Raw genomic sequence first — 121896 nt, 5'->3', positions numbered from 1 at the left:
TTTTTTTTACAATCAAATGAATCCAACCAACTGGATTTTAATTGAAATAGTTCACAAATAAATACAGTGATAACAAAATGTCTCCAAAATAACAACCATAATTTGCATAACAGACCGAACAGTAAAACAAACACCGTTACGACAATCAACGAACTCAAGCTTAACTTTAGGCAACTTTTTGTGTTCACTCTGTGATACTCACCAAATTTGGCCACCCGACTGGAAAACCGCTTCTCCAAACATTCACATCCGTCGGTGGTAAAGGAGGTCACGTTGCAGTCAGTTGTGAAATTGTGTGTGTTTCGCTGATTTGAAGAAAACAACCGAACGTGAAAGATTCTAGCGAAAAGTCTTCTAGCAACAAATCAATTATTCTGATTACCCTTCCGTCACTTAGACTCCCTCTCTCACTGGCACACAGACACACAACTTTCGAAGAGGTGAAAGAAAGAACTGTGATAGCTGCTGGGGCGCATCCGGTAAGCTTGCCTCTCATCCTCATCCTCAACCGAGGGCAAAACAACACCAATCTGTTGCGAACAAAGAAAAACATCAACCTGACAATGCTGTTTCCGGAATGTTGCCGATTCCACTGCGATTATGATGATTGTTTAATCTTCGTAATAATCATACTCTTAGCATGATTGTCTGCGCACGTTCCAGCAAATCCCAGCAAAAACGGGGGGCGCAAAGAAGTGTCGAATGGTGTTGAACCGCGGTGTGAAGGCAGCAAACAATCAAACAAACAGACGAAAGAGAAAAAAACGTATCAAATCATTACACCTAGCCGCAAGAATCGAGTGCTCGTTGAAAAAGTTAGTGGAAGTGGGAAAAGTAAAGTAAAAAAAACATACACAAAAACACAAACACATCTTTACCATGCAAGACTAAACTAACGGGAAGATGGACCGGCATGTGGTTGTTCTGAATAATTGCATCGGTGGTACGTATTTCGTCGAGAAAAGCGCTTAGAAACTTTATTGCTAGAACTCTGCTAGATACAGAGTCTGTGGTTGGTGGTATTAGAAAATGAAAAAAAAGTATATTTTCTTTTATCAATTATGAAAAAAGTACATTTACAGATTCAATACATTCAACAATATTTAAGAAAAAAGCAGCTTGAAACAACTTCACCGATCGTTACTTTGTAGCACTCCAACACGTCACGATGATGCGCCTGCTGGTCATCAATGTCAAATTGGCGGAGCATTTATCAGCAAAGTTATCACAGCTGTGTATGCTAAACCGGCTCGTTTCATCCGTATGCAGCCTTCTATAAATACCAATAGGTGACAAATCAAGCAAATTTAATAAACGAATGCCCTTGCCTACCGACTGACGATACATTCCAACCGACCATACGCAACCCTCAAACGGAAGCTGTGAAACGAACAGTTGTAAGTGGCGCATCGTTTTGTATCGCTTGTAAAACGCCCGGTAGGCATCGGAACTAGTTACATCACTTGTGCCGCGGCACCCAATGTCATTAGTCAAATGTCGGCTCATTTGTTTTTCAACTTCATGCAAGCCAGCGGTGCAAACTTTACAATCGCAATAACCGCCCTTTTACAGCGCTTGCTATCTCTGTAACTTTGGCAAGGCTCGTAACCGATCGACGAACAATTGTTGGCCCTAGGCGTCATATTTGAAGTGTTTAGCACGTTTTATGCACACTGCATTCCGTTAGCGTACACATTTAGTTTTGTGTGCATTAATGAGTGAAATAAATTTGCCTTTCTTCATTAGCGGCATGGCGTGTAATCGTACCCGGGGAAGATAAACCATCTTGAATGCATTCGCAGCCTGCTGTGTTTGATATTAAAATTTGCCTCCGGAAGGCAACGGAGAGGCAACATTAGCACAACATCGGATACGCTGATGATGAGCTATTCCGTACGGCTGTATTAGTTGTATGAGAATGATAAAAACATTCACTTCACAAATAAAAAAGTTTGCTGCTAATGTACCGTACAGTTAGTTTTACAGTATGCTTCACTATTACTCATCATTTGAAAGCTCTTCTACTGGTCTATTGTATAAAATTGGAATAAAAAGGTGGTTAAAAACCAAAAACAATTCATCATAAATAATTGTACTCAATTGTATGCGACATCCATGCCCGTAGTGGAATAAACTATTTTTTCCAGTTATTTGATTGTTATTTGCATCTGACTTGCTAGTCCTTTTATCCTAAGGAAGATTAACGTTTTGGTCAATGTTATGATGCATTGTGATAGGCTAATGTAGCACGGTCATCTACAACAGGTTTATAATAGTGTAATAAAACCTTATAGTAAACATATTTACAGCAGTGCAATATAGGTTTTTTTTTGTATATAATGTCTTCTTCTTCTATTTGGCGTAACGTTTACGCGGACATGCCGGCCCATACAGGCTTTCGAGACTTAATTCTTCACCGCACAGCCGAATAGTCAATCCTTCCTACGGAGAGACTGTCCATTCTAGGTTTAAACCCAAGACGGACATGTTTTTAAATCATACGAGTTGACGACTGTACCCCGGGATCGCCGATATAATGTCTTCAGATGCTAAAATGTAAGCAATTATACAAAATTTTTAAGAAGCTGTTTCATTGATGGTTTAACGATTATTGTTTTTAGTTGGTTGAAATTACGACAAACCGAATGGTATCGTATTAAATTATGACTAGCTGTAATGTGAAAAAGATCAACATAAAGTAGAGAGCTCTCATAAAGGTATATAAACTACAACCAAAAATACTCCAATATGTAAATACTACGCCAAACACATTATAACACTTTGCCCTTGATTCTTAATCACCTGATGTGCCTACGCAGCTTGGCAGAAGCGTACACCTTTGCAGACTCGACAGCAAATTAAAGACACCCAAGCACGTCAGCCCCTCTTTGAATGGGGCTCTACTGAAACAACAACCACAACAACAACAAAATATACGAATTTGGACAATTCAAATTAATCTACATCTTCACCAGCCATGCTACAGGACGTTGACATCTCAGAAAGCGTCCGATTTCGTAATGTTTCATTCGTGTGTGAATTACTCAATGTCTCAGACGAGAACACTCATCAATAGACAAAATGAAGCACGGCCTACGATTTTATTTCGTGAAAATGTACCTCATCTAACACAGAACAATGTGAGATCACTCGTAGTTTGATCGAGGATGATCTTTAAAAAACGCCTCTGATATTTTTTCTCCCTTTTGCTTCAAATTTATTCTTTTTGCGCAGCCTTACACGCGGACTTTTATGATTGATAGATCCCGCGTTTAGTAATTGGCAAAAGGGTATGGATCGCTCACAGCCAATTATGACCTCATCGAGTGTCTACTAATGATCCAACAGTTGACAGCTTGGTTGAGCTTTTTAATATAGCTACACAACCGAATCATACATTTACCATTGGTTCGCGAGTCTATCCAATCATATTACAACTAAAGCACGACCCGTCAGACTTCTGTGCCTGGTCGCTGCTGATAACTAACAGTACGAATCTTTCAGTCATCGTACGAGTTAGTTGTCCACCTACACGGTCAACGATCCACGAACTGCGGTACGCAACATTGTTTCCACACGCTTCCTATGCTGCAGTATCTGTTTGATTGCCTCAAACCTGTGCTGTGGAAAAGAATGTTTCGCAATGATAGAATGCTACGTTAAAAAGCCTTCCGTGGTCAAACGCTTTGCTTGCTCTGCACAATGCACTCTCAATGTCCATTTCCTTGCCGTCATCCGTCTATGCATCATGAATTTACAAGCGAATGCATTGCAGCTTTGAGTACGAATCGAGCACTGAAGAAGCCTCGCTTCGCGATTTGTGAAATGCGTGGCGCAGTGAGTCAGCAGCACAGACGAATAAAATAAAAACCATTTTGAATTAATTTTATTCTTCACTTTTCTTCGTGCGATGCTTCCTTCCTCTCTCAGCTAGTCAAATTGCAGCGTTCATTATTTGTGTTCTTAACGTTACAAAGCCACACCAATTGAAGGGTGAGTCTGGGGTGATGGGGTAGGATTCATTTGAATGATTTACATAAGGTAGCATACGCACGGCACCCGCTTAATTTATAAGCTGCATGGGAGCTCATGTATGTGGGGATCAGTTCATAAAAAACGTGCATTCAAAGGTGACATCATACTTGTTTTGTGTCTGTATCGAATAAACTTAAGCACAGATACAGCCGTCTCGTTGGTACGGTTTCATCGGTGTCCAGCAATATGTTTTTCTTTTCGTTATTCAATTTAAAAAACATACATTTTATTTTAAATTATATATTATAATAATAATCTCACCATACTTTATTATGGTTTTTGAATGTATGTAATACGATATATCATAGTTTTTATGCTCTCAAATAGTCTTCCACAACGGTACCTGTAACAGTTAGATTTGCTTATAGAAACCCCTCCCAAAACTGTTTATTCTCCTGCTCATATGGATAACGCAACTCGATGATGACTTCATTCATCTTAAGTATATTATTCGTCTACCAAGGCCTTCTTCCATTCATGGCGCTTTCAAGTATGTGCAACCAATCTCATTGGAGTAAATCATGTTACACAACATGAAATAATCGAGACACCAGATTTACGCCAGCGATTACACCTCTGTGAATTGATAAACCTATGAAAGTGTTCGTTGGTTTCATTTTTTGTCTTAAACATTGCATGATATTTTGTGATCTTTTAAGAGAACTTTCATTTGAAAATATTTTGAGTTTAAGCATTATTATTAACGCATTTTTAGCTGAAAACTAAAAAATAAAAAGTCTTCTGTTGTTCAATATTGCTATAATTGAACACTATTACCTTGAGCAGCATTCCCAATATTAATTTCGATATTATTTCTAATTTTAATTACATATATTTTTTTAAGCAATAGTGTAAAGCCATCCTTCCTGAATAAAAAAAAGTATTAATTTTCCATGGGAGGATACCATCGAAAACTGATTTTTAAATTATTTTTTTGATTGGCGTATTTTACTTTGATCATAGTTTCTCTCTGTGGTTTTGGTTTTGACAATAATTTCACACATAATTTTAAATAAACAAGCCTTCAATCAAGCTGATATTTTAACTGTTGAACATCTGAATCGTTAATTCAAAACAAAACCAAAAAATCGAAATAATAATGAATGATGAAGATTGTAACCTTCCAAAACTACCTTGCTAAAATTACGCTTAAAAATCCCTTACCAACCCCCAATCAAATTCAGTGCGGCTGCGCATCGTGGGAGACCGACAGACATTTAGATTATCCCCAGGCTGTTTATTCAATTATGCATCTTCTGCGGCACGCAGATTATCGTGATGGGCCAATACTTTGCCGGTTCGAATGAAGTAATTACATTTCTGGAAGGTTAGTCCGGTTTTCCGATGAACATAAGCTGCCCGGTTTCTGGAAGAATGCTAGCAGTGCAATTACACTTGTACGGATGATAGCATAATTAGTCCATCGGATGCAAACAGAGACCGGCTAGGTAATGGATTCCCTTGAAGGGACGCTCAACAAAATGCTGAAAAGCAGTTCAAAACATTGCAAGGTTTCCGTCTGTTCATCCTTCTTCGACTGTAGGATTTCTGGATTTACGCGCCCACCACCACCACCAATACCACCGGGCACCTCCCATAATAGGTGCTAAAGTTTGTGAACTTACCGAGCCGCACTGTTGCCTAGCCCTCGGGGGTGCGGCCCAGGATAGCCCATTAAACGCCATTATACCCAAAGCGACATACGCCTTCTGGCGCCAATCGGCCCGGTATTGCTTTCAATTAAAACATTCGATAATTGTAAAATGTTGTTCTACTACAATTTAAACCGACGCCGAAGCATTGTGCTGCTGGGAACCGGTGACACGCATGGCCCCTGCGGGGTATTCTTGCCCCACGATCGGGAGCTTTTGATGCATTCGCTCGATGGTGCGGTTGCACTTAGCCAACTGTGCCGACTGCCTCCCGCTTGCGCGTTATTCAGGGCAGACGCTTGCTGCCATAGCCCATGGCCAATAGCATTTGCCAGGAACGGCCTGCATTAGCTCATCGCTGAGCAGACTATTTAAGCCACTCGACAGCGGTTGGGGACATTTGAGTATGTGTGCCGCTGCAGGCAGCTAGAACTACTGTAAATATTGATTATTTTCTTATCCTCCTACGTTGCTAGATTTGTTTGGTTTGCTGTCTGTGTGCCCGAAATGCAATTATGCATCAAGAAGACTATCATTCACTTAGAGCAATATCAACAGCTCCTACCTTCATTAGTATGCATAGAATTGTGTCCCACCTACTACAGATTGTACTGTTTGTTTTTCCAAAATTAAACCCAGTAGTAACAAACATCTTGCTGATATGCCAATAGTCTCACATGGGTTTTTTTTGCACTTTTCCCATATACTCAGATTTAAAATCAGCAAACAACATATATTCTACTCAGCTATGCTATAAAAATTCCCGATTATTGAGGAGAGCACATTGCGTACCCAATGTTAAAGAACGTTCGATTCTATATGTATTTTTTTCTTTATATCCACAATAAACATCTCTACTACTACTATGCCAATAGTCTACAGTGTTTCACAACTTGGTGAAAAAATACTCCTACTTTTACTAGCTGGACATGCCAATGCCACAATGGCTTTCGAAATCGACATACACTGGAACACGCACACACACCGACACACACTCACACCATCGCAATGAACCATTCCGGATCTTCCGTTTTCGAGCGGCCAATCCTCACAGGTTCACCCACGAATGTTCGCCATTTTCGGAAATCTGGCTCCAATGCTATCGAACAACTTCTTCGCAGTTTGGCTCGCCAGCTCGACAACGACCACGGCGACAACTCACCCACCCTTGAGTCATTGCCGAACATCTGGTCGAGTGGTTTCCTCCGACGAGCGTGTACACCCCCAACCGAACCGACTGTCCGTTGACCTTTTCGGCAGTTCTTCTTTTCCCTTACCAAGCCATTACGACGGCCTGGTGCGACACGGAAACCCCACACTTCGGTTTTTGAAAGCTCCAAAAAGCATTCGGCACCCCGTAACGAAGCGAAATGATTCCTTTTTCGAAGGATTGTAATGACATTTTGGCCGGACTTAGTGGACAATGGCACTATTATTGACGTGCTTTGTTTAAGGGTTTACCAGCGCTTTCGATCATGCGTCGGTGGGGCCCGTATTGCATCGGATTGAGTAACAGTTTTGCTCGCAACAGTAGATTGATTTGTTTGTTCCGTTAAAACCTTGTTCAAACGATGGCAAAATTCGCTTTATTGCCACTGTAAATAAGTTTATAAAGAGGTTGGAAGTTTTATTGACTAGGATGAAAACAGTTATAATGCATAATGCTTTGTTTGTTGATCTAAATCAAACCGTACGAATTTACCAACAAAACCGTTATGAAATCCAATTCAAATCCTACCAAAACTAAGGCACAATTGAAACTCACCGAGAAAAATTGTATTTACTCATTTGTTTATTTTCAGTATATTTACTACCAAATTTTGGTTACGACTGATATTATTTAAGGTCTGATTCAAACCCCTTGTGAATGATTATCGATTTTTTTATTGATTACTGGCTGTTGAACTAACTACTAACAGAAAAAAGGTTTCTTCTACCTTAGTCTTTAGATCTTTAGTTTATATCGCCTTGGATATTCAATAGATTTCCCGATGTTTACGATGTGACATGTGTTCTAACGGTTGTATGAACATTTTATTCATTTTAATTAGAATCATATAAAGCTTCACATGTATGCATTGTAAAGGGAGTGTTCATTTCTGTAATGTTGCAGTTTTCAATAATTTACCGTTTAACTTTATTCATTACATTACTCTTTGATTATCTTAATATCATACTGTTTTAGTGTTGATTATTTGCTTAATTTTCTCTTATTTTAATAATCTATCATGTTTCAGCTTGCAAGCACTAAACTGAACCATCTTGGATGACATACATGTTTTTTATAAACTGCGAAATCAATAAAGAACCATCAGTGAGTAGGTAAAGCAGCAACTATAACTGGAATAGTAAATCATTCTTGATTGTTAAGAAAAGATGAATAAGTATATGCCCTAAGATTATTTTCAAACAAGTATATTTTGTTACTTTTTCTGTTAGTTTTAGCTTAACTTACTCATAGGAAATGGTAGAATTCATGCTCAATCACAACCATCGTCAGCTCTTACGCTTATTATATTAAAGTCACTGCAAACTTTCAAAGTATTTTAAACAAAAAGCCACATTAAAAAATCAATTTTCAAAACTATTACACAATTTAAACCAAAAAACAGGAACCAGGCATTAGCTCTCCTCACGATCCTGTGATTGTTATAGGTGCTATGTCAAATATAGCTATTTTACTGCTTCGTGAGCTATTAAACCCATGGGGGAAATGGGAAGTTTCTCTAATATTTGGTCACGCGCGATAGAAACATTTACGTGACGCTGCCGCTTTAAACTCCTGCCCAATAGCATCATATTGACAGTTGCAGTTTTTTGTCGTGGGCTGCACATGGTTTAACGCTTCCCGCCGTCTGCCACATGGCAAAGATGACGGCAAACAGCGGCAGCGGCGGCGGCAGCAAGGGATACAGTCCAACAGTCCGGGACCTTGACATCGTCCAAAGTAGGGCCGAATCAAACCTATGATTAATCATATCCCTCCGCCAAGCCAGTGTGAGTACGAAGGAGCGCGGTGATCTTTCTGCAATTACTTTGCCCACCGGCGCACTACATTGTTCGGGCGACACTCGGCGCGGGGTGATCAGCAAAGCTTTATCCGGTTTCTTCCCCGCGAATGCGTTCTAATCCCAACCGCCGTGCGGGCGTGGGGGGTGGGGGGCAATGCGTGGTGAGTGCTGTTGAACACATATGCCATAAATTGGACAAGTCGCTCCTGCGTAGGACGAACGCCGGCTGCTTGTTTGCTGCTTTGCTGAATGCTTGAAGCAATCGTTCCTGGTACGAATAGCACCAGAAGAACACTAAACTATCTGAACTTTTTTTTGTTTTTTTTTTCATCCTATTGTTGCTGTTGTTACTTCCATTAACTCGAACGGAGGCGCCACAGTCTTTGTTCCAGTGTCCCCAGTGGCAGTGGCAGTGGGTGGATTGCTTTCATTTATTCGCTCACCCTTAGTAGGAACCGGAAACTGGATCCCTGATTTTAATCGACTTGATCTAGAAATTATGGACTGGTTGCAAAAATACACAGACGTAGAAGAAAATACGGGTACTTTTGTGAGGCAATATTACAGAAACGTTTACTGGATTTAAATTTCAGTTCAATTACACATTAGTCCATATCACAACTTCGCTTTCTAGCAACGTAAAATCGTCCATCTTTTGTTACTGGTTTTGATAACAGCCAAGGCCAATGACCGTTATCACCCATAAACTTGACCCCAACAAAAAGGTTCACTACTTCCTGTGGATAAGGGTTAACTGAACCACAACACCACAGGAGTCTCCATCGACGCCAAACATCACCGCGCCCTTGCATGCCCCCAAGCGCAAGGCGTGCAAGTCTTTCCCATTCCACAAACGTTGCGATACAATTGATCGCTAAATAAATCTCCTATTACGTCGTGTAATATTGTTAGCATCCTTTCTGGCGGGTTCATTGCTTTCACTCAACTTTGCGATAAATCATCATGTGCGCCCGCAAACGTTTTACGATTGCTAACATACTTCACACTGTGCAGCAATTGGTCGTGTGTGCTGGCACAAATTCTAATCGTACTTTTTCTAGCGATTTTTATCAACCGTTGAAAAATAGAAGATGCAAGTATTGGGGATCTACCCATCGTTTGATGTCCAAGTGGGTAGTGGGATAAAGTGAGATGGAAACCGAAGCTTGGAAAAGAGAAAACAAATAGTGGTGTCAATGGCAAATTCTTGCCTTTGAATTATTGCATCGGAACCCGGTGGGACATGTGCCCCATGCTGGGTCGGTGTTTCCTTTGAAAGCGCATCCCTTGGAGCTGGGCTTGCATTCGCATTATGTTGAAGCGACATGATTGTTGTTTTGTTGTTGTTGATTCTTTTCAATTGCACTTATATAAGATTCGCATCGCACAGTATAACAGCAGTTTAAAAAAGAAATACGGTGATACGTGGATAAGACAAATTCCTGAAATCAAGAAAACACGATAAGGGAGTTCCCGAAAATTTGTATTAGAGACACCAGTATTAACCGAGCACACCGGTGAGTTGGTTAATGCTACGAGGATTTTTTTTTCGTTATATCGATGTTATAAGTTTAAGTTTAAGGTACGAATTAAAAAGAAAATTGTTGACAATAAGTCCTTTGAATCGTTGTAAACAAACTTTTTGTTGTGGTAATGTTTGTTGTTTCGCCATCCGTTGAATGCAATTGAAAAAAAAACAAAGAAAATCGAAAAATCAAGAAAATTTACGTTTATTGTAAGAAGTGAGAGAGAAGGTGGGGTAGATGGAGAGAATGAGATAATATTATTTGGAATAGTGTTATACTTTTCCCGTTGTTAAAACCATTTATTCGTGCATACAACAACCCCTCGTATGTAAAATGTGTTAAAAAAGATTCAAATAGATGGAAAAATAGCTTCTCACATATAGCGTGCAGGAACCCACGACCGGTACATTTCTAGGTTCTACGAGACTTCACGAAATTAGCGCATCACAGTTATTCCAACTTGCCCCTTACTATTAAATCCGCTAATTAAATCGATTTAGAGAGAATATGAACAGCCAGCGGAACTTTGGTGAGACTTACGTATTGCACACTACTGACGGCATTGTCAAGAACATCCCTTTAACGGCCTCTACATAGGCTTTTCATATGTTCTTCATGTTCCTTGGCTGAATGATCAAGCCTACCCAAACCTTTGACCGAAAGAACTGACTATTTTTGTCATATTTTAGTCACTGCAGAATAATAAGCTTTTAGTACAGCAAAACAGTCCAGTTGGAAAACGAACCTCGTTCGGAATTACGGGAGCATCTTAGGCGGTGCTCTGGCATCAATCGAACAAGACATTCATCTCGAACAAGCGTATAAAGCTGTATGGTGGTGCAATGTCCGACATATCGAGCAGATAAGACAAACACCTGCCAAATTCCATACATTTTCCATGTTCGATGTCGTGTTCGATTGCTTTTTCGTTTTCACATTTTTACTTGTGCTTTTTTGCATTTTTTTTAGTTTTTATGTGATAGCTGGAGATTCGTTCTGGGTAATAGGCAATAAAAATCTCATCTTAGGCCCGTATCATTGCTTTTTCACATGCGATTTTTTCGGAAGGACTGTTAAAATTGTTTATGGGATTTGACAGATAACGTCCGACGACGAATCGCAACTCCTTCCGATAAAATCGCATGCGCAAAAGCAGGCCTTGGACGGAAAAAACTTTCATTTCATGTTGTGATTGAAAATCGAAAATAAACTTGTGAAAACGTGTTGCCTGCCCCTGGATTGCAACATGTTCCCACTGCCAAATCTTGTTTCAAAATAATAAGTAAAAATCCTGTTCTTATTTTTCTCAATTTCTTTTTTCAAACAAAGACATTACAGCAAAACTAGGAAATATTTCTCAAACCATTTTTTTTATAATATTTTATCAAGTTAAAAAATCATTAAATGTCAAATACGATGTCCACCTGGTCGCTCACCACACCATCGCAATCGGTTGTCAAGTAGCAGCAGAAAAAATAACAACAAATGGAGCTGTCCGTACTGTACTCATGCAGGAAAAACTAATCTCCAGTTGGTTCTAGGTTTTGTTCGTCCTCATCGATTAGTTAGTTTATGTTTCGTTGCGCTGGTGAATTGTGTTTTACGTACGCGATTGCGTTTGTATCAGCATGAAAATCCACTTCCGCGAACAGTACTGCTCGAATGGAGAGGAAATTCTCTACGTCACGCCGGATCGTAAGCAAAGATAGTTTGGCCCAGCGCAGCCTCCCATGGCTGGTTTATTATTTATTAACGCGTGCAATTTTTCCTCCTCTCCAGACCAAGACACTGTCGTTCGGGTAACAGTTAAGGGTGAACGGCCATCGATACGGAAGCGCTTCAGCTTAAAGCGGTTTTTCCAGCATCTCTTCCTGCCTGTTGGATATCCGGACAGTGTGAGCAGTGACTACTTATCATACCAAAAGTGGGACACGTTGCAGGCTTTCTGTAGCACCATAAGTGGTAAGTTGTAGCGGCTGTGATGACAAACTCCCTTTACAATTTCATGTGTTTAACTCTGTAAATCGCACTCTTTCGTTTGCTTAGGAACGCTAACAACTCATGCAATCCTCAAGGGAGTTGGTGTCGGAAGCGATGCGGCCAACCCACTTTCAGCAACAATTACATGGGTGCTCAAGGATGGTACCGGACATTTGGGTAGAATACTGTTCGCCTGGTGGAAAGGGTAAGCTTGGCAGGGTTGCACTGCTTTCTGTCTTATTAATTTTTGCGATGCGATGTCAATGTCACTCAAGCATGTTATTTCACACGACCCATTTCTCCCGGCGGAGATTGTGTTTCGTGTTTTTAATTTTTTTAAGCTATTTTTAACCTTCATTTCCACTTCCATAACAGTTCGGAATTAGATATCGATTCGAAAAAGTGGCGCATCCGCGCGGATGTACTGAACGATGTTGCGATGGCTATTGATCTGTTCGTGCTGCCGTACTATCCGAAGGCGTCTACGTACATACTTTGTGCAACAACTACCATGAAAGCGATAGTCGGTGTGGCGGGTGGAGCGACCAGATCCGCGCTTACCCAACACCATGCCATACGCGGTAACTTGGCGGACGTAGCATCGAAAGATAGCGCACAGGAAACTTGTGTCAATTTGATTGCCTCCTTTGTAGGGCTTTTCCTTCTCACGTACCTGCAAAATCAAAAGTAAGTTGCTTGCAGCTGAGTCACCAATCGAAGGTGAACTAATTGTTTTGCTTGTCCTTTCTAGGGTGTTGTATGGTTTATTTGCCTTCGTGACACTGATTCACATCTACGCCAATATCAAGGCGGTTAAGGCAGTCTGCTTGCGAACGTTTAATGAAGCACGCTACTTGATCGCACTGGAAGAGTACTTTAAATCCGGAATGATGCTCTCTCCTCAGCAAGTCAACAAGCTGGAAAGAGTCACCGTCGGCCAAACGGTGACACTGACGGCTCGGGTAAAGATCGGATGCTCTGTCCGGGAGCTCACCGAGTTTTATCGCAATTGCTACGATCTGGAAAACCTGATCGCTTGTTTTGATTCGCGAGACAAGTTTCTAATAGCAGAAACGCGCCACTATGTCGGTGTATACCTGCACTTCACGGTGAAACCGCTGGATATTATAAAATCCTACTTTTACGTTGCTTCCTACTTGCAAGACAAGAGCCAGCTGCGCGATCGCTACTGGGAAATACAAAACAAGTGGAACGAATTCCTTAACATGGCTCAGTGCGAGGGATGGAACGTGCATGCGCATTTGCTCAAAACCGATGAGTATCGGCTCGATTGGAGGATATAGACCGCCGTAAGATATCGCCATTATCTGCCCAACTATCTAGTACCAGCGTTCGGCGCAGATTACTGCTGTTCGTAGAGAGGGGGTAGTCCGTTCCTCTTTCGCGTGCTTTCACAATAATGGCACTCAAAAATCCTATGTCCTCCATCGCACTACCATCAGGATTGTATTGTGCAGGATTATAAGCCGAGTGCCAAAGAGACGGTAACGGATGGAAGAACAGCACAGCAACACAACGGAATGGAATAACACAACGACAAATAACAACGAAACCATTTTGTTCTAGTCAGTACGGAGGACGGATCAGACGGAAAGGAAAACACGTCCCAACGACACGCACGCACCTTTTTAGGACCAAACTATGGGAGCACATCGGCAACCGTAGCTCGCATTTTAGAATTAGACGAATGCACTATTTCCATTGTTCTGCAATGTGTAGTAGCGAGTTGACGCAACGGAACGGTCATAGATCCGTAGGATAAACGCAAATGATAGAATTGTTCGTCGTTAAGATTACTTTTAAAAGAAGGATTGAAGTTAGCTCAACAGTTTAACACCAGGCGTTTCAAGCAACATCGACGCCAACGAAAATTCATTTTTGGACTCCATATTTAACACGATACAACAAGCTGTGTAGGGAATTTTAATCATATCAACTACAAATGAACACGCCGTTTGTCAAGACATTTTTCGATCCCCAAACTCCAGTTTTATTACACGACGTAGAAAAGAAATTTGATCCGCTTCAAAGCATTTGATTAATCGATTAAACTTTGAACAATTGCTTTTATTGCCACTTATTCCGTAAAAAAATGCAATAAGCAAGTTAGTTAAGAATATCAAAATGGTGTACCAGATGAGTTTCTGGGTTTTTTTTAAATGAAACTCCAATACAGCAGCAGACTGTTAATCATTCCTCTATGATAGGTTCCAAACACTTTTATCGAGCCGACAGCTGACATGCGATAGTAAGATAGAGAAAGGCAGCACGGTTTTACGCATTAGGCTTTTAGCACAGTTTTAAACGGCATTTTATCAGTGAAAAAATAGCAGCAGAGAACCGAAAACCAAAACTCAAACCGTCTACAAATGTATGCTTCACTGCTGTGATAAAACAGAAATTTAGCGCAATTCAACCGTTTCCAACTTATATTAGTATTTTGGTATAGCAACTTTACACTCTAGAATCCTACCGCTGTTGCACAAAGTAGGAAAAACAATTTACTGCAGTACTGCTAAACACTTTGTTTCATTCGTTTGCCTTGCTGGCGCTTTTTGGGCCATTCTGCCGTCAGCTTATGTTGCAGTTTCTATATGGCAATTTTAACAATCAGCGCTATCGTAGATTTATCATTGCACGAATACCGCAGCAAGTTCTAGATCATAAACGGACAGAATAAACAATTTTCCAAATTGAAACAAACGACGGGTTTCCTTTCCAATCATTCCAATGTAATATCAACGTGTTTGACGTTCACAGTACTTTATTAAGCTATATTGTTCCATTCCATCGGGGTACACAGTTCATTGCATTGACCGCTATGCATAAATAAGCCAGCCTTTCCGCATTGCCCTATTCTGGTTTTCCTCCCGTCTGCGACAAATGTTTGATGATATCAACCCAATTCCAGCCACGCTGCCGGTTACCCTTGCTATCGACACGGTCCCACTGTTTCCGTTTCTGGGCTTTGGTAAGATGTTCCCGTTTCGCATCTCTCTTACCATCTTTCCCTTCGTTCGCTACGCCCTCTTCATCAGAATCGCTATTCGACTGTTCAGCCTCCACACGTGCGTTGGTGGTACCGATGATCATCTGCTGACCATCGCCCGCATTACAGTTTTCATCCGTCAGCAGCTCATCCAGCTTATCCTTTAGGCACTCAAATAATGTGTATGTCATGCCACAACCAATCCATTGCTGCGCTTCTTCATTTAGGATGGAGGCAATCGAATCTTTCGCAGAACGAGAGCTAAACATTACAGTGACAACATGGAACAGTTGTTAAAACTTTCTACGACCCGTTGAAGAGGCATTGTTTCACTTACAGATTTCTGTTATAGAATGTTTCCAGATTGAAGCTGGGCAGCTCATTGGGATAGTTTTCCGTCCAACAGATCTCTAGCAGAAACGATTTGTTACCTTCTTCACCGTACTGAGAACAGAAATAGAGTCTTAGAAAAGTATATTCTTCCGGAAAGTGGACGAGATGCCGGATACCTACTTTGTACTGGTACGTTTCGGAGTTCACCTGCTTGAAGGCACTGTCACCTTCGTATATCGATATGAGAGCTTCCCTTTCGTCATCCTGCATTTCTTTTGCCTCGGACATTGCTAAAAGCAGCTACTAAAACAGCTAAAATTGAATTAAATTAGGTGTGGAACACGAAAAAACAACAAGTGGCATCGGTGGCCACTGTTTATGTTGTTTTTTTTCTGACCGATTTGCTGTCCAAATCTGATAGCTGTGGGAAGGCAGCAACAGAGTGACCAGAAATACCGATTTATCTGTATTCCTACCGATTTTTCATATGCATACCGATTTACAGATAAGCCTCCTAAAACTACCGATTTTTCTTTTTAACCTACCGAAAATCACAGAATTTTGATTTTTCAGTCGTTTAAGCTTATTATGAGGCGCTTGGGATGCTGTTTCAAGGATTGCTAACCTCATTTGTTACTTATCGCGCTGATGCACGTTTGTTTGCCTGGCACTTTTTATTTTTATCCGTTAAAATGTAATGTTCATAATAAGTAGAAAATGTCAGTTGCGTGGATTCCGAGAATTGCTCGTCAAAGAAAATCATTTAAATTTGAATTTGAATCTCGCTGTCGGTGATTAAAGCTTATCCGACAGACAAAGAGAATGAAATTTTCAGGCGAGGGGAAGACATCCAGAAACAACAGGAGACAACCAGAAACACACGGTGGGGGTCCGGCCCAAGATCGGATCCGAAGTCCGTTGTTTTGGGCTAAAAATTAAAAATGGTGGATGGAGCGCTACCACGGAAAGAATGCGCTCTATTGCATGCCTTTAAAATGCACGAGGCGCTCTCACTGAAAAGAACGCTCGCTCGTGCTGTTTCATTGTATTTTCCTTATACCCCTTCCTTTACACGGACTTGGTGCACCCGAATCAAGAGAAAAACTTTAACACATCAAACTTGGTTTATAAAATGTTGTGAGCTAACCTGGAGCGGATGGATTGCTACTAGTAACTCACCGTTGGCGCGTGAGTGATCATCGGTTGATGTGTGCGTGCAATCCATCCGGGGCATCGTTTGCGCGGTCAACGGGGTCGACCGGCGAACACGCCGGCACTTGGCAACTGGCAATTAAGGATAGCGCACGGAAAGGGAACGGCGGGAAACAGTATTCGTTTTTACGTTAGAATAACGTCTTTTATGTTAATACAGTTATATGTTCGTTTATGTTACAAACGCGTGTACCTCTCTGAGTAATAATAACCGAAGAAGAAAAGGAACATATCATAAAAGACGCACACTTTTTCATTCTTTTTGCTAGTAGGGTAAAAAGAAATTGATCGTTAAAATAATGGATTAAATTTAAATGGTTGCGTTCTCAACAGTGCTCCGGCCGAAATCTGCCAATATAATCTGGCCACACTGGTCCGCAGGTCATGCGAGCTTTTTGGCGGCCACCGTCGCAAAACCGTCGCAAAACGTCAAAACCGGCGTCGCATGTACTGCAAACCGACGTCGCCAGCGAGCGAAACTCGCAACGATTTCGAGGCGCTGGCGACGGTCGTTTTTGACGTTTGGCGACGGTTATTGACCTTTCGAGTGAGCTTTTGCCCTGCGGGCCAGTGTGGCCAGATTATATTGGCAGATTTCGGCAGGAGCACTGTTGAGAACGCAACCATTTAACCGTAGAGTTGGCAACCAGATTTACACACGTAAGTTGGCAACCGGCATACCCGGGTATTCCACACGTTTTGATGCAAAAAATTAACGATTTTTATAGGTAAACAATGCTTTCTATATTCTAATGCTGTAAGCAAGTAATGCCGACCATATATTCTCTTTTATTTCATTTATTCATTAAGTTTTTTTCATTTTATTATAAAAATAACGGTCAAATTGATATTTGGAATCGCTTGAATTTGACTCGAAAATAAGCACAATACGAAAAGAGGAAGAAGAGAACGTCATTCTCCATACAAAATGTATGGAATACCCGGGTATGCTGGTTGCCAACTTACGTGGTAAAGTTTAAAAAAAATCAAAATAAAATATTTACCGACTGTTTAAAATTACAATTTATGCACCAAAAAATCAGAAATTAAAAGTTGGGAGGCTACGGAAAATTTCAGGTCAATAAAAGCAATGAATCAAAAGTTATTTCAGTTTAAAGTTAAAAAAAATACCCGGGTATCCGGTTGCCAACTTAAAGGTTAACCAAAGTGAGTGTATATATCAGGTGGGCTTATGGTGTTCTTTCTCCCCAATACATCGACACACAATTTGACGGTTTGCTCCATAACAAAATCTAGTATGCCTTGAAGTTTAAACAAAATCTCGCAAAAATTGTATGTGGTTTTGCTCAGGCGTAGCACAAAGAAAGAAGCCAAAAAAACCTACGCGACGGCCAGTTCTTGGATTAAAATGATGATCTGAAGATTACTGGATAACAACCCTAGTGCCACAAATCCACTAAACGACCACTAAACGGTTTCTAAACGACTCAAGTTCTCTACCTAAACGGAATATAGTTTAGCAGACTTCGTTTAGCAGACGGCAAACGACTCATGCATTCTAAAAATAGCAAAAAAGCTGGTGGCGCTATCTGTTGGAGGGATACCCCCACCTGTTGAGCTTTATCGCTTGGAGGAGAGCTTTCTCATTTCCTCTGTACTGTTGTATGGTTTCGCATTGAAGTTATGCATCGCTAGAACTAGAATGGCGATACGATTGCTTAAATACTAAACTCCAACGGAAACCACCAGCACTGAAGAAAGTGAAATTTGAGTAATGGTCGTTGGTGTTGATACCCGCGTATCTGACCACACGACCATTCATATAGATTGTTGCTCAGAAAGTAAAAAGGCTATATTGGTCATGATAAGATGAAACTTGTCGAAACACATTGCAAGAAAAGGATAGCAATATTATTATGAGTTGTAATACGCCATCTATTGATCAAACCAATGAAGCTGTGGATCTTTCATTTTTTTCTATGAATATTCAATTTCCAGTCGTTTAAGCTTAATCTGTGGCGCTTGGGAACAACACAGTTCCCTAGCAAAATCTGATATATAGGAAACGATTATTGAATCCGTTCAGTCAACGAGCAAGGAGAAGTGTACCAAGCGAACCAAATATGAATTTATACTGAAAGTGAGGAATTTATCAGAGTGCCAGTGCATATGTCCTTTGCTCCTGTTCAACAGACCATCGAAATATCTCAAATATAGAGTAAAATTGTGAAAATTTTGGATAAAGTTAGTAGTGAGTCCATAGAAAATTCATCAAAGCATCCAGTTTGTTATGGATCTAACTGTCAAACCAGGGTTTCTTCCTATTTTCGTTTTTAGACGTCAAATTGCACTGGATAAGCCCACCTGATATATCAACTAATTTTGCATTTAACCTTTGTTTCTATGACCAAAAATACACCCCCATCTTTATGATCACCTACCCGGGTAGGTCATACATTTTGTATGAGAAATTGCTCTTTTGCGTGGTAAATTGATCATATCTTCTGTTTTACACACTTAAAAATATTTCACGACCTCGGTTAAAAAAACTGCCGAAATTTGTTGGCTCTTTCGATTCTTGCTGATATGTCAGTTGAAAAATCCCAGTAGCCGAAAATCAGTACCATTTAAAACTGAAATATCAGTTAAATAAATATTTCAACCGAAACTCGGCAATCCAACTTGCCGAGAACATACGTTAACACTGCTGTCACCGAGATAATCCGTCAAAATAACCGAGATTTCAGCTTTACTGTTTGGATTAGCCGAGGCTCGGTATTTTATCTGTCATTCGCCATTCTGTTAATCTCGTGCTAATGAAACGAAAACCTTTCGGAGTGATGTTGTGATGTAAAAGTAATAGTGTAAAAATATAAGTGAAAATGAGTGTCTCAGCGTGAAAAAAACCGAGTATCAGTAGCGTGCGATCGAGCACGGGTATGGAACGGGGTTGGGGTTAGGAAACTCCATCAGCGCACGCAATCGGTGCTCTTCAGAGCGTCGCTCGGAGCAGTCCCTATTGAAGGATCATATGTGAAAGCTAATCCGATTGGTTCAACCTTAGCCAGGCCGTTCAGACTTCCAGGATTCATTTCCGGTCACCTACACGAGTAAGTAAGTATCAACACTCGACCACGTAAAATCTAAACAGGGTTCACTCAGACTTGTTTCACTCTGCCCGCTTTACAGAACCGTGCCTGTACCAGTGCCCGCTCCTTGCCCGGCTCATTTTCCTGTACATATACCACATCCAAACGCTGTGCCCCATCCGGCGGATGAACCAATGCCTGTCCCTACGCTTCACACCAGAAATCTCATAAGAATAGGGTGACTTTCTGCCGTCCTGCTACAGTAAGGGGCACGATGGTGACATCATGCTGCAGAAGGTGCTCAGACTGCTATGACTATTTCTCCCAGTAAATAATATTGTTTATTTATGTTACCTAAATAAACCCACTTGATACGCAAATAAAACCACTCAAATAAAGATAAAATGTTTTTATATTTAGCCGAAATCTCGATTTGCTCTAACCGAAAATCTCGGTTAAACGTAAACGTCAAAACAAAATGTCATTAACCGAGTCGGCAACAGAAATTTAACCGAGATCTTTGCCGAGATCTCAGTTGTGCAGATCTCGGCAAAAATTTACCGAGATTCGGCAAAAATTTTTAAGAGTGTAGTTATTGAAATAACTTCAAATTTTCAGGAAAGCTTGAAGTTAGCTGTATCTTGGGGGCCGCCTGTATATGAAAAATAATTAGGAAAATCCCTTTTTTATACTGGAAAGAACAAAGTTTTATGCAGTGTTTGAATTTCTATGTAAATATTGATTTGAATTATATTATGGCATGAATTATGGGATTATGGTAACGGGATTAGAAACAGACAACACTTGAAGGCTACAATATAAACAAGGAACTAGATGAGGATTAACTGAACTATGTAATGAATTGTACAAATGATCTCAAACAGACAAGTGAATAAAATTTAGCAAAGTGAAAGTTCAACCGTCTACACGTTATTTTCTTATTCCCAAAATATCACAAGTTTTCCTCAAATTTCACACCCGGTGTAATTTTCTACAAGCAGCTTTCCTGAAAATTTAAAGTTATTTCAATAATTAAAACAGAAGATATGATCAATTTACCATCCAGAAATGCAAACTCCCATACAAAATGTATGACCTTCCCGGGTAGGTGATCATAAAGATGAGGGTGGATTTTTGGTCTTAGAAACGAAGGTTAAATGGTTGCGTTTTCAACAGAGCTCCTGCCGAAATCTGCCAATATAATCTGGCCACACTGGCCCGCAGGGCAAAAGCTCACTCGAAAGGTCAATAACCGTCGCCAAACGTCAAAAACGACCGTCGCCAGCGCCTCGAAATCGTTGCGAGTTTCGCTCGCTGGCGACGTCGGTTTGCAGTACATGCGACGCCGGTTTTGACGTTTTGCGACGGTTTTGCGACGGTGGCCGCCAAAAAGCTCGCCTTGCCCTTGTGGGCAAAGTGACCAGAAATACCGATGTATATATATACAGTGGGGCGCCGTTTATCCGGGTACCTTTTATCCGGCTTTCCGTTTATCCGTGCTGTTGAGAAATGACAGTTCAATACAAAAGTGACATTGCGTTATGAGGAGGATATTTGAAAAAGCGGTTATAAGAGCACATTGTCATCACAAAAAACGCTATAATTCAAGGCAAATTTTAAAAATTCTCTTTCGAAAAACATGAAGTTAATAAACACTGAATTATTTTTATCAAAAAATAAGAGAAATTTCCAAAACATAACCAGGAATTGGTGATAAAATATATCATTTGACCCATTATCCGTGTTATTCGCTTATCCGGGCGAAGTCAAGTCCCGAGAAGCCCGGATAAACGGCGCTCCACTGTAATAAACTAGAACGTATATATAAACTAGAACGTCCTGGGTTCTCTGCTTCCATGGTGGAGTGGTTTAGATCCTACCTAACAGCTCGTAGCTACCGCGTACAAGTTGATTGTTTCTTTTCAACCGTGTTTGAGAGCTCTTCTGGCGTTCCACAGGGTAGCAACCTGGGACCACTACTCTTTTCACTTTTTTTCAATGATGTTACTTCGGCTGTTAGCAACTCTGAATGTTTATTGTACGCTGACGATCTTAAGCTATTCCTTCCAATCCGTGAAGCATCCGATGTTATCTCCCTGCAAAGTTCTGTGAACTGCTTTTCCGACTGGTGTGAGAAAAATGACCTAGTAATATCTGTCGATAAATGTATGTGTGTGTCGTTCCACCGAACTGTCTGTCCCATAACCCATAACAATAATATTTCTGGAACCATACTGCAACGCTGCCAGACTTTTAGGGGCTTTGGCGTTACCTTAGACTGTAAATTGAATTTTCATCAACACTACTACGATATTTTAGACAAGGCCAACAAAATGGTAGGTTTCATTCGCAGACAATCGAGAGAATTTTCCGACCCACACTGCCTTTTAATGTTGTACAAGTCTCTTGTTTGTCCACTGCTTGAGTCTTGTCCTGTAGTATGGTCTCCTTCATCCAGCTTTTGGTCCAAAAAATTGGAGTGTCGCAATCTTGATCCTTGTCCGTCTTATGAAACAAGGTGTTTACTGTTTGGGTTAGAGACGCTGGAAAAGAGACGAGAAGTAGCTCAGCAGAAATTTATGTCTAAGCTAATTTTAGGTGAGACTGACGCACCCGAACTACTAGCTAGAATTAACTTAAATGTACCCTCTAGAACATTTCGTAACTATTGACTACTTAAAACCCAACTGGCTAGACGTGCTTATAGTGAAAATGATCCCATGACTGCGATTGCTCTTAAATTTAACGCTAATTATGATAATTTTGACTGGCATCACGCGACTCATTTTTAAACTGTTTACTATTTTTGTGATATTTGTGGGGCTTGGCTAAAACGATGTTGTACTTATTTAAAACAATACAATAATATAATTTATTAATCCTAAGCCCTTTTTGTGCGTGACCGTCCCGCTCGGCCGCCTTATTCCAAGAGAGCACGATCGTCCTTTCGATCGTGCTGAGTGGCCTCTCGGTTCGCTGAGTGACCAGCCAGTCGGAGCCGAACTGTTTGCGCAGGTTGGCTCACTTATCGCATTTCGCCCTAAAACGCCTCCATAACATCTCCCTCTCTTAAAATGTACGGTACACCTCGAACCGACTGGGCAATCTTCTATTGCGAGAAGAGCGTCGTGGTTCCTGTACCCGATTTCAGCTTTCTAGGACGTGCGGTTGCCTTTCTTCTAAATATTTGCGTAGACGATGCGCTGAGCCAACCCCTGATGCCATTTTGTTGTTGCTGCAAGACCACTTGTTTATACAACTTGTTTTTCTTTTTCAAACAGCCTTCTTTTAAAGTGTTTTCTGTGTTAGAGTGCTCTTTTACTTCTGCCAATCCCTTTTCTTTTTTTTGGCTGTAATCTGTTTGTGCTTTGTAAATGCTCGAGATACGTGCTGTATGGTTATTAATTAATTGATCATGACTTGGTATTCTTGCTTGATTGTGTTGCTCATGTACTACACTCCTTTTATTTTAGTTGAGGATTCTGACCATAACTGTCGCTATTATTTTGTTCTCCTTTTGAATTCTTGAATGATAATTTATCGTTTAGGCATTTCTTTTGCACATGGGGATTGCAACCCACTCTCTCTTTAAACAAAATAGATCGCCTTTTTTCATGAAACGTGCAAGCTGTGGTCTATACGACACTATTGTTGATCAACTTTCCTTTAAGCATGCGTTACTTTCTGTTATATTGGTTTCGTTTCTTTTTTTTATCACATTCCTTTTTATGCATCTCATTTTATATATTCCATTTTCTCTTTTTTTTTTTGTTATTTAGCAGTCGTTGTTCCGTTTGTTAAATAATAATCGTTGCCTGATCCTTTAAAAACGCTGGGATATTCTAAACCTTTAGCAATTGGTGTCGTTGTTGAAACTGATTCACAGTACGCATTCATTGGTAACGATCCCAGGTTAAAAGATTCTATTACGTCTGCACCTAATAATAAAAGATTTACGCGAGCTACCCGTATTGTGGCTGTTTTCGTAATTCCTCCAACCGTAATAATTCCTTCGAATTCCCCGTCTATGTGAAGGTTAGCTCCTGACACTGTCTTTGTTCTTATCTCGCATGCATTTAATAAAGGTTCTCCTAAGCTTTTCCACATGGGTCGATTTATGATCGTGATATCGGACCCCGTATCGAGTTGCAACCTGGCATTCTTCCCATTTATTTGCACGTTTACGTACTTACGGTTTACTGCGACTGCACAAGCATTCACCGTGACGATTTTAGCCTCCGCTGATGGGCTGTGCCGAAACTTTCCGAATCGACTTGCAGAGAGAAGGTATTGCAGTGTCCTTCTCGGTGCCCTTCTATTCCGCAATCTTGACACGTGTGCGATTTGTATTCGCAGTCTTGCACCCAATGTCTATTGCCACAAAGCCAGCATGGTCGGCTGGGCTGGGTGTTCCGTGCGGGAGGACGCTGCTTATCATATCTTTGGACATTATTTCTTCTGGGGAATTGCCGGTGCTGAAAACTCGAATTGTTAGCTTTAGTATGGTTATTTAATATTTTTGTATTATTGTTGTTATGCAATGCGAGTACTTGCCGTTCATTTTCTTGTATCATTGCGCTGTCTCTTTTTAGTGCGGCAATGCAACTACAATCCTCTGACAGTTGCTGCAACGTAATCTGCTCTCGATCCTCGATTTTCGCCAACAATCTGGTTCGCACTTCGACGTCTCGTTCTTCTCTTAATCCACAAACGAATAAGAGGCACTTTAGCTGCTCCTCGTCAAGCTTGTTGAGCTCGAACTCTACGCATGATTTATTCACACGGCATGCGTAGGTAAGCAGATCCTCTTCAGGTTTCCTTGTAAGCTGCAAACACCTGTACCTTTTGCTTATCAAGGATTCCTGTACGTCGAACAGCACAGCGAGCTTTGCGATCGTCTCCTTGAATGAAAATTCATTTGAACGCCGGGGCAGGATAAACGACAAATACCGATCATGCTCGGCTGCACCTAGCTTCCTTAAAAGAAGTCGCACTTTTGCTGCATCACTTAACCGACAAGCATCCTCGTTGAACAGCTCCTCGTACCGGGAAAACCATGTTCTGAAGGTGATGCCAGCTTCAGGATCGAACAGAAATTCCATAATCGAATTGGCTAATGTTTTCGTTGCTTGCTCTGGATTAAAATTTGGCGTAACTACGGTTTGGCTTATTTGCTGGGCCATTAGTTGCTGCATCATTTTCAGCGTTTGCAGGAGTACGGCGTTATCCACTACAGCTGAGCCCGTTTGCGATGGCGGTTGCACAAATTGCGATGGCGCTGATACCGGCTGCGCTGATGCGGGTCCCAATTGCGATGGCGGATAGAGGTGTCCGTTTGGGGACACCTGATGATGGGACGCTACTTCGTGCACGGAGGGAACGTGCGGCTGCGATGCTCCGGGTTGCTGCATCACCGCCGGGTTGAAAAATCCAGGTCGGCCTAAAGATGCACGTCGCTGCTCCTCCTCCGTCGGTAAATCCATCGTTGCTTATATATATATATATATATATATATATATATATATATATATATATATATATATATATATATATATATATATATATATATATATATATATATCTCAATTAATTTAGTTATTATTTTTGATTATTTTGGGGGAATTATTTTGGAGGACAAACAATTAAATCAATCTAAATAATCCAGCGAAAATGAAATGACAGCACGTACGATAAAATCGTATCCAAGGAGCACTGCTGCGGTCCTAAGCGGTCGCGTGGAGCCCCGAGAAAAAGAACTTGTCACTACAAAAAAAATGTGCATCTTAGTCCTTCTTTGGCTTACAATTCCAATTTTCAGATCGACACTTCAGAAAAATCTTCATTTGTGTAACCGCTTTGACTTCTTTTAAGTTTAAGTTTTAACCTACCGAAAACTACCGATAAAATTTTGATGCGCCTACCGAAAACCGCCAAAATAATCTGGCCACACTGGACAGCAAGCTCCTGACATTACAGACGTTGTGTCACAAAAGCGCGCAAAATGCTCTGTGTTGAAAGTGTTTTAATTGGAACGTGCAGGAGCGCAACAGATGGAACCGGCCGAGTTAGAGTTTATCGGTGAAAACTCCCTAATTAGTGTGATACCCAACTTTAACCATGATTCCATCTATCTCATATCGGGCACTATCGAACCATTCCGAGGAGGCACGCCGCTTTATGTACCGCTGTGGCTGGGAATACATCTTCGCCAACAACAAAAGTGTCGCATCGTAGCACCGAACTGGATGGATATTGATCTGCTGGAAGATATTAAGGAAACGGAGAAACGCATCAGGTATAGTATTCCGTCAATGGTGCCCGCAACGATTTTGCTTACACACGATACGATTCATTTGCAGTACCTTTACCAAAATGCCCAGCCCCAACTATATGGTGGAAGCTAAATTGATTCTCAATACCGCACCGGAAGACGTTCCCTCGTCCGATGGCATCAAAACGCTCATCAAGGATATCTACGATGTGCGCTGCGCTAAGCTGCGTACCACGGTGGAAAACTTCATCAAAAGCGAAGGGTCACATACGGTGAATTTGGAAAATGTAACTGTGCTGGAGCTGCACACCATTCAACCGTTGCTGCCCCATGCAATGGACTTGCTTGGTCGGATAGAACAAACGAGGAAGGTTGTACGTTCGATGAACACAACAACACAATCGTTCAGCTTCGGCGGTACGAGCGGGCTGGGATCGTCCGGTTCATCCAGACCTTGGTAATGTATTCTCAGAACTAATACTAAAGCAGTAAGGATAAAATCAACTTAAAAAAGGATTGTCCACTAAATGTCTAAAGCCAGAGAGTAAGTTTATAGATTAATGTTTAGTAAGTTATGTGTATCTTATCGTACCAGTCAGGGATACTGTTTTCAATCAATAACACTCCAGTGGGTGTAGGAAAAAGCTGTAAATTTATTGTCTTTTTTCATTTATCTGTTCACATGTTCAAATCATAATGTGGGCTTAAAAGAAAGTAAAAGCTTTTTTCTTGTAAAAAAGTGATTGTGAATAAAATATATACTTTCATGTAAAAGGCCAACCAACCATAATGTATTGTGTATCACTTCAACTCATAATTCCTAATTTATTATAAATTTTCATTTAAAGTTTGATTCACATTTAAAAAAAATACTTATTTAGTAGTTCTAAGATGAGATGAACTAAAATACCGAGATTAGACAAAAAATCATTTAAATTTATTGAATGTATGTTTCATCTATTTGATATTAGTTTTATTGCGCTGCAAATCAAATCCAAAAAAATTAACCAATGGTAACTTATGAACTTTATTAACAACTTTTGTCTGTTAGTGGGTGCATAGAAGTGAAGGGCAAAACGCCTTCGAAGCCCGAGCCGGCTCCGACCGGCTCCAGACAATTTCGGAGCCGGCTCCGGATCTCATTGGAACCAAAGTTTATAAGAGGGACGGGACCAACGAATGCTCCACAACGTTATGCATGTCAATTAGTGGTGGGAGCTCGGAATCGGACCTACCTGATTCCGATTCCGTGTTCGGAATCAATTCCGGAGCCGATTCCGATGCTGGAATCGATTCCGATTCCGGAGTCGATTCCGGAGCCGATTCCAGAGCCGATTCCAGAGCCGATTCCGGAACCGATTCCGGAGCCGATTCCGGAGCCGATTCCGGAGAAGATTCTGGAGCCGATTTCGGAGCCGATTCCGGAGCCGATACCGAAGTTGGCTCCGGAGCCGATTCCGGAGTTGGCTCCGGAGCCGATTCCGGTGTTGGCTCCGGAGCCGATTCCGGTGTTGACTCCGGAGCGAAATCAGTCCGGGAATCTCCATGAGAATGGAAATTTACAAGTAAATTTGGATTTTTGCGGTTATCAATAAGTAGTATGATTGGACCCAAACGCCTTTTTTATGGCGATGCCGAAACTGACTCCGTTTGGTAGCCGATTCTAATTTATGAGCCACTTCCGATTCGAGAGCCGACTTCGATTCCGAAACCGATTCTGGAGTCGATTCCGGAGTCGATTCCGGAACCGACTCCGATTCCGGAGCCGATTCCGGAGTCGATTCCGGAGTTGATTCCGGAACCGATTCCTTTTCCGGAGCCGATTCCGGAGCCGATTCCGGAGTCGATTCCGGAACCGATTCCTATTCCGGAGCCGATTCCGGAATCATCTCTGGAGCCGATTCCGGAGTCGATTCCGATTCCGGAGCCGATTCCGGAATCGATTCCGGAAACTGATTCCGGACCTACTATCCGGAATCGATTCCAGAAAACTGCGGAGCTAGCCGGAATCGATTCCGACAAAAACTTCATTTTTCCCATCACTAATGTCAATATTGCAAAAACATCGGGTGTTCGCTTCCACACTTTCGAGAAGATAGATTCATATTTTTACGCTGTCATACAATCCTGTCTCTATTGGACCGAAGCCGTTGGTCCAGAGCCGGCTTCGGAACCGTTTGTACGCTCCGAAACGCCCATCACTAGTGCAAAGAGTTCGGGGCGACCGAAATTGTCAGTAGGTGCAAGATAGGATAAGCGATTTCAATATGTTGGTCTAACGAGTTCGGGTCGGATCGGGCCAAATTAGGTTTAATCCAACCCGTGGGTGTTACGCGTTCATGTGGCTTCAATGATAAGAATGTTCAAGAAAGCTTAAATGCTTCCGACTCACTTTTGCAACAGCTTTAGGTCGGTTCCTGAACCTTCTTCATCACCAACGGGTCGGAATCGCTAAAGCTTTCTTGCACCTACCAGAATCGTTCCACTTGTAGATTCCGGGTCAACTCGAACAACCCGCTCATCATCACCAACACCAAATGTTACACATGTGATATAATTAAAAATGCTTAAAAATTTAAAAAAAACACAAAACTTTTTAATTTTTTACTTAAATCAGTCAATTGTACACACTCAGTTGTATTTCGAGCTTTGTATGGTTTGATCTTTGTAATGACTAACGTAACGAATATACTACCCGAATTGATAATGCTTTTACACGTTCTTATGGTCTACCGGTATTTAGTTTAACATCAACTTAACCCTACCGACGCACGACATAGCACGCCTTGGATTAGTCTTACTGTGCGACAGAAATGGTTTTCTAGCTAAATGGGCTGGATTTGCTTGCCTTGCTGCGTGGGGAAGAGCGTAGCACTGTGAGGCCAGCGTCTTCCCTTAGCCAAGGCTGCAATCTCCATTTGAAATGAGTGAAATTATAACGAACTGAAAAATGAAACGAAACAAAAGAGCTTACTTCTTACCAACTAACTACTGTTGAACGGTTTACAGCATTCCCGATCGTGTTTTCTTCAACAGAAAAGTACCTAAATGCTTCACCGCTATTGACACCTTAAAGCTAATGACTCGAATCAAAAGAAAAGTGTTACGATTAGTAAGAGTTACACGCTGAGCTGATGCTTCTGTGTCAAGCGCGTCTTTCAGTATTGACGATCGCCGTCAATCAGAAGACGACAGAGAGCGATTTAATAGGCATAATTTGCTTCTACTCTACTAGTAAGTTACTATCATACAAGCAAACAGTTCAGGTTTCTGCTAGCCAAAAGGTGTACTATATTGTATCTTGCACAAAGACACAACGTTGCGCATAACGTTGCTTTTGTAGTCATTATTGAAAGCTTTTTGATTGCGATTAAAACTTTGCCCCAAACTTTTGCCGTTTTTTGCTGTACACAAAGTAATCGAAACAATTTGTTTTCTTGTGGTTTTTTCCCCTCTGTTTGCACTCGCTCGCCTACGCTTTGCTTACGCAACTAGACTTATTCTAAAGTGTTCCACGCCGTGTAGACGCGTTGTTCGTGTCCTTACAAGCAACTATGAGATTTCGAAGCTGATTTTCGTTTTTAGTGTGATTGGTACACCGTGTTCTCTTACAAGCAAACGGTCCTGGAGACTGTCCCCTGGGTCCAGGGGCGCAGTATCCCGCTCCATTCCGGCCGACGGAAACGGAGCGCGAACCAGCGCCCTGCGGCCAATCCCCAGTGCGTGCGCCATCGCGTAGCAGCTTCTCTCGCCGGGAGAGAACTACCCGATTTGGCCCACACGAATGACTAAGGCGGGAGGATGAGGATGATTGTTACGCTGTCTGACGGGGTCAACGGGACAACTATGTACAATGTGGTTGGGGATGAGGTGGACCAAGCAGGTTCTTGGAAGGAGGTGGGGGTGAGTGTGCGCGCATATAAGTTTATCTATACTATGTACACATCATTGGACTTTTGCTCTTTTGCCTTTGCTCCCTCTTACACTGCCACTATCTTGCTTGGGTCGACCTTTACGCGCAGAAACACGGTGTCATCCCGCACGAACGGGCGCCTGTTGAGCAGCTCGTGGGAAACAAATCGTGGAAAGCCGAACCCGAGCGCATCCGGCTCGGTCGATGGACGCTGGAAGTTCTCCCACGTCGGATCTGGCACAAACGATTCCGCGACGCCTCCCTGGCCGCCGCCGCCGCTTCCGAGCGTTCCCTGCTCGAACAGCGTGAAGGTGACGGAGTGGGAGAATGGCCACTTTAGCAGGGCATCGTACTCGCCCGGCAGCACCTTGATGTACACGGACACGTGCGTTCCCTCGCCCGGCCCGTTGCCGTTGAGGAACATCGACGCCTGCAGCTTGTAGCCGTACTGGCTGGTGTAGAACGGTGGCGACACCAGCTCCAGCCCGTCCTTCGTCTTCGCTTCCTGCATTTTCACCGACCAGTCGGTGATCTTCCACAGCAGCGTGCCGGTGTAGTTGGTGCTCAGCTTCGCCATGGCGCTCTTCAGCATGTTGATCTGCTGTCCCTGCCGGCCCGACAATGCCACCATCAGCGACAGATGCGCGGACGTGTTCGCCTCCAGATGCGCCTCCAGCAGGTGGCGCGGACCCTTGAAGCGGCATCCGGCCTCCTTGAACGTGCACGGCACCGTCAGCGCTTTGCACTCGTCGCGCAGATGCGCATCGAGATCGGCGCGCGCGAACGGCCCCGCGTCGCACCGCTGCGGACAGGGGATGGGGCTGCGCGGACAGGTAGCGCCATGGGCGGCCAGCGTGTCGGCACAGAACTCGCGGCCACAGTGCGGACAGCGGCGCAAACGTTTCGCACAGTCTTTGGCACGATGGATGGACATGCGGCCGCGGAGTACGCGCGTGCCACACTTGGACTCGCAGTAGATCGGTTCCGAGCTGCAGGTGCCGGCGTGCTCCTCCAGCCCAATGCCGGTGAACTCCACGTTGCAGAACTCGCAGATGGCACGGCGCAGGATGCAGGTGAACGCCAGATGGTCCGTCATCATTACGCGTGGTATCTGGGAGCCGCACTTGTTCGGGCACTGGATGGCATCGTGCTTGCAGGTATTCAGATGTGCCTGGAGGGAGCAATAAGAAAAAAGAGAGGGGGAAACGTATTAGAAAAATGAAAGGTAAGTGTGCATGTCGTCAATATCATCTATGGTTTAGCTAGTCCTCCTCAAGCAAACTCAACTCCGACAAACATCACTGAAGTCGTCATTTATATAAAAGGGCGTTCGATGGTGGATTTCTAACAAACGCAAACGTTTGCGTAGGCCGGCTCGCGCTACAAAAGAGCAACGATTAATTAACTTAAGCACACGGGCACAATTCGAAAGGCCGACCCGCCACACGAAACGATTCGATTCTTGTGGGCTGTGTGGTGTGTTGTGTGCCGGAGAAACATACAGGGTCACCAGCCACGCGCGCGCAGTACTGACCCGCGCAGGCCCGCTCGCTTTCGTCACCTGCTGCTACCGCCGAGCGCGAGGATCAAACGATCGTCAAACCTGTTTCCCATGGCACCCCGCCTGCGCACGCATTCTCACAGTTGCGGATTACTGCTAGTTGCGCACAAGGTAGTAAGAGGTACGCTAAGCTGCTCTAATCGAGCGCGCTCGCCGCCGTGCGTCTTTCGCGTGGAGCTCGCTCTCTCCTAAGCAATTTTCTTCATTTCTTCTGCAACTCTTCTACAGCTACAGCGCTCCACAGAGTGTTTGTGCACTTTCATTCGTTCATCCCGAATGAAGAGATAGCGGAGAAAAACGCACTGAAGCGCTGGTTTGCATACGTGAGCGGATACACTCGGGGAAACAAAAACGAACGAACGAACGAACGAACACGTAAAAGACTGTCGCAATAATCACCTTCAATTTCCTCAACTCGTCAGACCATTTGCAGCCTTGCTTGTGATGAATGCAGAATACCAATGAGCCCATGATGGCCTTCTCGGACTCGGGATCGGGATAGATCTGTGAAAAAGAGAGAGAGAGAGAGAAAGAAGAAAGGAAAAAAAAAACAAAAAATTAAAACATTGCAACTGATGAAGGTAAATGCGTCATCGAAATGGCTGAGCAAAAGAACACAATAAGCGAAAAAGATGACTCTAAAAGCCCCAAAGAAACTCTCACATTTGAAGCCAAGAACATTGAGCATATTAGCGACACAGACACACGATATTCACGACTCTTCCGGCGCAATCACACAGCAGGGACACTACGACTTCCAGGATCTTTGACCGCGTGGCCATTGAGCATAAACAGGGTGTGGTGTTGGGGCATGAAGGCGCTCACATTAGAACGCGATGCGCACCAGACAGGCCAATTCATTTCATCGCCACCGAACGGAAATCAAAACAGAATAATCAAAAATAGTTTCCAGTCAAATCCGTTTGGTCATCGGTGCCCCGCCAACGGTCGCGGATCAACGAAGGGAACGAAGGAGCCGGTCAAGTGTGCCGCCACTGTTCCTCGCGCGCACACACACACACAGCTACAGACGAACAGAAGGAAGGAAAGAAACCTTTTCGATGCTAAAAGCTCCGCCGCTACTGGCCCGGGCGAGAGACCATTTCCTTCTCAGCAGCGCCCGTTAAGCATACACGCTTACGGGTCGGTCTCCCACCCCGTGTGTTGGTTTGTTCCAGCAAAATACCGTTCAATCCTCAGAAACGCCTAAAACGCGAGCAGAGGCGGGTGCAGTGTGAGAGGGCTTGGCAAGGGGAAGAAGACCTTCCTCTGTTCCTGTTGTGTTGTGTTAGCGTTTTGTTTGTTTTATTTTAATGCCGCTTTCCGTTGCATATCAATGAGCGCAATTCAATATTGGGCAACTCAATGGCCCTACCGGGAAGAAGCGCACGGCAAGCCAGAGCGGCAGCCACTGGTCAAACAATCGGAAACAACATTCAATGAATTCGGTTCGGTTGAGCCCCCCAGGAGGACGTGTGCGATAAGGAGTGATACGTTCGGATTGCATGTCCGCCGCCAGCAGCTCAAAGCCGCACGTCGGAAGTTCGCCCCCGGTAGGACAGTCACGCGATAATGGGGCATTATTGTTACCGGGGGTCGTTGACGAATCGATCGATCGAATCTCAGTGCATTTGCTTCGAGCTCAAACCGTGTTGTTGGTTATCACAAATTTGTTTACTGAATCATTGGACATTGGAGACGACACAATATTGCTGCTGTAGATATAGGTAGCTTCCAAGAGAGAACGAGAGAGAGAGAGAGATAGCACCCAATTAAGCGTACCATCTGTATTGTCCACAGTTTAGGCAAATTTTGGCCCAGTCCTTATCACCTGACAACCCCTTTCCCCTACTACTGTAGGCAACCATCAATGAGCAAGACATCATCACACGGGAGAAATCACTTCCCTACTTCCCTTGGGTACTGTTTGTGCAGGCGTACCCCGATAAGGCGCTTACAACGCGCCATAGAGAGCGAACTGCTGGAGTTGGTCGCATCAGATAGTGCCACTGTTGTTGTTGTTGTTGTTGTTGGGGATTGAGCCCAAATGCTCGGTTTGCACGGCAGACCCGCTGTGTACCAAGTGTGCTAACAAATTAATAACATTCCAGCGACTCTCGAGCGCCACGCAGAGCGATGATAGATACGGGCCACGCGGAGCAATTGTGTCGATGTCCATCCGTGTGAGAAAATAGTTACCCCGTCTGTGGCACGGTAAGACGGCAAGATAGATAAACGCGCACACACATGGTGCTGGACGCAACACGTTGACCTTGTTATACTTTAATCGCTCCTTAGAGAGGCCGGCCCGTGCACGCATTTTGATTCAGCATGCGGTTTATGATCTGATTTGGGGTGGATCTCATGCGATCATTATTTAAATCCTTCCTTTCGATTTAGTACAGATATGCAGGTAGAGAGGCAAAGAAAGACAAAAAGAGGAGGAACTATCGATCGGAGATGGTGTTTTTTACTGTAAAAAATACCCTAAATTGGACAAAAAAGTGTCACTATCGCCCTTATTCACACCGTTTTATCCTGGTAGCTTTTTTAAACAATTTTTTACCATATTGTTACAATTCATATATTCACACACCATCATTAGTCGTCCATTTTTCACACCGTACCAGCCCGTCCGAGACCTCAAATACCCTTCAAAAACAGTGCCGACAACTGCTTTACAGTTAACGCGTATGTACAATGCATATAATTTACTTGCCGAAAAAAAGAAATAATAAAGAATGCATATGATTCTTTCAACTATGTTTTGCCATACAGCGTGCGTCGTTTCACATTCTTTTCGCACCCGGGTGGACGGTGGAAATGTGCCACGGGAAAAATAAATAACCCTACACGGGCCCTGTTCTTTACCGAACCCAGACGGTGCTTCACGCATGGAAAAGCGTCACTTTAGGTAAAATTGTTGAGACTCTTGCTGCTGCTGGTGTGTGAAACTTCGCTCGCTTTGGAAAAACAAAAAGAGAAAAAAGGCGCATTTATTTTTAAACATACATCGGCCAGGGGGCCCCCGGGTGTACGGGTCCGCCTGAGTAAGAAACTCTAAATGTCTCTAAGGAACACTCGCCAAGCACTGCCGCCATCGTCTCTTCCCATGGTTGCGCACCGGAAGCGACATAGCAGTTTTATTTATTTATTTATTTTCTCCATCCACCACGAAATACGAACGCGCAAAGGAAAGCAAAATGAAAAAAATCGGCCAACAGGCCCCGCCAGGCACACTCGATGAAAATCATTTATTGCGCAAAACGTGTGTGTGCCTGTGGTGATACCGGTGCGTCTATAATGATAAATGATGATTGTTGTCATTGGCTGGGGTGGCCTGTAAAATTTAAACATTCACCCCGGAACAGTATTGTTCTAAACAGTTTCGATGGAGATTGAGGGGTGGGGGAATCGAAGACGACCATCAACAAGTCGGTCTGTAATTGCTGCGGAGCTTTTGCTTCTCATCTGACTGCCCATCAAGGGCAAAAGAGGCACCGCGATGCGTTGGTACGATCGTGCCCCAACCAATTTCACCTACCGTCAGCCATCAGCGGAACGGCCCCGTGGATGGACATCAGCAATCCCTTGCTGCGCGGTGCGCTATCTTCCCTATTCACGCTTTCTCGCCTTTTGCCTCGCCTGATGGAAACGTCTTTCAATCGTAAGACCGTATCATCATCTTCCGGTCCGTCCCGGCATGTCCCGGGAATGACGATCAAAGGCTACCCACCTCCCGGTGCTTCACCCGCTCGCCAGCAGCCGAAACCCATAAATCATCCACGGTTGACCGCGAATGCATGCGTGCCTTCTGCTGGGGTGGCCAGGGTGAGTGGGATGGAAGGCCCTGGAAGGGGTTGGGTGGCTTCTGCACCGCAACAACACTGTGCGGCACCGTCAGTCCCCAGGTCGGATTGAAGATCGTTTGCGATCATCATGCGACGTGTTCCCTTCAATTAGACACCTTCAGTTGACGGAGCTCTGCTAGCCAAAAAGCGAGAAGGGAAAGGTTGAATGGAGCTCAGTAGAGGATTGGAGGGGCATTTCCACACACACTGAGCCAAAACAAATAATCAGCAACATAATTGGAAAATTAATGCACACTCATTGATGCTGTCGTTGCCAGTTTGATGTAGAGAGGTTAAGCAGTTGTGTGTTTGCGTGTCTGCGCGTTAGTGTACGATCAAACGAACGGTCGAAATGTGTGTTTACAGCAGAAAAAAAGACCAAGAGGCAAAACCAAATAAGCGTTAAAAATTGTCTCGTCAGAATGAGCTTACTTCAACGAAATTTGGCGCTCGAAAACGAAACGAAAAGGGCCCAACTCGAGCCGAGCGACACGATCCTCGTACACACCTAGCAACAGCGCCCATTCACATCGCTCACCTATATATGTCATTTGCCAACCACGGGCGAACGGTGCGTGGCTGTATGGAAAAAGTTCGCCGACGAATTGATTAAACGATCCGGTTTGGAGCACTAATGAGATAATTTCACAACCCCCCCCCCACACACACACAGCATTCATAATGCACACAAGATCAACCCACGATCGAGAGTGAGTGTAAGTGAGTGAGTGAGCGAGTGAAATCTTCATTCAATTATTAGGTCGAGGATGATGAGTTTCACTTTTTTCCGGCTGTTCAACTTTTCCAAAACTCAATCAAATTTCGACATCAGGTACCAAAACACAGGGGTGCGGAAAATTTGCCCACTCTCGGGCACTATCGCACAATCGCAAACCAATCAATACCCACACAAAGCACTTTCCATCCAAGTTCGTCTACAAATGCCCTTAGAATGGTTGGTGCGACCATGACTCCATTTCTTACATTAGTTTTAGTTGTTGAGATGATACCCAAAACGAGTGTGTGCATTCTTAAAACGTACACTAAACGGCGTACGAAGATGTAGAGAAATCAACCGTGAAAATGAATGGAAATTGAGAAACCGATCGGGCTGAACCGCCACTTTGTGCCACTCCCGGCCACAGCACACACAAACAAACGCCTAGGAACGGAAGCTTTAAGAGGAAATAGATTGTAAACATCACCCTTTCGATGCGATGGCGCACACTCCCTCTGCAGGCTGAGCCCAGAAAACATCTCCTCATGTTCCAGGCAATGCCCCCCCTCGCTAACCCCCCCTACACACACACACTCAGGGATATTGGAAATTACGATAGCTATCACTCAAAAAACCAACCGAATCAACCGAAATTCGACGAAACGCAACGGAAATTTGTTTAGTTAGTGTTGCTTTCGTTTTTATTTTTCTCCCATTTCCACTTTCACGATTATCACCATCATCAACGGCAAATGTTTGCAAGTGGCAGCGGTAACAGCACCAGCAGCTAAATGAGGCAAAGTTCGGTTCTCTGGCCAGATGCAAGAGCCCCCCCTGCCGCCCTACCTATTATGCTCACTTTCCTTTATCTCACACGTACTTCTCGCCACGCACCCGGAAAGCTAATGTTTTATCAAAATTTGCGAATCGAATCGATCGACTTGAAAGCGAAAGTACACGCCCGGTGGAGTTCGTTCGCTTCCATCCAGTGGCAGTTAGTACACACACACGCACCCTCCTCACGCAACACTCGGCACGTGACTTGATAGATTGTGTTCACGGAAAATCATTTTCACCAAACCTAAACACATCGTCGCCAAGCGTCACACAAGTTCTAACGCCTCCAGCGGGCTTGCGATGCCGTTGCGTTGGGTTTTTTAAAGAGCTCCTCCAGTCCGGGGACCCATCTAATAATGCAGTTTGCTAAAAATAAAAACTTTACGATCTCCCCCCTGCCGTTTGCTGCTGGTGCATCTTTTGTTACAGCAACATGTGCATACCCGTGCTGGTGTGGTGCAACCATGCACACACATTGTTGGGGCCCACAAAGAACATACAATCACCCCCGTCGTAGAATTCTATTTCTTTGCTCCAGCCGAAGATGGCGCAGAAGAGAAGTGGATACCCAGAGTAAACTAAGCATCACTACGAAGAAACGGCGGACGTGAAAACCAAGAAAGTATCTCATCAAAACTCGCCTGCGCTTGTGTGTATAACTATAAAAAGAAAAGTTCTTCATTCCGCCACAAATGATCTCCGCCAGCGCGCGGAGATGATCATTTGTGGGAAGTGTACACCCTTCTTCTGCTGGGTGTAGCATGTACCATCTTCTTCTCGCGCTTGAACGAGTACAATAAAATTAGAAACAAAACCCCCACAGGCCAACCAAAACCCCTTTTTGGGACGCCCTTGTTGAAGTCTCTGCTGCGGTCTTTTGTGGGTACAAATTGGGGGGGCAAAACACTCAAACGATCGTACGGTACTGGCTTCTGGTTTGGAGAAATTATTACAAGAATGTGGAAAACAAACAGTCCAAACGGATGAAATGCCGGCTCGCTACTTCAACCATACCGTCGTCATTGGTTGTGCCGATGATCCCGGATTCTTCCCCAGTTTGAGAGAGAGTCTCGGCTAGGCTATCTTGGATGGTGCACTGCCACCGGCCTATCTAAGACGGGAGGTAAGATTCAATGAAGTTGTGTAAACATTTACACATGTTCCTCATGCCCCGCAGTGCTCCCTGCATCCACTCGGGCCCCACTTTTTGTATACCTCTATCTCTTTCTCGCATTCTCTCATGCACCGACCATTCCAGACAACGTTCTTCGATACCGGTCGTGCACACTCATTATCATGTGTACGCCGGAGATGAACCCAAGGGAATGCGACTGCCAGCGGAAGTCAAACCCTACCAACGCAAGCCCGCATCAGGCGGATTGGGAATGACTTTCGAGTCTGTTTTAGTTTCGTTTTGTCCTAATACCCTTTCAGAACTGTTCTTCATGGTTCTTCATCCTACAATCAATTGCTGCCGGGGATAGCAAAATTTGCCCGCATACTTACAATTTGACTAATTTCCGTAATCGGCACATTGGGCGGCGGGGTCGGCGAGGAGGACGAGGACGAAGGCGACGAGGACGATGACATCGTGCTGGCCGAAGAGGTGGAGGTGGACTTGTTACGCGGTGGTGCCGGCGGGGGCGTTATCGGCAGCACGTTCACGTTGCAATCCTTCGAGTTCCGGTTGGGCGATATGCGGGCCGGAAAACTCAACGTTTTCGTCCACTGTGACAAACTGCGCACCATGTTGCACTTAGTTGTTTGGCTTTTTTCTATTTTCTTAATTCAATTCAATGGTTTGATCTCGCCTTCTATACCTCGATCGGTCTACTGATCGCGATCAATCGTCAAAGGCAATGACCACAAATAAACACACACCACCTTTCCACATGAACTCGCACACTTCGCGCAGGAAATGGACACGGACCGTGGTGCTAATACCATTTGATCAAGTTAATCACTCAGTGGGGAAATTCTGTCAAGATGATTTTCCACCTTGGCACAACAACTTTCAGTCGCTGCCCGGTCAACCCCACACCACTAAGGCTTTTTATTTCGATAACACCACAACCCCGATCGATGGTGAATGGCGAGAGGCGAGCGTTTCCGCTTGCAACAGTTGCTTCACCATTCAGTAACAAATAACACACACTTTTTGGGTCACGTTTAAGGTAAGTTTTTCCGTTTTACTATTATCGCCACACATTCAAACACTTTTTGTAGCAATTGAAAAGATATGTTAAAACATCTTCTACTTCAAATGTGTCCCTTGGCGGCTGCACCGTGATGCAGGAATTGTGCAAAAACGTTCAAACTCGAGCGACGACGAAACAGACCGTACATCCGTGCTCACGCGAGTTACAAATGTGTTTGAAGTTGGTTGCGAGCAGCCGCTCGCATCGACGCCCATGGCTTCAGCTGAAGTACTGAACCCGGTGGTGTAGTCGTAAGAGCGAAACGGCGCGATGCAAACAGCTTGCGGGCTCTTTCTCTCGCGCTGTGCCAAAGCGGCACAGCTGCCAGCTGATGTTTATGTTGTGTTTCTCGCGGCTGCACTAACACACTCTCGCACCGGAATATACCGAAAGGAGATATCTACGGGTGTCGTAAATTCAAATAAATTTTTATAATATTAAGTAAATTTATTTTTTTGAATAACACGTTCTACAAAAGTACAATACAAACGGATAATCGAACATTTTTCAAGATTTAACTCTTACTGTCGCATTGTTTGTACAACATAAACAATAATCCGCTTACATGAGTCTGGTTCATTTTGCAGTGTAATAACAAGGTTTCATTTTTCTGCTGCACTTTCAACATCCCCGGTAGAAATAGAACATCCCCGTTGGAAGAAGCCAGCTGTTCCAGGATGGGCTCTGGACAAAACAACCTTCCGAAGGCAAACAAGATAAAACAAGAAAAAAGGAACACGAAAAAACGCATAAATGAAGCGACCCGCCATGCCTATGCTGCACGCCGTTTATTTTGCTCCCAGTTATGCTCTGTGTTGGTGCGACCCGTTCAAACATGTCCGTTCTGGTACAGAGAGCGAGGGCTGCGGCGTAGTTATGCTGGGCTCGTTTCTGTCCCGCGCGATTACCGCTGGGAGAGTGCGGAGAGGGCTTTTGGGCTGCTTCCCTGCACACACGTACACCACAACGATCCGCTGTGCATCATCCGTCCCGGCTGCGGACGATGCTTCACCTCAGCGTCCCATTCACACCATTCCCAACCATTCCCCAAACCGAAGGCTCTAACGTTCCAGTGAGTAGCGAAAGGTCCCGTTCCGTATGCTTTTTTTTGCTGCCTGCTTCCACACCACACCTTTTTGCCCTTCTGTGTGATGCGGCTGATGATGGTGGTGCTGGTGCTGTTGTTGTTGGTGATGATCTATGCTATGCTCTCGGCTCGTACGATCGTGTCGCTTCACGATGATCTTTGCCCATCTTGATCGAACAACCGTGGAGAACAATCTCTTTTGCCCTGCCTGCTACAATGTTCCTCAGCTAAATGATTGTGCTGCGATGATCTGTCTGTTCCGTCCTTCGTGGATTCGATATCGTCCTACAGGCGTTGGTGTTCATTTCCGGCCGCAATAAAACAACCAATCGAAGACACACGGGCCGTTTCTTTGGAACATCTTGGGTTCAAGTGTTCGTCAACAAATATGGGAAGAGATTATTACATCGAAGAATGCACTAACGGGAGCTTCAAGTTTCGAAACGGAAATCAAAACATCCTTCCCAGAACAACCCTTCAATGTTGATCCTTTAGTAATCAATATGCGAGGTGTAATAAATTACTTCACAAAATCGTATCAAATATGCTTTATTTTCAATTATTAGGTTATTTTTTTATTTTGATATAATTTTAAGAAAATTTCTATTGAATATTATTGATTGATTTAACTTCTTTCCACTTACATCTTGTCCCATAACATTTTTCGCAAGCCATATGTCCCTCTCCATGGACCTTCATCGGGTTTCCCTCTTTTTTGCTATGAATGTGATTATGTTTCTCTATCGTGTTGTGCCCTCCCTGAATAGCTGAATTCTAATCGCTTGGAAACAGTTGCTTCAACACGCTGTCAAGAAATGCTTTCATGGACTGAAGGACATATGTTTGCTAATTTTTAACGTACCACGTATCATGTGAAAAGGCGAGTAAAAATTGTTGTTCAAATCGATACTTCCAATGGTACGGTATTTAAAAGGATTTATTGGTTCTCGTTTGGCTAACTTCGTTCTTCTTATCCCAAATGGAAACGAAATATAGAGTGATCGAAATAAACCTGGGGATTTATACCATCGAAACATCTGCGTTTCGGAAGCTGTGCCTTTCGAAAAGTGCATTAACAGTTGGAAAGAAAAGAAGCACACACACACAGTTACAGAATGTTATGAGTTGCAATTTTCATGCAGAAGCATGAAGCATCATCTGACCACAATCATGTGCATGACATGGCTTGAAGCATTTCCAGCTTCTTGTTTGCTCTTAAAATGCTGCTCGTTTTACATCATATTTTAAAGTGTCGAACCAAATAATCAAACAGCATCTGTTCGTTCATTTATTTGCTAAGTAAATCGATATGCTAGCATTGACATTTATTTAGCAAACGTTACATCAATTTGAGGGATAATCAAGCAAACGCTCCGCCCAAAAGCGGTTGTGCAACTGTGGTCCACTTTCAAACATTTAACGCACGCATTTCGATATCACATTTAATGAAATTCAATCTTCAATCAGTTTTCAGCTGCTTCATCATCATCGTCATCATCATTTCGCCCCGATAAAGTGATTTGAAATAAGACCTACACCTTGGTGGTGTGGCATTTTTCGATAGAATTCACCATCTCCGACTACCGAAAAGGTCAAGTGTTGCTTGCCATCTCGGTGTCCAAAAGGGAACGCGTTAGCACGTGGAGCAAGACAGCATTGCTTCGATCGCCTCATCATTGCGCCTACACACGCCCGACCGTGCGCTCCCGAGCGCGACAGTCTAAAGTCTGGTTCTCAGATGTAGAAAGAGCATTACGCAACGTCAACCAGCCAGGCTCGGATCAGCCCAGCGAAGCCCTAGGCCGAGGCAAGTGAGTTCCTCGCGAAGAAACTTCCAGCCGAGGTCTATGAATGGCGCCACCACTCGCCGGGCGGATCAACTGTCAAATTATCTATGGGCGCACACGTCGTGGGAAGCGTGGCAGGCCCATTTGGCTGTTGTTTTCTGCTGGCTGTATGCAGCTTCGATTTGGCCAACGGGGTGACAGGCCCGGCTGGGGTGAGCTGGCGTGAAGCTCCAAACTGGTTCCACCGCTTTTCGCTAACACATTTGCACGTCAGTGCACGTACACTTGAGCAAAAATGGTTTGTCGACCAGCGTGAAAGGTGTTGCATGTAGCAAAGTTGAAGTATTTCTTGTGCGGTCTGAGAAATGCTTGAAATATAATATTCTTGTTATTAAATAATGTATTTTTTGAGATGCATTAATGTTCCAATGCGTTCAACTATTTCCATTTGTATAGATCTGTATCTTTAATTCGTGTGCAAATAACCTTCTCAGCCATAGGCCAGCTCCTCCTTAAGGGCATTGAAGCAAACCAATCCAAACGAACTGGCTCAACCGCACAAGTATGACACTGTACTTTGTCCAGCCGTCCTAGCTCTGCCCAGGTCCGGGAGCATGTTTCAAACCCGAACAAACACGTTTGTTCATGCCTTCTTCTCTCTGAATCACCCACACACACCGGGGCCTGGTTCGCCAAGGTAGATCAACTCCAAAGCCGCGACGTAGATCGGCTTTTTTGTTGTTGTTGTGGCTGGTTTTGGTTTACCGTCACGACTTGCGAGAGCCTTTGCCTGTGGTGCGATCGCGGTGGGATTGCGCTTTTTTCCGTTACGATCGCCTCCGGGCAAGGTCATAGAAGGCCGCCGTGTGTACCAATACCAACAAAACGCTACGGACAGCAACGTGCACGAGTGCGATGATCGCATCCTCCGGCCCGGAAAGGAGCTGCAGACGATGCAGTTCACGTTGGCTGCAATTGTATTGGATATGGAACGGGGCACGGCTCCAAGCCGTTTCTCTTGACATAGTATCGGAGGATGCTCGACAACGGAGGGTATTCCAGCAAAACGGCTTTTTTGCGTTTCTTCGTTTTCTTTTCTACCTTTCTACCTTTTGCCCGCGTGTCTCACCCGATAGTGGTCTCGGTCGCTCTCTCGCGAAACGGTGGCCAGTGTGCCAATTTCCCAGCTTTTACCGCGTTCGCTTGGCACCAAGACGCCGCCACCAAACGAACCACTCCAACCGATGCATTCCTTGGAGAGTTGGTTGTCTTTTTTCAGTTTGTGCGCAAGTTTCGTTTGCTCGCGATTGAGCCGCTTGTCACTGCACTGGGTCGGTGGATGGCCTGGGCCTGGGGTTTAAGACAAGGTGTTGGAAAGTGCCATACGCGAGTCGTTTTTATCCGTTCGCGCAAACGCGGAAACCAACGGTTTGCTGCGTGAGAAAAATGGCCACCGTTGCTTGGGTCGGGTTGGCCTGGCGACGAGTTGGTGGTTCGTTGCCGCATTGCTTTGCGTGGAATGGAGCGTAGCGTGGAGCATCGAAACGTACCATGAGCTGATCATGTTTAGCATAGCGAAATGGTCGCAAAACTAGTTACCACTTTGTGCGAAAATCAAAGATTGGCGTGGGAGTAGCCTAGGTATTTGCCAAAAGTTTGCTGCAGTCGTCCGGAATGAAAATTGGTTGTATCGTTCGTTTGTCAAAGGTTCCCGTTAATGTTAAGAGGAAAGCACACAAATAGTAAAGGATAATATTACCCGACATATGACACATTCCAAAACGCAGAGCGTATTGCTTTTGCAAACAATATTATAATGATGGACGGAACCGTCACAGCTAATGATTTGTAGTTATCGTACGATTCGTTAGCAGACTCAATTTGAGCAACTAATTCACATTGCATGTATAGTATAAGAAGAATAAATAAAACGGTCAACATCAACATAACCCGATTTTGTACGAGTTGCTTTTCAACATTCTTCAGATATCGATCGTGGCTTGCCACCGACCGGTGGCGTCCGACGTCTGCATTCTTTCATCAAGTCTAACCGTTTTCTCGTCTGTTATCAGTAAAGCCACCATGGAAGCTTCCTACACTGTCATTACGCTGTCCATACGCTTCCAAGCAAAGAGAATTAGGTGTCCACTATTTGTGCGTGCTCTTCACGCCTAATTTCCTGGCCCGAGACCCGCCACTCTCTCAAACCCCGCTCGAGCTGCTGTTGTTATCTGTTGACCAATTATCGGTTCCGTACCGGGATCAACAAAGCGACAACTGTTGGTGGCACCTTCCGAGTAACGAATGCTGTTCTCCCGAATCTCCCGGTGTGCAGTGAACAAAGACGGAATAAAGAAGGTTGGACTTGGCGCATCCGAAACCATGCGGAACCCAACGCAGCAGCACCTTCATCGAAATAGGTGGTTATTTTATGACGTCTCCGGGTGCATGAAGATGATTGCTCTACCAGCACCACTGTCTGACTCATGCAGGTTCGCAACGGTGGCTAGGGTTTCAGGCTCGGTGCCGGTTGGGGTTTAAATTCAGGTTAGAAAAATACCACCTCGCTTGATGAAATGTTAAGGTTGAGGTAGGTCTGATAAGGTACTCACGGCAAGAGACAACTGGGTGAATAGCAAACAAAAAACATCTAACCGTCACAAAAGCACAAAAGCACAAGGTCCGGGTAAGGGATGGGTACCACCAAACCGGTGAGACAAGAGGTGCAGACGGAATCGTTGGTCTTTATCTCTTTTGGGCACTTTGCGTCCTTTCGTAGGCTTTCTGGTGGTTGTCCCTCTGCCACACAGCGCGAGCATACAATCGAACGACGCAAAGTATTAGATATGGATGGCGGCACACTGCCAATGGTTTTACGGATCCATGATTCGGGGAAACATTCTTCTCTCATTCCCTGCAAAATGCCATCAAACGGTGAATACCATTCAATGAGGAGGAACCGACAAGTATTTTAAGGTTGCATATTAAGCAATTTGGTAGATTCTACTACAAGCATAGATACTGTGCGCAAGTTTTGTGTGTTTACGGTTCATAAGGGGCTTTTTTAAATTGTTTGTATATGCTGAATTTCTCAAGAATCAAACTAAAAGACGTGATATATACAAATAATATGGCAAAGGACGAGAGTTTTTAAATCAAGAAGATCAATCTTTTAAGCTTTAAACTGTATTATTTAAGTAAAAGTTAAATATTGCAATTTCAAAACCTATTGTTCAGACTTTGTCTTTGAGTTCCACAATATCTGACAGTTTCAAAACTACCCATGGTAAAATATTCCAGCAATATTTCATCGATCTGAATGCACATATAGTCCGAAATTTATTGTTTCCTGTAGTATTTATTACCTAGTGCACCCAAATTCGGCAAACAATCAACGACCGTTAGTGATTTATGCCTTTTTAAATTGAAATGTCTGGTTTAGTACCCAGACATGCTGTTCCAAGACAAACTTCAAGAGAAAGCGTCTGAAGCTACGGTTGAATTTAATCGGCATCTCCCATTTCGCACGAGATGATGCAACGTTTGTGGAATAAAAGTGGAAGAATTATCCGCCACATTCTACATTCGAGGACGAACAATGATGCAATCATGCTGAGGATTGTGTGGCATCATCTTAAAGCTTCCTTCCTTTTGTTATTTCGTTGAAAAATGAGTAATCAATGCCAAATGAAAGACTCTTTCGACTTGCACAGTGAAAGTAGTTCATCTCAATGTGAATATTTTGTAAGTTTTAATAACTATTATTAAAATATCCCTCACACCGATCCAAAATACACAAATGTAACCGATCCTGGAATTCTGACCGTTTTCTTCCCAAGCCTGTGACTAGCTCTGCATATACATACAGTGCAGGAAGTGGTAATTTGTACTAATAACAGGAAATCATACTGCCTTCGCCTTCACCGCACAGAGCTGAAACGTCGTCTGTGCCGAAAGAGCAACCCGTTCGTTTGTCTGAGCCCGGTGCAATGCACTTGAGCTGTGCGGCAACCAAACAACTCCAAACCGCAACTCGAAACCACCGCTCACGAAGAAATGCAGATGTTGCGAAATGTGCGGCTTGAAATGTTGAAAGCGTTCTGCGAAAGTCCGGCCTTGCCTGCCCCGGGACACATCGATCCGGTCGCTCCGTTCCTTTCGGTCGCATGAATGAAAACTGCTGAAGGGCTGTAAGTGCTATTATGCTTGTGTTTTGTCCATATTCGTTCGATTAACTTAAGCATTGCCAATTTTTAGCCAAGCCTCTGCTTCGAGGTAGAGTTTGCGATCGCACACATGTGTCTATAGGGCAAAATTTGAGCCAAGCTGATGACACAGTCGAAATTTTCAACCAAGCGCCAGTGAGGGAAACGGGAGGCACTGTCTTCGCCACGCGAAATGGTGAGACGGACGTTGGAAAGGGCACAAAACTGGCTGCCCCAAAACAACTTGCCGGGCTGCTTTCGTTCAAATTACCATCGACAGCTGCGTCGAACATTCCATTCATGTGAGCGCTTGCGGGAACGAGAGCTCACATGCGTCGTTCCGTTTCGACACGAGCATGTACAGAATTAACCTTCAAAGGTCGTATTGGCGTTTTGCTTTTCTCACTCCCCATGTGTACATAGGGCCATGGGGGATGGGCAAACGAAATATAAAGCAAGAGACAGGATTACCAAAGTGATCTGGCCGATTCAAACGCCAAGATCGCCGGCATAGCTTTCACACGACCAAACGTTTTGTCGAGAATTTTGGAAGGAATGCGGAATTTGAATGTGATTTCATTGATTTTGACCATAATGTTAGATTTCCGGTAGATCATTAAATTAAACCACAGAAATTATTACATCTGCTGGTTTCACTTCATTCTGGAGCAATGTTACACTGACAGAATACAGATGTACAAGTTTAGTAATGAAAAGAGTATAATACTTTTACGTTTTAAACGCTGGAAGCAGTTGGCAGGAGCTGTCTGCGAATGATAAAAACGGTTAGAGTTTTTCATAGCGTGACCGTTATTGAGGGCTTTGCGAATATCTACAAAATTTGCTGTTCAGCTCAGGAGCCACCTGCTCTTATTCACGGTTAAACCATCTGCAAAGTATTGGGGATACACTCGAGTCGCTAGCACCTGCTCTTACTAGCTCAGCATTACTTCCTTTAGCATGATGAAACCATCCCAAACGTTGGAGACTGCTATCTGCTTCGACATGAACAATCAGTTTCATCACTGTGAATAGTTTTGCATTTTTCAAACTCAAATATTACTATGCTTGTTTTTATAACACTTTAAGTACCAGTTTTCAATTTTAGGTATGAAATTTCATAAAAAAGGCACACTTAAATTATTATCTGCTTTTCATGGGGCTTTGTTTTTAAATAATTCTGTTAATCCTTGTATTATTCAATTCATTTAATGACTTTAAAATTTGATACATATTCAAAAAACCATTATCTCTTCTATGGAATTTGCCTTAGTAATTACTTTGTATGGACCAGCTGACAGTAGGCCTACTGTATCATATTTACATGATGAACGGCTACCATTAATTGTAATTATGATTGTATTCAATTATTCAAATATAATCTCAATTTTAAGAGATATTTTTCAATACCACAATATTTTACAAGTTAATTTTTGGAATAGCATCAAATCTATTCAAAAACTCGCATTAACAACACGAATATTTGAACATTTGAACATTGATGGTCCCTACTAAAATTCTTGTTAAGGTTTTGAACTGCTGCCGATCTCCTCAAATGATCTTGCATATTTACTAAATCGCTATGCGGTATGCTACAATTCTGTCCGGCATGATCAATTCCCCCTCAAAATGGGTCTATTTGAATTTCACGGACATCAAGATATTCAAAATACATCTGCTCGCGTATGCGTTTGGGTAAAAAAGTGGGATCTATTAATCACCTTGGCTTGATTAGTGTGAGTCTATCGAACGGGTGCCTCATCAAATGAAGTTTTAAGTCGTGTAGGCATATGTAGACAAAATGATGGGAACAGTGCAAGATGAGCAAAGAGCTATCAAGTAATATTAGAAGAAGAGCTTATGGAAGAGGTAATGGATGGGTAACTCGATTTTTGAACAAGCTCTAGGAATATATCAATTGTAAGGATTGCTTAGCTGTACTTTTAACTTTTGCAAAATGTTTTGAAAGCTGTTTCATTAATGCAGAAATACGTTAAATTCCTGAACGTAATACAACTGAACTCATTACTGTTACTAGATGAGTGCGGTTAAAATTTCGTTCGCATATTGTACGATCTTTTCAATTTAACGACTTCATACTTTCGTGATTTACGTTTTGCATACCAGTAAGTATTTAATTCGCAAACAATTGCTCCTAATTACTCTAGGTCGAGTGTATAGTAAGGCATGCATATTTTCTTCGCACCAGATCAAACAAAGTGAGTCGAATTTCCCCGCCTCGCTCGAAACATTGCCTAATAACCTTCGGGAGCGTGATTCCTTGCTTTATTAGACCAAAACAAGGGAGCAGAACCTCACTGGACTGGACTGGGGCAAATATTTTCTCATGAATTCAACACCAAGATGATGAGACGGGAAAATGAAAAGAACCTCAGTCGTAAAAGGTGACTGTGAAGAGAAGGGCGAAGCACTCTCAGCATATACTAATTTGATTTTCCTTAGCACGAACAGGAACGACACATGCATATTCCAGCGTACGGATCATCGCTGTGGTTAGTATTCACGCGAGCCCGAAAAACTAGAAAAGCTAAATGATGATAATAATCAATAATTAACGATTCGGTATGCAACTTTTTGAAACGATCTGCCGATCCGAACTCGGTGAACTGTGGTTCTCGCTTCTCCGATTACTCTCCCGGTTCTGGGGAATGACGGACGATTTGTTTGATTATTGGTATTTCTTTTCTTCGTTTGTGTGTTATGCTTCGTGCCGGGATGATCCATCCATCCCCGCGCGAAGAGATCATTTCCTTACATTGTTCTGCCGGAGCAGTACGTGTTTGAGACTGGAGCAAAGGATTTCACCAATTTGCTGTAAACTATAGGAAGATGATCTTTCCGTCGTGAGACAGCAATTTCTCATTTCAATCTGCGGAATTCGTCCCAGGGTCTAAGGTTCCCATCGGCGGCCGCGTCAGCTGGACAGAACGTCCGCATTCTTCGCGACGAATAATTGACCGAATAGTTTACCGGAGCTTACGTATGGTAGGAAGTGCGCAGGGTTCGGTCTCATTAAGCTCACCGTTTTTGCGCAATGGTGTGGTCGTGGTTTTGCCGAAAAATTACCCTCAAACCCGTCCCATCGACACGGTCAACGGAAGTAAATTATTTTGGGGCGAAGAATAAGAATGCGTGCCCTGCTCGACCTGCTCGACACGGGACGAGACGAGTGAAAGTGTGTAGCATTTAAGCTTCCGACCAGACATTCAGCTGGGAAGCATGAACGTCTACGTTCACGCCAAGGCCTTCGCCAATGTCGACCGCGTAGTTGTTGGGATAGTGTTCGTTTTGCTTCTTCTGCTTTTAGTAAATTTCTTTTCAAGCATTCCCTTTGCACCAGTGCCACGCATTCGGCTAAATTCTGTTAGTGTAACTACCAATCGCCGGGCACCGGGAATCGTTGCAAAAAAGAAACTGAACAAAAAAAACCTGTACCCATGCACAACAGCCAACAGTGGAAACCGGAAAGGTAAGATGATTACAAGCAGAACTAGCTTTCTTTCCTGTCACTGGACGACATATGCATGGCTTTGCCACAGCGCTTGGAAACCCAGCGAAGGCTTAACGATGCAACGAAGTGTTCGTTGCTACAGTCGGTCAGTGGACTTTTGGGTTGAAGAACCCCATCGATTTGCGCTGAACGAAATTAGTCAGGCTCAAGTAAATTATATAATACGGCAAAGGTTTGTTCATTAAAAAAAAAAAGATCCATATCAACGGAAGTAATATAATATCCAATCAATCACTTAACAAATACCAATAAACAAATATCCAGAATATCCATTATTCTTATTCATGTGAAGTATTTTTGCGATTCTTTTCAATAAAAATGCTCTTACAGCACTTTTTATAATGTTTTAAAATTTACAAACACCAATACTGTAAGAAATGTAGCTGCAGAAACCTTCCCCTGTTTATTGTATGTGGCTATAAACAGATCAATTTACAGGCAAACATTAATTCTTGCATAACAAAGCATTACTTAGAATCTGGTAAAGCTAGTGTGTCTAACGTTGGATCATTTTTCACAAGCTGACGAAACGAAGGTGGCCATCCTAACTTGGAATTCTATACATACAGCAAACATACAGCTTCAATAGACTAAACCTCTCGACAACTTACCGTTGTGTGTGATTATTCTCCATGTTCAATAGGCCTCATGACATTCAGCCTCACAAATGTTGAATATTAATTATCTCACATTAGATGGTACTGTTTGAATCGTGTAAAAGGGGTTCACCGAACCATACCAGTGCATTCGTTTGTAGGATTAATACAGTTCAAATCCAGAGGTCATTGCTCGACCATACTGATGCTTGTGAAGAGAATTCTGTGGAACCCGTTGACCGTGCTCTTTGACACAGAACCGTGTAGAATGGGATTACATAAGAAAGATCAGAGGCAAGCTTTTATATGTTGAACTTGGTAATGCCAACGGTTTGCTTTCACTCAATGTTGAGTTTATTGTACATAGTACAATTTAGTACATAATTGTTGTTATTCGATAATGAGCAAATTGAATTTTAAATCTAAAATTTTGTTAAACACTTGAAACACTTTAAAAATCATTTTAAACAAGGTACACTTGCACTGTGCATTTCCCAACGCATTAAAAGCATCAAAGGTCGAAAGCATTTTTCAAAACGTTCCTATCTGTCAAAGGAGCTGAAGCAGATGTTGTCTTCGCCACGTTCAATAGATTCATTCTATTTTCGATCCCAACGACGACCCGATCCTTGCTTGGCACTTTGATTTAGGTCGTGTTCGCTCCTTTTGCTCCTTCCATTACGCTTCCTCCATGCCTGCAGCAGCAGTGCACTTTAGGCGCTTGTGTGCAATCTGATCAGCCAAACCAGATCACCGAAAGGAAGATGTGCTTCGTCCAGGGCATAACAAAACATATGCACATGCGCACATAGAACACAGGGCAAGGATTTTCAACAGGAAACCACACTCGATGCAGGGGTATGGATAACATCTGCCCTGTTTGGAACATGATCGTATTTTATAGAGTTTCTTTTCTGTTGTGTTTGGGTTTAATTCTTTTCCCTTCCTTTGGGTGCTCCATTCGTGGTGGGCTGCTTTTCTGAAATCTGTTTGAAAGGACGGACATTCCAGCATCTTGATGCTCTACTCACATCCTGTCAATGTGTAAAACGTGCCAGAGGATTTTACGATCGTTGTTTTTTTTCTTCTCCATTTTGTCGCACTTTCCATTATGACGAACCGACAAAATTGTAATTCGATCGGAAGAAAATCAGTCCTTTGGGTACCGTGCACCGAATCAAGTTTACTTCCTCTTTCCGTGACCACACTCTTTTTGCGGAAGTAATAATGCATCGAAATAATCAAAGAAATAAATTTCAACATCAAGCTGCATTGGCAGCACTGTTGGCTGTTGAATGAAGCTGTTCTCGGAAGTTTGAAGCAGTTGAACGTTTTCATTTCCTGCTCACTTATTTCGTTTCAAAAGTCAATGGTAAATTTAAATAAATTTGCAATATTGGCTCCAGGTGTATGATCTATTCGCAAAACTTCCCTTTGCAGATAATGAATTGTAAACATTTAATCTTTTTAAACTCCTAAGTCATACAAATAACTCATTTACGATTATTTGCTTGTTTGTTTAGCCAATTGAAACCATCAAAATGAAAGATTATACCTTCAAACTCTTTCGTGGAACAACTAATCACTCTTGAACGTGATTATTCTTATCCTATTAAAGCTTTGCCGATATCCATTCATAGATTATTCTACGCTTTTCGTGCTAACGAAGGTTGGGTACAGTGGTGCAAAAATTCAACATTATTTTAACAATCAGCATCGAGGACCAACCACATATGCTGTCCAGATTTCGACCCTTTTCACGAAGGAAGTGTGAAATAGCACAGCGTTTGCATTGCCCTCCTGGCATGATCCTCCCACCCAACAGTGTAAGCTGCATTGCTGTGTGTATGATGTCGTTGGTTTGTTGAATGGCTGCGTCAGTTGTTGTACGGTAAAACTTTCCCGATTTTCCATACCACATGTTCAACACGTTTGTTGAGCCACCCTACACTCCGCTCCACGCCAGATCCGTATGCTGGATAACAATTAAGGGAATTTTTTTTAAGTTCGTTCGACCTACTCCATACGGCGCAGCAGGGCGTGTGCATTAGCTAGGAAGCTCAAGCTGCTCCTACTAGACGTTTATGCTGGTACGTACTTCAAATCGGCCTTTTCAACAGACTGTTGGTCTTTCCCTACAATTCATCTGGAATGACTGTTTGAATGAACGAGTCGCTAGAGTTATTAAAACTTTGGAACAGTGAAACCATTACAATCTTCTCACAACTTCGTTCGGGAAAAGCCAACTTTTCGTTAGCGCCACCACGTGCTGATCGTATGAAGATCGTAAAATCTAGAATTCCCGTGTTGAACGATGTCATTTTTGCTTAGAAACCAATAAAACTCCCAATACCGAACGCTGTTTAAGGAAACGATTAAATTTTATTGCTCGATCTCCTCTCACAGTAGAAGTATAAAATTTGTTTTATTCGTCGGACTGCACATGGCACCTTGAACGAGACACATCACCCTCGTTAAGCTAATATTGAACAACGGTTGCATCTTTTGAGTGTTGCGTGAGCGATGAAATTCTCGCTGCATCATTTCTTACAATTAGACCATATTCATCGATTGATGCACGAACGTTGTAGAGAATCCCCGATGGTAAACGAGATCGTAAAACTCATTAGCTGGAATTAATTTTACAGCGAAAGGAAATTTAATGTTCATTCAAGTCATTTTACGTATATTATTGAAAGTGTCAATTTAAGTCGTTCTCATACTACATGTTTTGCATATTGTGCTTGAATGAACAATGAGAACATTCTATATTTAATTAAAGTTGCAAAATTGTGACAAAATTAATCAATCCTAAATTTGTTTCAGAAAACAAGTCGAACAATCCTAATTTAGGATTCATTGCATTAAAATTTCAAAGGTTTACATAAATTACAGAAACATACGAAAATATTTCCACTCGCTGACCCAACCCGCATGACAGTACGTTAAAAATTTGAATATCGTCATGTGCTTTCAAATCTCGTTGGCATTCGTTGCGCAGGATACAAAGGATACGCGTACTATGCAGCTGTTGTTTCTCATTGAACCATATCTGTTCTGTTGATTGCGTTTCTGCGCTAACGCTCAAACCCACCTGCAGGATTGCTACTCAGGGTAGCATGCGCAGTGTGTGATCTGTAAACGAGCGTGCCGAATAGTTGGGTTCCCCCTTTCGAAGCGTACTCTCTCTCTCTCTCTCTCTCTCTCTCTCGCTCTCTCTCTCTCTCTCTCTCTCTCTTACTCGATCACCATAGACCACGAAGTTACGCCTCAAGTGCTTCCGGGAGTGCCGGAAGAGTGTGTCACCCCCGTAATTTGGATTGCACCAACGTCAGCCCCTTACTTGGTTTGACTTTGACAGGAGCGGGGCTCACTCAACTGAAATGCTCGGTACGGTTCCCCTGCCGAGACTTATGACCATATGTTCACCGGCCCACAAGAATATTTGTCGCTCGTCGACGGATACAAACAACCAAATGTCCTTTGATGAAAAAGTAGGGGTCTACTAATACTTTCCGCACGCGTGTCGGAAATCAACAGGGTGTTGTTTCCGGTCTGCATTTCCTAGAACGAGTGATTATGCCCTACTGTCACAGAGTTGTAGGGTTTTTTGTTGTTGTTGTAAAGTTTGATATGCCAACCCCCTAGATTGTTGCCGACGCTTGTATTTTGCACGGTGAAATATTCTGCGCGAAGGCATTTATCATCACATTCCCTAATTTTACGTTTTATTGGAGGGGCATCCCTCCTACAGCGCAAATTGAGCTCAACCAAGACCCTAAATGTGCGGCTTCATGCCAATCGTGTACCCCATTGGCATGCACGGTGAAATTACATTCTGCTACTCAAAGAACCGAACCATGTGCTAGAAGCTTCCCTGCTGCAACTTCTACCGATGGTTGAGTGTTGTTGTTTCTGGATATTGACGTCTGGTATGAAGTGCAAAACTGAAGCTTTGAGTTGGTGCTGTTGTGCGAGATTTTGTTGCACAGCAAAATCTATAGGCGTTTGGAATAATCGAAGCGTAATATTACGAGCCAGTTGTAGCATATCCACCAGACCGCATAAAATGAGCCATTAAGCGGGTTTCTCGAAAGGTGATAGGAAATGCAATAAAGTACATCCATAGAGCAACACAAGCAAAGACGTACTGCTCTTTATCGCAAAGGGTTCGTGAACTCCAAGCTGCATAAACATAATTATACTTTTCACTACCACAACTGCATTCGTTGGACGAATGCGAACCCGACGATGCAGCGAGCTCAAGAACATTTTCTCCCCTGTTATCGTACTAAATGGAAGGGAACGGAAGAAACTAAGAATGCTAGTTATAATCAGACAAAATCAGGCAAGTAAAAATACAACAAAGCATTGCTCAACTGTGACGAAACGTGCAATATGCTGCAATAGTGCAGTAAGCATTTTGCCTTAAGTTACAGTCCAGTAAGTTCAGTTTACACTCAATGCTTTAGTCTCTAAAATTCCAGTTAATTTTTGAGTGCTTTGTACAAACAGGTGTTTGTGTTGCATTATAATTTAGTTGACAATTCTATATGCCTAAATCTGTACAACAAAAAACTGTTCCTATTGCATAATTTCTCTGGATTTTTAACCTTTTGATGTGACTTCAAGCTGTAGGCAATATTCCTATTTCCGGCTATCCGGCCAGAACCCAGAAATTGAACGACATAGCATCGATATTCAACTAAAGAGTTTAACAGAGGCGTAACCGACAAACTTCTTAGCTATCGCATCATAGCTCTGGTTTAAAATTCTTGTATTTTATTTAGAGACCCAATTCAAACAAATCGTTTGAAAACGTACTTGAGGCACTCTTATGTACGCAGTACAAAACGTTTGAACCCTAATTTTGCTATTAGGAGTCTACATCCGGTAGAGCACGTGTTTCGTTCCTGTACGTTTGAAAAGAAAATTATTCTTTTGCTGCATTTGGGTTTTCATGGTTTAATAAATTGAATTTTGATTTCTGTGTTATTTAGCTACGACTACCAAAATATTATTTCATATATGAATTATATTAACTATGAGCATCGTACGCTTGGTCCATTTGAACCTCGCACATCCTTCTCCCAACCCACAAACGCATACGAGCCGCATCTTGGGCACGTGCATCTGCTAAAGTTTAAAGCTTCCAATGTAACTTAATACTATTGTTTGGCTTACAATTCCCTAGCGGTAGAGTGGGTACGTCACCCTCCTAGCTAGTTTGATTTTAAATGGGTTCAATCCATAAATCACTACAACGATTCTTACCCTTGGGTAATTGCACCATTAGAACCAACCGAAATCTTCTTTGCTTTTCGTAAAGGTTTTGATGCATTTGACATAGCTTTGTAACTGTTCATCAACCAAATGCGTCATTCGATCTGTACCACTTGCACGAAGAGGAAACGAACGCGGACAAGTATTTTTGGCAGAGTTTCTTTGGTTGAAATCTAATTGTTGTATTAATACCAAATATACTGTTCATTTCATTGTTCGACGTGTGTAGAGTTTGAGCTGCGGTTCTGAAACCGCTTTCTAAATACCGTCTTAATTTCTAAACTCGTTTCAAAACTACCACAACAATCCTTGAATAGAAAATCATAACCACATTCTTTATTTAAATGTCTTCTGCCCATCATAATCCGAAAGTGATTGTAGATATAAGGGCAGGAAAGTTCATTTTTCTATTCATTAGAGTGATTCAAATCAACCATTGGATGCTCAGCTCAGATAGCCACATAGCAGCGAGTGCCTTCAAGCGAGACACCTTCCTCAAGTTCTTGTAGACAAAAAACGCCACATTTTGAAACACAGATACTAAGTCTTGACCGTCGGCCGCCCGGAAGCACCCGGACTGCTCGCGTAGGAGGTTTTAATAATGTAAGCTATTTAAATTAAATGTAAAAATGGTCGCCAAGCTGGAAGGCGCGATTGATGGCGCACGGGGGCGTAGAAACGAATAACGTTCCCACACAGTGCGAACAGAATGTTCGGCTTACTTTAAAAAAGCAGGAAAATAACGTTTCCTTCAAAAATTTCCAAAAATAACTTTAACAAAATGTTACACCGTTTTGACACAACAATGGCACTATGAGGTGTTTTGATTTGATAAATTGAAGCAAATTTGAACTTTGCTTAGGTATAGCGCACAATCTCTGTGTGGCAATGTAATGCTGCTAGCTGATCGCACGTAGGCATATTCTTGGTATAATCCTACGCACGATCCCAACTGCAAAGTTTCCCGCCACAGTCTGGGGAGGCGACCAACACATACAACAACAAAAACCGTGGGAAATATTTTGGATAGGAATTTCCATTGTCGTCCAAACGGGGCTGGTGCTGCTGTTGCTGCTAAATTTGTGGTCAGACGCCACGGTGCCCAGACCGCAAACGTTGTTGTTTTGCCTGTAGAAGTAATGCTGCTCCCATCAGTCAACAGCTTTTTTTGTGTAATGTCTTTATGTTCACATGTCACCGTTCCGTGACGTATATCTCAGTACCCTTTGTTTTGGGTGTTTAAGATTCTCGTAGAACGTCGATGTTACAGATAGGGGCCGAGGGTGAGCATACACAGCCAAGCTGCTGTGCATAAATTAGATGCCACAACAAAAAAGCACTGCACTAAAATCAAAACTCGGTGTGCCTGTGCCTGGCCGTGTGGTAATATCTTTCACCCTCAGTCCGTAGCCCCAATGTTTGCAAAACAGCTGCTTCCTCTTTTGGAGTCTTTGTTAGAGTCAGTGGTGGTCGGAGGGCTGGAATTTTGTCCAGCAGCACCGATGGTTGCATTTGACTGGCTTCTGGTGCCGTCTTCCGGCATGCTGTAATTAACTCAATTTGACCTTGTTGAGCTTTTATGGGGCCCTGGGGAGCAGGGAGCTAGGAGCTTTTAGCTTGTGGACGACACAGGAAGTACTTTCGAAATCCTATATTTCCTCTCCATCGTAAAATATTGCAAACCAATCAGAACACGCACAAAGCTCTGCTTTCCGCCTTCATCCCGCATACGGCTAGCTGTCCCAAAGCTTTCCATTGTGGGGTTAAATTTCCTAAAAGTAATGGCCCACGGGAGGTGCATGATCTTCTTATAAGCCGCTTCTAACCCTTCAAGCTTGTCTGTTTCACTCAAGCCGTTTCGAGTCGTTGTTTCACTTTTGGGACCCCGCAATAAAACGGTACGAATATGAAATCAACTTACCGTGGCGTAGTCCTTCTGCGATGTCACCATATTTGGTACCGGCTGGCTCACGATTAAATTATTCTCTCTGCTCGCGGTGGACAGGACCGCGTAGGTGGACAAACAGCATTGCGAGACGTTCGTTTCCCGGGGGTTTGATGTGCCAAAAGGTTGTGCCAGTTCATGACGATCAGTTTCGGATCAGCGAACGCGGGACCGCAGGAAAGAAGATGAATGGAAATCCATTATTATACTTTTTTTTATACGTATATATTGTTTGCGTTAGCTTGAGTGTGAGATGCTCTGTGGCTCTGCGGAATATGGAATATTTATTCTTTTTTTGCGTGCTCGATCAGCCCGCTTCGCCTTAACGATCGCCCACCCGAACTGCCATGTATGATGCAAAGGCACAAAATTATCTAGGCATTTATCAACGCACCAAACTGTGCGGTTGCTACGAATGGGTGTAGGATTGTGGTAGGAATCGAACCCGATCGATTGTAGAATAGTGTGAGCTAGTTTAGTAGCTGCTAAACCTGTTTCAACCATCACTAAAATACCATTCCAAATTGAGAGCACGCGTTAGAACGAACCTGTTAACTAGTGTACATTCCTTTAACTCCTACGTGATGACTATAGTGATGATGTTGCCTTAATTGTCAAGCAGCCAAATTAAGGCCATGGCGCAGCTCTACACAAAAGCTATTTTTCAACAGCGAAAATATGCAAATGCAAACGACTTGCATATTTAAATCTCCCTAATGAACATTGTGACATGCAGGGTCCATATTTTCGATTAAAATTGTGTCACGAAGCAATCTCAAATAGTTTATTCGTCGTTGTGGGAGTTTGTGGTTTATTATGGGTTCGTCACGAATGCAACAAATATTAGGAACATATGAAAATAAAAAACTTAGGAAATAACTCATCTGTAACACTACCACAATACTTCAATCAACTTTGCGCTACATTTACCTCATAATCTGTATTAATTCCGAGCGGATCCGCGCCGTATTGGACATGTCTTCGAGTGCTGACATTTTCAACCTTAACCGCACTGTTCTGCACACAAGTAAAGCACACCTTACAACATACACACACACAAACCCACTAACGCTCAACTAGCACACTAACACACAAAGTCCAGCACCAAGTGCAGCTCCCGATGCGATTGGCACAGGTTGAACCCAATATCCCAATAGCGAATGACCGAAATTTCACCATCAGCAGCGCCACCGTGACTGCACAACAGGCGATCGCGAAGAATAGTAAACAACTGATGATTGTGGCATTGCAGCAGGCGGTGCACACGGGCCAAGTAATACGGTTGTTTTGTTGATGCAACCGAGAGAGCGGGTTCATGGGTTCATGTTCCTGCACGCAGCGTACCACACCGACACCACGACAGCTGCAGCGCTGGTTTGCTTGCGGCCGTGTCTCTCGGTGTGCGATTACCGTTGCAGAAAAGTTGCAGCCAGTGCCAGAGCCACCGATCTGCAAGACAACAAGTTGCCGTTGGTTGGTTGCGTTGGTTGCCACCAAGTGCAGTGCAGATTGTACATAAGCAGTTGTGTCGCCTCTGCGCGAGTCTCCCCGCGTGTGCACCGTGGAAGGTGTGTTGCACTAGGGACACAGGTGCGGTCAAAATGAAGCGCGCACGAGAGTGGAAAGGAATATGCTTGGAATGCTTTGTAAAAGTGACTTTTGTACCATAAAATATTCACAATCCACAAACACTATCAGTGAAACGTTTTTGGAATCGATGCACTACATCAAGGTGTGTGAAACGGTGCCATTTCCATGGCGAGCGCTGGGTGTGCAATGTTTTGATCGTCACTGTAAAACCGTACATTGTGGTTATGCGTATGCATTTGTCGCCGATGGGTACCTGCTCTGTCCCGATTCCCCAGACTCGTTCCTGAGACAATGTCCATCCAATCCAACCATCCATCCATCCATCCATCCCATCCGTGGATCGTCGTACGCGCATCATTTTCCACACGCACCACCACCACCACAGTAATAATAATTCCCATGTCAAGCGTTATTATACTGTATTTATACTCTTTCTTCGCTAATTACTAGCCGGTTGGTGTACCTGCTCTCGACTGCACTGCGCTCAGTGTATGTGGTGCCCTTTTTTCCTACAATGCTGTGCCACCTTTCGCAGTGTATGTACTTACGGCACACGTTCTGTTCTTTGTGTCAACTGCGTTACATTAAAACCAGTTGCTCTGCCAATGTACAGCTCAAAGCTTCCATAAAAAAATATCCTGCATTGGTGGTTTATAAACAGTGCGACACACTTTAGCCCACAATATCCACTCTATTTGATCAATCGTTTGATCTACGGCCAATCCCTCTCCTCGCTAGGGCGCCTTATAACCGTTCAGCGTATTACATGCAACCCCTTTTTTTTAAATGATACGTTCTCACTGTCCCACTGCGTTGGCCACTTTTTGTACCGGGTGGGAGAGGAGGGGAAGCGGATCTTTCGGGTTAGTTCAATTCGGGTTAAGACGCTAATTCTCTGCGCAAAGCAGCCGTCAGCAAACAGCGAACCCATCCCGCCGCACCAAATCCAACGAAACAATAGATTTCGTGCGAAAAGCATTAAAAATAAACAACGAACTTCCTATATGGACGTTGGCACGTGATATGAAATCCCAAACGGCATTGTACGGAAATACCCCCTTTGCCCACAAAATCAAGCGGCGCATCCGCTTCTGTTCGTTTCCCACGGAATTTACAGGCCGTTTAATTATTTTCCAAAAAATAAGTTTTGTTTTACTTTAAGTTTGTGTTGGTTCGGGTGTAGCAGAAAAAGGAAGTAAACAGTTTCAATTTGGTAAATAAGTTTACTGTAGTGCATGAGTTAAATGTTACACGATCGTACAGATGGAATGCTTGCTAGGCTGTCCGGGATAACCTGTACACCATTGGTCGGGAACGGTTGCCGGCTGTAGATTAGCCAAAACGACATGCTAATGAACCGAGCGGAAAAGGAAATGTGCATACATGTGTTGCTGGAACCTAGCAGAAATTCTTGTTTTACTATGCAAGTATCGTTTCATTCATAGTGCTGGAGTTGCTTTCGAAATTGATATGGATGTAAGTAGAATTATCTTCCATCTTGGGCGCGTGCAATTGTTACCTGCGCATGATTCCAATGTATGTTATAGGTTGTTAGATACAACGAATCAAATAACGGTAAGAACGGAAGCCTACACATTTTTCCATTGTGTTGATGAGTTCAAACAATAAAAAATAAGTTGGAAAAACAGATCAAGAGATAGTCTCTACGAATGTTCTCGAACAGTGATCCATAAATATTAGTTTTAATATAGAATTTAGAATTTGAAACTACCCCTGCTTGCTATCATTGTTTAACAAATTAACACACAACACCACCATTTCAATTAATCATTTAGTATGTCATCAATAAAACAATCGCACTATCAATCAACGCAGTCGTGACGGATTGATCGTGCTAGAATATGTTTTCAATCCAATTTACATATCACAAGCATCATTTGTAGCTTTTCATCTGTCCGAATCATGGCGTAGAATGTGGAACAAAATGCTCTGCACCCCGCTTGGCATACGCTCGTACGGAAGCATGAGGTGCGCCCTTCTTACGATGATGGTGGCATACTGATGAAACTTTAACCCTTACTTCCTTTCGGGCCGTGTTGTTCTTTGCGCTTGTGTTCTGCTCTCTTCCGTTCCGTGTGATGACTGCCCGCATAACTTTAGCTTCAACTTACTTGCTTGGCCCACCAGCGTGCATGGCACGTGTAAATTATGTTCCCCATCGGAATCATATGCAAACAGACTACTTACTGGTCGAGTTAGATTTGGGGAAGAAGACGTGCTGGAGGAAATGTGATAGAAAAGAGGGATATAGAGAGAAAGGGCGAAGATGGTATTAAATTTTATTTTTGAGCTGATTGATTACTTCGCTGGTCACCGGATATTTCTGGTCCAATGGCTATGCGTGTAGATACACGCATTCCATTTTTGGCCCGCGTTGCCCCCGCGTTCCAATGGGGGACCATTGCAGAGCGACCCGGAGGTCTAGTGTTAATTTTGACACTCTCTTCCAGTTCACTCCGAACTTCATCTTTCCCTTCGGACCTCGTGGACTATGATCGAGGCGTACAAAATAGACTGTAGCCACATGATTGATCTCTACGCGTGTGTCATCGTGTGGTGCGCAAACAAAGCGCTTCTAGGCAGATGTTTTCATAATTTTCATGGATGGATATCGATCGAAGCAACCAATGCCGGACGGTGACGGGTTGGAGATGTATTTTGCTAATTTTATTGAAAAGTTATATGAAGAAAATGGAATCGAAATTACAACCACCTCTGAAATACTTTCTTCGCGATGAAGTCGTCATCCATAATGAAGCGACCAGCGCGTGGGTTATCGTCCACGGAACGGTTATCGATATAACACCACTGTTTGCAGCAGCCGAACGAAAAACGTCGCTACAGAAGAAGGTTCTTTGTTTGATGATGATTTAGGTTTCAGAGGTGTTCAGAAGTGTCTAACTTATATGTATTTACAAATTGTATTATTTTTTCGCCCTCCCTTAGACACTACAATGGCTGTTGGCGCTTGCGGGGCAAGATTTAAGCTCGTTCTTCCATAACAACGAGCTTACTCCCATCGAGCGTACCAACCGCAACGGAGAACGGGTTCCAATCTTCGTGCCCTGTTTGGAGCGTAATCCTGCCACCCAGCTCTACTGGTACCGTGATCCGGCTCTGGTCATTGGACGCATAACATTCCACCCATGCCCGGTGAAAATTATCAACACATTGACATTCCACGAGACGGAAATGATCGTTTGTTACGAAGATACGATCGGCGACGTGCGGGAAAAGTACTTGCGCTACAATGACAACGCCTGCCGCTACGAATGGCGCAAAGATCTCTCCATGGTACGTGTGCCCCGCCGTCCCCAGTATCCAATGCAGCCGATGTAGGATATCTCACGAATCGTTTTACATGTCTTTGCTTAGGGATCCGAGACCGGACTGCTGCGGATGGATAAAACGCTTACTGAAAATGGGTATCAGGTCAATCTGCGCAGTCCGATACCGGTAATTTGGATATTTTACATTCTACCTCCGGGAACGATAGACACAACGAATGGCACGCACTCTTGCTCCGGAACATCGTGCAACACGGTGAACGGGCCCCAGGCGGAGGAAAGCCAAAATGCCAGCGCATCTCCAGATGGAAAACAAAGTATAAACGCGACCACAAAGACAAATTGTACGGCTCTGGATATCCACGAGTGTGCGAAAAACTGAACAAATTACAATATAATAGAAATTCTTGAAATTTTTCCGAAGACCTGCTTTTCACCGTTCCACCGCCATCAGAGGCAGACAACCTTCACCAATTGCAGTAAGTAGATCAAATGGAAGTGGCGTTGGCGTTGTTTTGGCTCCCCATCTCGGGCTACGGTGTTTGTTTCCTACCCTTTGCTTTCTGTTACTGTTTAACTTTTCTGTTCTCATCGTCAACTTTACCAGTCGGTCAACGGTTGGAATGTCTAACTTTTCTCCTTTCCACCCATTTCTTGCACCTTAATATTCGACTTCAGCTGTCTCTGCGCTAAACAACGGTAGTACCTCGGAAGTTCGTGGTTGGTTTCTTACTTTCCTACTGCTTTGTTTACTATTTCTATCTTGTACAATCTCACCTCAATTTGTGTTCAAGCGCTAGCATCTGAGATCTGAGGTATGTGTGATTCAGTAGTCATCATCATTGCAAATGTCACTGTTTGAAGCTATTTTGAAATGAAAGTAATTTGTTGGATAATTTCGTAGCAATGTTTTAGATTATGGTGTGATAGTTTTTTTAATGATGATACATTGCTAGGAATGTTAAAGCATATTAACATTAGAAGTCAAGCAATGAGGAAAAAATAGAAGGAAACAGGTGGAATAGTTCAAATATAGTTTATCCTTGTTTATTAATTTTTATGATTATTTTCACAATATGTTTTAATTTTATTTTTAGTACCTTTTCTTATTTAAAAAAAATATGTCAATTATATTTGAAACCATTTTCACACATCCTCCCAACAGCCACACGCCAGACTTGATAAAACAATCATCAACAGATGATAAGCGTAGGATTTCATACCGATTCTTGCACTCTCTTCCACCATCGGCATAGTGCATGACCAATCATATCTTCAAATTGCCTGTCACGCGTGGGTCTAAATTAGCACGTTAAACTACACCCATCGCTGAGCCCTCTGTCCTAGCACCCGTATGCTTTCATCTTCCAAGTGTTGTTCAGCGTCCGTCCCGGTCGAATCTACCGACCAAATTCAACCGACAAACTGTGTGCACCTTTCAGCATCCTTCATTAAACACCCAGGCCGGCTGCCCGATCGGCGCCAGGTGCTTTCGGTCGAATCGATTTCTTTGAAGGTTTTCTCGCATGTGTACACCACCAGTACGACATTCCGGTTCGGAGGTTGTGCTCGTCGCACCCACTCGCGCCGTACCGAAGATAAATCGGCCGAAGCGTGTCTGCTAGCAACAAACGGTGTCGAACGGCTGGAAAGCAGCATGCGACTTCAGTACGAACAATCTTGAAAACAAAACACATATACACCCAGCCTCAAAACGCAGGCACCACACAGGGGCCTGATGGTGAAACTTATCCTGCTGACGCGCTCTGGTCGGCTGTAAGCATACATCCTTTGAAACGAAACATCTGCCGCACTTGGTCGGCAAGGTCGGAAACGGCTATGCCAACTGTACCAGGTATTCAGAGTTTAACCCATGAGGCTTGTCGTTTTCGGTGCACCCGGATTTACATGCGCAAATTTGTATTACATTAGCTTTTATGTTTTGTGCTTTTGAATCGTCCTTTTTTTTGTTTTTAATTAAGCAAAAAAAAACAATGCAATTAAAAATTAAAAGTTTACATTTTATTGAACTACCACTATCCTATTGCACTAACTTATTTTGATGAATTTATTAATAAATTGAGAACAATAATATCGTACGCTACATTCTAAAAAAAAACAATCAACAGCTACAAACATTCATCTTACAGTGTTATGTTTATGGTACGAGATTAACGCACAGGCGCAGGAAACATCCACGAAAAAATCCTCCAAAAGATTTAGGCCACACTAAGGAGCTGGCGAAGTAGCAGCGGAAAAGGGAATGCACCAAATCATCGCTAAAGATCTCTTACACACGGAACGCACAAGCGTGTGCCGCATTCAAAAGACCCATGTCGGTATAAAAATCGGCACGCGACAGCTGCAAGTTTTTCTCTCCATTTTCCACCGTGTTTCATCCTTTTGTGCTTATTTTCTTTCCGGCCAGCAGCACCAGGGAATAGTGCTGCAACACAACACACTAGACAGATACTGGCTGAAGCAAGCAATGGAATGATCCTCTTTCTCTCCACACACGCTCCGAGGACGCTCCGCTTCCTCACCAGCATCCTTCCATCGTGACGCTCTGCCACTTTCGGCTAGACGTGTGGTGGCTGCCGTTGAAATGGCTCCGATGGGCAGATGAGCTGCCGTTGGTGCCTCCCGGTTTTATCCAGCGCGATCCTTTAATTTACGGCGTCGACCACCGGCGACAACCGCGATAGCTTGCTTGGCTTTGTTGGAGCCTTTTTTGTGCAACGTGTTGTTGTTCGTTTGATGTTTATCGTTGGGCTAACTCAATCATTAGCTAACCGATTTCGATGCTTTTCCTGATGTCCTGCTTGCATACAGCCGAGCAGCAGCATAGTCTGAAACCATTTTTTATTTATTTTATGGGAGATGGGATTTTTGTTTTGTTTTTACGGACTACAAAGATTGTTTCACATCTGCGGATGAAATGAGTTTATTTTTAATCTTTTGTCCTTTTTTCTTCTCAAATTGTATTGGTTTAGGATGGAAAATAGATAACAATGTCATGTGTGTGCAAGCGACGATAAATTTATGTTTTGTTTTCAGAATTAAATTATGTCGTATAGTATGATTAGTTTGACATTTGTTTCAAATCAGTCATTATTTTTAAGATTGTTAAATCCAGTTATAGTTTTTACTCCTGGGTATTGAATGGGAAAAACTGCATCAAGCTTATTTTCAAACATTAGCTTTTGTTTGTTCAACCGTTGTAAAGGCGCCCGAATACATTTCAGCTAATGCAATATGCTTACAAGCTACACATATTGGCTGTAAAACGACTTTGCAATAATACCAATCACATGATAATGATAGCTAAATACAACTTATTATTTTTTCGCTTTACCACTTCTGTGTTTTCAGTATTTCAGTTCTGTAATCAATTTCTTATAGCTATGGTACACAACTAACTATGACATAAGTATTTCAATAGAATGAATTTAATTTGCTGCCCATAATTATTTGTCCTTGTTTCCGTATTGAACCCTTTTAACAATATTGGACAGTAAGGATGATACACATTTAGAATAACTTCTCATTTGAATTTTAAACATTCGTCGTTATTTGTGCACATATGTCCTATAGCGTCGACCACTGTGTAAAAAACATCGCACCATTTGTCGACCAGTACGGCACCCATTGTTACAGTGCATTGCATAGATTTAAGACATTTAGTTCTTTGCTATGTATGATGAAGGTACTTGATAAGGTAAGTGTAACAATTGTTGTGCTATCGATAAAAAGAACAAAATAAGGAAAATAATCTGACTATTGACGGTTTCATATCAATGTTAAGTCAGAATTCAATAGTTGAACGCTTTTTAGTTGAACGCTTTTTAGTTGAACATTGACTGGCTGACAGTTAAATTAAAATGCATGCGTTTGTATGCAAAACTCGGTTTTTGAAAAATTTACAAAAATCTAATGGTTTGTCGAGAAATTTGCCGAATTTTTTTTTTGTATGAAAAAACGTGCCAACTAAAAATCACATTTTCAATAGTTGGCAGGGAATCGAAGTGCAGCCAGTGAATTCGGACTGTATTCGTATAATTTATCGTGTTTCCTTATTTTCTTAGAAGTTTCACAATTTTTCAGAAGTCAATAAATCAAATAATTACAATTTTTATTATCACTGTAAAAAATCAATCACTCCTTATCGATGAGCGAAAAAAAACCACCTATAATTTAATTTCAATTTACAGGAATTCCCCGATATATGCAATACTCGATACACGCGGTTTCGCTGTGCGCGATTTTTGATATTTGACAGTTCTTTGAGTAAATTTTACTGATTTGACACATAATATGTCAAATGCAAAATATATTCTCTTTTGGTCGAATATTTCGAATAGCCTATTATAGTATAGAATATCAAGACATAAAAAAGGTACAAAATTGTAATCTTTAGTTACAAATAGAGCAAATAACTAATTTGGTGGCTAAAATCAACCACTTCAAACTAAATTATTCGTAAATTAGCTATAATTTGCCTTAAAGCCTCGAAATTTGACATACGCTAATTTTCGAGAAACGCTTTTGTCATTCTGAACCTTTTTAATATTTTGAATATTAAATTTTAATCATTTTAAACATCTAGTTATCAAATTTTGTAATTGTAAATTGTTTAAAAATATTCAACTTAGTGTAAAAACTAGCACTGAACTAGCACAACAATTGATAAATAGAAGAGGTTTTGGAAAAAGGCTATAACTTTTATTAAAAGTGTTGAATTTGCAAATTTAAAAGCAATAATGTAACTAAGATATCTGTATATGTACTTCGTATTTGTTTATCAACTTTATTTCAGTAGTTTCGTCACAATTCTTCTTTCCATAATTAGTGCACCTACCCGAACAAAATTGCTTGATTTGTTTGATTTAGTTTAGTTTGATATTGTTAAACATAAATAATTACAAATACAAATAAATACATAAATTTGTATATTTGTAAATACATAAATACAAATTTGTTTAAGATGCCTGTATAAAAATAAAGAAAAACAATTAAACCTAATCGTTGCTTAACAGTTTGCTTTTAGGATGTTACATCTATTTGCCTGTTTATGTTTAAGAAATTGCATGTATCCTAATAGTACTGTTGATACATTCATTTAAGGTTAAATTCTTACTAGTAAAACCACGCGTCTATCTCTACTTCTTTTGCGACAGTGTGAGCCTACATTGTTTATATTGCTTTTGCCTGTATTTTTTGTTTGATATTTGAGATAGAGGCGCAATGCTCAGCTGGTTGGGGTAAAATTAGTACGACGTGCATGTTTTTATTTGAATAAACTGTGCAAATAACTTTGCTGAACGAAGCAATTGTTTACGAATATGTTATTTTTCACTTATTTGCAAAACAATTAGGTTTTAATATTCTGTATTACCTTAAGTGCACCCACCATCATCGTCATTAGCACAGCAATACAGTGTACAGCGATGTAACAGGGTAGCAGGAACAAGCTTCAATTACGCGGTATAACCGGTCAACATTCAGCCCCATCCTCAACCACCCCCCTTCTTCGTGCGATTGCGCTTACCAACCGACCGCTCGTCGTAAGTCGTAAAGTCTTGTAAATGTACGCGTACGTACATACTCGTACTACACTCGCGACATCGCTCATGCCAAAAAAATCATATGATACCGTGAAAGATGGCTCTGGCCTTCTCACAGGGGTTGATCCACCAAGGCTCACGCAATACGTAAAACAAAAAGTTGAATGGAGAATTTATATAGTTGTATCATAATCATGCAAAGTTTTTAATGTATTTCTTTCGCCAGTAATAATCAAATGAAGCTCTAAAAAATCGATATGTAATAAAAACTATTAATTAATATAAACTATACGAAGTATCATCGTGTTGATAAACGTGTACATTTTTCAAAGAAAACCATTCATTTTAATAAAAAATCTAATAAATACATCCATTTCATACATATTCCATCCAGATCCGTACATGTTATTAATGGATTGATTTATTTTAGCACAGAACGACTATTGTCATGTATTATATACAATCATTAATAACTACATCTATTACTCACCACTCATTATGTGAAATTTATTAGGTTGCTTTGGAAGTAAGCAGCAAGTGATTCAGCGAATGATGAATCGACCAAAAAATAGAGAGTGGATGATCAACCATAAAAAAACATGAACCTGTCGAATAATTTAAAGTAAGAATGACCGTGAAAACTGGAATCTTCAGGACACCTCCATACGTACCTTGTTGTGCTGTTAGCATCCGAAAGAAACAGTTCGACAAAGAGTAATGTGACACACACAAAAAGAGATAAATCTATGCTTCTTATCAAAAACGAACGAATGTCCGGGAGACTTTTCCTGAAGCTTCAGGTGCTGCTGCCACTGCTGCTGCTGCTGTTGCATCTCCGAGATGGTTTCAATAATAAATAAGGTGCCTATCTTTTGTTTCCTAGGTACTATATTTTCGAGTCTACTGAAAACAAAACGATAACGAGCTCGTCCTAACTGCCCTACTGCACGTCCTACAGACGAGTACGAGCGAATGAGCCCAGAGGATCAGACCATAGAAAAGTGTCCGGAACAATATGCCTTCCGGTAAATGACGAACGGAGATGATCCGTGGCTGAGGTGGCCGAGATTTGAGCATATACATCATTGCCTCTGCCATCGTCACCATCGTCGGCTGGCGTGTGGGTGTGAAGAGAATTTTCATTCATTAACCACACAGCATAGAGCCCAGAGAGTTTTGTCGTTTTTAACAACAAAAGTATCAAGGATGCCCTCCAAAAGATGGATTCCACTAAAAGAAGGCATGTGACCTACTATTATTTGCATACCATTTGAAGAGCAATTCGGATCGGGACTCTTGTCGCACCTAACCTTTCATCGATAAAATCGGCTCGAGCCCTTCGCATCTTGTCGATAAAAGTTAGTTTAATTAATGGACATGGCGTGTAGCGCCGATCGTGAACTTCATGATAAGCCCCCGCTAACCTGAGCTAATAGCGAGCTAGATAACGAAGTTGATAACTTGGTGATAGCCAGAATCTTGGCCCATTGCGATAGCCACGGCCGTTTGTTTTTGGCCATATGCCGCCAGCGGGTAGGTGACGCCATGCATTGCCCTCCCGCTCCTCCCGTAACAACGTCGCTAACTATACGCAAATAAAAAGTAATCCTGGTCGATGTCATCCGATCGCTGCCAGCACATTTGCTGCCATCCGGTGTCGGTATGCAGAAATGTATGAGTATGATTATTGATTTCGGGAAACCATTTGCTTCGTTTTGCAACAACGCGTCCAATTTGCCTAACCATCGGGATTGTAAATGTTGGGCGAACTACATGATACACTCATTTCGAAATACTTGAAACGCGCGTAGGACAATCAATTCAGCAATGATTGAATTATTTGCAATGCAATGCGATTTCTAAGCTTATCGCGAGAGACAATATAAGGCCATATAATGATATTGGATGTTGGCCGCCATCAAATGAGTACGATGAATGCTTTTGTATGTTTTGTAACACGTTTATGTGAAATTGTGTAATAAACTACATCAAAATAAATAACATGAGGTCTTTTCACACATTCTCCCATTTGCATACATTCATTATCAGCAAACAACGTAATTCAACCAAACTATGCTACAACAACATGCTCGATTATTGAGGAGAGCATAATGTGATTTACCCAATGTTAATGTACCAATTATTATATGTGCAATTATTAAATTTATTCTATACATCTACCTCTACTACAAAATAGGAACAAGATTCTTCAAAAAAATCGGATGAACCATTGATAGATAATTAATGATGAAACATATGCATACATACTAGTATTACTAATGGGAAAGACTTGTATTAGTTTATAACTCAAAGTATTTTATTTTCATCATTTGGAATTTATTTTTTATATACCTTCTCAGTCATTCATTTTTAAATGAAAATGGATTTCAATAATGTGAAATATTGTTAGCATAACATCAATTTTAAGTTTTCAAAACAGAAATCTAAATCGCCTGCACAACTATAAAGATTAAAAATTTGATACATTATTGAAAATATAAGCAAAATGTTTTATCATTTAAGCTTGAGATTATTTTTGACTAATTTTTCAACTATCAAATGTACGAAAAATGTGATATGTGACTGTTAAATTAGCTTCGTGGATAGTTATTTCTGACTGCCTAATTAATAATATTTTTACATTTTTTGGTTTTATATAAGATCAACACAATTCAAACAGATTTAACCCGTTTTTATTCAATTAAGCATGTTCATAAAGTCAAGATTTAAACCTATGCTTGTCAAATTTAAGTATTAGCAGTGCGGCATATGAATTCAGATAGATTGTTCTTCTAGTGGTATTCTTTTGAGAAATTGTAGTACGACACAATATTCTATCTCCGGCGTCGAATGTTCCTAACCTGGTATAACTGTGCACAACAAACAACATTGTAACTTGAACAAATTTTACTAATTTCCTCACTAATTATCCTCACCAGCGCTCGGGAACACTTGCTCCGTTGTTCTCGGCAAATCCATAAATCCCTTAAAAATCCTATTCGAATTAGGTGTAGCATTCAGTCATCGCGCCAGCTACTGAAGTTGGGTTGATTTTCCAACAACACACAAATGCTCCACGCTTTCCACACCGAGACGCAAACAGGGACGATCGTGTCTTCCCTTCGGCTCAGTCCGTCCGCGAATTCAAATGCCCGCGAATGCTCAACGCATGCCCCATAGCGTCGAATGGCAGCGTGTGCGGACCCATTTTCCGCTCCACCCGGTGTTGTCCGGCGATGACTTTCCCGACGCTATATAAAAGGTGCCAAGTGTGATGGTTCTGAATCATTCAAACGGTTGGTGTCGTTAGCGGAGAAAGAGACAGTGCCACAGCGCGTTCATAAGCACGTGTTTTGTGCTGGGTGGGTGTGCTGAGTTGTGTTTGAATTTCACCCATCACCGGAAAAAGGAAGCGAATAGAAGGAAAAACCGTTAAAAGTGCTGCATGCATTGCACCTTACCCGTGCCGTGCACCAGACCAGCGTCCTATGTTAATATTTAGTACGTCGGGGTAGGATTTGAGTTGTATTTTTCCGCCTTTTCGGGTACTGTATCGTTCCTTTTCGACCGGACCTGATCGAGCTTTCACCAGGCACCAGGCGTTCTCTCTTTATTCTACCATCACAGGAACCCCAACCAACCAACAGGTAAGCAATTACTGTATGCTTATGAACTGCTGTATCCGATAGCGAGCTTGTTAACAAAAAAATATAGAAATAAAAAAAAACAACCCCACACCGGAAGCAACACCTCGGCTCTGACTTTGGCAGAAACGGTCCAGAGTAGGTGTTAATATGCCAGGCGAGGTATTATTCTGATGGCAAGGCCACCAAAAGCAGTTGAATATTTAATTATGTTTGCGAGCAAAAGTGTTTCGTAACGGGAAATGTGCAGTGTGTGTGTGTGTGTGTGTGTTTTGTGAGTAGTGTGCATGTGTGTGAAACGAAATGATGATATTATTCATCATCCCCTTTCTGCTTACTAATATGTGATATAATTGGAAGAGTTAACGTACGAGCAAGGATGCTTAAGGTGCTTAAGCTTTCTAGAAGCAAGTGGCACGAGATGGGCTTTTCTCTCTCTCTCTAACGGATGGTGTGTAATACGATATGACTGGTTGGTGATCTTTGCACTTTGCGATAATTTACTACGAGTGCTCATTTGTGTGTACTTTATCCTTGGCACTTATCAATCATAAAAAACGGTATGAGCGCAAGGAAGCTTATTCCTTTTACAACAACATACCTTTGGGAAAGGTTTTTTTTCTTATTAGCTACTTGTTTTTTACTCGGCACCACCTGTGAGGCACAATGAGCTAAGCCCGGAAGTACCAGTGCTGACCAAAGAAATTCCAAATGAATTGTTTATTGATGTAACATAAAGCCATCAATAATTGAATTTTGCTCTTTTCGTTTAACCCTTCATTTAACTCGAGCTTCCGCTTTGAACGATGTGATCAATTAAATCGTAAATTTTTAAATGCATTACAAGCGAGATTAAAGCTACGGATGGGCCTTCATCTAAAATGTATGGGTTTAATCTGAATTAAGTACTCTCAACGAAGCTAATCGCTTGAGATCTACTTTCAGTTTTTTTTTTTCAATGCTCAATTATAATACATGATGATGGTGGTTGGTGGTGTTAGGCACAACTTAGTCCGTGTGGAAGTCCTTTAGGCATACAAATATAATACGAGCGTTAAGTTTATTTAAGTACTTTCCTGAATGTTCATTATGCAACTGTAAAAGTTTATATTTTACTGTTATATTATAAATTTGTATGAGTTTGATAACATTCACTTTCATAAGAAAAAATAGTTTTTTCATTAAAAAGAGATTGAGAAGAGAAAACGTACACCTTATACCATTGGTTCAAAAAATATATTTCAAAAAATCTATATTTAAAACTTAAGCAAGCAAACGGATTAGTGTTCATTCGTTCAAACAAGTTCAGTAGTGTATGAGTAGTTCCCGAAACACAGTTATCTACACAGTTCGTCTTTTGTGCTATTCGGAGATACTCGTTTTACTAAATTTGACAGTTTTTTGAGCAAATTTTACTGATTTGATAGATCAATTGACAAATGCAAAATAAATTCTCTTTTTTTATCGAATTTTATAATTCTTTCAAAATGGTTTAAAATTGTAATATGCATTCAATATTAGAAAAAATAATTGATTTAATATCTAAAACTTATCTCACGTCAAGCAAAACTACACGAAAATTAGTAATTTTCTGGGTAGAAACTATGACATTCGACTTACGCAGACATTGAGCTCGTTTTTGGTCCCTGTTAATAGTGTATCTCTGGGAACTCCTTTATTTGTGAAAACCTCGAACAATATCGATGGATAATCATCTGAATCCCACTGGAAGCTCTATTCTTTTTTTCCATATTACATATTATCATACATATACTTACAAGGCAAGAATAAAGCTGAATTTTGGTAGGGAGAGGTAGTTAAAGACGGACATTGCAGGAAAGGGCACTTTATAAACACTGGTTAAAATAATAATTCATCAATTCCACTATGTTGCATCCAATTTCAAAGTGTAACGATATATATGAAAATCTGTTTTGTAATGTCAATAAAAAAATCTTAATTTCTGGTGGTATAAGCATCATGACACCAAAGTGAGAAGGACAGTTCATCATTGAGTAAAGCCTGGATTACATTCAATATTTCAATATGTTTTACAGTCATAATAGTTGGTGCATTGAATATACTATCCTTTGGTGTTCACTGGAAGTTATGGACCAACTTATCACTGAAGCAAGGATTGAAATCTGCAAAGAATGAAACAGAGGTGAAAAGAGCAGCCATACATCATATTATTACATGCACGATGCTGATAAAACCTCATAAAACTCAATATCTCACCATAGCTTAAGTCATTTTCTGTGTACAATCAAATTTAAGAAGTGAAACTGATATGACATCATTCATTAATAAGATTCTACAGCTTTTCAAAGAGCTACGTGTGAATATTGCATTTTGCCTTGGTGAAAAAATGGCCTATAATGACTGAAGAATAAATTCACCAAATTTGTAAAGGTTGCGTACTTAAATAATTTCGAAAAATAAAATTACATTGTTCCTCTTTCAATTCGAAGCAACCGCAGCTGATTATGCTGGAGTAGTGGTCTCCAACCTGTAGTCCGCGGATTTACTTGTGTTTCGTTGCGTTAACAAAAGTTGTCCGCGAAAGAATTGATATTTTTGAAATGAAAGGTTTATTACAATACATTTACCAATTTTTCCCAGAATCAAAAATACATTTTCAATAGGCTTGTTGGACACTGCAACATGACTGTTTCTTTCGCCCTCAGTAAATTATTAATTTAGTAAAAACAAACATTGTTTTAAGCTGTCCAATGCTTTATTTTTTATTCAAAGACGCTAAAAATCTGTCACGTGTTGTGGGTTTTGATGAAAGAGTGACCTTGCATCTGTTGCTCAGTCTAGATCGGGATCCTTTGGGACAGCTCATCCCAATAAATGGTAGACGCTGACTACACTAAGCATTTTCTGTGTCACCCTCCTTCGGGAATCACAAGAAATAACACTGGGCCAGCGAATCGACCGTTAATAGTTATTAACAATGCTTGTCTAGAATAAGATTTAAAAAAATTTGATCAAAAACTTTTAACTAAATCTACAAAATGCATGCCTTCAATAGATGTGGGCCGCGGGAAAAGTTTTTTCACAGCCAAGTGGTACGCGATCCTAAAAAAGTTAGAGACCACTGTGCTAGAGGAGTCAAAAAGGCCTTAGTGTATGGTCTCTAAGATTTACACCTGAGTGAAACGGTGGTTCCAGATTAATAGGCAATTGAGTATTTTCGGCTTTGACACAGAAAACAGTAGATAATATTAAGAATCCTCTTATTCTTCAAGCGTTTTCTAAAAGTGTTCATCTCACCACATAGTGTCCGTCTTGACAAAACATAACAAAACTTCACAATATATTTTTAAATTGATGACAGTAATATAAGATCAAAACTCAAAGGATTCATCACATTTTCTGAATAAAAATAGCGGTATAAAAATAGGCCTGCATTTTTTTTGTTGGTTTTTTTATTCATGAGAAACAGTCCAAACAGGCCGTATAACTAGTTTTTTGTTTGTTTTATATATCACTGGATGTTGTTTTGTTTTATGCATCACTGGATTTTTAACAATGTTGTTTAGTTTGAAGTTTAACTAATAAGTCTTTACATACCTTCCCCTACAAGATATTGATACTGATGTAATGATAGTTGGAGTTATTATATGCCCTTTTAAACATATAATATTCTTCAAATTGTAAGTGATCTTCTTCGCATTATTCCTAAGGTCACTAAAATTATCAGCAAAGCTTTCACAATTCCTCTTCCTTTTAACAACAAGTTTAAAATAAGACACTGATACATCACGAATTTGAGAGCGACTTATAGCTTACGGGACATATTATACCGGCTAAGCAACTTTTCTCTCCGCCATAGTTGTCAAATAATATATTTAGCAGTCTGAGTACCCATTCCGAGCTAATCGGCCCTTCAAATGTCCGTTACTAAAAATGTTTCCTTTAATCCGCTCTTAGATGTCCGTATGTGTCCGGCTGTGTGATCTTGCAAAGGCACCGGAATAGAGCAGGGCTAGCATTCAAAGATAATTTACTTTTTTTCCCCGGTTCATTGCAAATAAAACCACACAACATACAGCATGAAAGGTGGAATGAAAGTATACCTGACCGCGAACCGGTCGGTACGTGAGCATAATCTTTATGCCACGTTGCTAGCGCATTATTTGCATTTGCTCTCCACTGTTTCTATTTTGTTGACCATCGTTGGGTATGAATATTCATGCACAATACGTGATACTTTCGCACCCAGAACAACGGCTTGTGTATTAATATATCACTATCAATGTAACTGTTCTGTGGACGCGTCCTTGAATTTTTTTTTTTAAACCGCATTCGTTGTTTTCGCTTCTGAGCCACCCTTCAGAGATGCCTTGCTGCAGGATGCTTCTGCCTTCTCGAAGGCGCATCCCGCGCGACATCGACCACATCATCTCTCCGAAACGGTGGGAGAAAAGGGAAACCAGGCACACTGGAATTAAATTTACCACAAATTCCCCGAGAATCGTGCAACAGACCAACGACTAGCAACGGTACTCTATTTAGTCGCTCGCCTCTTTGGATGCCTGCCGTTTGTATTAAATAAATCGGAAACAACTATCTGGCAGCTGGCAGCTTCTTTCACTCAGCTTTAGCGTACGCCCGATTTCGCCCTTAGTTGTTCTGCAAATCTCCCTTACACGCCACAGCCTAGCCTGGTCAGCCCCAAAGCGAGCGGGAAAGGCGTCAAGTTCCGGAAATCATATTATCCATCTACGCCCTTCCCTGTGTAGACCCGTTGTGTGGTGTTATTGTAGCATCGCGAGCTTGATGATTTAGTGTGCTTGATGATGAAGATAGGCAAAGTTGTTTATAAAATGTGCAGCGAACCAGCTGGTGCATCAAGGTGCAAGAAGTTTGTGAGTTTAATCATCTTGAAAAAATGTATCATCTTCTAGTTTACACGTCGGACGGAGAACAATTGTACATTATACATTAAAGTTATTTAAACTCAAATGAGAATGCTTCAGTGAACAAGATCCACCGATAGTTACATATTGTTACTAGGGAGCGTTCAATATTTTCCCAACATCTCGTATCGTAATTTCATTATCCTTGTTCTTGCATATTCCATCCAGTACAATCTCACCGGGGAAAAGCGTTCAAACAGTGAACGAAACCAACATAAGCTCCATATTTTAAAACTACCGCTTTCCAACCAAACCCATCTTGGCATGTGCGTAAGTGTTCTGGGTAGGACATGTTGAAGGCAATTTACGTCACCATGGTGTGAACACCTTGGGCGATGTATTTCATTAACCAGTTAAGCGGCTAGCAACTCCGAGAGGCATCTGGCGATTTAGAGGAGCTATTATTCTTCATTAGTACTGTGGCACAGGCAAGGGTACTCGAATCGAGTGGCCGTGAAGGTCGGTTCTAATTGGAATCTATCAAAGTTTATTATCGATTTTAAACATGCCCGCTTTCATGTGCCCCGGCACAAACACTAAAACAATGCTCCCAAAAACTAATGCGATCCATGTCAAAGTTATTGAATTTGGAGCACGTTTGATGAATGAGTTTCGGACAAAATGGAAAGTAGGGATTTGTTTGTTATGTCCTGCGAAAACTCTCACCCGTTTCAGTCTTTAAAGTTTTAGCAACGGCTTCCAATCTGAAAGTATTAGGAAACAAAACGGAGTATGATGTTAAAATAATGTGTTCATTATAGTTCATATGTTTTTATCTTCTTTCTATGTTCATCCTTTTCACTGCCGAAAAAAATGATCTCAAACTAGTCTGCTACGAAATGATTCAATAGTTCAAATAAAATATCTTCATAATGGTTGTAGATGTGCATAACAGGAATGCTAATTTATGTTTCACAAAATTTAAAACTAGTATATGTCTGCAATACAATAATGATGAGATGGTGTCCAACACTTGTATCGTTTTATTCTTCTTCTTCTTCAATTTGGCGTAACGTCCTACGCGGACATGCCGGCCTATACAGGCTTTCGAGACTGAATTCATTACCACGCAGCCGGATAGTCAAACGGGGGACGGTCCATTCTAGGCTTGAACCCATGACGGACATGTTATTGAGCCGATCGAGTTGGCGACTGTACCACGGGACCGCTCATATCGGTTTAATATGATTTTATTTGAGTGGTGGTTTCTCCAAACAACGTATGGTATGATATGTTGCGTTTTATTCTAGATGATTAAAAAGAATAGGTTAATTTACTTACAGTACAATTGAATAAAAAAGTTATTTCTAAATATCATTTGATAATGGATTCGGTTATGGATATGTCTCAAATCACCGAAGCACTCTTTTCAGCAAACAGAGCGTATTCCAAGATCATTTATTCTTTTTGTGTTGTAACGGGGGTTTTGTGATATTAAATGTTGGTGTTACTAGCTACATTAACTGCACACGTATCTAAACTTTATCAATTAGTACAAGTGTATTATTAACAACTTGAATTAAGACTCGACTGCTTACACCGAGGACGTTCTTGTAAGTCCGCGTTACAACCAACGTGTACGGCACGATCGCTCCCGTTCATTACCCTGGCGAGCGATCATTGCCCTATCCTGCCGAACCGCTCTCACAAACACATCAACACGCTGGCAGGACTGTCAGCGGTGAGTGACTGCAATAACAGCGATCGCAAGTTCGGCAGGACGGGTCACAACAATTCTGTCTATAGAAATAAACCTATACTTCGAAATCTAGTGCAATAGGCGTATGATCGAGCCAACAGTGTGCTCATGTTGTGTTAATCTTTTCGCAACAGGATGCGTGCATAAGCACCGAACTCTGTATCACCTGTCCATAACAAAGAAAGCAAAATAAAATTAGGAAAACAAGAAACAAAGTAGGGAAGAATATGAAATATGTAAGTGATTTTGGAAAGGAAACTCAAGGAGTTAAGTAATGTAACTGTAGCGAATTTAAACATACAGCAGAACATCGATTATCAAGAAGATATTAACCAACGGGTGGCTTTACCATGCGCATGAATTTAATACCTTCATATATCAATCGTAGCAAACATTTGCAGTGATCGTTAAATTAATTGTAAAAAACATCTAGTGTCTAGTATTTTTTCCGGTCTCGTGGTAAAGTCGTCAACTCGTACGACTTAACGGCATGGATTCAAGCCGCGAATGCACCGGTCTCTATACGTAGGACTGACTATCCTACTATGGTAATTAAATCGGAATCAGAATTCAATAGTTAAACGCTTTTTAGTTGAACGCTCGATAGTTGGCCGACAGTTCAATTAAAAATCATGCGTTTGTATGGGGTACCGGGTTTTTGAAAATTTCACTAAAATCTCATGGTTTTCCGTGAAAAAAATCATAAATTTTTTGTATGGAAAAACGTGCCAACTAAAAAGCACATATTGTTGGCAGGGAATCGAAGTTCAACCAGTGAGTTCAGACTGTAATAAGACACTGAAAGCCATGCCCATTAGTGGTACAAGCAGGCCTTGACCGATAACAGTTTTTGTGCCAAAGAAGAAGAATAAGAAGATGTAATATTTTCGAACTTAATTTTTGTTAAAAAATTAGTTAATTTGGACAGGTAATAGGGCTGCGCAACTAAATTTAACGGGTGCTCAGAAGTGTGAGACGAGATTATTGGCCTCAAAACGCAATTAAAATCAGTAGCTGATGACAACTCCTTCGGAGACCTAAAATCAAACCATACCTTTACCGGTCTAGAAAATGGAAGAACCAGATCTCAGGCCGGTCATGTTGGTCACCAAACTACACCCGACAGTACATCTTCTTCTTCTATTTGGCGTAACGTCATACGCGGACTTGCCGGCCTATACAGGCTTTGGAGACTTAATTCATTACCACGCAGCCGGATAGTCAAATCCTTGCTACGGGGGACGGTCCATTCTAGGCTTGAACCCATGACGGGCATGTTATTGAGTTGTTCGAGTTGACAATTGTACCACGGGACCTCCACCGACGGCAATACATATGCAGCGTAGAAATAGCGTAGGAAGTAAAGTAGGAGCGTTGGAAATAGCGTAGGAAATAGCATAAAAATTTCAGCATATTTTTATAGTGATAACAAATGTTTCATCAATTATTAAAAAAATATAATTGCAGTGATAAATCGATTGGTATTTAGTAAATTGTTAATATAACCAGTGAGTTTATAAAATATATAAGAATTATACATGTTTCGAACTGTTATGGGATGTGCATGTTAAGCCAAACCCGAAGCTAAGGAGTGCCCGCGAGAGACACTCAGTTAGGCTTTATAAGTAGTGGCATTGTGGTAACGAAGCTCTCTCTTTTGATCGACACCGAAACGATCGGTTCGACACACACACCATCCTGTTATCTTAAGTGGTGATAATAAAAGTACTTGTAACCCCTGTAAACCCACAAAACAGAACTATTATCCGTGACATTCGAAAAATCAGCAACAGTTCAGTCCCAAGCACTGCGGGTAATCGACGTTCTGCTGTAATTTAAAAAAAAAATCCATGTCATTAATACTTTAAATTTTCTTATTTCAGCATCACTGAGGCAAATGTGCCAAAAAAATTGTGCAAAGGTACAATGCGTCCTACTTTCTTGTTGTCAGTTTTTATGACGCACAATCAGTATCGACGGCGCTTGTTTTGCAGTTTGAACAACTTTGGCAAATTCTTCAATACGTTGTGTCACATGTGGCAAATGAAGTGAAAAGCACATTCAAGCAGCACCTTATGCCAACAGCTATACCTGATATTACAGGTATAGGAGTGGCAACTGATCAAACATTCGAAGGATTGTCATCTGTTTTAATATCGTGTTTTTATGACATGGCGCGTGCCAAGACTTTCATGTACATCATAAGCGTTTATCATTATTGCAGCCATGTCTTCAATGTCATTGCCGTTCCTCATCTGCTAGTCACTTTACTTCGTCGCCTTATTAGACATGATTTTCGAGAAGGATTGCCCGTAGCATTGTGGCTTTATCAATCTTCACCCCTTTGTTAAAATTCATTCACAGCTCTCATTCGCTGATCATCGCGAATTTCAACTTTGTTAGCTTCTGTTTGGTTATAAAGTTCCACAGTTTTCAGATCGATTCGACCCTCCTGTTTTCATTCAATTGACCCACCTTTACCCTTGTCTCAGTTATCCCCTTCTCAAGATGTTGAATCGATCAAATGTTATGATCGCAACGAACTCATTACAATTTGAATCAGTGGCGGATTTTCCTATAAGCGGACTGAGCGGCCGTGGGGGGCCCCGGCTTACAGGGGGCCCCGAGCTAAACCTCCACAAATTAGTTCACTTTTATAAGCGATTGATTTTTTGTTATTAATGCACAAATAAACGGAAAACTAAGTCATTCTCAAAGTAGTACATTCTTACAAGTAAAAGTGTGGAATGTGTTGATAACGTTTATAGCAATTAAAAGATGTTACGAACTTTGGAGATAATTTTTGAAGACCAAAACAAATTTTACATACTTTTGCACTCTTCCATATTCAAAACAATAAAACCTCTCCTAATAATAAGTCATAAAAAAGCTCCTGGGACGATTAATTTATATGTTTTGAGAACTTCCTAAACGATCTCGATTGCAACGACGAAAAGACTACAAATACGCAAGTGCAGGATAATCATTGTCGGACGCTTGGATTTTAGGCACATTTTATGTATCTGTGAAACAGGAAATCACACAAGCTTTGTATAGTGGCTTTCACAACTGTACATGTACATGAATGAGCAAACAAATGTATTGCAAACTCTGCGTTAAAAATACAAAAGTATAAATGAGTACAATTCAGATTTTTTTGTTTGGTTTTCCCGATATGCCTTTATCTAGATATACCTAGATCTGTACTGAAATTCGGAAAGACTGGAGCTTTGATAACTACAGTTTGTCATTTCATTGTTCATTGATTCATTTCAATATAAAAGACTCTTAGCTTAGAAAAACGACCTAATGCGTTATTGTGTTGAAAAACTACTACTGAGAATGAAATGCTTCTTTGCTCTAAACACTAGTAACACAAGTATAGTTAGTTTTAATATAGTTTTGATGTTTGCAATACCGGCAACAACGATGATGCACATCCTAAAAATATGCAAAATATGTTAGCTTGATTACACTAAGACTATAGATGCTATTAAAATAATTAACTAACTGCCATAAAAACGACAGAAGAAAATTAATCCCTAATGAAATCAGGATAACATATTTGGTATTCGTAACAAGATATTCAAAAAAAAGCGATATAATTTTCTGGACTTCTAAGGAAATCCGGGGCCCCAATTCTATCCCGCGCTTAGGGCCCCGAGATGGATAAATCCGCCTCTGATTTGAATGGTACGTATGCTTTTTAGGGGTCACTTCGCAAGCCGTCACACGCTTCCTTTTGATGTCAAACGACCCCTTTCTTCTATCTCTTTTTGAATGTGAAAGCGCTCTACAATACTCGACCTTCTATCTTAAAAGTGAGTTGGTCCGTACTTGTAACTGTTATGGGCAGAGGTGCCTATTCCAGGACTCATCGTGTCATTTGGGCTGTCACCGGTCGACTTCTAGGAGAATGATGCGCACACTAGCGCACGCACATTAACTGTACAATTTTTACGTACAACTGTTGTGTACAACTTGTTTTAGAAACGAGATAGCTTTGATGAAACAGGAATCAGCATCGTCAATTCGTTCCGTGAAAGATTTCATCGACTCACTTACTGCTTCTCACTCAATGGAACGCAACTACTCACAGGCTCCACTACTCACAACGCTTGATGAAGTTAAGCATGGCATCAAGGAGCTTGATCTCATGCACCGTGAGCTTCTCACTTCGTTCAACTCACTAATGAACAAGCTCAACTCTCATCTTGCCACGCATACCACTACATCGAGTGCTCACCATTCTGCGATTCCTGCTACGCACTCAACGACCACGATTCCAGTTGCGGCCTCTAAGCTCACCCATCAAGCTGTTGGTGAGAATCCTTCTAAACGTCGATTGTTGGATCGCTCTCCCAACCCATCGCCTACCAATACCGTTACACGCGCTATGCTTTCATCGGGTACAGGGTTGTCCTGCAATAATATTACGACCGTTCCTGAACGCCCACCCCGTACTTGGGTCTTTATCTCCCGTATTGCTCCTGATACTCCGATTGAAGCGATCCGTGAAATGGCCTGTTCTAACATAGGGACAGACGACATCTTGGTATATAGCCTTGTACGGCGCGACCGGGATCTTTCTACGCTCTCCTACGTATCTTTTAAAATTGGTGTACCGGATTCGCACCGGGCTATTGCTTTGGCTGCTTCAACCTGGCCTCGCGGGATCTCTTTTAAGGAGTTCATCGACCTTAATCCCCGCTCCTTCAATGTTTGGCGACCCACTACTGTAGCATCCCTTGCACCTTCTGCGCCTATTAATCGTGAATCGGATCATCCTTCCTCGCCACCTTCTATCAACCGCACGACACAACTGCGAAACGCTGATTTCACTATTTCGCCCGATCATGGTCCTATGAGCTTGCCTTATACGCAGTACTTTCAGCAAGCGTAAACCGGCTGATCCGGCTGAAGATTTTCATGAACTACCGACTTTACCCGAATTGATGGAAGCTAACCCTGCATCTAATACACACAATCCGTCCGACTCTCTTTCGCCGTTAATAACTTGCAGCACTCCCGGCGCATCTCGCTCTCTCATCCCTTCGATCGATCAACTAAACATCTACTATCAAAAGTATGAGGATTGCGCACAAAACTAGACGAGTTACGCCTCTCTGTCTATCTGAGCTTGATATGGATGTGTTTGCATTGTGCGTTAATCACTTCATTCCTACTGGTGTATCTCGTGAAAATGTTTCTCTGCTTGATGGAATGTCGGTAAACGGTTTGCCGCAATTATCTGGCATAAAAAATATACGCGGAAGTCAATTGGACCTTCTATTTGCCAATGCTGCCAATGCTATGCCTTCTTGGAGCGCTGCTCCCCCGTCATAGCTTCACCTGTTCCACCCGTCGCGCTAGACAATCATCATCCTGCTCATGAGACAAGCGTGCTCCTTACGCACTCTCGCCCTGCATCCTCTCAACGAATACCTACGGCTCGTATGTTCAATTTTAGGAAACTGGACTACCAAAAGCTTCATCAAATTTTAGCCGGTACCGATTGGTGCTGTCCTTTCCTATCCTGTCTACCGATCCCGGCTTCGCTCCTTTTCCGTACCATAAACTCCTTCCAACTCCTTCGTGAATAATTGTATACTATAGTCAGTAAGCACTATTGCTGTAACCCAACGTGGCCGAGCAATTAATAAAATAAAAATAAATAAATAAATAAATAAATAAATTGTGTGTTGTGTAGTCATGGGAAAAATGATTATTTTTAAAGATCAGGTGCGGTCCAGTTCGCTCAGTGAAATGAACTGAACGCGTGCGGTGATTCTTTTGCACGCCCGAGGTGCAGCATGTTTTTAAATATCGATTTTATGCTGAAAGAATGTACACCCTATTTTATTTTTAATTTTTATATAGTTACTTTTACAAGCAGAGAAAAAAGAAATCAAAGTTGTTTTAATGCTCAACTAAACTTTAAATTTATCACGGTTTGCTTAATTTTCCTATATCATTATTTATTTTGTGTTCTACTCGTTTAAAGTATTTTTATAAAAATGTAAATTTATCGCCGTTCAAAACAACGGATTCATAACACTCATTCAATTAATCGTACAGCTTAAAAAAACTGGTTAACTATAATCCATGAGGAGAATCTTTTCATATATTCAAAGCCGACATGGGGTGCTTCTAACATATGGAAAATTACCTGCAGTTTCGATCTGGTGAAAAGAAAACTACTAGAGCGAGAGTGTATCGCTATTTTGCAGAACGAGAAAGAAGACATGGATAACAGAAGCTTTCTCGTTCTAGTCAACACACTATCAGATCGAAAAAGCATGCTGATTTTCTGAGTAGGAGAATGAACTCCGCACCGCGTGCGGTGGTATGTTGCACATTTTCATGATCAGTATGGAGAGTTTCCGCACGGAGAATCAATACCGCACCGCTAGCGTGCGGAAGAATCATTTCCATTTATCTGGCGGTGCGGTACTCGTTCACTCGGTGTAAAGATTGGAATGAATCATTCAGTTCTGATTCAACTTGCCCATGTCTAGTGTTGTGCGCGTAACACGGCACATTGACCGATCGAGAAAGAGCTCTCGGAAGGGCAGGTGCCCAACCCGTACAGTAGCGGAATTTGGGGCAAGTGTGCCATAGGGGCAAGAGTGCCACCAAGCATTTTTCCCATAAATACAATAGATTAATCATCAATTGTGTATGCAGTTGATTGCGTTCTAGTGATTAGCTATACTGTGCCGAATTTCATATAGATCAATTGATTTTTTCCATTGTTTTGAACTGTTTTATGTTGAGTTCCAAAATTGAGCAGAAAATTAGTGTGTTTTAATCAAACCAAATAAGCTTTCAAAACTCATGGGAACAATTAACCGAGAAAATTTCATACTACCGTAATGCTGAAAACACGTGAAAATTGTATGTGGTTAGTTGAAAAAAACTTTCTTTTGTCACTGACAGATCCTATTTAAAAAAAAAAAGGTACAACTTTTGTTGAGAAAGCAACATGTGTGCAATGAACATATCATAGCAGTCTTTAGAAAATGTTTAATATCGTCAGTCTAGTTTGAAATACATTACATACAAGTTCATTGTTTAGTTTCTGCTCCTCTTTTTATTCCACTGTGTTATAACTCCGCTCAACAGGTTATGGGCCCAGAAGTACTGTCGAACAAGTGTTAAGTTTGTGTTATATTGAAGTAATAATCTATCGAAAATTTTAATCTTGAAGAAATACTGAAAACTTATCGAAAATTTTAATCTTGAAGAAACACTGAAAACTTAAATCTAGAAACATGTCTGAATCACTCGTCACCATTGAAAAATTAAACGATCAAAATTACGCAATATGGAAATTCAAGATGGAACTTTTGTTAGCAACGGAAAAAAGATGCTGACTGTCGTGAAAGATTCGAAACCAGCAAGTCCCGACGCTGCATGGATTGCGAATGATGAACGTGCTAGGGCACTGATCGGTCTGTCGTTGGACGACAGCCAACTCATCCATATCATGCAAACGAGTTCATCGAAAGATATGTGGGATGCCCTAAAAGGCTATCATGAGCGTTCATCTTTGTCCAGCAAAATACACGTCATGCGAAAAATGTTTGCCACAAAAATGACTGAAGGTGGAGACATTTCTAACCATCTCAAAGAACTATGTTCTCTGCGACTTCGTTTAATTGCGCTGGGAGAAGAAATGAAAGATTCATCCTTTGTCGCGTTAATGTTGTCCAGTTTGCCAAAATCCTTTTATGGTTTGATCGTGGCTTTGGAAAGTAGGCCTGATGAAGATCTTACGGTGGATTATGTAAAAGGCAAATTGTTGGATGAAGGAAGACGTCGAGCAGATGGTGCAGATGAAGATAAAGCGTTACTATCTGGAGGAAAGAACAACACGAAATTTTGGAAGGACAGGAAACTAACAATCAACAAGGAAAAACAGTGCCATTATTGCAAGAAGAATGGGCACATAAGAAAAGACTGTAGAAAATGGGCTGCAGACAAAAGAAGTAAACTAGATGGTGAAAGCGTCAACGTTGCTAATGAAGACAATCGAGAGGAAGTATGTTTGTTCATTGGAGAAGGAAACGAAACTGGACCATGGTGTTTCGATTCTGGTGCAACTTCTCATATGACGAACGATACGTTTATTTTGAAATTAATAGATAAATCGAAGCAATCCTCGATTTCATTAGCGAACGGAGATTCCATCAAGTCAGCTGGTGTCGGAAGCTGCAAATTGTTTTCCATGGATAGAAACGGAAAACGCAAGAAAGTTTCCATGGACAAGGTGTGTCATGTACCATCTTTGACGACAAACCTATTATCTGTAAGTAAAATTACCAATAATGGATTCGAAGCGTTTTTCGATAGGTTTGGATGTCGTGTCCTGAAAGGAAAACAAGTATTGCTGATTGGTGAACGTAAAGGTGGTCTGTATTATCTAAAACAGACTGAACAAGCCATGTTGGTAGATAAAAACCATGAAGCTTCCTGTATACACCTATGGCATCGTCGATTTGGCCATCGTGACATAGAAGCCATAATGAAGATTGCGCGGAACAATTTGGGAAGCGGCTTGAACATCAACCGATGTCATGTGAAATCCATTTGTGGATCATGCTGTGAAGAGAAGATGAGCCGTGATCCTTTCCCAAATTCTTCATCTTCAAGGACATCTGGTGTTGGCGAACTGATACATACGGACTTGGGAGGACCGTTTGAAGTATCAACAGCCCGAGGAAGCCGATATTTTATGACTATGGTTGATGATTTTAGTCGGTATACAATTATCTTCTTCTTCTTTGGCACAACAACCGCTGTCGGTCAAGGGCTGCCTGTACCCACTTGAGCTTGGCTTGAGAGCTTGAGAGAAGTGAGCTTGGCTTTCAGTGACTTATTGTTACCATAGTAAGATAGTCAGTCCTACGTATGGGGGCACAGTCTATTCGGGACTTGAACCCATGACGGGCATGTTGTTACGTCGCACGAGTTGACGACTGTACTACCAGACCGGCCCAAATTATCTACCTGTTGCAAAACAAGTGTGAGACAGAAAACCGGATCAGATAATATTGCGCCATGATGAAAACACAGTTTGGACACTATCCGAAAGTCATCAGATCGGATGGTGGTGGTGAGTACAAGAGCAATTCTTTAAAGGAATTTTTTGTAGATCACGGCATCGTGCATCGACAAACTGCCCCATATTCTCCACAACAAAACGGCGTGGCTGAACGTAAGAACCGGTACCTCGTTGAAATGATGAGATGCATGTTGGCAGAATCGAACATGGACAAGGTGTTCTGGGGTGAAGCGATCACTACTGCCAATTATTTACAATATCGCTTGCCATCCTCCTTACTGGAATCGACACCTTACGAAATGTGGCACGGAAAGAATCCTTCGTATGAACATCTTCGAGTATTTGGTTCAGAAGCTTTCGTACACATTCCTAAAGAAAAACGGCGTAAGTTGGATAAAAAGGCGGAAAAGTTGGTGTTCGTCGGATACGCGGACAATCAGAAGGCCTATCGATTCGTAAACCTGGAGACGAAAACAATTACCATTAGTCGTGACGCAAAATTTTTATAACAATGCGAGGTTGAGAAAATTGGAACAAAACCGAAACCAACGACATCAGGATTAGTAGTGGTACTGCCACTTGGATCAACTCCTTCATTATGTCGCGCAGAAGAAACTACCACGAGAAAAAACATCGTTCAAATGGAGGCTTCTGCTGAATCCTCCTGCATTAGGGAATCGAACATGAACGATACCGTAGATGATCTTGATGTTACTATTGAAATGCATCAAAGTGTACGTAGGTCCATGCGAACAACAAAAGGCATCGCACCTGTTAGATTCAGGGAGGAAAGTTATATGGCGGGATCTTCTGAACAAAACGAAGAACCCAGAAATTTGAAAAAAGTTTTCGTCTGTGAAGCGCGCGAAAAATGGATATCGGCAATGGAAAATGAACTGAAATCACACGAAGAAAACGGAACATGGGATGCATTGGTAGAGCTACCTGCTGGCAGAAAGGTTGTTGGTTGCCGCTGGATTTTTAAGTTGAAGAGAAATGCAGCTGGACAAGTAATCAAACACAAAGCTCGTCTAGTGGCGCAAGGCTATTCCTAGCAATTTGGCGAAGACTATGATCAAGTATTTGCTCCGATCACAAGCCATACAACATTTCGTTTGATGCTCGCTATAGCTTCTAAAACACAGATGAAATTACGGCATTTAGATATTAAAACGGCCTATTTATATGGTGATCTAGATCAGGAGCTTTTTATGCGACAACCACCTGGATACGAGATAAAAGGCAAAGAGCATTTGGTTTGTCGATTGAAAAAGAGTATTTATGGTCTGAAACAATCAGCTCGATGTTGGAACCAGAAACTGCACGGTGTTCTAGTAGAGATTGGCTTTCAACAAAGTGCTGCTGATCAGTGTCTGTACATTAAATCTGAAGATGGAAAAAGAGTCTACATTTTAGTGTACGTGGATGATATGATAGTCGGTTGTGTGGACGAGACTCTAATTGATTCTGTGTATCACGCTTTAACCGAACATTTCGAAATGAGGGACCTGGGACCAGTTAGTTACTTTCTGGGAATGGAGGTTAAATATGAAAAAGGTAACTACAGCGTTAGCCTCGAAGGTTACATTGAAAAATTGATTCGTAAGTTCGGATTGAGCGAAGCAAAAACTGCGAAAACACCGATGGATGAAGGATTTTTGAAGCAGCAAGACTCAAGCTCTATTTTGAACGACTCTACTCAATATAGAAGTCTAGTTGGTGCTCTTCTATACATATCGGTGTGCACGCGACCAGATATTGCTGTAAGTACGGGAATACTTAGTCGTAATGTTAGTAATCCTACTGAATCATGCTGGGTTGCGGCTAAGCGTGTTGTAAGATATTTAAAAGCAACTAAACATTTTAAGCTCACTTTCAACAAAGCTGGTAGCGATTTGATTGGTTATTCTGATGCTGACTGGGCAGGTGATACTATAACAAGAAAATCGACTACCGGATATGTGTTTTTCTATGCTAGTGGAGCTGTGTCATGGGCCAATCGCAAACAAACCAGCATTGCATTATCGTCGATGGAATCAGAATATATTTCCTTAAGTGAAGCTACTCAAGAACAAATGTGGCTTACTCGATTGATGAAAGACTTAGGAGAACATATTGAAAATCCCGTTAAAATCTTTGAGGATAACCAGAGTTGCATTTGTTTCGTCAACTCTGATAGAACCAATCGTCGATCGAAACACATTGAAACAAAAGAACACTTTGTCAAACAACAGTGTGAATCTAGAAAAATGATGCTTGAATATTGTCCCACGGAAGAGATGGTTGCGGACATTCTAACGAAACCACTAGGAGCAACAAAACAAAGAAAATTGACAGAGATGTTAGGGCTTCATGGCACACGTTGAGGAGGAGTGTTGAGAAAGCAACATGTGTACAATGAACATATCATAGCAGTCTTTAGAAAATGTTTAATATCGTCAGTCTAGTTTGAAATACATTACATACAAGTTCATTGTTTAGTTTCTGCTCCTCTTTTTATTCCACTGTGTTATAACTCCGCTCAACAACTTTTGGGGCAAAAGAGCCACCTCTATTTGGGAGGTGAGCCACCACCATATGTCATAGGCGCGAGCTGTCAACAATAGAAACATTGTTGTAGCGTGCAGCAGTATGGTGCGCTATTATGAGCGGATTCCACCCTGGAAAAAACAGACCAGTAACAAACCATATTGTGGTACAGTTGGTGGTCAAAAAGGGTGCATTGGTGATTCAAGACATTTAGAAATACATACACTAGTGCCACAAACGTAAAAAAATTCCAATTATCTAAGAAATACGTTTATTTTAACCAGGTGGCCGTCTTGCCCCATACGGGTGGGACTCTTGCCCCATAGCCCAAAAAACAACGTCCTTTTCGACCTTTTTTCAACGCTTCAAAAAGAATTTTGTTTGCTCGTTTTTAAAGCGAAATTCAATTATGAGTGAGGAAATAGATGTAAAATGATTATGAGATTTAAATCGGCTTTAGATAAACACGTTTTATTGCTAAGAGTGGCACACTTGCCCAAAATTCCGTTATACATTGTACAGTGTTTATAGTATTGCATGTTGATTAGTATTCCATTTATTATTACTTATTGTGTAAAACTTTTAAGTAATAAAGAACCAAAGATCTCGGCCATAACACTAAAGTTATGCGTACTGCAACACTTCGTAGCCACTGCAGCAAAATATGCAAAATTGCAACTGTTTTTGAAATCTTCAAAATAGTGTGATAAGAACTTGAGAATGATTTCTACGTTTGTTAGACGATATGAATATTGCAGTTACAGTTTGTATGATGGTATGATACCGGAACAAAGGGCTTGTCCCGTAAAACTGCGTAACTGCTGCCCATCTGGAAAAGATACATAAATAAAATAGCATCCATTACGATTGTGTCCATTCATCTACGATTGTACATCTTCCACCACCAGTAGTGGAGGATAAAGATGTAATCATCATTTCTAGCAACGTATTTTTCCCCAAAAATCAAAAGACCCGATTTTGTACATTTGCATTTGTACACAGATATCTGCTATCATTCTTATTAAAGATTTCTTATTTGAACAGCTTTTTTTGTTCGCAGACAATTGAAATGATAAACCTACCGTGTCTGCTATACACACACGATGCCTCGTATGTGTGGTAGTAGTTGCTAACATCGGAGTGTTGGAAATTTTAGCTATAAATACTGAGGAACGTTTACAGCTTTTCCATAGTCGGTCAAAATAAGTTATGATGCAAGTGATTAGTCTAGTGCTTTTGGGACTGCTGTGCTGTAATGAGATTGCAGCACAAGCAGGAGCTCAATGTGGAGCGCAAAGCCATATTAATGTCAAGACTGGAGCTAAAGAAGTAGTGCAAAGTGGACGCATTGTCAATGGTATCAAAGTGAACCCTGAGAGATATCCATTCATTGTTAGAATTTACTATAATGATCAGTTCTACTGCAGTGGTATTATCATTACTCCTTCGCACGTACTTTCATTGGGGTCTTGTATTATTTACTATACATCATCTCTTTCAAGAGTGAGTATTTTCACCCCATTTTCTATGAAAAAAATCGCTTTGAATGTTTTCGTATTTCAGGTGTCTATCTACGGAGGTGACACATCTCGGTATTCTGGAGGAATTGCAATACCTGTGACTAAAATAGCAATCCATTATAAATTTAAATATGATTTTAATTCACACGGTTTCGATGTGGCTGTTATATCTGTGCCAATAAATTCATTCCAAGGTAAAACTAATATGGCTCCAATTCCGCTTCAAACATCAGAAGTATTACCCGGATCTCGATGCTATGTCATTGGATGGGGTCTATCATTGAACAATTATGGTAACTTTGAGTGGAACGGATTGCATTACGCTACCATGAATATTGTGTCACAGAGTGCCTGCTCTCGTTCATGGGCCTCAGTAAATGAGAATTTCATTAATTCCAAGTAAGTATGTCAACAGATAGGAGTATCGAAACTCCGTTGGTTGGTTCGATCATGGTTATAACGATAACGCTACTCTCTCTCCCATAAGCATGATCTGCGCTAAATACTGTTTCGGAGTGGATATCTGCTATGGCGATTGGGGTGGTCCGCTCGTTTGCGATGGAAAACTTACCGGAATCATTGGGTACACAGGATACAGCTGCACTAGTGATAGGCCAGCAGTATTTACTAGGATTATGGCGCCTAGCATTCGCAGCTTTATTCGTAACGAAACTGGAATCTAATAAATGTTGATCTTCATGGGAAATAAACTTAAACTGTTTTATACATAATTGTAATACGCTTTAATCTCTTTGAAGAAGGTTAATTAATTCACATATTTCTATTGGCGTAACGATCTACACGATCATGTCACGGCTTTTGAGACTTATTGACTACCACGCAGCCAGATTGGTACGAAGAATTGACTCTTGCTATGGGGAGGGGACGGTTTGTACGGGCACGTTAATATAGTAAGTCGCTCAAGTTGAAGACTGTACCAGGAGATCAATTCACATATTTTGTTCTAAATTAAACATTGCAATAGTTTCATAACAACGGGTGTGATGGATGATCGATGGTGATGTTTGAAGTCATGCTGCTTTCCAGCAATAAACTGCTACTACTAACCTAAGAATTGACGATGATGGTTTTGCTGAAGTCACGGCATGGAAAGGGGTTGTGGTAGCAAGCTGAATTATTACGTCCTGCGTTGGCTAGTTTATCATTTGCTATTTCATTGCCGCCAATGCCTGTATAATCAAGAATACATCAGAAGGTGTATTTTGGTGAGTTCAGTATATTGTTAAACTGGTGGTTTGAGTCTGTGTTTGCAGTGCTGCAAAATGTCACTGTAAATGTCATAAAAAATCTGACTGAGACAAAATCCATATCAGCGTCACGTACTCAATTGTGATAACCAGAGGTGATACTCAGAATGATTGGTGTGACCAATACATGCTCATGACATGTTTGCGATCATCGCTTGGTCAGTCACTATGTCACGACTTTTTTTTGCTGTGATCAGTTTTGCAAAATGTCACTCACATAGTCATGACAAATTCCGGCTGAAACAAAATCATTTTCAGTCGGTGATCATCGCGATGGTCATGGGAGATATGCGGTGCGTGCGAGTGATTCCAAGAAACAAAATGGGCATGTTTTCTCGCTCTGTTTGACCCGACAGATAATCAAAACAGCCCACGCGCCAAGTATATTCTAAGAATGTCGTGATTATCGGCGACAAAAATGTCGTGGCCAAGTGAGTGACCAAGAGTTGGGTGCCTATCAAAATGTTACCAAGCATGTGATTCATTCTCCAACTGTTTGAGTATCGTCACTGATCATCTCAGTTGTGTACGTGATCTGATTTGAGGTTCGTTTCAGTCATGAGTGTTGATGACTGAAACAGTGGCATTTGGCAGCACTGTTCACAGCCAGAAAAAATCATGATTATGCTTGCGCCGGCATTAAGCTAAGCTTGTCAGTCAGAATATCGCGTTGGACTAAAAGAATTCACATGTCGTGTTCAGCATGTCATGACGCACTTTTATTGACTATCAGCAATGAGTATCAACGACTAAGTTCATTGTTTTCGTTGGTGAAAATCTCGTGATACTCATGACATTTTGCAGCACTGTGTGTTTGTGGTGTGTCACCGATGGATGGAAGGACACTTGTGCTGTCAATGAACATCACGTTGAGTTTATCCCTATGCAGACCTATGCAGTGGTCTAGTGTGGCAGCTTCATGGTACTATTATCGATGTTGGAGTAGATTCCACAGCAAGAGGAAACGTTATTTACTGATCAGTCTGTGAAGCTCAGATAGTAGTTGTAATATATTTGCTAAACAAGTTTAGTAATAATGATGTAATGAGTTATGAGATTATTGCAACCAAACAGAAGGTGATTTTTCTTTGTCCAATCGATTTGTGGAGTGACAGGGCGACTATCGATTTGGATGAGTTTGGTGACTGAAAGGAGAGCTTTATGTGTAAACGCGGTAGAATCGGGCTTGCAACGAACGCTCCAGTAGCACAGTGCTAGGTGCTTGGGCTTTGTGTTTGAACATTTTCCCAATGACGGGACACTGTTACTCAGACGACCTCAAAATCTTTCTCCCTGTATCCTTGCCTAGTGATTTTGCTCCCTACAAATCATTCTTGACCGTTTTTTACTCGTGGTGTGCTTGTAATTCCTTCAATTTATGAACGGATAAGTGTGACGTCATTTCTTTTTGTCGTTTACAGTGTCTATTCGTTCACTAGTACGTTCTAAATTCTTTGCATTGTGTTTGTAAAAGCTCGCACCTCCAACCACCACATTCACTCAGTTATCATTAAAGCGTTGAAAACATTGGGTATCATAAAGATAATTGCTTGCGACTTCTATGACCCAATCCGCCTGAAGGCTCTGTTCTCCTCTCTGGTCAATTTTGGGGTACTGCTCAGTAATCTGGTCCCCTACAGATCGGATCTACGTTGAGCATATCAAACTGGTGCAACCGTTCACCAGGTTTGCTATATACAAAATCCTGGGTAGAATGTCTTCCCCTCTACCTCCTTATGAGAACAGGAGTCAGTTTCTTGGGCTGGAGCTACTGTAAAACCGCTGTTCCCATCCCCAATCATCCGCATTGCCGCATTATTCCATGGTGATATTGGTTCTCCATTCCTTATTTCTTCTACCCTTTTCTACGCCCCTAACCGTGTTAATCGTAACCGGCCTCCGCTACTGATCCCGTCTCGGCGAACTACAGTGGTCCGTAATTCCCACCTCCTTCGTGCAATTTGTCAGTTCAACTGTGTATACTTGTTATTTATTTCAACCTTCCCTTATCCTTTTTCCGATCTCGTCTCAGAACCCTTCATAATCCCGTGATGCTTGACTTTTTTGATAATTTTTGGTAGGTTAGGAAGATAGGTAATAAGTATTATTGAAGTATTTGTGTAACCAGAAGGTAGACAAATAAATATGAATATCTGTTTTATTTAATATTACAATTTTCACAGACCATATCAATGTACCTTGGAAACACGATAAAAAACATATCATGAGTTTCTGTTAATTATTCTTAGTGTTTTTAAACTACGATTATTGCGACAACTATTTTTATCGCATCGCTTGTTAACTCCGTCCTATGTTAAGTTAAGTCCTATGTTCGTTCCACCCTCGAGTTTAGTTCTACAGTTTGGTGTCCGTTCTCTAGTGTATGGTCCAAAAGGATTGAAGCTGTCCAAAAGAGAGTTACACGTATTGTCTTACACTTCACTCCGTGCCGTAATGTAACCCCTCGTCCATCATACTCGTTGTTTGTTGTATGGTCTGGATACACTTGCTAGGAGTCGTGATAATGCCAAATGTACGTTTATGTCCAAACTTATTGTCGATGAGATAGATTCGCCAGAACTATTGGCTAGAGTCAATATAAATGTCCCTCCTAGAGTTTTCCGTAACTACAGACTAATAAGAACTGACCTTACAAGACCTGCATAGAGCGCGAACGACCTTATGACTGCGATGTCCCGTAAATTTAATCAACGTTACACTTTATTTGACTGGCACCAACCTACAAGATTCTGTTGATACGCCTTGACATTGTACACTGCGTTTAACCTACTCTTTGCGATACTTATTTAAGTTCTAGTTTAAATTCAGTGATAAGGCCGCTTGTTTGGCTAATCACTTAAATACAATAAACAATGAAACAATTAAACAATCTCCCCTCTGTCCATTGGCTTAACATTAACGGCGTGTGTCTGAGATTTTACACGAGGAAGAAATGCCCTCAGAACAGAAATCCGTTTTTACACGATGTATTGAGAATGCTGCTAAATCGTAACAAATAAATACTTTGTCGTCAATTTTCACAAACTCATGAGCAACTTCGTTCCAAGACACGAGTCCAAAAACACAAAATTGCATCAGATTTTTGCTATCGAAACCCAAAGTTTCAAATGTGATTATGTATCTTGAAACCAAATTTCAAAATTTTAAACCGCATATCATCACTGATGGCAAATTTTAAATGCCATTAAAATGTGTGAGTTGTTCACAACTAATTTGCTAAGAATTAGCTCTTCGTCACAAACTTTCATGTACAGATGTGTGTCCATAAACCTACGCACATTGAAAGGACACTTGTGGTGGATGAAGGCAAAATATACATTTTTCTCTAGTTTCAACGGCAATGTCCTCCGATCAGTAGACCGTCGTCAGACGTGTAGGCCGAAACTCAATTTCTTCTTGCTCTTTGCAGATGAGATGAAAAGATAGGCGTATTGCAGTGCATCATGACAGGTCTGTAAGACATCGAACAGCTGACAGAGCATCTATCGAACAGAGTCGTGTTTGTTTGTTTCGTTCGATTGGTCCCAGAGCGCCTCCTTATGGTAACAAAAAGTCACTGAAAACCAAAGCTCACTTCGCTGGAGTGGGTACAAGGCAGGCCTTGACCGACAACGGTTGTTTTGCCAAAGAAGAAGAACCACGCAACTGATTCTTCAGGCCTTGTCAAGGGATGTGTGCCAGAAGCGAGCAGTGCAGTCCTTGTAGGGACGGGTGCATCTATCGCAAGTAACCACCCATTCGCTCCCGGAATAACCCACACTGTAGGATGCTCCATATTTTTTCTCCCCATTTTTTTTGTGAGAAGCCCATCACATGTGTTTGAATTCTTGCCATGTTTTATTCTCTGTTATCAAGTTAATAATCTATTATTTTCATGTCCAAGTAAAAACTATTTGAGAAACAATCAAAATACTTAGAAAATGTAAAACAAATCCTGTGGATATCTATCTTCATCAATCCCAAAGATTGATCCCAATAACAAGCAAATCAATTAATGGAAAAGCATATCGAAACGGGAACACAATTTGCAATGCAGTACAACTATGAAAATTCATTTTAATTCACCATATTGCTATTTGTACTTGCTTTGCCATTACATTGAATTCGGATAAAACTCTCCACACGCACAAAAAAAGAACTTCGAAAACGAATTCGCATGCACGGTTGGTGCAAAACATGATGCACGTCCATGCAAGGAACATCATCGAAACCGTGTAATCACAACGATCGGCACGAAATCAATTTGACAACTATAAACATTTCAATCGCGCCTCGGCTCCCATTGGAAACAAAACGAGTAAAATTCCACTTAGCTTCGAATATTTCGATCAAGGACGGATTGTTGCATTGCAAACCAACAAAAAGAAGGAAATTGTGAATTGAAAGGTACAAAAACTCCCTTTTGTGTCAATCAATCGGTGACGTCAGACACAGGCGGAGAAGTGTGCGGTTCTGTTGTATCTTGCCACCGCGTAGGAAGATGTTCATAATTAACTCTTTCCCTGCCTTTTCGTTTTGCTTGCAGCACTAGCAATGAGCCGACCCTTTGTACTGCTGGTCCTCGCGTGCCTAACCAATGTGTGTGTTTCGGTAAGTGGGCTTTCGCGACGCGCCAGACACAAGTGCCGATAAGTAGATTAATCGTTGCACGTTAATTGCATTAATTGCATTTTCCCACATCCCTTCTCCATTCCCACTCGTTCCAGGAGGTTCCCGGCGATGCTATGCCCCGACCGAGCACCGACGATGATGATAGGCCCAATTACATGGCATTCAACGAAAACGCATTCAACGATAACGACCTTTCACCATCGCCCACTCCCTCGCCCAGTGACGCGTCCCGGCTGATGGGGGACGGTGCCACGGGTCACGGTGCTGGGGATGGATTAGCACGTGGTCTGTACGGCTGGAGTGGAGCTATGCCTCGATGGCGGCTCAGTCCGGAGCTGCTCGATGGATTGAGGTAAGGGTGAATTGTTGTCGTCATTGATTATGCAGCGGCTGATTGATAAATGAATCAATTTTTGCATCTGCGTCCCGGATCCGGCAAACCGGATAATCGACACTGGCACACACAGGGCTGCGCTCGAGGTGGAAAACGACCTGTTTATGCCGCACAATGAGCAGGTACGGGAATTGCTTTGATCCATTCGGCGGCATTTGGCTTATAAACAAATTATTTGCCATTTCAGATCGAGCTCGGCCGGACGGACCTGACCGGTGAGGAGGATTCGAACGGACAGTACGGGATTGATGGGGGGCGTTATCTTCCCAAGCGTGTGCCGACCGGATTTACGGGCATGCGAGGACGTCGTGTCCCTTCAGGGTTCAATGGTACGCAATACTGGGAGACAATCGTTTGCGAGAGTAATGCAATTAACGTTCCCCTTGATCCATACGTCCACAGGAATGCGGGGCAAGAAGTCACTCTCACTATTCAACTGGAACAATCAGGCATCACGGGGCGGTTCCAACTCTTACCGGGACGGTAAACGGGCGCCTTCAGGATTTATGGGTTTGTTTTTTCGAGTTCTTTCGGTTGGGCAGAGCGTTGGGAGTTTTAGGTAATTATTTAACACTCTTCTTTCTTTCGGTAGGAATGCGTGGCAAGAAGAGCTTTGACACATCGCCGGACGAACGATGGAGTTTGGACGACTTGGTAAAGGCTGCACACTCCGATCAATCAATCGAATCTTCTCCAGCTGTCCAGTTTTGCTTCGCTTTCTTTTTCAGAACACCGGCAGTATGGCAAAAGAGTATCCAAACTTTCTCGTGCTGGATCCTGCCCTGGGACCCTCGATGCATCTGAATGCGGCACCTCCAAAACGGGTCCCCAATGGGTTCATGGGACTGCGCGGGAAATAAGTAATGTACCAATACTGTTCACGCATCACAACGCTTCCATAGCTAATGTCTTCCCCCTTTTAACCCATTTCATACAGGATCATTACCGACAAGGATCGTGGCCCCAGAAAGATAGTTATTCAAGATCTCAGCGAATGTCCTTCTCCAACCCTTTTTGCATGCAATGAAATGTAAATGTATCGTTAACCCCTTCTCTAATCTACCGTTAAGCAGCTGCTGCTGAACATATCATCATGATCATCATTATCAGTGCGGGAGGTAAACGTTTATGGTGAGGTGCGCATGTACAGTAACTCGAGTGTGGACGTGTGAGATTGTTCAACAGAAATCTTAAACACAACAACAAACAAACAAAACACTTGCTCACAGAGAATAATATCAGATGAAAATGAATAAAAACTGGCTTCTGGAAGTATTATTGCATCGTTAATTGCGTTCTGGTTTACACTACCGTTCTCATCCGAACTCTTTTTTTTAAACGAAACAGCTGCAAGCTGGCAATTGAAGAGTTTTGCTTTTTTTTCTTACAATTGTCCAAATATGTTTGATTATTGGCTAATATTTGTATTGCCAAAGCAGATGTGACAGCCGAAATAGGCCGCAACGAATGCTTAGCGGTGCTCAGAGAGCAGTAGCGATCAACATAAACCGGAGAAGGTTGACGGGATTTTTTAGCGCGCGTGTGCGCTAGATCTGAAATAAATACTTTTGCCGGATTAAGGCAAGCAGCGAAATTAACGCGAGTTTTTTATCTGTAAAATAGAGTGTAGTTAAAGAAAGCTTCAGAATTAGGTCGCAAAATTCTACAATTTTTTAGGCCACAAACATAAGCTTCGTAGTATTAGGCTAACCATACGTACCGTATTTAACGGGACAGTCCCGTTTTTAACCAGAAATTTGTCCCGTCGTATTCGTAAAAAATACCGATTTGTCCCGTTTGTTTATACTCCGGACTAGTTTGAATAAAAATTCCTATTCTTACAAAAGTTCCTACAACTGTCCACATGCTTTAAACAATGCACATTTTAGAGAACACAATTGTCTACCATTTGTTCATGCGTTATCCCATTTTTTGTACACTGTGCACATGATTTAAAAATGGTTGGCTTCGATCGAACCAAACGTCAAACGATTGGAGTCAAAAACGTATGTTTTACTTATTGGGCATTGTATTAAGCATGTGTACAATTGTATATTGGACTTTAAAACCCTATAAGCTCCCTACAAATGTTAAGTTTGAAGAAAATTTGTTGTTTGATCAATGAACGTTGATAAAAGAAATTATTGTTAAAGGTATTAAGATTTAGATTGGGTTCAATTGTAGAGCGTCGGTTGCACGTTTTTAAGGATATTAATTCCCATTCACTAGAGTGCCGTGATTTCATATACAGTGGTGCCCTTCATAATGAATACCCCTTGTAAAGAGTCTTTTGCATAACGTGCAAATCTAAATGCTTAACAAATACCCCGCTTAAGTCCCTATTGCTTTATAAGAATAATTCCGGACTTCATCTTTCGCTAGCCACATTTGACAGTAAAAACCGCTTTGCAAATGTAATCACTCGCTCGGAATTTTGGAACTGCTTTATGTGTTTCTTTCTAAAAAAAACACTGTTTTAAACCTTGACTGTGGGATCTACAAATAGTTTCGTACCCTTTATCGCGTAAGACTTCAAACTTTTGTTCATAATAATGGCATTTAAATATGAAAATGAAATAACATACTAACAGAATCTACATTGGTCTGGATTAATTCATTTTTCCTGGCGTGGTAAAAACTATTCTTTGCTAAATTTCCCAATGTGATAGGACCTTCAACGAATAAAATCTAGCATAACGAGCAATATCATGTGTGTTCTTGGTACGTGTTTAGGTGCCGATGTGAAATTAAGATCACAATCGGTTTGCATTGAGCATTTCTTTAAATATGATTTTTGCTAAGGCAAAACAGAGTTCCAATACTAAGCATCATTTACATAAAATAATAATAATAATCATATTACCAGGAAGATACGAGTCAAAGTGTGTGATATATTGACGAGTTTTTTTTTTTTGCACTTTATTCTGGATATACTGGAAGGCGAAAGCTTCTCCTGCCATTTTATGTCACTTAGAGGTGTTTATTTTGACTACAGATGTAGTTTGCAAGTATTGAAGATTAAATGCCATTAAATTTATGGAAATATTTAATGGATCAAACTATTTTTGTTAAATTGCAAGACATTTCCGTCGAAAAGCACAATAGGGGTTTGTTAAAAATAGTGCTCGTCTCTTAATATTTCACTTAGCCAATTAGCGAAATTGAAAGGTGTCAGTATCGGAAACTTATCGACTACCATCCCAGAGTTTCGTAAGGAGGTCAGTTTCAAAGATGCGCCACAAAGTGGTTGAAACCCTGGAACTATGCACCAAAAGTTTCGAAAGTCGTAGGAGACAAGTCTGTGCTTAACCGGATGGGAGGCGTCAGGTTGAAAGTGCGGTCATGAATAATTTTTGAAGTAACGCTTTTTTCGAAAATAGTCTATAACACGTTACGTGGTGGGTTCTTTGCTGTGTTTTTGGTAGCTATGATGAAATGATGATGATTTTTTATACTTTTATACTTTTTGTGCCCCGTTTGGTCTGGTCAGCCTACGTAGTATGGATTGACTATCCAGCTGCGAATAGACCGTGCCCCCATACGTAGGACTGACTATCCTACTACGGTTTAATAAGTCACTGAAAGCCAAGCCCACTTGACTAGTGCGCGGCCATAGTTGTTCATAGCGGCCACGGTTGTTGTGTCAAAGAAGAAAAAGAAGAAGAAAAAAGGGACGCAAGAGAGGAGGAAGGAGATTATGATGTGAAAAAGGAGCGAAGACGGGATCAGTACACAGGAAAGGATAGGTTGAAATCGAAAAGATCTAAGGCATTATTAAAAGACGAAATAGCTCTTACGCTCATTAAGCGACAGTCCACCAACGAAAGAAGCCTAAGCGACCGATAGGCGGTGCTCCAACTTAGCTAAGCCTAATAGAGCGCATTTTTCCTTCGCATCTAATGACCTAGCGATCTACAAAATACAATCCTCGTAAATCGTCTCTGGATCCTCTCAATCCTATAGAGAAAGGATCGCAAATTTCAGTGGACAAATACGACAAATATAACCAAGACATTTGTTGGCCTTATTGATGACATAATCCGTATGATCTTTGAAAGAGAAACTCGAATCAAATAAGATGCCAAAATCCTTAGACCACGGGGAATTGGGACATCACAGAGACTATAAGGGTGAGTTATACATGAAGAGGATCGGAAAAAAAGATTAGATAGAATATTTTTAAGGACACAGGACTAAACCGCTAGAATCACACCATGTAGAGAATCTACAGAGCCAGGATTGAAGGACTAGGCAATCAGCTTTAGAAGATACAGGAAGAAAAACTTTAACGTCATCCGCGTTTATCAAGAAGCCGTTAACAGGAAGGATAGAAGTACATTGTCATTGAGGAAAAGAATTAACAGTAAGGGACTAAAGGACACTGCCTTGTGGGACACCTTGACGAACTGAGCCACAGACTACATAGGAACCATTCTCAGGATAAGAATTGAACCACGACAATATTGAGCCAAAGAAACCTAGTTTTCCGAAGCTTAGCAACAAGTAGAGATAGAGGTATACTGTTATATGCCGCTTTGAAATCGGTATACAGTATGTATCTCCTTGCTTTCCACAAGGCAGGTGATATTGAGAAGACAAAAAAGACATTAGGCGTAATAACAATTCCCGAAACTGAGTGCATTTTAGCCGGTCTCGTAGTACAGCCGTCAATTCGTAGGACCTAACAACACGCCCGTCATGGGTTCAAACCCCAAATGGACCGTGCCGCGATACGTAGGACTGACTATCCTGCTATGGGGGGGGGAGGGTAAAATCCTTAAGACACTGAAAGCCAAGCCCACAAGTGGTACAGGCAGGCCTTGACCAACAACGGTTGTTGAGCCAAAAGAAGAAGAAGAAGAAGAAGTGCATACAATGTTTAATGTTTGATGGTTGATGAGTGTAAATGTTAAGTCAGCCAAGTAAACTGTTCATAAACTATCCGGCAATGGCTGGAATGGAACCAATTCTTATCACCTTTGTTTCACTCCCCATACCGAGGACAAATGAGTTTACATATGCATGTTCTTTGACGCAACTACCGTTGTCGGTCTCGAGGCCAACCTGTTCCATTTGCTGTTGATGATCAGTGTCTTATTGTCTATACCTATAGCAGAATAGTTAGTCCTGTGTATGGTGGCTCTGTCGGTCCGCAGGCCTCAAACCCACCCTTTATAGATGGTGTTTTAGTGGCTTTCGACGAATGCATCTTTCGGACGAAATAAATTTAGCACACTTTTCAACAACTCCTTGGGGCGTGACGTTATAATCTATTATATCAAAAGTAAGGCATGAATATATCACATTATATCACATTGATATTTCAAAGACTATGCCAACTTCATCGGAACATTAGATAAACCTTGTATGAGCGACATGAACACGCAAGACGCTACGGAAAGAAGAATAATAATTCCATGGAACTCTAATTAATCGAATTATGAATCATCTACTTCATAAAGATTTATCCTCAGCTCATAAAATATAATGCAGTTGCACCAAAATAGTATGGAAATTTGCAGTTGATCATTCCCAACCGTATAAAAATTACCCTTAGTTCTAAAATTTAAATTACAAAAAGTGACATCTGTTGAGAATTTAGATACCAAACTGAGATTATGGCTTGTTCTATAAACTGCATTTTTCTTTTATCCGACGCTAGCGCTAAATGTATATAAAATTGCGAAAACGTCGACATTTGTAGGGTTTTGTGTTTAGCATGCTATAATCATATTTTCTACTTTTCGACTACAGCGCCAAAGTGAAGTGGAAATTTGTAACCAACATTTTTAAGGCTCTGCATTTTCGGTTTATGTCTTTGCTGTGCTATAAAGTTAAATAACCCATATGAAAATTTAGAACATTTCAAGTTCAAATTTGAATTTTACGTTAAGGAAAGATATTTTTGAACCCGTTAAATGGGCTTCACAATACACGAAACTATTGGGCCATCATAAAAATACTTTTCTTATCAGATCTAACAAATAGTAAACAATTTAGTTAGTTTAGAAAAAAAACATTAAAAATCTAATGCGTATGATCGTTTTATCATATCTTTTCGCTTAAGTTAATTAAAGTTTAATCGAAATGAAAATATATATCATTAAATCGATACAGCAATTCGTGGATAAAGCAGAACTCAAAGAACCAGAATAGATACAAATGATTATTTATCTTCGTTCTATGCAGTTTTACACTAAATGGATAACGTTTCAATTTTTTTTTTCTACACAATTTCGTGAATAACGTACAGTGAAAGTCCAGTATAGTAGCAGTGTCTGAGCTTTGTGTTTATCCTGTTGCTAAACATCAAGGACCAATGTGTTTTTACACAATGTTTTTTTTACACGCAGCCCTGTCTCATCATGGCTCTTAATATTTGACCCTTCTAATTCTCTACCCCTCCTTTACGCGGGTACAAACATTGGTCTTACAACTAGCATCAATTTTCATTTTGGATGCCTCATCTTTTATTTTAAGTTGATCTTTTTTTAAGTAAGCAGTCTTTTGGTTAATTTGATATGATACATTCGTTCCAACTGCATGTAGGCCTCCTAGTAGGAATTACCCGTTAGGAATTTACCCACCAGGTTGAACTGTCCCTACGGACCTTCCTTTCTTTATTAAATTAATTGCAAATTATAAACGGTACTGTGCTATATTCCTTTAATTTTTGTCCGTGTGACCTTACTGTAGTCCTTCCGTAGCTTTTCTAAGCCGCCCTACATGCTGCAGGTTGCTTAACGCCCTGACGTAGCCTGCATGCTGATGGCAGCCTTCTCTGGCCCGCCGCTGCGCTTGCCTCCGACGTCTGGGAAAGGGAATCGGTGATGACGACGGCGCCATTCTGGTTGTTGCTGGAGAGGGTGCAACCTCAGCTGCTACTAGTGGTGCTGCTGCTGTTGGTGTAGGCTTCAACTGTAGCGGTTGCCTCAAATAGCAATGGCGCTGTTGCCGGTATCGATGATGTCACATGGACCTGGACCTACAAATGCCTGAACGCCGACGCTAGCTCCACGTCGCCAAGCTGCTCCGCGCGTTGCTGCGCTCTCCGGGCCCTTGCTTGACGGTTATGGGCCGCTCGTCGAACTGTAACCGGGTCGTCCTGCGTCAGTTCGGCGTTGACTGCCGCCTCTGCGGATGTGGAAATAGCAAGCACTTTAAGCGTCGCCTGATTTTCTCTCTAGCGCAGTTGCAGAACCGTGGTGATGTGACGTGCTGCTTCCTGAATGCGGGTCCAAGAATCTGAACTTTGCAGTAACCTTTGTCCGAGGTGCTTCACAGTAATGGGACCGTCCACTCCCACCTCCAGTAGGTCGCGCCGGACCTCTGCAAACCTCGGACAGTGGAATCGACCGAGCCTGCACATTGGGTTGAAGCGAAGCCACAGACGTGCAGAAACTCCCGGAAAATTCATGTCCCGAGAGTATCTGGACAAGATGGAAATCCACCTCACCCCGGTTCTGTTCCATCCAAGAATGCACCTCGGGAATCAAGTGATGTGCCCATCTTGCGTGACGGTTGGCTCCTGGATTTGTAGCGTTTGCGTCCCACTCCCGTTGCCAAGCCTCCAGCGTCACGGCTCGTTTCTCACGACGGTTGACGGCCCTACTTACCTCCGTGTCGGCGAAGTATCGTTGGTGGCATCGCGTGTCTTCCTTTATCAGAAGGCGGTGGAGATCATGACGCATTCCGTCTTTTCTGGTGCCAATTGCAGGTGATGTTGTCGCATCCAGGCGTGCACTCTTTCTACTGCCTCCTCTGCAATTGCTGCCGCGTGTTCTGTCCTTGTTCCTGCCGCCAGAATTGCCAAGTTATCAGCAAACCCAACTGCTTGTGCACCTTCAGGAAGTTCCAACCGTAACATGCCGTCGTATCCGACGTTCCATAGCGTATGACCCAAAATGGATTCCTGTGGACAACCAGCCGAGACTCGACGTGCAACGGGACCATCTGCAGTATCGTATGCCAACTCCCTGTTAGTGAAATAATCCTGCAGTATGCTACGCAGTTGCCGGAGCACTCCTTTCTCCTTCAGGGCCTCAGCGATGAATTGCCAGCTGACAGTGTTAAACGCATTGCGCACCGTTCCCGTTTCCGGTTGTTTGTGCACCTAAATGACATGGTTCGTTTGCCTGCATTTACCACCTGTCGAATTGCCAGCAATATCGATCGCCCACGCCGAAATCCGTATTGGTTCTCAGATAGTTATGGATTATCTGAATCCTCCAGGTCCAGGATAACCTGCAGCTCCAAATTTGTCATCTCTCGAAGCGGCGCCCTGTTGGAGGATGATCCAGAAACAATGTCGATACAACGCTCTCCAATACCACTCGGTCAAGTTCCTGCGCTGTCCGAGAGGGCTGTAGACGATACAAGACCTTACAGATGCACTGTCCTGTCTCATCATCATGCATCGCTTACAGCATTCGGTCAGGGAACTGTTTCTTATTCGTCTTAATCGCATTCTGCAGCGCAGTACGGGCCTGTCGATCAGATGCTGAAATATCCAGATCGGCGGATAAAGGCTGAATGGCCGCTGTTCCGCGATACGGCACTCGTTCACCAATTCTTCAATGGCCGGTGTCCACCAATACACTGGCCGATCGGTATGGTCTTGTGATGGGAACACGCGCGACATCGTCTCGTAGCAGGCTTTTGTCAGTGACTCAATCAGACTCTCCGCATTGGTAGCCCGGTTCTCAAACCGGGTTAACTACAGTGCTGACTCAAAGAGTGTAGAGCCGAAATGTCGTGTGTTCCATCGCGTTCAGGCTAACCTAACTGATGCTGCTTTTAAGTTGATCTTAAGAGGTGCCTTAAGTAGGCAAACCCCTTTTCACAACTTTATACAACGAACCACTGATCAGAACCCACAACTTTACGCATACCGTTATGCTTCAAATTACGGACAGCTTAAAATTCCGGATATTTGGCGTGTTTTTATTGAATTGATTCATGACTAGTCCTTGACCATGCCGCTTTTCAATTTTATGTAATGGCCATGATGTGCTAGATTCTATTAAAAATGTGTTTGACCCCTAGTAGGCCCTGATATCACAGTAAATAAATATTTTCTATTGGTCAGTTCACCACGAGAGGTTTTCTTAGCAGTTTTGCTTCAAACCCACGCCAGTGTTATTTCTTCGATAATTCCTATTAATCACGTTCACGGGCATTGGTATATATAGGAATCCATTGTGGAAGTAGTTGTCTCTGGATTTCATTAAAATACGCATTTAATACTGTCCGGAATTCTGAGCAATATTGTTTATCTTGATTTATCTTAACTGCCGAAGTAAATTATGATTAATTGTATAAAAATACGTTTTTCGACAGTGTTAATAACAAGAACAAAGATTCAGTGATAATAATAAAACAACGATATTTGAAGATAGATGTGTCCAATGCCTTCAATGCAACAGGAAAGCCGCACTCAAACCCCATTGTCAGTAAGACCGTCGTCCTGTCGACCCAGGAGGGCAATGACCCTCAGAATTTGTTGTCCGTACGTAAATATAAATTAAAAACAAAAAAAATTTTAGTGTGTGTTAAAATAAGGATTATAAATGAAATTTTGAGGTTGTCCGGAATATGAATTAAAACGTCCATAATTTGAAACATGAGCTCGAAACTGTCCGGAATATGAATCGAAATATCGTTGCAGTTTCATGAGTTTTTGCAGTGTTTCGAGTAAAACTATTGGAAATCTAAATTTTTCTTCAATTGTAGAAGGTTTGCTTTAGTAAAATGAGTTATGCTGGGGTATGATGAATTAAATATGAATTAGTGAGAAATTATTACATGCCAAATTTTCCTTAAGTGTCCGTAATTCTAAGCAGTACGGCATTTGCTTTAAAAGTTGTGTTGCTAGCTACGTTTTTCAGAAAAATCAGAGTGCAGCTCGATCAGCTCATTCTGGATTTAATAGAGAGTTTCTGCACTAAATTTTTAGTTTCGACTACATTGTACAATGTTCAGCATCTGTAGATTAGATGAAAATTCAGATTTTTATTATTACTTTTTAAGATACGAATAATTTTATTAGGACCATTGCAATTTATGAAATTTTGATTCATCGTTCCCCCCTCACTCCTGATTTTCGGAGTAGCAAAATACTCATTACATCAATAGTCAAATAAACAATACAAACGATACACCGATCCAGTCATGTAGGATAGGGCTCAAAGCAACTTCCCTAAGACCACTTCGTTACTAGATTCATTGCACCTACTAAATTCCACTCATCGAAAGTGAAACCGACAAGGGTACACATATTGTCATTATAGTTATTTAAAAATACAGCGATAATCGCTACTTACAATCGTGCATGTACAATGCTGCATTTGTAGAATGTTAATTTATGCATTACCTTCCGAAACTCTATTACGCTTTTCGTACACTGCCTCCATTATTGAAATCGTTCCGGGGACTGAATTATTCAGATAGTTTTGCCAATGCCAATGTGTGGATAATTTTCACTTTCAGCAGCTCCTTGCCATTTTCCACATTACAAATGGCAGCTTCCGATTATGAATATTAAATTAACTTTCGAGCCAACAACGATGCCTTCTGGTTCGTGCAAAGAACGTTTCGTTGCCATGGTATTTGGTTGGTTGGTTGGTTGGAATGTGTTTACTTCGCCTATCAGTAGTGGAAAGAGTTTTAATTAGAATTTCATGCTGCGGGGAATGATTTAAAACTATCAAGTACAGTTTGAACACAGTTATGAACACCTTTTATTTGTGCCCGTTTATTTTTATTGGTTTTATAAAATTACACAAAACAAATCAGCTATTTCTGTTGTATACATGTAAACAATTAAAAAAATCGTTTAACGGGTGCTTAAAAGATATTAGTCTACCTAGCTTTTGACCTGTTAACGCTACCCGATACACATGAATAGACAAGGGACTGTAGACATGAATTAAATGTAATATTATCAATCTGCTAGTGACACGATACATAATTACTTTTTTTATAGCACTTTGTGCGATCAGACGGGGAGTAAAAGTAACGGAGAATGATAACGAAAATCGTGTCCTAGTCATTAACATTACCTATTCCAACAATTTTTTTTTTAAGGTTTTAAGACACGTGGAAGACTCCAATCTTTCGTTTGATCCGGGTTTTGCTTTCTTTCTAACACCAATTTTGTGGCAAACTGTCTGCTAAGCTGCGCTCCTTGACCTTTAAACTAACAGAAGGTGCGGTTTGTTGTCCAAAACACCAAATATAATTCAAGAACCAGTGCATTTAGCAATTGTCAATGAGTTAAGGAAAAGAGGTGGGTCATGTTGCAATTCACTATATCTGGCCATTTGGTGGCTTGAAAGAGTGAGTTGTTACGAAAATGTTTTGTTTGAATAATAACATCCGCGGAAAGTTTCCAAATCTGATAAAGACAACATGCTAGAATGGGGGTCCTGAGGTAATGGCAGTGGTGGATCTAGCGGTGGGCGCATTAGCCTGTTACCTGGACCCCCGTCGATTTGGGGGTCCCGTTGATCTTTAGTCGAACATGTATATCAGTTGGTAGAGTACAGCCCTGTATTAGCCTTCGTTGACGATGGGCGTTGGGGTCCCGTGATCGACGAACTCTGAACATCTTCCCCCTCTCCAACAGTATTCAGCTAGTTTTAATAATTTCTGTTTACTATACAAGCTTGACAATATATTCAATAATTAGTGATACATGTACAATTAACAAAACTAATTTAAGTACCAACGTCACTTGCCAGGTGAAGGTGGATGGAAAACTCTCAGGGGCCTTTTGCTACCACCAAAAGTCTAGGCCAGGGGGACGGGCTTGCCTGTCTTCTATTCAACTTGGCGCTAGAGAGGGCCTTCCGGGACTCGAGGGTGGAGACTTCGAGAACCATCTTCTATGAGTCCACCCAGACTTACACTGATGGGTCCACCCAGACATCATTGGTCTACGGCAGAGGTCTCCAAACTACGGCCCGCGGGCCGCATGCGGCCCTCAAGAGCTTATAATGCGGCCCACGATAACGTTCCCAGAGTTAGTATAAATATTACGTTATTATGACTTTTTAAAAAAAAAATACATCAGAGGCCCTACCAATAAATAATCAGAATCTACGTAGGCGTGACGTACGGATAGGGGAACGCACTTTTGAAGTCATTCCAGAACTCACCTGTCTTTGGTCAAAGGTCAGCAATTACAATAGCATGGTAGCTATAACTATATTGCACTTATATAGTATCGGTACTCACATACGCCTCTATGAGCGTTAGAGGGGAAGATGTTCAGAAGAATTTCTGTCCCCGTACGTGTGGAAAAACATATGGAGAAGCCGTTGTAACGATGAGCTATACGAGATATACTACTTGAGCATTGATTTCATATTTCCCTCCATTTATTTGAAATAGCACTCAAAACAACTCCTTCGTCCGGCCTCCATCATTCCGTGACAACCTGCAACCATGCAAAACCCCAAATCCACAGTATCGCTCTTGCCACGGTGAGATACTGTTTTGTGAGAAACTCTTTATGAACAACAAAACGTCGTCGTATGACAGCATGAGCGGCTAACTTGTTCACACATTTTCCACCAACGCTACAGATGCACCATATGGTGAAACGGTAGGTTTTTCCGGTCATCCAACGTGGCTACAAAACAAACAAACAAATAAACGCAAATGAAATACACTTTCCGTTAGTAATAATCTTTCCTGCACTATTTCATGTCAACCCACCGGTACGATTGTTGGAAAATGGCTCTTAAGTCCGAATGGCGAGTGGAAAACCGACCCAAACTTCGTACACGGCATGTGCAAATGATAGGAAAATGGAACAGTAAACAGGCGAGGAACAGTCAACATTTCTGGGTCGAATGGAAAGTGTGCTAAAAAAGTCGTATATAAGACAGTTCAACACATTTGATGCATACTTAAAGTGTTTTTACAGTAGTTGTTATGAATACAGTAGTTGTTATGGTACAGTTGTTATGAATAAAGTAATTGCGGAAGAGTGTTCTTTATATTAAAAATAGAGAAAATTAATAAAAATAGTATTGAAAGAAACTAATCGTATTAATGTATCAAGATATATATAAATGGATAGATATAGTGCGTAAGGTCAAATGTTATTAGTACTATATTGATAGAAAAAGGTATCCTGGTGTGAAATTTTACCCATAAACCTGACTTCAGTATAATCTTGCTGGTGAAGCTTGTATCATCTTCTCCGTAGCTTTAGAACTGGCCATAAGATGATAATTCATTTTTACAATTTTGGAATCCGTGACTATCGGATATCGTGATAGATAACACATCCGGCTAGGAAAAGCACATGCCGACTACAACACTGCCATCATATATCATCCCATGCTCACACCCTTATTGTGCAACTGTTCGCCTGCTTAACGGGCGAGAGATTAAACCGTATCGTTTTCCTGAATCTCCATCTCCACTTCCGAACGCATCTCAAAACCTATGCGACTGTGGTTAATCCTTTAGCATATCTCCCACTACACCGAACATCGAACATTGAAGGCGGCAAATCCATTGTACCAATGTGATCTCTTTGCGGAACTACAACGGACTGGTTTTACTACAAGCTGCAGGAGATAGATACGTAACCAGTGAAGATTGAACTATTTCGGTCCGTACCGCTTCGAGTTTTTCCCCACTCAATACATCGGAGCTTTTGACTTCGAGAAACATCGGCTCGCCATCGTGCTTATAGGCACTTCCCCTGAAAGTCGCCCGTCGACCAGGTTCGGCACAATGAAGTAAGCAAAAAGGATACAGCAACGAGGTGGTGCCAATTCTTTCCACCTTGAAGCGACCGCTCATCTGTACCGCATATGAACACGTGAACAACATTTTGTGGATTGTGTGGACTAATGGTAAAATGGTTGCCCAGAGGCGTTTGCATTAATTGGTACAAAATGAATTAAAGTGTTGACGATCACCGGGAAACCGCAAAGAGTGTTGAGAAATTATGTGCACAATTTGTGTGATGCAATGATTATCGTTTGCAAGATTATGTGTAACGGGATTATTTAAATTGAAATAGACACCCGCAAAGCGGCACTAAGCTTCAAAATCAAGCAATAAAAATACGCAATTAAAATAGATCAACCAATTAGAGCTGTTTTGAATCACCTTAAAAACTTGTCAAAATCAAACGACCGTTGTAAGAGCACACGCTGGAAAACATGCAGTTGCAGCTTATAATTCGATTTTTGTTCGTTCTTCTAACCAAGATACTACTAGATTCTTTTTAAACAATACCGTACCAGAGAGGTGAAAGAGGCTAAAGTGCTCAAAGGCACAATAAAGATATAATAAAGATGCCCATAATGTTTTGAATAAGCTTCTCTTCCATTATTCTTGTTGCTAGTAATCCATATTGATGAGGACATAACTAACAATATCGATTGTGGTGAAAATGGTAAAGCGTATGCGAAGCCATCCCAATGGTGCAACAAGTCCATAGAAACCAAACTACCGTCACTACATAAAATGATAATTATGAGCATTTAATGCTTAATTACTTTGCTCGAAAGTAGCATCCTTTCTTGTGGATGGAATGGAACAATTCTGGCGTTATGATGGTGTAAAACAGCATTTAAGTATGATATTTAATAACACATATGTCTTACAGCTCTGGGTATCTGAATCTCTGAATAAGCGAGCAAAAGTACTGGAAACTATTATTTTGTTTCCTTGTTTTATTAGAGCAGTGGAATGCAATGGCAATTTATGCCGCGATATAATTTGTTGCTTCATTTTATTATTCTTTTTTTCGTTGCTTTAAGTTTAGATATCTCTTACTTAAAATGGACATACCTTGTGTTTAAATCCACACAGAGTTTCTCAGGGGTTCTCATAAATTTCTTGAAAGTATCTCTTTCTTGACATCCTTCACTTTTTAGACTAATCCAATGTCCGATATAGTAATGTCCTGTATGTCCGATATAGTAATACCCAGGAGCAAGCTACTCGATTGGCTGTGAGGGTCCCAAAATTATGAGAACTCCGGAAAAAACATGTATGAGAATCAGATTCCATCCCTGTGAGATAACGACCATCTCTGTGAGTGTTGTCACATAGCGCAACGAGATATTGAACGATCAATACTAAACTAGAATGCTTAAGGTACAGGAAGCGTAAACCGATCAGGGGCCCAAAGTGACGAGTGGAAAAAGATATGCAAAAGAGAGCAGGGTAAGATATGCTCCCTTTTTTCAATCCAGTAGCGGAATCGAAACACATTTTTTGGCTAACTTAAATATATCATTTCGGCAAGAAATTATTCCACCTTAGTTTCATTTTTCAAAAGGGAGCTATACCTATGTTAGGAATTAATTATTCTATTTTCAGTAGGTTTGAGCTTCATTGTCAGCGAATTGAGAATCGCATTGTCAGTGAAATTCAAGCTCAATGAAATTAAGTTTAAGCAAAGATAAAAGCGAATATCTGCCGTACATTTCATTCAATTCATGAAATGCAATTTTGTAGTCGTCATATAGCCTACAAAGAGTTATTGAATATTATTTTAAACAAATATTTCATGACGAGCATTCCATATCGATTACTTCTTGTTTTTATGAATGAACACAGCCATAAAAAATCGTTCAAAGTGCATTTTTACTTGTTCAAACTGAAAAAGTAAATACAAAACCAATTTAGAGCAAAATGACGAACACTGCATATCAGTTTGGCTGCTAATGAAAGCGGATGGTAACGTAAAAAGGCTATAGAACAGATTTACCCCAAAAATGTTCTTTGCAAGTTGGGAAAAAATGTTCAAAAAAGATAAAAGGATCTTGAAAAATGAATGTAGTTTAATAATTAAATTTAAATATTTGAACTGAAATGAAATTTAAACAAATATTTATTTTGAATATTTTTGATAATTAAAATGACTGCGAAAACTATTAGTGATTCTGTTAATCAAACATTTAACACAACGAGCTTAGCACACCCTGACAAACACTTTTCCTTTCATCAGAACTAAAGTAAGGTAAAGTATAGGATCAACTAAAAAAATAAATATGTTCGTACCATGCTATTTCATAAAGCTTACCACACCTTCCCCATTCAACTGTATTTGACGTTTGTCGCGATTGATGATATGGTGTGCCGCTACCATCAAACTCATTCAAACCAGAAATTCACCTGTTCTAGCTATTTGTTTTAACCGCGATTCGGTGGCCTTGTAATTTCACGATTCTCTAGGTTTTCCATTTTACGCTCAGACGTACGATAGGTCGAAACAGAAATGTATTATGGTTCAAATGTGCGTTTCAATTTCTGCACTTGACAAGGGTGGATGTATTGTTGCGTTATCGCACATGGGTTTCCCAGCCCACCGAGGACGTTTTGTGTTGCACTGAATGTATTATGTTTTTACCCTTTTTTCTTGTATGTGATAGTATTTGGAGTTGTTTGTAACGATGATGCTTTATTAGGCTGCTGCCTGGTACGGGTGAAAAGTATCATAAATCAGTTCAAGGTTAATTACATACCTGAAATTACCTGAGGCTTAAAGATTCTCATAAACATAACAATGATGTTTGTTTTAAATTATAAATAATGTTGAAGTTTCCGTATGATTGTCTTATAAACACTTGTTATACTTATTGATAGGTTTTAACCAGAAACACAATTGATCGTATTAATCCCCATCGTATAGATCCCAACGGCAGCACCGATTCAAACGAAAGCCCTTCGAGTCATCGGGTCTCTTGATATACTTTCAAAATTAAGTTCCCTTCTTTGAATTGATTTTGCACTTACTGCACATATTGCCAGTCACCGTTAGTCAGTCTGTTGCTGTACAATACCCCAAGGAGATAAAGCATCTTAAACTCAATTCGCAACGCACAATTGGGCCTGATGACCAAGCAACGCATCGAGGATTGGTACTGCAGAGTAGAGGACTTACATTCGTTTTCTTTTCTGTTTACCGCTTTCTCACAGCTCATGGGAGCACAACGGATCAAGCGCAAATTTAGCTTCTTCATCATCAAGCATCAACTTAGCTTCATTTGATACAGTTTAAGTAAAGGTTTGTTTTTGCACATGAAAAAAGTGATACTTTAATTTATATAAACTTCATAACAGTTCAAATAATAAAAGTTCTTTGCAATAAATGACAAATTAAACGCATTAGCTTTGTGCTGCCAATTTAAAAAAAAAACTAAGCCGAATTTGGTGAGATGAACCGTATCAAATCAATCGACTGCAAATGAATCTCCTAGTGCCAGTTTCAGTGGGTTTCTATTACTGCACTCGACGAGCCTTCATTGCACTGCACGCAGAAGAAACAGCCATCTCAAGAATTTCAATGAACACATTTTACCTTTCTTAACAGACAAATGAATACTTACTTCCTGGCTTGCACTTTCGCTTGTGCTAAAAAGGTTCCTTTACCTCCCTATTCCTGGCATCAACTGGTGAAGGTTTTTACTGCACTATGAAGCGCTTTGGAAATTACTCGAACGAACCGAAGAAGCATCACCGTCAATGAGTGCTAAAAGGGTATTAAGGAAGATTTGCATTTTGTCAAATAAAGTGAGTTTATAAATTGTTTTCGAAACTAGTTTAGAAGCAGTTACGCCACCCAATCTTGCAGCTCTGGCGCTACCATACTTTGCGCTACCATCAACCAAACCGATATTATGGGGAAGAAATCAAATGCAGGACCTGACGGTTTGCGCCAACCTGTCACGACAAAGATGGCAAGTCACGTTTTCGTTCTGCCACGCGAATGCTAACCATTTACATAAAATAAAGGTTGCTCCACGAGGGAAATAAGGATGCAAGTTGAGTTATTATATGCACTTCGCTGACTTTGTAGTGGTGGTGATATTGCACATTTTTCTCATAATACACACTTATCAGAATTACACGACTTTTATCATTATTTAGAAAAGATACATCAGTACCGTTTACATTTTCTGAAGAAGATGTAACGGTTGTTAAAATGTAACGAAATGTAAAAGATTAATTAAAACAAAACTATCAATCAAAAATTTATTAGATAAATTATAATTCAAAGTGAATGTTATTGGAACTGGTTTTGTACTCTCTATTTTTTATACTGTTTTTACACTTTTTTTTAATTGTCTGTTTTTTATATTTTTGTTTTGCCAACTATGTTTCAAATCTCGTCATAAGCTCTTCCCATGGAGACATTGTATATTTTTGGGGTTTTTATGCTTTATAAATCAAACTGTGATTTCATAGCGAAATATATCAAAGATGGTCATCGATGAACACTAAATGCAGTTTGAACTCAGTTTAAAACTTCATATACTAAAAACTAGAGTCGTAACCCAAAGACTTTATAGGGTTTTTAGGAGTTCTCATAGTTGTAGGACACTTTATTGACTCTTTCTTCCTGGTAGTGAACTTTAATTGAAGGGAAGTTTGGTCTACGGTACCCGTACGGTACCCGTTTTTAAACTTGTTCATATATAATCCAACATATATAATCCAACCCAATTTCCCCCTAGGCATAGTAAATTCTTCTTCTTTTGGCACAACAACCGCTGCCGGTCATGGCCTGCCTGTACCCACTAGTGAAGTGAGCTTTAGCTTTCAGTGAATTATTGTTACCATAGCAGGATAGTCAGTCCTACGTATGGGAGCACGGTCTATTCGGAGCTTGAACCCATGACGGGCATGTTGTTAAGTCGTTCGAGTTGACGACTGTACCACCAGACCGGCCCAAGGAATAGTAAATATGTTATTTTCCATCGCAAATGCTACATCAAGAGATGAGAACTGCTTTGTATACCCAGGTTTAAAACGTATATGAAGCCTCATAAATGTACTATAGGTCGATATTTTCCCACATAGGTTCGCTTTATTAATCCTTCAAGCGTAACTTTACAATAGCGCTTCTTCACCAACGGTCACCGGTGAGCACATCTTCAAAAGGGGTAAACAATTCCACTGACAAAACCACACGATCAAACGCATCAGTCTTTGTTTTCTTTCGCGCTTTTCAAAAGAGCATTGATTGATTGTAGGATATTGTTTGTTCTGTGTTTACGTATGGCTGCCACTTGTGCACAGTACCAACGGCATTGTGCTGCAACCAAATATCACCGTGTACATAGTAAGCCTCCCGTAAGCCATTGATGCCAGCATGCTGAAGGTCTCCACCATACCACCACGCTACCAGCCAGTGGACACTGGACCAGGGACACTGGCACTCATGCAATAGCCATGTTCCATTATTTCGAGAAGCGTGGCACCCAAAAATGTCAAATCCTGTTTCTCGCGCTATCCATTTTCAGCAGCACGGAAATAGGAAAAGCCTTGCGTATATGTTTGCTACGGTACATGCCGAGTCCTGCTGCTGCTGCTTTTGGCTGCGACGCACCGTCCAACGCACGGCGGCAAACAGCGGTGAGCAATCGATGCGCTGTATTGAGTTTCGAAGGATGGATCAGGAAGAACGACACTCACCGAGAACGGGGCTATAAATAACAAATTCATTAAGAGATAAAGTACATTAATTTGTATTCTGACCGGCAGCTTTCCCAACGCCACTGTTACTTATTGGTAACATGTTGATGAAACGGACACGCTTTAGATGTCTGGGTCTTGTTTTCAAACGGTGAAGCAAAGTGCAAATAAATTAATGTTATCCATTACCTGTTTACATCAGTCGACCCTCAAGAGCTCTAAAGCACTGCAAACGGCTCTAGTATTCCCACAACAAAGTATTTCATCGCATTTATGCACTAACGAAAGCAAACATTATCGTGAACGGAACGAAGCTGTTTGGAAAATTTGTCTCATTTTCTCGGTATCTTTTGCTCAGTTCGAATATCGGGACGGAACGTTCCTTACCTAGCGAATGGGGATAAGAAAGTGGGAATCCATTTTCCGGTTCCATTCGTTTAACACTGAATGCACGGGCTGCAGTGTGATAGAGCGACGAACTTCAAACCACCGTTCAACAGGCTCATAAACTCAATTGAATCACTGACAGAATTGGGAAGGGAATACTAGTTCCATACTTTGAGACATGCATGCATAAAACCTCGCTCACCCATTCTGACCTAGCCAATTTGTTTCGTACGATCAGCTTCGTTCGTTTGTGCGGTCAGCAAGAAAGTGCAAAATAACGATATGGATGGAGAGCTTTCCCTTTATTATCATAAGGAAGCCATGTGCGATAGGGTAGGATTACGTTGACCGAGTGAACTTGGAACCTGCCAACTAAAACACCTTTGACAATATCGATTTCAAGCATTGAACCGTTTCAATGCTCTGGGGAACATAATAAATTTATTTTGGATTATGAAATTTCAAGAATCAATCAATCGATCAGGCTTGAAAGAAGCTATGTTCTAAAATCATATGAATCAGTATTATGTACAGTAGTTTTAAGATAAACAGTTTGCAAACGTATACAGTTTTGAATTAAAATGATTGTTTATTTAGCGAATTTTAGAGATTTTCAATCATTCAGACTGTATTCGTCTCTATAGTTGAATTTAAATAGCGCTTTAAAAGGTTATAAATCTTTAAGGCCGGGCTACATTGACCGTACTCGCAGGAGTAATTTCGATTTTCACTAGCGCATCTGGTGGCGGCTGGTGGAAGCTTTTTTGGTCGTCGGGGGAATGGTCGTGCCAGATCTCAAAATAATTAGTTTTTTCGCCGTTTTTCGACACGAAAACGGCTGAAATACTTGCACAACATATTTATGTATCAATTACAAAGCTTTTCCAGTCCAGTTAAAGTAAAAAACATAGAAAAATTACGTATTTTCTGGAGCATCCCCAAATTGTTTGGCAAAATGCTTCGGTCAGCCGCCGCCAGATGCGCTAGTGAAAATCGAAATTACACTTGGGAGTACGATCAATGTAGCCCGGCCTTTAAACACATGTTTATAAGTTCTGTCATCCAACTATCATACGTCTTCATGTTTAAACTGATCATTATTAATTAAATGATCTTTGAGCAGTGAACAAAATCAAAATCAATCAAGCAATAAAAACCAACAGACAATAGAACTTAAAGGCCGGGCTACATTGATCGTACTCGCAAGCGTAATTTTGATTTTCACTAGCGCATCTGGCGGCGGCTGGTGGAAGCTTTTTTGGTCATCGAGAGAATGGACCTGCCGGATCTCAAAATTAAGTAGTTTTTCCATCGTTTTCCATTGCAAAATGGATGCACTGCGTGCAAGACATGTGTATCTATGTTTTACAAAACTTTTCTCCTCCGATTTAAGTAAAAAACATGGAAAATTAACGTATTTTCTGGAGCGGCTCCAAATTGTTTGGCAAAATGCTTCGGTCAGCCACCGCCAGATGCGCTAGTGAAAATCAAAATTACGCGTGCGAGTACGATCAATGTAGCCCGGCCTTAACACATTAGTACTGAGCCTGTATATGCTATAAATAGTCATAATATATTTCATCCTCATTTGTAGTTCAATTTACATTAAGGACAAGGTTTCACATCGATCTTTGAAAAAAACTCATGGCAAGCTTTTAAGGCCGGGCTACATTGATCGTACTCGCACGCGTAATTTTGATTTTCACTAGCGCATCTGGCGGCGGCTGACCGAAGCATTTTGCCAAACAATTTGGGGATGCTCCAGAAAATACGTTATTTTTCCATGTTTTTTACTTTAACTGGACTGGAAAAGCTTTGTAATTGATAGATAAATATGTTGTGCAAGTATTTCAGCAGTTTTCGCATCAAAAAACGGTGAAAAAACAAATTTTCTTTGAGATCCAACACAACCATTTCCCCGACGACCAAAAAGCTTCCACCAGCCGCCGCCAGATGCGCTAGTGAAAATCAAAATTACGCTTGCGAGTACGATCAATGTGGCCTTTAAGGCCGGGCTACATTGATCGTACTCTTTGGTGTAATTTTTATATTCACTAGCGCATCTGGCGGCGGCTGACCGAAGCATTTTGCCAAACAATTTGGGGATGCTCCAGAAAATACGTTATTTTTCCATGTTTTTCACTTTAACTGGACTGGGAAAGCTTTGTAATTGATACATAAATATGTTGTGCAAGTATTTCAGCCGTTTTCGCATCAAAAACGGTGCATAAACTACTTAATTTTGAGATCCGGCACGACCCTTCCCCCGACGACCAAAAAAGCTTCCACCAGCCGCCGCCAGATGCGCTAGTGAAAATCGAAATTACACTACGGAGTACGATCAATGTAGCCCGGCCTTTACATAGTAACTTGGGCAGCGTTACCCAGAACACCGTTTGCAGTGAAGAGGTTCCTGAAATTGATTCCTTTGAATGCAAATGGTTAAGGCCGGGCTACATTGATCGTACTCTCTGGTGTAATTTTGATTTTCACTAGCGCACCTGGCGGCGGCTGACCGAAGCATTTTTCCAAACAATTTGGAGCCGCTTCAGAAAATATGTATTTTTTCCATGTTTTTAACTTAATTTGGACGAGAAAAGTTTTGTAAAAGGTAGATGTACATGTCTTGCACGCATTGCATCCATTTTCATGGCAAAAACGATAGAAAAACTACTTAATTTTGAGATCCGGCATGACCATTCCCTCGATGACAAAAAGCTTCCACCAGCCGCCGCCAGATGCGCTAGTGAAAATCAAAATTACGCTTGCGAGTACGATCAATGTAGCCCGGCCTTTACAACGGAAAGGCCGGGCTACATTGATCGTACTCGCAAGTGTAATTTTGATTTTCACTAGCGCATCTGGCGGCGGCTGGTGGAAGCTTTTTGGTCATCGAGGAATGGTCGTGCCGGATCTCAAACCAGGCTACATTGATCGTACTCGCAAGTGTAATTTCGATTTTCACTAGCGCATCTGGCGGCGGCTAACCGAAGCATTTTGCTAAATAATTTGGAGCCACTCCAGAAAATACGTTATTTTTCCATGTTTTTTACTTAAATCGAACAAGAAAAGTTTTGTTAAAGGTAGATGCACATGTCCTGCACGCATTGCATCCATTTTCATGACAAAAAACGATGAAAAAACTACTTAATTTGTGGGTCCGGCACGACCATTCCCTCGATGACCAAAAAAAGGTTCCACCAGCCGCCGCCAGATGCGCTAGTGAAAAATCGAAATTACGCTTGCGAGTACGATCAATGTAGCCCGGCCTTTAAGTAGTTTTTCTATCGTATTTTGCCATGAAAATGGATGCAATGCGTGCAAGACATGTGCATCTACCTTTTACAAAACTTTTCTCGTCCAAATTAAGTTAAAAACATGGAAAAAAAATACATATTTTCTGAAGCGGCTCCAAATTGTTTGGAAAAATGCTTCGGTCAGCCGCCGCCAGGTGCGCTAGTGAAAATCAAAATTACACCAGAGAGTACGATCAATGTAGCCCGGCCTGAATAGCAGCAGCACAGTAGTGAACATTGTTGGTGCTATGAAGTATGTTTTAACGCGGCATTGAACTTTCATCTCGTATAGCTCGTCATTACAACGGCTCCTCAATTGTCCTTCCACACATACGGGGCCAAGTATCCTTCTGAGCATCTTCCTCTCGATTGCGGCTAAGAGGGTTTCGTCAGATTTGGACAGTGGCCATGTCTCAAAGGCGTATGTCAATACCGGTGCTATATAAGTGTGATATAGTCCCAGCTTCGTCCGTCGAGGCAGGTTCTTTGAGGTGAACTACTTTCTCACAACTTTGTAAAGTTAAAGTGGCTCTCGCTTACTCGAAAAAGAATAAACAAAGAAATGAAAATAAATAATTATAAATAAGAGTTATCTTATCTACTATGTATTTGAATCAGCAGCGAAATTAAGAGGCATTGTACAGAGGTGATCGTGACAATTATGGTCTTACCCAACTGCTGAGAACCAAAAATGTTTGAAATCGCACATTCATTCACCCTGTGGTCCTGAATATTGGACCATACGAGCGCAGGATGCAAACGCTTTAGGCGCATTTGAGCGATGACGCATCCTCCTGACCATCATTGGCGGTGTGATTGAGCATGGAGTGTGGAAGAGAAGGAAAAGAACCACGAACTTGCTAAGATGTACGATGAACTCATTGGCTGGTCCTGGGCCTGTACAATCTATATGGATTGGAGCCTGCAGCCAGGGACCGATCATCCTGTATAATTATGCACTGGCCGGGATCGGGTCATGTGATCAGGCTCTACGATAAGTAAATCATCAAGATATAGATCAG

At 41.5% G+C, this 121896-nt stretch overlaps 6 protein-coding genes across 9 annotated transcripts; 4 read left to right on the top strand and 2 right to left on the bottom strand.

Annotated features, from left to right (window-relative positions):
• Positions 1-11670: 11670 nt before the first annotated feature.
• Positions 11671-14924, top strand: LOC120902742 (RUS family member 1). Its single transcript, XM_040311733.1, has 5 exons — positions 11671-11919; positions 12004-12186; positions 12271-12409; positions 12580-12891; positions 12956-14924. The coding sequence occupies exons 1-5, from the start codon at positions 11853-11855 to the stop codon at positions 13506-13508; spliced, it is 1254 nt and encodes a 417-aa protein (XP_040167667.1). The 5' UTR covers positions 11671-11852; the 3' UTR covers positions 13509-14924.
• An 11-nt stretch (positions 14925-14935) lies between these two features.
• LOC120902743 (RWD domain-containing protein 4) lies at positions 14936-15958 on the bottom strand. The gene is made up of 3 exons (XM_040311734.1): positions 15728-15958; positions 15552-15658; positions 14936-15475 (listed from the first exon to the last, which is right to left on the bottom strand). Exons 1-3 carry the CDS (start codon positions 15833-15835, stop codon positions 15079-15081), a joined length of 612 nt encoding a protein of 203 aa, XP_040167668.1. The 5' UTR covers positions 15836-15958; the 3' UTR covers positions 14936-15078.
• Positions 15959-25723: 9765 nt separating this feature from the next.
• LOC120901599 (probable DNA replication complex GINS protein PSF2) lies at positions 25724-26864 on the top strand. Its single transcript, XM_040309670.1, has 2 exons — positions 25724-26104; positions 26169-26864. Exons 1-2 carry the CDS (start codon positions 25860-25862, stop codon positions 26539-26541), a joined length of 618 nt encoding a protein of 205 aa, XP_040165604.1. The 5' UTR covers positions 25724-25859; the 3' UTR covers positions 26542-26864.
• A 1809-nt stretch (positions 26865-28673) lies between these two features.
• Positions 28674-58868, bottom strand: LOC120903095 (TNF receptor-associated factor 4). Of its 3 annotated transcripts, none has more exons than XM_040312314.1 (4): positions 58524-58868; positions 57570-57639; positions 31954-32058; positions 28674-31164 (listed from the first exon to the last, which is right to left on the bottom strand). In XM_040312314.1, the coding sequence occupies exons 1-4, from the start codon at positions 58586-58588 to the stop codon at positions 30061-30063; spliced, it is 1344 nt and encodes a 447-aa protein (XP_040168248.1). In that variant the 5' UTR covers positions 58589-58868; the 3' UTR covers positions 28674-30060. The 3 variants fall into 3 exon arrangements, with proteins under 3 accessions (XP_040168248.1, XP_040168249.1, XP_040168246.1); XM_040312315.1 differs by having other exon boundaries at positions 57570-57636; positions 58524-58867; XM_040312312.1 differs by lacking the exons at positions 57570-57639; positions 58524-58868 and adding an exon at positions 38467-39318.
• A 2940-nt stretch (positions 58869-61808) lies between these two features.
• On the top strand, positions 61809-62914 carry LOC120904420 (cytochrome b5 domain-containing protein 1). Its single transcript, XM_040314380.1, has 3 exons — positions 61809-62054; positions 62151-62498; positions 62580-62914. The coding sequence occupies exons 1-3, from the start codon at positions 61809-61811 to the stop codon at positions 62871-62873; spliced, it is 888 nt and encodes a 295-aa protein (XP_040170314.1). The 3' UTR covers positions 62874-62914.
• Positions 62915-71352: 8438 nt separating this feature from the next.
• On the top strand, positions 71353-99026 carry LOC120903568 (tachykinins-like). Of its 2 annotated transcripts, none has more exons than XM_040313085.1 (9): positions 71353-71702; positions 97257-97321; positions 97438-97694; positions 97810-97858; positions 97924-98065; positions 98139-98246; positions 98329-98390; positions 98465-98596; positions 98674-99026. In XM_040313085.1, the coding sequence occupies exons 2-8, from the start codon at positions 97265-97267 to the stop codon at positions 98594-98596; spliced, it is 807 nt and encodes a 268-aa protein (XP_040169019.1). In that variant the 5' UTR covers positions 71353-71702; positions 97257-97264; the 3' UTR covers positions 98674-99026. The 2 variants fall into 2 exon arrangements, with proteins under 2 accessions (XP_040169019.1, XP_040169020.1); XM_040313086.1 differs by having other exon boundaries at positions 98465-98601.
• Positions 99027-121896: the final 22870 nt, after the last annotated feature.

Source organism: Anopheles arabiensis, chromosome 3 (assembly GCF_016920715.1).
Source record: "Anopheles arabiensis isolate DONGOLA chromosome 3, AaraD3, whole genome shotgun sequence".
NCBI lineage: Eukaryota > Metazoa > Arthropoda > Insecta > Diptera > Culicidae > Anopheles > Anopheles arabiensis.
This window is presented reverse-complemented; position numbering and strand designations above follow the sequence as displayed.

Coding starts and splice junctions, on each gene's coding strand:
- LOC120902742 (XM_040311733.1), top strand. CDS start 11,853: ATGAAAATCCACTTCCGCGAACAGTACTGCTCGAATGGAGAGGAAATT. Junction 12,410..12,579: donor CTGTTCGCCTGGTGGAAAGG/GTAAGCTTGGCA, acceptor CTTCCATAACAG/TTCGGAATTAGATATCGATT. Junction 12,892..12,955: donor ACGTACCTGCAAAATCAAAA/GTAAGTTGCTTG, acceptor TGTCCTTTCTAG/GGTGTTGTATGGTTTATTTG.
- LOC120902743 (XM_040311734.1), bottom strand. CDS start 15,835: ATGTCCGAGGCAAAAGAAATGCAGGATGACGAAAGGGAAGCTCTCATA. Junction 15,659..15,727: donor CCGAAACGTACCAGTACAAA/GTAGGTATCCGG, acceptor TTCTGTTCTCAG/TACGGTGAAGAAGGTAACAA. Junction 15,476..15,551: donor ACATTCTATAACAGAAATCT/GTAAGTGAAACA, acceptor TGTAATGTTTAG/CTCTCGTTCTGCGAAAGATT.
- LOC120901599 (XM_040309670.1), top strand. CDS start 25,860: ATGGAACCGGCCGAGTTAGAGTTTATCGGTGAAAACTCCCTAATTAGT. Junction 26,105..26,168: donor GAAACGGAGAAACGCATCAG/GTATAGTATTCC, acceptor ATTCATTTGCAG/TACCTTTACCAAAATGCCCA.
- LOC120903095 (XM_040312312.1), bottom strand. CDS start 38,709: ATGGTGCGCAGTTTGTCACAGTGGACGAAAACGTTGAGTTTTCCGGCC. Junction 32,059..38,466: donor TTACGGAAATTAGTCAAATT/GTAAGTATGCGG, acceptor TCTTTTTCACAG/ATCTATCCCGATCCCGAGTC. Junction 31,165..31,953: donor ACGAGTTGAGGAAATTGAAG/GTGATTATTGCG, acceptor TGCTCCCTCCAG/GCACATCTGAATACCTGCAA.
- LOC120904420 (XM_040314380.1), top strand. CDS start 61,809: ATGGATATCGATCGAAGCAACCAATGCCGGACGGTGACGGGTTGGAGA. Junction 62,055..62,150: donor AAACGTCGCTACAGAAGAAG/GTTCTTTGTTTG, acceptor GCCCTCCCTTAG/ACACTACAATGGCTGTTGGC. Junction 62,499..62,579: donor GGCGCAAAGATCTCTCCATG/GTACGTGTGCCC, acceptor GTCTTTGCTTAG/GGATCCGAGACCGGACTGCT.
- LOC120903568 (XM_040313085.1), top strand. CDS start 97,265: ATGAGCCGACCCTTTGTACTGCTGGTCCTCGCGTGCCTAACCAATGTG. Junction 97,859..97,923: donor TTATGCCGCACAATGAGCAG/GTACGGGAATTG, acceptor TTGCCATTTCAG/ATCGAGCTCGGCCGGACGGA. Junction 98,391..98,464: donor GATGGAGTTTGGACGACTTG/GTAAAGGCTGCA, acceptor TTTCTTTTTCAG/AACACCGGCAGTATGGCAAA.